Source organism: Anguilla rostrata, chromosome 4 (assembly GCF_018555375.3).
Source record: "Anguilla rostrata isolate EN2019 chromosome 4, ASM1855537v3, whole genome shotgun sequence".
Taxonomy (NCBI): Eukaryota; Metazoa; Chordata; class Actinopteri; order Anguilliformes; family Anguillidae; genus Anguilla; species Anguilla rostrata.
Window position 1 is genome coordinate 28,938,924 of NC_057936.1, and position 144,179 is coordinate 29,083,102.

The 144,179-nt window shown below is 40.7% G+C and overlaps 2 protein-coding genes and 2 long non-coding RNA genes across 9 annotated transcripts in view; 3 read left to right on the forward strand and 1 right to left on the reverse strand.

Annotated features, from left to right (window-relative positions):
- Positions 1–467: 467 nt before the first annotated feature.
- Positions 468–68,575, forward strand: nek7 (NIMA-related kinase 7). Of its 6 annotated transcripts, XM_064332056.1 has the most exons (12): positions 468–738; positions 3,177–3,229; positions 19,913–19,964; positions 20,919–21,000; positions 27,560–27,700; positions 32,120–32,182; positions 34,504–34,614; positions 37,556–37,664; positions 41,314–41,421; positions 46,048–46,142; positions 61,232–61,345; positions 64,594–68,575. In XM_064332056.1, exons 4-12 carry the CDS (start codon positions 20,947–20,949, stop codon positions 64,702–64,704), a joined length of 906 nt encoding a protein of 301 aa, XP_064188126.1. In that variant the 5' UTR covers positions 468–738; positions 3,177–3,229; positions 19,913–19,964; positions 20,919–20,946; the 3' UTR covers positions 64,705–68,575. The 6 variants fall into 6 exon arrangements, with proteins under 6 accessions (XP_064188126.1, XP_064188123.1, XP_064188124.1 ...); XM_064332053.1 differs by lacking the exon at positions 3,177–3,229; XM_064332055.1 differs by lacking the exons at positions 468–738; positions 3,177–3,229 and adding an exon at positions 935–1,060.
- LOC135253140 (uncharacterized) lies at positions 64,804–83,490 on the reverse strand. Its single transcript, XR_010329545.1, has 2 exons — positions 83,166–83,490; positions 64,804–65,040 (listed from the first exon to the last, which is right to left on the reverse strand). It is a non-coding gene; the product is annotated as an uncharacterized LOC135253140 (long non-coding RNA).
- A 7,597-nt stretch (positions 83,491–91,087) lies between these two features.
- Positions 91,088–144,179, forward strand: part of ptprc (protein tyrosine phosphatase receptor type C) — a 99,034-nt gene continuing 45,942 nt past the window's right edge. Inside the window, exons 1-14 of the mRNA XM_064332051.1 lie at positions 91,088–91,163; positions 91,290–91,406; positions 91,556–91,630; positions 92,263–92,337; positions 94,551–94,625; positions 95,319–95,345; positions 96,135–96,365; positions 96,683–96,895; positions 97,087–97,209; positions 97,912–98,034; positions 132,226–132,378; positions 132,825–132,977; positions 133,865–134,079; positions 135,005–135,068. Coding sequence (XP_064188121.1) covers positions 96,269–96,365; positions 96,683–96,895; positions 97,087–97,209; positions 97,912–98,034; positions 132,226–132,378; positions 132,825–132,977; positions 133,865–134,079; positions 135,005–135,068 — 1,141 coding nt within the window. The 5' untranslated portion in view covers positions 91,088–91,163; positions 91,290–91,406; positions 91,556–91,630; ... (2 more) ...; positions 95,319–95,345; positions 96,135–96,268. The remainder of the gene's footprint in view (positions 91,164–91,289; positions 91,407–91,555; positions 91,631–92,262; positions 92,338–94,550; positions 94,626–95,318; positions 95,346–96,134; positions 96,366–96,682; positions 96,896–97,086; positions 97,210–97,911; positions 98,035–132,225; positions 132,379–132,824; positions 132,978–133,864; positions 134,080–135,004; positions 135,069–144,179) is intronic.
- On the forward strand, positions 105,002–107,688 carry LOC135253138 (uncharacterized). The gene is made up of 2 exons (XR_010329542.1): positions 105,002–105,659; positions 105,806–107,688. It is a non-coding gene; the product is annotated as an uncharacterized LOC135253138 (long non-coding RNA).

Below are 144,179 nucleotides of genomic sequence, written 5' to 3' on the forward strand. Positions count from 1 at the left end.
AGTCTAAAGATAATCCAAGTCATGGATGACAACCATTTTTTGTGGGTCTATAGGCCTATTTCCCCAGGGTCAATAGTGGAAGTAATGTCCTCCTCCGAAGATCTAGTATTCTGAAAGACAAAAACCAACAAAATACAAGCAGGATACATTTTTTTTTTACATACACACACACCCACGCTGAAGATTAGGAAGCAGTACCAGTAATATTTGTATAAAAACCTTTCCGACTATTTAAAATAATCCAGCAAACCGCGTGAACGGAGATTATTGTTTCACAACTACGTTTTAATCTTAATTGCATCCTCATAAAGCAAAAAAAAAAAATTCACCGTAACATTTCAATCTTGAAGAAATTGTTCTTAGGCGATGCGGTGCCAGTGATCTTCATTGTCAGTGATACAGAAATCTCGCGAATCGCAGATTTCAGCTGTGCCTAATGTTTCAGCCCCATATTTGACCTGTGCACCGCCCCTTTCCTCCGGGAATGCTGGGATGTATACTGCCACTGATCAGGAATGGTGAAGAGCTATGGTACAGTCCTAACTGTAATATAACTATTACATTTTACAATATTCTATAGAAATCTACACTGCGGCGTTTGTCTGAATGCATCGGTGCTACTGAAAAGCGGCCCTAGAAGTTAAGCATTGGATAAAGATTTAGAAATATAGCTAAACCAGACAACCGCCATCAACTCAGAAGTCCTTGACTGCGAAGGCACCCCGAGGCTACTTCCTGGTAAGATATAGACCCGAGCAAACTGTAAATACGACTCACATGTTTGACTTAAAATGTATCTTAATGACATTTTGATTGCAAAAAAAGTTTTCTCCAATGCGTTGTACTGTATGTACGTTGCAGAATTTAAAGGTGAATTGATTTTCTACCGTTACACTTGGGAAACGCTTTTTTAGTTTACACAGACATGGTTTCCATACTACAGCTAAGCGTAACCACGAGAGTAACAGTAACGTTAGGAACCGATGGCTAAGGACATTAGCCAAAGTTCGCTGATTTGTTTGCTCCAGCTAGCCAGCGCTGGCTATCCAGTTTAAGACAAGTAAGTTATTGTTTGACCATGATTGTTGATCATCTCGATGTTGCAACGTAATTTACAAATTACATTGAGCTTTGCGTTTTGTAAATGCGTTTTGGCAGATGAAAAATGAAGAGAACTGATGCAATTAACACGCTTTTCGAAAGTTGCTTGGTTGCCAGCAAGATGTACCAAGTTTCTTGTTTGCCCCGAGTACTAGTGAACTAGTCTATCTAGCGTAGTGGTAACCAACACGTATTCAATTGAATACGATAATGTAACTTTAGCATCTAAGCAGGTCAATGTTAGCTTGCTAGCTGAATGCGAGAACTAGTTCTGTGTATTTCTGGAGAGCGCTGCGACTGCTGCTAGCCAAGATTAGTCAGTGCTAGCTTGTCAGGCCATACCCCATGTTCAGGCCATGCTGGGTAAAAAATTGCTCGTGAGTACTAGCTAGAAGCTAGCTAACTTAGCATGTCATATTTTGACAGCTAGTTAGCAAACATTTTCTTGCAAGTATAAGGGATGTCAATAACTTTTTAATACCCAGCCAATTCCATTATAACCCAAAGATTGTTAGATATATAATTTATAGCATGTGTATAGCTAGTTCTCTAACCTGTTCCACCAGTGTGAAGTTGGGCTGTATATGATTCATTGTTTGCGAAACCGAGTTGTAGTTTGCTACATTTGTGATTTGACCAAGACACACTGGGCTCTTATCAGCGATGAAATGTGTGTTGTCACCTATTTTAAGATGGAGTTGACAAACAGTGAGCAAAACTTGGTAAACATGCATCAGAAAACACAACATCATTACTTACAGAATTTAAAGTTCTTTTTTTTGGCTCCTTTTTGTCCAGTACTCCAGGCTCATGCCTACTGAGCATCAGTCGGCTGCTTTTTTAAAAATTTTATTTTATTTTTTGCCTGGTTGCCCACTATATGCAGCCAGGGCCTCTGGGGAGCCTGGTTTGCATTCTGTTACACCTCACTGTAGCTGCAAAATTGACATAAAATGATGCAGTGGCCTTGTCAGCGGAAGCTTAAGATGGGTTGCATGGGGTGCTGAATGTTATTTTACCTTCCCAATGAAACGGGTCATGTGTGACACATTCTGGCAGGAGGTTTTATAGGGAATGTTTTTCCCTATGTTCCACTGCGCACTGCAGGGATGGCCTCTGAACTTCTTATTTAAAGCTTCAGTGCCTCAGGTCACTCATGGAAACAAGTGTAAGCACAAGAAATCGTGTTTTTTAAAACCATAAATTCACTAGATTGTGTCAGGTACATCCATCAGGAGCCTGTAGGGGCTGATGTTGTCTTTTGATCAGTTGCCTGTCAGGATGAAAAGTAACTCTCTGGCAAGATTTAGTTTCCAGTAGTGTCACAACTGTGACACGCACAAGGGGAGATGGGTTCCACCCAGATGATTCTGAGGCTGTGGTTTCATAATAACAGCATAAAAATGTTAACTGCATTGGCTGAAACTTGTGCAATTAATGTTTTCCTTTGTTTCTTTATCACATCTTTTCCGTAATTGTTATACAATTCCAATGCTGAGTTTATACGACTTTTAGGCGTGCATTCATTTCTCAGTCATTGTAACAAACTCAATCCCTTGAAGTGTGCATGGTGTGAAATAAGCAGGGCTTGTTGCAGCCAGTGCCGTCTGCTTTCCACACTGCCCACACGTGAATTCTGTATACCTCACATCCCATGAGACACCTTGCTGTCAGCCAGATAGTCTTCTGGAATCAGGAGGAACACAAATCCTGAAAATAAACGACTGAGTGACACAATCTGGATTTGAGGGCAGTTTGTACCTGTCAGAGCTTTTGGAAATGTAACTACTATCTCAGATACTGATTTTCATCTTTTTGTGTTATACACTCATTAGGAGACCCTTTGCAGTCAGCATACTAGTTTTAAGCTAACTAGATGAACTGTCTTTGTGGAGTATGCCTATATTTTTTTACTAACCCCGTGCAGAGGTGAGCGTCTGAAAATGACTGCTTCACAGGACACAATGGCATTAGTGGTGAAAGTACATCATCTTAAAGAAATAAAGAAATCCTCAGGCATACGAAATGCATGATTGGGCACTCTGGTATTTATTCACATTCTCTGTGCCTTACAGTGAGCTTCCTGTTCCTGTCCCAAGGCTGAGTCTGCATTGTATTAAAGGAAAGGGTGAGACACTCATCGTCTGACCATTTCCATCGTCATTTCACTCTGGGGTTTTGGAAAGAAAAAGGAAAAAAAAAAAATCTTTTATAAAATGCTTCTGATCTACAAAATGCCCAGAGCTATTCTAGACCTACTTTCAGTTCTTGTGTTGTACATCATAGCGAACAGTGTGGTTCAGCCCTTCACAGAAATGATGCAACGCTAAGGTTATTCTGAAAAAGTGCTGCATGGTATATACACTCACGTTATCAGATTTGACAGCCATATTACAATCAGAATGAAGTAACTCATTTTTACACTCTTTGAACCACTGTGTTTTATTTTATAACAAAATTTCCTAATATTTCTGAAGAGAGTTCTGATCTTCCTTTATTTGCAAAATATGTCCAATTTGTACAATTCAGAATCCTCAGGGTCATTTAGCCTATATGCTGGAATGCAAATGTCTTTCCAAGAAGCATACTATTTTATATTAAAATGCACATTGTGGCAAGCATTCTTTTGTTGGTCATTATGTATTAGAGACTATTTACGTTGATATGTTTACTGCATTGCATAGTTTATCTTTGTTGAATAAGCACAAACAGTGCCGTGTAGGCTAATTTGAATTTAAAGCAATTTAAGAATCTGTAGTGTATTTTGTTAAGACAGTGGCCATGGTAAACATCTGCCTAGTTGGAAAACATTGTCTTTATTTGTACTCACTTGTACATTTAGTAGTAATCTGCTTTTCTTCTTGCAAAAAACAATTAGAAAGTGTCACTGCGTATAACTGTACATATTTGGCTACATAGGGATGAAACCCAATTTTAGTTCTTCCCTGCTTACAAGATGTCCCACTAACATTGGTAAGGTCATTGATGGCTGATATTTGAACAAACATTAAAGTAAGAATGAGGTAACATACAAAGAATAAAACTAAATTCAAATAATATGGATTCCCCCTAAATATTAGAAGGATTGTCTGTCTTGCCAAAATACTACCTGTACAGTGCCAGAGCGCTGTACTAGCCTATATTCTGTTCTGCTCATACATATCCTTAAACTGCTACTGTTGGTTTTAATTTTGCAGACTCTGCTTGTACACTACTTTAAACCCCCCCCCCCCCCCCAAAGGTGCTTGAAGTACACCAGCAGCTACAGGCTAGGCTACATTATAGCTAGGAGTGCTTGCTCACTCCTCTGCTTAGTTCTTTAACCTGATTAACAGAAAACCTGATTTCTCTGCTGCAAGGAGCTGACTAGCTTGACACGACTTTCGAGTTAGCTAGTTATGCTCTACTTGAGAGCAAGCTAGCTATAGTTTTGTTTTACCAGGCAAGTTGGCTTGCTAAGTTAGGGACATCAATAGTCAAGATCATCAGTGTTAGTAATTACGTACAACAGATGCAATCTATTTTTTGCGAATGCCAGTCTTTAAAAGAAGCCCTCGTTAGCTGGCTATGAAAGGTAGCTAGCACGTTTCCTCAAGTATCAAATCATTTTTGCTGTTAAACTGTTAGTATTTCAAACATTGCTGCCTATTCTGTATTTAATTCTACCGTGAACACATTTAGTTGTAAATAAACATTAATTTGATTTGCCCATTAAAAAACAATCAATGAGTAAAATATGTAGCCTGTGTTTCCAGTTATGCAGTGAAAGTGTATTTCAAAGAAAAACATTGCCACATGTATTTTGGTTCTGAAAAATGTTCTCATGTAATAAAACTGAATACTAATTGTATGAATGATATTGTTACATAGTTATTGGGCTCTAGGATAGAGTAACGGATAGCCTAAATTTATTTCAAGTCTGTATCATACTTGGGCTGAGATTCACACAATTGTGACAAATGTGCAATAATAGAGGAAATAACGAACTTATGGCACGTTTGCATACGGGCATGGTGGTGTTCTTCACTTTTCTTTCTTTGTTTGCCTCAAATGTGAAATATTTCCAAACAGTGGTCCTGCTGTTTAATTTTTCTGCCAAAACCAGTAGCAGAGGTTCATCACTTGCTATTATAAATTAAGTAGCCTAAATACCACAAAATATCTTCGGTTGGAGCTCCGTCGAGAACAATGCAGTGAGTAAGAGGTTGAGCTGGGCTTGAGAGAGGCGGGGCTGCTCCATGTGGGCAGCTGTGTGTGTTGGTGTTTCGCTGTCTGTGTGTCACTGGTGGAGCGAACAAAACGCAGGCTCGTGTCTCTCCTTTTCCACTCATTAAGTAGTCCTGTTTTTCATGGGAATATGGCGCAGCTGCTATTGATGCTTCGGCATACGGGTATTGATACCTTTGAAAAATTCTAAATTGATATTTATTGAAAAATATATATATTTTACAACACTATTTTATACTTTTATTTTAATTAATGTTTATTTAATGGAATGTATTACAGCATACTGTTGGCCAAGCCACAATAAAACGTCCATGGCGTGAATATTAACATACTACAGTGGAGCAATTTGCAATCAATTTTGGTACGTAACTTTGGGATGTAGTCTGTAGTAGCCCATGGTAGGAGGTGGGTTTGGGAGGTGTGGGAAGTGCTCAGAGAGAGTTGACCTGATTGGCATCTGGGTTTCAGTTGCTTTTGAGTGTTCAAGTAACATTTGCGAGAGGCAGGTCACTGGGCCACTGCGTTTCAACAGGAGAGCACAGGTGCTTGGAGCAGGAGCTGGGCGGGCGTGGCTTAGTGAGTTCACCATGCTTTGATTTGTCACCTCTGAGAACTTGACAGCCTGTTAATATTCTGTTTGTTTGCATGTGTACACGCATATGCACATGTAGGCTATGCGATAAGCCATTTGTCCACATCATATGGACTAACTGTGCAAGCATAGCATTTGCTTTCGCTGTTACTTAAGCGATGTTGGCACATTGTGCACTGTGCCGGAAAGGATCTTTCAAAAACAGATATTTTCTTTCATGTGATTTTTTTTTTTTGTCCTCTTATTCCTTCATTCCTTTTGATTATATGTAAACAAACTGTAAATCCCCCAGGATATAAATTCGCTTTCATGGAATAATTACAAGATGCATATGCCACCGTAAGCACAACAACAATGACAATGACAGTATGAATTTGTCATGTAATGAGACAAAAGCGCAAAACGCATTTGCACTCAATAAAATGCACGTCGCTCTAAATGGAATGCCATCAGTGGTTATTTGTCGAGACTTGACTGCAAATGAGTCTTAATGTTTCACACGGGATCTAGGGGGAAGAGATCGGCGCATTCGCATGTTTTGAAAGACTGTCAGAATATTTTATCTGTCTGCCAGGATCGCTAACGTCTGTGGGCTTCTCGCGTTAGCATTATTGGGGATTTGAGTCCTTTTCGGCCTGTGGCCTGGCCGAGTCTGGAACGAGGCGCAGGAAGCTTCTGGCTTCAGTCTCCCAGTGTGAGGCCAACAGTGTTTTCAATCAGTGGGAAACAAACAGCCTGTTGGAAGCTGCAGGAAGCATCCATGTTGTTTCAGAAGTCATGCCAAGTTGGACCAGGAGACCTTTACCAGTGTGGCTATGGGCAGTGAATGAAAATGTTTTATAGATCTCTGAAGGCAGGCTTGGAAGCCAGCAGGGGGTTTAGCTGTTCTTGAAGGTCTTGGGACAGGGTGGCATTTCGGGTTTTTTGGCGAAGAAGAATTGGCATCTCGTAAGCCTGTGCTACTAAGCCTTGCGTGTTGGGTTTGGGGCCAACTGTGGCGATAGTTTTGTTTTAATGTTGAATATTCTACAGAGTGCTCTCCCAGAATACTGGTCTCTATGTAGTTAGAGCAGTATAAACCCTGTTTATTGGACTGCTGAAGCTTGTAAGCTGTGCAGATGGCATGGGTGGTGTCTCTGTGAAAACCCCAGATGAAAGCTTGCTCATTTCTTTGAACACGGATCTCAGTCGCAGTTCTGCTTGTGTCTCTGTGTCATTGTCAGTTGGGAATATACAGTTTCATTTTGGAAGTAGCAAAAAAGTATTGAGATCTGAATTTTAGATTAGATTTAGAAATGTATCTTGTGGCAGTCTGAGCTAAGCCTAGGTTATTCAGAATTTAGGCTACTCATATACACACATTCCTTCAATGTATCTTTAAAATTATTATCTACTATCATACAGTTCATTTCAATGGAAAGTCAGCTTTTTGACTTAAAACAGTAGCAATAGCAGAACTGAGACAAAAACTGTCCGGATGTGACAAATCAAGAACTGTGAGAGGATCGGTTACCCAAAAGGGCCCAGTGCGGTTTTAAATAGCTCGGTGCAAGAGTCTGGATTTTGTCAGTCCTGTTTCCTCAGTGCTTTGAGCAGGGACCCCTGGATTGTCTCCAGTGCCGTGTTTGGACAGCCTTTGGGGGGGTTGACGGACGGGAGAGCCGAGGGCTGTGCAGCTCTGTGAGGCATCGCCCCTCTTTCTCTGTCTCCTTCTAAGCGTGCGGACACGCCCACGGACGCTGACCAGGAGCTAGCCCTGCCGCCGTGCGGCAGGAGCCCGCTCGAGCCGCGCGTGTCAGAGCCGTCTGAAACCAGCTCGCTTCCGTAAGGCTGCGCTTTTAAACACGGTTTGATTTGTGACACGTTGGCACGACAACAGCCCGTGTCTCCTCGGAGACCGTGATTGTCATTCCTGGGTTCTGAATGCAAATCTCTTCCGAGCTCCTGAGAGCCTGTTGCTAATTGTTGCATGGCTGTGTATATAATGAATGTTTTCCTCTTTATTATGTCTACCCAAAGGGCAGTAAATGTTACGGTGTTATTGAAGCACGTACATTTACATAGATTGCAGACAGCCCAATATTTTTTTTCTTCTTCACATTCGACAGTGAAGACGAGGTGAGGAATTTTCTGCGGGTCAACTGCGGCAAAGAATGTACTAAAAGTACGGTTCGCTAACGCCGAAATAAAAACATTGTCATTACACGCGTGCATTACAGACATTTTGTAATTAATTATTATCCCAACCTAAAACCAACCAACAAAACGACAGCAGAATGTAAAATTTAGGAATGCGGTACGCCCGCCGAAGGAGATGAAAGCGAGCGCGGGGAGAGCGTCATTGGAGGGAGAGGCGCTGCGGTCGGGCGGATAACTGCAGGTAAAAGGCGGCGGCGGCGGCGCTGAATGCTGATTTGTTCTGCGGCGCGCGGAGCATCGATTCCTCTCAGGAGCTGAAAGGGAAGTCCCTGCGGGCATGAGGAGGAGAGGAGATGTAACCCTTCAGGGAGACTGTGATCCGCCGCTCGTCAGCTACCCGCCGCGGGAGCGCTCCAGACGACGGAGCGGCGCAGGCGCAGCGCCGGCGCTCCCGGGACGCGACGAGAGCGGGGAAAGAGAAAACAAACGGAGCTCTCGGAGCGCTGCGCCGCGGCGTAGCGTAGCGTAGCGTAGCCCGCGGATGCGGTCGGACCCACTGTGGCGCCCCGCCCCACGCGGCGCTCCTCGCCTCCCGTGTAGGCCGAGCGCGGTCGCGTCAGCCGTGTCCTTTTCGTTCACGCGGAGCACTTTTGACCTTTCCCGTGACGGTTTGGCTCTGGCGTGAGTTTGTGAGTTCTAATTCGAGTCAAAGACTGCTGTCACAAACGCCTTTCATTCTCCTTCATTTGATGGAGCAAAAGTGTGAAGTTCAGAAAAATTTATAAACCTCCAATGCTTAAAGTTACAAACTGTTTCATCACTGTGACACACTGTTTCACCCTTCTGCAATAGTGTAGCTGAGGTATTTTTCTTACTAACCCAACCCAACAAAGAGAATACTGGAACATCTGGATTGAAAAATTATTTTAACTTAATATGAAGGTATATTTCTAGATTCCTATAGTATATGCTGAAGGAACTAGAGGGAATGATTGTGACATTTTTTTTTTTTTTTACTATGTTAGTATTTTTTTAGGATGCACAAAATAAAAAAAATATGTCTGAGTGCCACAGATGTCATAACCTTCCTGCTCTTTGTATCGCACTGCAAAGACGACAGGAAAAAAAAGTCCTTTTTTTTTTTTTTAGAGTAGTTATGAGTGTGATTGCTGCCATGGGGCAAATAACAGTAAGTACACTTGGCCTGGTCCGGGCCTGCTTTTCATGCTTTGTCATTGCCCATTGTGGTCAGAGGTGCTAAAGCGAACTGGCGGCGGGCGACATCGCTAACGGCCCGAATCTTCATTAGGCCGCTAGTAACGAGTGCTACGTTAGGCTAACTAAAGCCAGCGTTCACATTTCAGCCACAGCCTGAAGAAACCGTTGGCAGGGCCTAAGGGCAGTAAGATGTGACTCCCCCTTTAGGCATGGAACGGAACAATGGAAGCTCTCTTTGCGCAGGCCCGGTCGCTTTTTGAAAATGACTGCTCAGACACGCTTGTCCTCGTAATCCGGTGTAAACACGAGCCACCCGTTTCCATGAGCGCGCGGCGGCGCCTTTGTGTCGCAGGTTGCCGTGACACTGCGAGGTGGCCTCACAATGAGCCGGAGAGGTCCTCCTTCTGAGCAGGCAGTCACCTGATTTCTCTCAGGGTTCGACACGTCCATTATGCCGAAGAAAACCACGGCCAGGGCGAGATAAAGAAATAAATAAATACATACAAAAAGGAAAGCTTTGCCGCTTTTCACAGGCAGACCTGCTGCTGTTTTTTGACGGCACGCTTGGCGTTTAGTCACTTAGCACCAGCTTCTGCTTATGTGTTCAGGCCTTCACGTTTTCACTGTTGTTGCGGGCTGTTTTTTTTGTTTTATTTCCACTGCATTAATGCACCACTCATTAGAGTGCCATAATATCTGTCCTAAGTGCGGTGAAATTTACGGGACTGGACTGTAGATGAGAGCATCTCCTGAATGTAATGTACTGTAATATAATGAGTAATGGTTTCTGTGGTAAGATGGCTGAGTTGCAGGAACACTGAGACTCGGCTACCTCTCTCAGGCTTAGGAGGATAGTGTGGCCCATTCGGCCCTGGTCTCCTCCACAGAGATGCTGCAGTGTGTGTGTGTGTGTGTGTGTGTGTGTGTGTGCCTGTGTGTCTGTGTGTGAGGTCTGCCCCTATCTCAGAACACACACAAAAACCCCCATTAAAACCAATGATTAATTCCATCCAGGTATCAAAAACCGAATACCAAATGTAGGCATCAGCTATTTCTGCCACGGTGATTGCTCATGGTGATTTTTGTTTAATGTGATTTCGCTTTTGCAGTTTTTTTTTTTTTTAATTTCTTACCATGCTGCAGTAATGGGCTCACATTGACAGTCCATCCTGTCCAGAGGGAGGGGGAAAAAGAGACTGCTGAAGGATTTCATGAAGGGATGAATTTGCCTCGTGTGTAATCTCTTATCAATCTGTTATTGTTTCAGTCCCATCACATCCCCTAATATAATCACAGTTATCTTCACAGGGGACAAGTGGAAGCTCTTGTCGGCAGATAATTGAATGGATTTTTTTTGTAGCCTCGCTTGGCTACCTGCTCAATGAAAAAGCCCCCGTATATCAAACAGTGTCAGAGGAGACGGCCTCATCCAAGATTAATGAGGAGGCAGCGTCGGTGGCTTTTCCTGTAAGGCACCTGCAGAAATAAGGACAAGCGAAACAAAAGGCCTGGGAGAAAGAGCGGCCATTGTAATGGGAGGGAGGGAGGGAGAGAGAGGGAGAGAGAGAGAGAAAGAGAGAGGGGGGAGAAAAACCCCGGCACCATCGAGGGCCTTTAAATCCGACGCTCAGCCGATAATAGGACGGCCCGTGCCAACTCCTCAAAGGAGGAGACGGGGGGGCGAGACGGCGACAGCTGCAAGCACTAGAGCGTCCGCTCAATGGCAGGCGTTTGCGCGGGATGAGCGAGTGGCGGCGGCGCGCTAGCTGCCGGAGCCGCCCTTCCGCGGGGGTACTCCAGGGGGAGCTCCACGGCGGGCCGACGGAAATGAGGTGCAGGCGCGGAGCAGAGCGCGGAGCCGCGCGGGGCGGTGTGCTACATCCGCGCAGGTATAAATCACACCGGGCCTCACATGCAGCCGGTGATTTGTGCCGTGCTATTTACTTCTGGTGTGAAATAATCATTACCCCATAAAAAGATGAAAGTGAAAAATGTAAAGGAGGCTATAAATAGTCCGATTTTGAAATACGGATCGCTGCTCTGGCTTCCTCTAGTTTGTGGACTTTTTTCTTTTTCTCTCTTCTTCGGAAATGACGATGCTCCTAAAATTACACGCGATGGAAACGTTATCATCACTCTGTAGAACCCTGAAGTTATTCTCACCGTGACATACTGAGAGGCCAAAATGGATATGGTTACGGAAGTGCAGTTCTGATTGAAAAGCAGCTATGAAAAAGCTATGTTTATTCAGCTGAGGTGTAGGCAAATGTACTCATTTCATTTCTGTCAGAAGAGGCACATTTATCAGCTCTTGCATTAAGTCATTAACTTGTTAATAACTCATTAGGGCTGGGTCATTGTGAACAGTTCAAGACAGATTCAAACCCTCTTTTGTCTGCTCAGGTTGCCAGGCGTTGCAAACCGTTGCCTGATACTTAACTCTACGTCTCACCCCTGAATCAATCCTAACATACAGTTACATGCAAAGGTATTTGGACAGTTGTGCCAAAGTGTTTTTTCCCCTCTGTATTAATCAGATTTGTATTTCAAATCAAGCAATGACTATGAGGTAAAATTCACAATGCATGTGTCTGCATTTATTTAGTGTGTTTAAAAAATAAAAAAAAAATACTGTCTTTGAACTATATTACAGCAATGCCATTCTATGAGCCCCCTTTATTCAGTGTCGGAATAATTATTCGGACAAATGAATGTCAGCTGTTTAAAATTTACCATATTACTCTAATTATTGATTAATGCAAAGCTGTGAGGGTCAGGGCTTGGGTTATGTCCTTTGGAAGCGATTGAGTCTATATTATAAGTTAAAGGAGCTAAAAACTACAGATGAGTGCCAGAGAACTGAGTATGATCAGCAAGAAAGCTATTGTGAGGATGAAAGAAAAGAAAAAATCAATTGGAGTTATTGCAGAATTTTGTCGGTCCACAGTATGGAATGCCCGAAGAAGAAACTAACTACTTCCTGTAGTCCTCCTAACTGGAGTTATTGCAGAATTTTGTCGGTCCACAGTATGGAATACCCGAAGAAGAAACTAACTACTTCCTGTAGTCCTCCTAACTGGAGGACTTAGGAGTCACCAGCAATCAGGTCATCTGCCGAAGACATCAGAAAGTGATGACAGGATGATTGTAAGAGCTGTGAAAAAATCAGTTAAATTGGCTAAATTGTCAGCTCAAGTAATCGCTAATGATCTCCATACTCTGGGGGTGAAAGTATGGCAGGACACTGTGCGCAGAAGACAGAGAGAGGCAAATTACAGATGTTACACTTCCAGTCGTAAAGGCTGGAATTGGCAAACAAATGCAAAGATGTTGCTGATGAGTTATGGATGCAAGTCTTATGGGCAGATGCGATGATGATAAACCAGAGTGATGGAATGGTGAAATTGTGGAGAAAGAGATGCACTGTTCTGGACCCTCTGCTTACTACTTCATCTGTCAAGCATGGTGGAGGCAGTGTGATGGCTTGGGTCTGCTAGGCTGCATCTGGAACCAGTTCAGTGGTCTTTATTGATGATGTAACCAGCGACGGCAGCAACAGCATGACAGCTGAAGTGCACAGAAACGCACTGCCTACCAACATTCAAAGAAATGACACCAAACCTGGACAGAGGTTTATGATGCAGCAAGGCAACGACCAAAACATGCAGTAGATTTAACCTAGGAGATTATTAGGAAGAAAAGGTAGAAGTGTTTGATGTGGCCCAGTCAATCCCTAGGTTTGAACCCCATGAAACGTGCTTTTCACTTGCTCAAAAGGAAATTGAAGTCAGAAGCCGCAGCAAACACACAGCAGCTGAAAGAGACGGTAGTAAAAAGTTGGCAGAAAATCTCAAAGAATTACATCATGTCTACTGTTGCCCATGAGTCGCAAACTTGATGCAGTTGCCAAATGTAAGGGGTATGCAACAAAATATTGATCTTGCAGGTCATTAAATTTGTCAAGACTTTGTCCCAGTACTTATTCTGACTTAAAAATCGGGGGACTCTTGACTCTTGTTGTTCAGTATAGCCTATGCATATGTTAAACAAAATTAATGAAATAAATGTAGTGGTATTCAAAATTTTTTCATTGTAGGCATTGTTTGATTTGAAATACATTTATGCAGAGGAGAAACAACCAATTTGCCATGACTGTCCCAATAACTTTGCATTTAACTGTGTATCACATTTCTTTATGAAATCCCAAGTCATTTGAAATCTTCATTATGCTGCTGTTTGGAGGGTTAATTATGGCTATGATTAATGAGAATGAATGCTAAACGGAGGTCGCAGCTAATGAGCAGGCAGCATTTTGATATGCTTTCAGGCATGCTACAGTAATTCTGCACACAGCGGCATTTAAATGAGCAAACCAAACTGAGTCAGTCATTTCGTATCATTTGGGGTTCTGTTTTACTGGTATTCAGCCTATCGTTTATGTGCCATTTGCTGTTTTATGTGGCTGTACATCCATACGGATAATGGTGCAGTGGAGTCACTCTTTCTTTTCACTGTGCTTGCTCTCCTTGAAATAAATATTTGACTAAGATGAAAAGGGGCATGTCACGCACACCTCGCCAGTGCAACCTCGCTGAAAGAAGATTGAACATATTTGTGTTGAACAAATGGTCAGGTTGGGATGACTAATCACTTATCCATATCCATCTGCACCTTTGTAGGACCAACACCTGAGCAGTTACCGGTATGGCAGACTGGCATGCCGCTTGTTCTCAGTGTAGTCATGCACCATATGGTGCAGAAGTGACTTGGCCACAGTATCACCCAGAAGGAGAGGATTTCAGTCGACAGGGATTTCCCCACCTCATCGTACAAGAGGAACTCAATCAGGCACCTGCAGCCTGCATTGTAGTCCTGCAGGGCTGTCTCGGTTTCAGAGTGGAAAGAATGCCTAGCAGCAAGCAAACTTGGGTGACCAAAAAGCACTATGGGCAAAAATACTAGGTAGTCCTTCAGTATTGTGACAATCCATCACCATTGGTTGAAATGTCATTACATCTAATCCATGCTGTTCAGAGTAAGCAACGCTGGTTAAAACGTATTAGTTGGGTAGCAATCGCGCCAGATAACCTTTTCACAGAAGTCTGAAGAATGACCTCCACGATTTTCATGAGGAGGTGTATTGTGGCTGAAACTGTCCTGGTGACTTTGTAAAGTCATCATATCACCCAGCCATTCTATGAGTCCCCTTTATTCAATGTTGGAATAATTATTTGGACAAATGAATGTCCGCTGTTTCATTTACCATATTACTCTAATTATTGATTAATGCAAAGCTGTGAGGGTCAGGGCTTGGGTTATGTCCTTTGGAAGCGATTGTAGAGTCTATATTATAAGTTAAAGGAGCTAAAAACTACAGATGAGGGCCAGAGAACTGAGTATGATCAGCAAGAAAGCTATTGTGAGGATGAAAGAAAAGAAAAAATCAATTGGAGTTCTTGCAGAATGTTTGTCAGTCCATAGTATGGAATGCCCGAAGAAGAAACTAACTACTTCCTGTAGTCCTCCTAACTGGAGTTCTTGCAGAATGTTTGTCAGTCCATAGCATGGAATGCCCGAAGAAGAAACAAGCCATTTATAACCACTGATATAGGTGGTTCAGTGGTCTGCAGCCCTGATTCTGGTGAGATGTGGCATCTCCTGTATTCTTGCTTCGGAGTGCTTAAACGATCAATTAAAGGGAAAGTTCACTTGGATTTTTTAATAGTATATCAGTTTTCATGTATGTTTTGGGCCAGCCAAGGCAGTTTTTTTTTGTGTATTTGGTGAATTTTTGTTTTCCTGAATTTGATTTGGAGTCGAAGTAGCTTCTTTTGATTTTCTGTGTTAATAAACAAGAAGGGACGTAAAGTCAATAATTCAAATTTATTTCGTTACCCAAGTAATTTCAGGACTGAAGATTCATATTTTACCTTTATATTTGTTCAGAGCAGTACTTCAGATACATATGAGCATGTCTTTTTTTGTGAGTGGCATTGAATTTGGTTTTAAATTGCATGTCAAGTTGCACTGGACGTGTCCTAAAGTGTGAAATGTAATGTGCTGAAACCTGAATAAACCCTGTTCTTATCATTAGGAGGTGAACAGGCTGGGGGCCAGAGAATACAGCACATTGTCATTGGATTTAATGGGTTCGCTGTACCTGTGGTCTTTTCTTGACTCCATAAAGCAATATGAGAAACTGTCTGGGCAAACAGTATGCTGCCCTGATTAAATGTGAGAACCTATGTTCAGCATTGTTGACACAGGTCTAGATTTTCATGCAGTCTGTCCTAAATAATTTCTCTCATAAAATCACAAAGTGTGTGCGTGTGCGTGCGTGTGCTTGTTTGTGCTTGTGTGTGTGTGCGCGCGTGTGTGTATGTATGCCTGTCTGCATCTGCGTGTGTGCGTTTAGTAATTGGGTTTCATGTGGGTTATATTTTATATATTATATATATTTAAGTTGTTTGATTCATTAAAAAACTGAAAATCTACATTTAAAATAAATTTTTAAAAGACCATTAAGTTGATATTCCTCATTATTTTCATTCTATTCAAGGACACAATATTAGTGTCTATTCAGGGCCTTGATGAGGGAAAACAATGTATTTTCAGAGAGTTCATTGAAGCTCGAGCTCAATGATATTATCACGAAGCTGTACAAATGTAAAATTGCCATTCCTTTGTGATTTCAGCGATGCGCACTAGAAGACTATTTTAATAGTGATTAAAATACATTTCCTACCCATCCATCATTAGGGCCTTTGCTATTCAAAGATGATTAGGATGGAAAGATCAGATGGCGTCGAGCCTTTCATGAAAACTCAACGGTTTCTCCATTTCTTGTAATCACGGGCACGCTTCTGCTATATTCTGAAGCTCAAAGGTGCTTTTGATTTGCAGAGTTCTATACTGCTGCTGATATTGTAAGATTTTATTTATTTATTTATTTATTGTATTTTTTTATTTTTTTACAAGAAAACCAGAAAGTTAAAAAACGGAAAGACTCGTCTTTCCCGTGTCTATATTTATTATCCTCAAATGCTGTTGTGAAGGCAGGGAGCCGAGTTGCTGCAAGACTGTTCTGGGCAGTTAACACAAGCCTCTTCTCTTGGATCTTACGCATTGATCCACCCCCTCCCCCGAATCTCCCTGCTTTCACAAATGAATAATGCAGAAGACAGGAAGTTGGCATTAAAGTAAAGATAATGCCACTCCTTTATTTGTCTCCCTCGGAGACCGAAGGAGGGAGAGCGGCTGCCTCTGGACCGTCAGTCGGTGAGCAGCGCGGTCATGTTAATGAGCCTGGCCCTGGGTGAGAGTTTGGGTGGGGGCGGAGCTCCGCTCTGCTGGGGCTGCCGCCGCCGCCGCTGCTGCTGCCGCCGAGCTTTGATGGAGTCACTCCACGAGTCACGCAGGGCCAGAGGCCAATCAGAATATAACAAAAACCGAAAATTAAAAGGCACTGTGACGGCTTTCGTCTCCTTCCCAGAAAGCCTCTAATTAGCGCGGGCGTGTAATTGGAGCCGCGCGCGGCCCGGCGGTGTCCCGGATCAGGACGGACGCGGTCGGAATAGCGGTTCGTTCGCGGCGAGCGCCTGGCGGCCTTGTCTGGTGTCGTCGCGAGACTAATTGTGGAGCCATTAAACGCTTGCGCCGCCACGGCCCCGTCTTTCTGTTAATCTGGCCCTTGCATTTCAAACTGCATTGAATTGGATAACGGAATCTGTGAAAGTCTACACTAACATAAGGCTGTGTGTGTCCCCCCCCCCTAATGAATGAACAAAGGCAATACAATTGTTATGGTCATTTTGATAACAATATTCACAGATGTTATTATGTTTCGGGGGGGGGGGGGGTCAGTTTGGATTGGCCCCCGTGATAAAATACCATTTGTGAGATTGATTGTGACAATCAGATGCAATGCAGCTGTGTAGCCTGGAATGTCAACATCATGCAGTGCGTCCTCTTTGCGCTTACCGGACCCGTTCTCTGAATTCAGCAGGAACTGGGCTGTTGAGCACCCTGATGTGGAAGTTTGACAGCCGTCAGTCCGCCACGTCGCCAGGGCCCTTTAGTATCCAGTGAGCAGTGCGGGATTTCAGGGCTGATCTGTCCTGAGAGGTTGTGTCAGGAGACGGACTGCAGCAAAACAAGAGCTGCGTTTATCGCCTGTGTCTTACTGCGGTTTGTGTTAAACTGCGGAACTGTACCTGTGTTTAAAGGGGCTGTGTCCTGAAAATGGAGCTTTAGGCCTGAGTTCAAGTTTGGTCAATCATTTGATGCACCCTTGACTCTTCCTTTTCATCTACGTGGGGCATGTACACTGTATGAATGACGCTCATAAAAAACTACAGATGAATTGGTTGGCTGGGCACTGGCTGAAATTTGTTGTGTGTGTTACATAACAGACAAATAAGTGTCTTTCTTTGCAGATAAACCAGTTTGATGTGGAATGAACTGTTGTTAGCTTGACTGGCAGCTAGCGAATAACGATTTGTGAGTTAGGCTATATTATAGGCTAATTGTATCACAAGTGTCGACCGTAACAAATCGACCCAAACAGCTATGATCTTGTTCATCATCAAATAGTTACGCAGGAGCTGGATTAGGCATCCTAATCAGCTACATGGCAATCAAAATGGTTTCATTGATATTCATAGAGGGCGGGACTGTCCGCTCCAAACAAGACTGTGGCGAGAAAGCGATTTCTTAAAAAAAGCTTATAAAACCATAAAATGGCAAATAAAAGTGGCACAGTTCACATTCATTTATTCATTTTTAAAACACATGAATATCTATTTTTTTTAAATAAAGTTATAGCTAAAATGAACCCCTTTCGTGTCCTTTAAGAAGTATGCTGCCTCAGTGACTGGCTGTCTTTCATGCTGACTGTTTGGACCCTCACCCATGGATGGTGTGAACTGTGCTTACGCCCAAACTGGTGATGGTTCTTTTTCATTGTTTTGCACCCCTGCAATGATTTGTCCTGGCATCCTTAATTGATTCTGTTAACGAGGGTGTAAAGAAACTTGATGAGTTGTAGATGAAAATCGGATGCCCCGGAGTTATTTTGACACCGAGATAGGTCAAGAAGGGCGCTGATGATGCCAGAGCTAATCTAAAATAGCTGAAACTGAAGTGTAAATAACTCTTGGCATTCTCACCATGATGCTTGACTCTAGTGCCATGACTAGCTTGATGTATAATGTTGTTGTTCTTGTTGGCTGGAAGAGGGTGCTTAATTCTTCCACATAATTGCACAGAAATATCAGCAGTTCACTTTATGATTGATTTCGATTAATTGGATGAGTTCTGGCTGCAGTTGCTTCTAACCATTGATGGCATTTCAAATGTAGCTTAGCTATAGTTATGCCTCTACAGCTCGGTTTTGGATTAAACAACACCCTTTTAATATGTGTGGTGAATTTGTGGATGTTAATTTGTTAATTTGCACATTGTATCCTAAACAAACTTAAAAGTCAGAAAGTGGCTTCATGACCTGTTTCTGTTTGGTATGTCACAACAAGGGTATTACATAGGATTACAAGGATAATGGGACCCTCATTTCAAAAGTATGATGCTATATTCAGATGTCGATAAGCTACAAAGTAGCTTGGCGTGACGAGAGGTTCTCATGTCAATTTCAGGAAGATGCCCGATTCACCGAATCCCCGGAGAAAGATTGCACTTTTTTTGGGAGAAACTTATTTAAAAATTTCTTCAAAGCGCGTTAAAAGGGACGACAACACCGAGGGGGAAAAAAATTAAAGACAGGAAAACAAAAGCCCGCGACCGCAGAGGAAGCCGAAGTGCAGGGCCACTGAGACGCGTTCTCCGAACGCCATCCCCGTGTTTAATTAGCGATATTAACCTTCGCTGAAGAAGGGCCGGTCGCTCTGCAGCGAGGGCCGCTCCGCGCTGTCACCGTCTTTTCTCCACCGGGGGATTTTTAATTGACTTGAGAGCCGAGGCTTCCCTCCTACTTCCCCGCCGCCGAGACTGACAACCGCCGCCGACGGTTGAGAATCATTTGTAGTGAGCGGCTAGTAAATAGCCTTTTATGAATCTGGAATCCGCATCCCCGCATCCCCGCAGCCGCGCGGGCCGCTGCAGGCGCTCGCGCTCGCACGCGCGGTTGCCGTGTGACAGCGCCGATTCGGCGCCTGACAGCATCATTAAAATTCTGATGCCTGCACGTACCGGCTCACTCCGGCTAGGTATATAAAATGACCCGTATTTTGTATTTTCTTAGTGTCGTAGACAGAAGCTAATTTATTCTCTCTTTCTTGGTCGGGCTCATATACAAACATACTATAGACATTCAACATGTAAGCTATATATGGATCTGTACGTTGGCAGTGCTGTCACACTAACAAAGGTAATCTTGAATCTAGTGACAAATATAGATTAAATATCAATATCTAAGGATGTGAGATGTATGTTCTATTTTTTCATTTTTACAAGATGTTTGTAGAGATATTAAAAATGAGGGTGTACAGTTTGGAATCCAGCATATTATCTGGTGTAATGAATATAATGTAGCTGAACTTCAAAAATGAAATACTAGTGTGGCTGCTTAGTAACTAGCATAAACCTCACATAATTCAAACATGTTCCAAATTTCTCCCCCAGGAAACACCCAGTAGCTACGGCTCATTTGAAACTCCATGTTCACAAGTACAAGGTAGGCTATGATATCTGAAAAATAATAGTTCTTAAGGAAAAATAACTATGAAGACAAACGTGCTTTTACAGAAGATATTCATTCTGACTGTTGTGCTGAATAATTGATTTAATATCACTGAATATGAATAGAAACCAGAACACAGAAAAGAAGGACGCATCATAATGTAGGCCTAAGTGTTGGTGCATCCCACCCTGGAAATACTGTATTTATTGTGGCTTCAATGTTGTTTTTTCCACAGTTCTGATATGTAAACTGTACAAAATAATGCACCACTCCATTCTCTTGTAATCTAATGCTAAATCATTAAATGCAGACTTGTGATTGCTTGCCCCCCCATTGCTTGCGTCCCCTTTTCTGCTTTGTGAAATTGATTATCCTGCATTGCTTTTGAAAAACACCTTTCCACAGAAGATGGCTTGCATAATAGCAAAGCGATTGGTGTCGTTTGATTTGTCAGATCAAGGTGTACTCTCGAACACGCTTCTCGTTTCATGAACCCGTGGGAAGGGAAATACTTGCGTGAAGGTATTCTTATTCCGATGAATGGTGTTTAGACGCATTGCTGCGAGACAGTGTTTTCTTCCCCCACAGTACAGCATTAAACCGTTTCAGGCTTGAGCTGGAGTCACCATTTGCATTATTTATTGCGCTTCAGACATGCGGTAGCGCTTGCGTTCACCTGATCCGCAAGGCGCTGAGGTCACGTCCCACTAACGCTATTGGAGTGGAGTCGGCGGTCTCAGCTCGGTCGTAACGCGAGCCCGCCCTGCGATCGCGTGCAGGGTGCGCGCCCGCCGGCGAGACCATCATAGGGAGCGGAGCTCTCCGTGCGTCGCCACGGTCACGCCCAGACGCCCGCGGACGCGAGAGCGCCGGAGCTAGCGCCGCGCTAGCCGAGACGTAGCCGTGTTTTCCCCCGGCTCAGAACCGCTTCTTTCTGCGTTTTGACAGGGTCGCCATTGACTGAGCTCCCGTCGCCATGGACGCCCAACCGCAAGGCCAGCAGGCTGCCGTTCCCATGTTCCAGCCGCAGGTATGTGCCCAGGCCCGCCGAATTCGCGTCTTCCTACCGTCTGAACGGCGGGGGGGCAGGGGGCGTCAACGTCAGCAAGAAATTGCTGCTGCCGCAATGTTTTTAACGCTCAGAATGGAGCCTCCCTTCCGTCCCCCCTTCCTCGACCCTCCAAGCTATTCCACTTCCTGCGTTCAGCTGTTCCGCCTCTCTCTCCTACCTCTCCTGCCCTGACAGTTCTCTCCATCAATCCACCCACGGGGACTGTCTGCGGGCGCCGGATGAACGCAGCGCCGTATAGGTTGCGTTTTCCCCTATTTTCCATATAGTTCCTCCCAGCTGTGGAGCAAGAGGTGATAATTGGATTCAGCACTTGGGAGAGCTGCTCCTGATGCTGTATCCTGTGTTTTCTGTTCAGGTTTTGTTCACCTGTAGTGCGAGGAAGAGGGGAGTGGGGGGGGGGTGGGGGGGGGGTGTGGAAAGCTAGAAGCGAAGCCTCTGTCAGATGAGTTATGAATTCACAGCATCTTTTTGCATTTTGCAGTTTATTCAAAGCGTGTTCTCTGAGCTTGATTCTCAACACTACCCGATTATACTGATGCATGATTACCTTGTAATGGGCTTAGCAGCAGGAGAGGAAAAATGTGCCACACTGAATCTCAGCAGATGAAAATTGCACTGTTTTCCAAATGTTTTCTATTTTTTGTTTCTTCTAATATCCCCTCCTGGTTGGAGAGTGAGAATTTGTGGATTGTTTAGCTATGTGACTATTTCAGGGGAGAAAAACAACAACAAATCTATCCATCCCTCCATTATCTATGCCCGCCAATCTGTCGCAGGGCACGCACACCATTCACTCACCGTTCACTCACACACTCCACACAGAAAGGCCCGGGCTGTCTATCTACATAAAAAAGTAAGGAGACAGTAGATTGTTTAGCTTGTTTTTTGGTGAATTTGTCGACATTGTATACTATCTAGCGTATGTTCAGCTACACTTCTGTGTAATTAAATCTAGAATGCAGGGCCAGTGAAGTTGGTAAGAAATCTACCTCAAAGTGAATTTATGCTTTCTATGCTCTAGGCCAGGGGTGCCCAATCCTGTTCCTGGTGATCTACCGTCCTGTAGGTTTTCATTTCACCCCTTATTTGGCATACCTGATTCTACTAATTAGCAGCTCAGTGAGATCTCTAGCTGTTGAATGAGGTGTGTTTTGTTTGGGTTGGAGTGAAAACCTTCAGGATGGTAGATCTCCTGAAACAGGATTGAGCACCCCTGCTCTAAACTATATATACTTGCATACCTATTATGGATAACTATTAAATGGTTCACATGTTAGCAAATCAGATGTTCTGGCAGAGAAATAACATAGATCTGTGTTTATTTGATTAGTGTTAGTTTAGGTGTACATAATATTGAACTTGTTATTAAAGTGAGGAGGATTTTCTTGTGCACTAGATATTACACAACACGTTTAAGGCAGTCAGAATTGAGTTTTCATCCATGCTGTGCTATATATATATAGAAACATATATGTGTGTGTGTGTGTGTGTGTGTGTATACGTGCGCATACATTCACAGATACTCTCACACTTACAGATTTCAAGCATGATATGCAAATAATCCTGTGAGCGTTTGCTAATGTAATATAACCCATACAGTATTACAGTAAAAGTCTGTCAGTCCGAGAGCCTCCAATTTACAGTTTAATCATTTAACAGATGCTTTTGGCTACAGTGACTTGCTGTAGTGCATCTCACATGGTAAGCAAACACCACAAGCGCTAACAAAGCTAAAATCATATAAGTGCCACCATGTGGTGCATACCTGAAGGCTTTCTCGAAAAGCTGTAGTCTGAAAAGGTGCGTTTTTTTAGACATTTGTGGAAGACAGCCGGCGAATCCGATTGGTCGATGAAGTCCGTTCCGCCATCCGGGGGCGAGGGCAGGGCTCTGGGGGCGCGTGGAGCCGCTGCCGGGCGCTTGAGGAGATCGGACAGCCCGCCGGCTTAATGGAGACGTCTGGTTGGAAGTGTATAGTGTAGCTATCATCCAAAGATAGGAAGGGGCTGGACAATTCGCAGCTTTGTATACCCGGGTGCAAACTTTGAAGCCTCGATGCGATTGTCAGACTAAAGCTTGCTAACTCGTGTCTCGTCTTTAGGCTTCATACAGTAAACAAGCTCCACGGTACACTAGTTAAACAGTTACTCGTTGGCCAGCACCATGAGGTGTCTAAGGTCACGTTTGCCCCCCCCAAAATAATTGGTATGCTCTGTGAGATGAGTTGCAACTATTGGTGGAAGGCAATCCCTTGTTCTGAAGTTTGGGATTAGATTCTGGGCTTAAGGAGTTGCATGGTTCTCATGCTTGTGTGTTTTTTTTTTTTGCTAAACATAGATTGCTCTCAAAAGCCAAGATAATAGATAAAGTACAGGCTTATGAGATCCAAGGCACTCTTTTGCATTAACGTACCTTTATTAGAATGACATTCCTGTGCGCACAATAAAATCTACAGATCACCGAGACACTTCAGCATCTTAGAACCTTTGTCAGGGTGTGATCTGATTAGCAGAAAACAGGCTGCCTTGGAACTTTTTCTTTTTGATTTATCTTTTTTTGCCCCCCCCCCTTCTTCATTTTCTCTATTATTCTAATTAGAAGCTCTCCAATGTGTTGTTTTTCTGAAGTTCAGACTTCCTGGAACAAAAGTGAATCTGCATTATTAAATAGCAGTGTTTCAGGAACATTACCCACACCTCATAGGAACGTGTTTGTGTTTTAGCTTTGGCTAGGTTGCGTAGTATCTTTTCTCATGCTCCAGTTGGAGTTGAAATGTATGTGTGTATGCATGTACAGTATATGGGAGATCATATGATCCAGAATGCATTATAACATCATAATGGAGACACAGCTTCACACCTTTTCTCGTGTTGTACACTAGATTTGTATTGAAAACATTGACATTTTTTAAAGAGAACAGCACTGTTTCCATTCTATATATTTAGGGACCTGTGTATGTATCCTGTAGATTACAAAAATTCTATTTTCTGCTAAATTCATTTTTGAGATTAATTGTGATCCTTTCTGACATGAATGGATTTTGAAAATTTTTCTTGGGATCAGCCTTGCAAATTCTCAAATTCAGAATGGAATCAGAACAGAACGGCATTGGAGTGCAGAAACCACCATTTCATTTATAAGTGGCATTCTGCAATCTCCTGCATCCAACCAACCAGGGTTCAATGTCCACATATGCCACTGAACATTATCTTAGGAGAGATGCATTTGTGAACGCACATTAAAGTTAGCTGATTAGTTAGATGATAGTCATCACTAAAGCATGTGTTTGTGCTACCATTTAAATGCCTTTAATTTAGCTTTCTCTGCTATTTGTGACGTAAAACACTGAGCCCATTTAGCTTGTGTGTGGGAATAGGAGTGTCCTGTGTATTGAGTGGGTATTGCACGGAGCCCGGTTCATCTTTGTGGAAAGAGAAGGAACGGATCCCCTGCCCGCTCTGCTGTAACACTGCCGTGCCCAGCGTGCTCTCACACCATCCCTGCTTGTTGTCCTTTCCTTGTCAGCCGCTGGCTGTGTTGTGCTATCGCATCACACCTAATCCTCCGCGCTGTCTTCGGTCCGTGCCCTGCCTCCCGTCTTGTCCCTGTCACCCCGCCCGCGCTCCTCGCGTTTCCGTCTGCGAGCGGGCCATCGGTGCCCCGGCCTGTCCTTGCCTGTCCCTGCCTGCCAGCCTGCCCTTGACACGCTGTCCCTCCCAGCCATTCCCAGGATCCTTTGCGCAGAACTCGCCGCGGCTCTCCCGTAAAGGCACCTCGACAAAGAAAGTGTCGTCATGGGAATCCGAATCCCGTTGGATGTTTCCAAAAATTCTATTTTCTGCTAAATTCATTTTTGAGATTAATTGTGATCCTTTCTGACATGAATGGATTTTGAAAATTTTTCTTGGGATCAGCCTTGCAAATTCTCAAATTCAGAATGGAATCAGAACAGAACGGCATTGGAGTGCAGAAACCACCATTTCATTTATAAGTGGCATTCTGCAATCTCCTGCATCCAACCAACCAGGGTTCAATGTCCACATATGCCACTGAACATTATCTTAGGAGAGATGCATTTGTGAACGCACATTAAAGTTAGCTGATTAGTTAGATGATAGTCATCACTAAAGCATGTGTTTGTGCTACCATTTAAATGCCTTTAATTTAGCTTTCTCTGCTATTTGTGACTCTCCCGTAAAGGCACCTCGACAAAGAAAGTGTCGTCATGGGAATCCGAATCCCGTTGGATGTTTCCAAAAATTCTATTGTTTCCCCACCAGTGTTGCCCGACGTCTCTGCTGCATGCCGGCCCTTCTCTCCAATTTCTCAGCCGTTATTTATTTTTTATGTTCACTGCAATAAACAGTTCTGTCTCGGAAGCAAATATTCTTAGCTACACCCCCTTCTGTGCCCTTCCCCGGTCCATCCACTCCCCACCAACACCTCCCCCCCCCCCCCACCCTTAAATGTTTTTTTTCTCAGTGTCGGTTAGGTCAGGCTTTCCTCTGTGCTCCACCTGTCCGCTCCCGAGCGCTGTTTCTGTGCTTCTCTCCTGCAGAGACGGACAGGGCCGGTGTGTTTTGCTCAAGCTGCAGTCTGTACAAACCCGCGTTGCGTTGGCGAGCGACCCCGGCGGTTGTTAAGGATGCGCCGCGGCGACGCTCCCCGCGTCAGCTCTCCACTCTGAGCGGCCTGACAGGACAAAGCCGCGGATGAGACGGGCTGTCAGTCAGCCGCGCTGCCCTTTGAAGGGAGGCCACGGGGCGAGGAGGTGCCGCAAATGGGCTGTGAAGTTTACATACACTGCCCACTGTTAAACAGATTACCTCTAATGAAGTGTCTAATGCTCAGGCCGCGTCCGCCTAATCCTCGCTGGCAGCTCGCCCCTCGGCTGCCAAAAAAGCCGCCGCCCTCCGGCCCTCTCCCGCCACCGAGGCGGCCCGGCGCGGGGAGGCGCCCGCCGCTAACAAAGCCAGACAGTGTGCGATCTGACATGCAAATGTAGGTCATTGCATATGTAAATGTGCGATTACAAACCTGCGTGCCAGAACGCATTAGCCAGACTCTGCTCCCAGCATGCGGTTGTCACGGCGCTTTAGAGGCTCGCGCTAACGTTTGTCAACGCGCCGTTCCGGCGAGCGAACGCAATTCCCCCCGCCCCCCCCGATTCGGCGGAGGGTCCCCGTTCGAAACCGCGCGACGCGACCGCGGTGACCTCCGCGCCCGTCCCGGGGGCTCCCCCTTCTGTCGCCGCGACCGCCGCGGTAAGGAGGAGCCCCGAACGCGACGGTGTCGATGACGAGAGCGGGGCGAGAGTGATTAGCGACTGCATCAAACGAACGTCAGATTCGTGTCAGAGGACACCTTAATGTCAGGCCGCAGTAGCAATATGGCATGGAAATGAAAAAGCCTTCAATCAAGTTCCGTATCACACAACACCTGCTAAGTGGAGCAAATGCATTAAGCTAATTATCATATTTGAAAATCAAGGGGGATTAGCTGTTAAAAAGAAACGTTTCCGAGCAGCGATACGATCAGTCCTCGCCGGGTTGGGAATACGGAATCATCCATTTTGATGCCTCAGCAACGCAGCAACGCCCTTTGCTGTGGCGTGTTAAACGAATGCTACGGTTCTTTTTATCACTTTTTTTTTGCACCTGTCAAGTTGAAAACAATGGAAAACTTAAATCGTCTGCCCCCTGATCTTCACCCCTCCACCTCCTTCAACACCTAAATTACATTTATTGGCTTCCCAAACGACACCATCCAGGATGTACTCTGCACCCCTTGACTCTTCTTGGATATAACACGCTGTCATTCTCAGTGCGTTACCTCACCGTGTTCACCCTTTTTCAGGCCTGTATATCTGCACAGAGATAGGAAGGTCCTGTACGTGCGCTAGGTTGCAGCAGTTCCCAGATGCGGGCCCTTGGATGCCGTGGCATTGCGTAAGGGCCCTGGGGCAAAGTGATTCGGTTTGGGACCAGAGCTGAGCCCGTGTGGATTTCACACTGCTTTTGTTTTATCGTGACTCCCGCGCAACTATACAGATCCAGCACTGTTTTCAGGTTTTGCACGGCTGTTGTTTTTCCTAATTTTCTTTCAAAGCTACACTTCTTCTGACGGTGTGCCCCAGTAACCGCTGACATGTGGCATGTCTCATACCGTTTGTTGCCGAGGTTTTGTGCGATTTTCATTTTAAATGTGAGGTGCCAGATTGTCATTTGATTCCTTTGGAAAGTTGTGGGGGGGAGGAGGAGATTGTGACTGACCGGTCCTACATAAGTAGTGATGTTGTTCTTTTGATTTGCTTCAATGGAAATAATGGGAATGGAAAATGGTTCTTAAAGCATTTCTGTTCACTTTGCACCATTAATGATGATTTCACCAGGAACCATCTGAACGTCACCCTCTGACATATTGTCCATATACCCGTGAGGGAAGCGCTCTGTGTTTGAAAACAAGATTGATGATAGCATTCTTAATGTGTTTTATGAACTGTGTCTTTGTATTGCAGAAGCCTCTACAGCCGGATATGGAGTACAATATCTTAGCCAACTTTGCAATTGAGAAGAAGATTGGGAGAGGACAATTTAGCGAGGTCTACCGGGCCAGGTACTTGCTAGACAACACGTCAGTAGCTTTGAAGAAAATTCAGGTAAGAGAAAAGGCAAACCAACTGTGCATTTTCCTAGTAGATTCTGTGGTGCCAAATGTAATTATTATACTGCGTGTATAGTTTTAATATCACAATTATTGCCAGTTTAACTGATGAATAACTTGGGCTTTAGTGCTTCATGGAATTGATTATTATATTTAGTATTAAGGCTTCAGAGAGGTACATAATGGGATTTTAAAACCATTTCCCTTTTAAAAAAATATTTTAAATTGGCTATATGCATTTGTCTTTAGTTTTTGTCAAGTAGATTACTTTGCCATTGTACGTCCAGAAGTATTTAGATTTTTTATATTGAGAAAAGAACAACTGTTCGAAGCATGAATCATTATTTATGCTGACTGAGACCAAATGACAAGAGAGAAGAGGAAAAAAGTGAAATGTTCAATGAGTACTTGTACATATTGCATATTGTATGTAAGTTCATCATTAACTATGCCAGTACTGACAGATTAGGAATAACCTACATCAGTAGCCAGGCATGTGTGTACGTGGAAATCTAGAACGAAGGAATGTAACTTTCCAGCAATTACTGTTTGGCAGTGTAGAACCTCACCAGGAAATGTCATTTGATCAAACTGGACTGTTTTAATGGAAAGAAGCAACAAAGAGTATTGCTTCTGACAGAATTCTCTTTACCAGGAAAGAAGTTCTGTTTTTAGCATCATCCTTAATTAGCAGTTGCCTGTGTTAAATTATTCTAAGGTTTCCACTCTTTCTCCTAATTTCTTACATGCATTTCTTGCTGTTTTTACCTCTCCAAACAGAAGCTTAATTCTACATCCTAACATAACATGCTTTTTGACTGTTTATAAAATACATACACCAGATGCACCAAACATGCTGGTTTTGAGTTTAAAACGCTGCCTCTCCCTGTGCCCTAATGATAATGTTGACATAACTTTGAAATGACATTAAAGTACAGTAGCATGTGACGTGCATTACAACTTTCTTCCATTTCTGTGTCTACTGTGCATTCTGTTGCCCTGTAAGCTCTGTGTTACGAAGACAGTTGTAATTCAAATGTACTAAATATTCAAAAGCAAGTGGATATGGCCAACCCCTGTACTCAGGGTGCATTATAGAGATAAAGAATTCAATTACTTGGGTCGTATGCTTCCATTGTAACAACTGCTCATAAATGTGAAAGCTATTACTTATTTTACATCAGACGTGCAATTTTAGTTTGCATGCGTTATACTCTGCTCAACCTTATCTTCACCCCTGAAAGAGTTGTGCGAAAGAGGAATGCCAAGGACTTTTCTGTGCAGCGATTTGAAAACCATTGCGCACATTCCAGATTTCTCTCCGTCAGTTGACGTTTTTACTCAGACTGCGATTCCAAAGGCAAAAAGCTGACAATCAAATGCCAAATTTGCTCAACTGGTTTCAGACTGGAAGCTAGCACATCTCCCTTTATGAAGAAGCTCTGTTTGGTCTTTTCTATCATTAAAGTGTGATAGTTTTACTTTGTAATTATGATAGAGTATGATAATCATTTTTACCTGTATTTGAACTTTGTAGGAGCACACCAGCAGAAACTCGTATAATTTGCCACTTATTTTTATGATGACTTTAATAATGTTTTAAAACTGGTTTATTCCTGAAACAGACTCTCTCTGTCACTGTCCTATCATCTGAAGTGTAGGAGTTGCTGGGTTTTATCATCATCTGAATGATGTAAATACATTTGATCTTGGGTTATAAAGTGTTACCATCTATGTACAAGGTAAACTTGTACTACAGAAAGCCAGGTAACCTATTTGTCATTTTTGTAAAAAATTATGTAACATTCCACTTCGACTCCTAAATCGGTTGCCACAATATGTTCTGGGAAGTTTATTTATAAAGTTTTACTGTAAATTACCGAAGTCACTGTAACTGTAACATGCTTTAAATGTTACATTATTACCATGCCTTATGGAAATATGTATTGTTGTTCATTTCCAAATGTATTACTGCATATACATTAATAACCATGTGACTGATCAGTTCTTTATGACACTCGGGGAGTTGCACGGTTATTAATGTTACACTGTTGCCATTTCTTACGGAAATATGCATTGCTGTTCAAACCCAACTGGACTAAGTACATTAATAAGCATGTAACTGACTGCAGTGTCCCGGCGAATTGATCTGTAACATATTATTTTTTACATATCATTATGGGTACATTTAAAGATTATGAGCCAGGAACCGTGAGTAAAGGATCATGAAGAGTATTTTCATGTCACGATGCAAAGTGAAGAAGAGCTTCAGAATATTAACACCCTGACCCAGCGGGGGTTCTGGGTTTCGGTTTTCAGAGGCTTACTGAGTGCAAAACTCTTGTTTTGTTTCCTTGTTTTACTCTCATTTCCACACACTCTGTGGATAAGGCGCACCAAGTGCATTATGGGTTTATGGAACGGACAGGGGATAGTTTGTCATTGTAAAATAATCATACATAGTTTGACAGTGTGAAGCTTAAGGTGGAACTTCTCTGTTAGATTATTGAAGCGTTCCACTGTGCTGTGGGAGAGGAAGTCGGTGTCTACGGAAATGTCTCGACAAAGATACCACACTGAGTCAGTGCGTCTGGCACAAGGCCCTGGCCAATCTGTGAAGAGGTACAGGGCACGAGCAGTCATGTGGAGGATTACTGAGGCCTCCCATTGATGCCTGTTTTTCCCCTCACACATTGTACCTTTCCTTGGACTTACACTGCAGCATGGCCTGCGGAACAGTACCATTTGAGTACCGTTGGGGTCTTACATTACACTACAGGCTTTCAGCAGACGCTCTTATCCAGAGCCACTTACACAAACTTTACATTGCATCCATTTATACAGAAGGTTAAGTACCTTGCTCAAAGGTACAATCCTACCTGGCACTCGAACATGCAACCTTTTGGTTACAATACTATTTCCGTACCCATTATGCTACACTGCCATATGATGCATTTTTGTGTTTTACTGATTGATGGTTCAATTAAATAATTTCAATAATTAGACTGGTATTGATATTGCAATCATATTTTGAATGAGGATGTATCAAGTACGGTAATTAGCGAAGTGAAAGTTTCCAAACTACAAGTTTTGTTTAGGAGTTCATAATCACGCACCATGTGTGAAAGAACATTTTTTTAGAATTAGAATGTCAAGAAATTGACGTCCGCATATTTCATATGGAACGATTTGGCTAAGCCGGTTCCTCTCCGTTAATGCGGTGCTGTGCAGTCAGAATTTGAAGCGAAGCGAGATGAACGTTATTGAAGTGTTGGGTAAATAAGGCAGCCAAGTTAAAGCGCGTCTCGCTGAAGTCTGGAGATCATCGGTCAATTTGATTGACATTTCAACTCAAATCTTTAAACTTCACCAGTTTTCATATGAATTATACATCCCATGAGAGCGCAGATCTTCTTTACGCCATCCAGGACTGATTGGCAGATGCAGCTTCAGTGGTGTGCACTCGGTAGCTATCCAATCTGCAGCAGCAGTTATAATATCGTAGTTCGACTCCTGGGCTAAGAAAAGGGCTGTATTTTGCTTTCAGCTTCAGTTTTCTTCATACGAGTGTTCATCCTTCAAGCTTGATGACATGCTTTGATGGTAAATTTGCAGTAATGATGAACAAAGTGCCTTTCTTTAAGAAACAAGTAAGTTAAAAAGCAACAAAAGATGAAAGGTTTGTTTTAAAATACAGGCATTTAGCTACGGAGCTAAAATGGCTCACTGGACCATTTCCATTTTTAAAACATGAGATGTTAATGTGAAATAGGGTTCATCGGAGGTTCATTGTGCTTAAATGCTATTAAAATAACACTATGATCATTTAAAAAAAACATGTTAATATTGACGACCCTAAAATATATGGAATCTCTGTCCTGTTTAGTTCACCATTCTCTGTTGCCAGTTTGTGAAGATAACATGTTGAGGAGCTCAGCTTTATAGCTTATTTTGTGTTTTAACCAACCACATCCACCTCATAACATCTTCGGAACCAATTATTCTGTTACCTTTTAGTCCTTTTTCATTTATTTCATTGAAATCAATTTATTGTACACTGAACAATATGTATTCCTCCTAATTCCTTAATTTTCGGAAGCACGGCACAGTGCTTATGGTGGCTCACATTGAGATGTTGAATCCGTCCGTCAGATTATAAGAACAGTGGGGATTGTAGTGTTCTCCTGGTTGAGAGAGGCGATGGGGGTGGGGGGGGGGTGCTGAGAGCTGTGACTTGCAGAAAGACAGGGTGAGAAGGGGGCACAATGCACTCTCCTGCCCCGCCAAGGTGTACTGCTCAACCCCCCAGCCCCCCCACCACCAGCACCACCCTCCTCGCTCACGACAACGCCTTGGATGCAGCCGCTGTGTTCTGAAATGCCATAACACCGCTCCTCCTTTGATCTCTTGACAGATATTCGACTTGATGGATGCCAAAGCTCGGCAAGATTGCATCAAAGAGATAGATCTCCTTAAGGTAAAAAAGCAGAGGATTGAAAAAGCGGCATCATGTGTTGTATTATGCTTTCTAAAGGTGCCTCAGCAGAGACCTAATACCAGAGAAAAACAATTGATCTGTACCAGACGAACTGTTTCTTGTGAGGCGAGTGCAGATCACTAGCTTCTATGTGTCATTCCTTCAGGCTGAAATTGACTCTTTTTTTAATGCCAAAAACTATAGTTTTTATCTGTCTCGGTAATATTTAGAAGGGGGGCGCAGTGCATCGCAGTAAAAATTTAGCAGGCTCCCTCATGTACCTTTTGATGGTTTTTTTTCCTCCCTCCTCTTTTTTTTGTTATAAATCAACCGTTTTCATTTATCAAACTGCCTTAAACAGGCGCGCAGGCTTGCAAATGCTAACTAACAAAATTAGTGACAGGTTCAATAAATCACAGCGCCTGCTTGATCAGAGGTTTCCTTTCTGCGCAGTCTCACCGTCTTCATCAGATGCATTTCTGTTCCCGGGTACAAAGCCTGCTCGGATTGTCATGTTAATTGCTTTGACCCAGATCACTGTTCAGCTGCTCCTGCACCCTTGATTCTCCAGCCTTTGCCTCCGCCAATAAAAATCAGACTTTAGTTCCCACCACAGCATCCCCTCTGAGAGCAGCTAATTGGTGTGTGTGTGTGTGTGTGTGTGCGTGCGTGCATGTGTATGTGCGTGCATTCGTATGTATGTGTGTGTGTGTGTGCGTGTGTGTGCGTTCACACGTTCATGCGTGTGTGTGTGTGTGTGTGTGCATGCATTGTTTCTGGACAGCTGCACACCGGAAGGGGAGGATTGGGAGGCTCTGGGGACTCCCCTCCCCTCCTGTCCTGGAGCAGGTCACTGCGTGGGTGGGTGTGCTGTCACACACGCCTTAGCAACACTTAGCCAGTCGGGCTACGCTCCCAACAATGAGGTGCGCGTCCTCATCGGGGTCAGGAGGCTGATGCGCCAGTCAGTGTCACTGCAGACCCCCCCCCCCCCTCCTCTCTGTCTCTTAAACAATGACTTGTACTTGACTGCTAATGAATTTGGTCATTGCACCAGCCCACCTCAAGCAGCTAACAAGCTACTGTGGGGAAGTGGAAGCTTGTGTTCTACTTCAGTGGACATGGCGAAAAACCAAACCACCTTAAATCAAAATAATGAGAGGCGCAGACATGGTACAGTCCCATCAAAGTTCATGGGTCTCCCTGTGTTCATTTGCTTTATAGTGTGCCATTGTTTTCTGCGGGGACAAATTATATCAAAGGATTCACCCCCCCCCCCAGTTTTGGCTATATTTTTTGGAGCATTAACATTGATGTCTCTTTAAAATGTGGAGCTGCTGCCTTAACTAATCTTCCTTTTTGAGGCAAGCAAGCATTTCTGTTCTTTTTCTCAACACATTGTTGAGAACCGTGAATGTGACTACCAGTGTATGAATGCAGCCATTAGTGTGTGCTCCTTAACCAGTATCATGAGACTGCGGTTCCACAGCCTGGTGCCTCCATGAAATTCATGTAGTATCCCAACGGGACTATCCCAACAGACCAGGGGCAGGAAGAAATGTTCGGTCTGAGCTTAATTTAACTCAAGTGCACTGCTGTGTGCAGTTTTGGTGTATTACTGTATTACACCACGAATGTGATGAAAAAATATGGAGGCATATTTGGTGGTTTCATTTTAGGTGATCATTTCACATTATTTTGGTCAGGGAAATTTGGCTTTGCATGGCATGTTGAAGATTGAAATCATGATCCGAACATTTGGTAAATTCATGGTAGAATGTTTGGCTTTGCTAGCCATGTCAGGCTAAGCCCTATAAGTCTTTTTAATAGTGCCTAAAACAAGCCACACCCAATGGTCAAGGTCTGGCTCTTTCCCCATGGCTCTGACGTGGGCATTTCTCTGGTCCTTTGGTGTACAGTTTTGTGTTTGCTTTGCTGGATGCCGTAACTCCTCGACCAGCCAACAGGGGAAAAAGTTAACTTTTTACAACAGCTCTGCTTTCATTACACAGCCACGCAGATCTGCCACAGGAAAAGCTAATTTCACACCTGTTTATTACTAAACCACTCTTGGCATTTGCATTCCATCAGTTAACAAATAATCTGCATTTTTGTGTTATGTGTGGAATTTTGAATGTGCGTCTCCAAAATATTCTGCGCAAAAGGCATTCGATTTATGTTGCGTTGGTGTAAAAAGCAATTACACTATGTTTCCATACAAAAGTTCCTGTACTGATTTTCACTCAAGTGTTAAGAGAGGTTTGTTGACCAATATGTTAATATTTGAACAGTCGAGAATACTTCCTGTATTGTTTTTGCAGCAATTGAACCACCCCAATGTAATTAAATACCATGCGTCCTTCATTGAAGAGAATGAACTAAATATAGTTCTGGAGCTTGCCGATGCCGGGGACCTGTCAAGGATGATTAAGGTAGGAGGTTCAGTTTTATTCCAATAATGTCAGATCTTTATCCCCCCTCATTACACTCTGAGTAATCTGTTGGTTCATCCAGATTCTATCTAGACCTCTGCCTAAGAGCACAACTATTTAATATACCATAGCCTGACTGACTAAATTGTAATTTACAATGTGATTTATGAACCATAGAATTTTTCAGCCTTGGCACTATTTAGAGACCATCATTACAGAAAGTGATAGGTAGGACTAGAATGATCATCATACAAAAGCTGATTTCATCTTTTAAACCTAATCTCTGACTAGTGTTTTCATTCTCCTGGTTCATGACTGATTTCAGGCTTAACTAGTTTTACAGAGATTATTCATTGTTTCGGGGTTTGCAACATTACTAGGTAGATTTTCAATATTCTGTGGTATGGTAAAACTTCTAGAAAATGGTAGATTAATTCTGAAAACAATATTCTATACTTATTTAATCTTTTTATCCTGTGGAATTTTACCCCTTGGGTTAACAAAGTAGCATTTAGCATAATGCTCACCAGTACAGCGTGATACATATTAAGGTTGTCTTTTCTTAGGAATTTTCATGCATGCCTACATACTGCCTCCAGCAATCTAACAGCTAAAACTGTAATCAGATTTGATTAAATATTGACAAAGATTGAAGTATACCTGGTGTAGGTCTTACAGCTTGTGTGCGCACATCTATGTCTCTTTATAAAAATGTATATTTTTTAAATTGATGTGAACTGCTCTGTTAAAATTCACATTCTATTGAGACCACGACTGCACAGGGTAAAAAAAAAATCTAATACATGCAGTATATATGCAGTGCATACTTTTCCTGAAGCTTTTACATTTCAACACTGGCCCTGGATATACGGCACATACGCATTCATTTAAAGTCTGAAGCAACGGAAGAAGATAACATTCACACTAATGGTGCCTGGCAAAGAAAAGCTGTCCAGCATGTCATCCTCTGTAATATTTTAGTCTGGCTGATGTGTGTACATCACTAATGAGAAATCAGTGGGAATTAGTCTTTCAAGCTGGAGCCCTCATAACAAACAGCAGTGTTGAACACCCCAGTGTGGATGGAGTGAATATTCAACCTGTGAACTGCATCTGTTTGCCCCGGTGAACAACAAGAAGCTTAGGTGAAGGGCGCTGCTCTCATTAATTTAATCTCATTCATTTATTTGTTTTTGATTAAGCCATGTCGTTCTTGCGGTACAAATCAGCTTTAAGCTCCACAGTATGAAATAAATATGACTGTACAGTGTGGCATATGTAAAACAGCAGTGTAAATGCATGAATTTAACATTTTTATTCTTTTTGATTTCTGACCATTTCAGAATTCAAATTAAATCAAATGGTCCTTCATTTGCATGCACTTACAGAATATTGCATGTGCACTGTTTGCTTTTAAAGGCATAGAGAGGCGATATGCACCCCATTGACATCAAACAACCCTCTGATATGCTAATGGGGAGCTGGGGAAGAATAGATCCACAGGCTTTGTTTGGATATGGGCCAAGGTTTCTTCAGCTGAATATTACATTCAGAATCGCTTGAATTATTTCCATTGAAAAGAGGTAAAATGGACAAAGTGCACAGTCGCACAACAGAATAATAATCGTGGAATATACACAGATTGATTTCCCCATTTGCCTAAGCAAACGTATCATGCTTCATAATAATGGCTAATTAATTATTGTAATTTGAGTTTAACGGTCATTTCTAGTTGAAGTAGTCGAGTATAATCCAAAAAATATTTCATGCGTTTTTGTTATTTGTTCCAATTATTATTCATTTTACAACCCAATGGATTTTTGCAACCAAAACTCAAAACATCTGACCATGTCAATCATTGAAGCTTCATTACAGCCTGAGTAGTCAGCATTTTCACCCTGATCACTGTGCACCGTTTTGAGAGTTGGTTCAGTGGATAATTTACTTAATGCGGCGCAGAATTTTTAAATAGTCTTTTAAGAATTATTTTAGTATGGAGTCACATTAGGCTGAGACGTCCTGTTGAGCAAAAATCTGTTTTAGCGAGGCCTCTGTGGCCTTTTTATTACCGACACTGTATTCATTCTGAAATTCGGGGAAATGAAGCAGGTTCCAGTGAGCAGCATTCAGCGTAAATGCTGCCGGACCAAGAAGAGCAATACGCCAGATGTGCGCGTTTAAAAATCGCCACAAAATGTTCTCATGTGCTTTCTATTGCAGGGCTTTCAAAATGAGCGTGGATTCAATAAGAGGTCAAGAAGTGAGGGGTCTGCATCAGATTAAAGTGAAAGAGACGTTCATTTTGAGTGAAAGGAGGATGAATCTGTGTGTTTTGCGCTCACACTATTTCTGCACAAGCTCACAGGTTGTCCTGGGATAGATCAATAGGTTTCTGAACTGTTCCTCAGCTTGATTGAAAAGCGGTTTGATTCCATCAAGGGGCTGTTCCACTGCCTGTATTGGAAAAAGGTTTTGTTTTAGTTTTGTTGTTCGAGGTCGAACGAAAGCCAAGTTGTGTTGAATTGAGCTACTTCGGTCATGTTACAAATTCAGCACCGTGCTTCCTGTACTGGTGTGCCGTCGACCACGTTTTTAAAGAAATTCAATAGCTAACGGTCTTCCCAGGTTGGCTAGCCTGCTGGTGGGCGGGAGCAGCCGGGGACACCTCAGTGAGAGGAAACCTGTGAACAGTAACTGCCAGCTTTCTGACTCATATCTTTTCTTCTGATTCCCTCTGGCTCATGTTCTGTATTTGGAAAAATAGCTGTTGTCCCTGTGGATTTGTTATAGCAAAGGTCAATATGAGGTTGTTTTACAAAAATTGGTTGGCAAAAACATACAAAAAGAAAAACGGGTAGTGGTTAAATGTTTAGATTTTTTTGGGGGTGTGTTTGGTGTCTCGGGGGCATGAAATACCTTGAGGTTTCTTTCTTCCCAACAGCACTTCAAGAAACAGAGGAGGCTGATCCCTGAGAGGACGGTGTGGAAGTACTTTGTTCAGCTCTGCAGCGCTCTGGAACACATGCACTCCCGGCGCGTCATGCACAGAGGTACCACCTGTTCAGAGAGTCAGTATACCCCTCCCCACCTGCTCAGAGACACTGGAGTCAGTATACCCCTCCCCACCTGCTCAGAGACACTGGAGTCAGTATACCCCTCCCCACCTGTTCAAAGAGTCCGTACACCCCTCCCTACCTGCTCAGAGACACTGGAGTCAGTACACCCCTCCCCACCTGCTCAGAGACACTGGAGTCAGTATACCCCTCCCACCTGTTCAGAGTCAGTATACCCTCCCACCTCTCAGAGACACTGGAGTCAGTATACCCCTCCCCACCTGTTCAAGAGTCTCACCCTCCCCACCTGCTCAGAGACACTGGAGTCAGTACACCCTCCCCACTGCTCAGAGACACTGGAGTCAGTATACCCCTCCCACCTGCTCAGAGACACTGGAGTCAGTATACCCCTCCCCACCTGCTCAGAGACACTGAGTCAGACACCCCTCCCCACCTGCTCAGAGACACTGGAGTCAGTATACCCTCCCACCTGCTCAGAGACACTGGAGTCAGTATACCCTCCCCACCTGCTCAGAGAGTCCGTACACCCCTCCCCACCTGCTCAGAGACACTGGAGTCAGTACACCCCTCCCCACCTGCTCAGAGACACTGGAGTTAGTAAACCTCTCCCCACCTGTTCAAACACACTGGAGTTAGTAAACCCCTCTCTTCCTGTTTAAACACACTTGAGTTGGTAAACCCAGCTCTACCTATTCAGACACTGGAGCCAGTATACCCCCTCCTCAAACTCAAATGCAGCAGAATCTTTTTCCTGCCCCAAGCCTATATTGCTGACAACTTAGGGAGATTTTATTCAAAAAAATGTCTTTATTTATTAATTTTTTTTTTATTTGGCACCCAGCGTGGGGCTGAGCATGTCCAATTCCCACCCTAATTTGGAATGCCCAACTGTCTGCAACCACAGCAGCGTGATGCGTGAACCCCACTGCCGATTCAGGAGAGTGTAGACAACCGCGGTTCTCCAAAACACACGGTGTTGCCGGTCTGCTTCTTCTCACGCCACAGACTGCGGCTAAGCTTGCATTTCATATGCAGCTTTAACATGCAGTCCACGTGCATCAAATTGACCAGCGGGGGGTGGTTAGATAGCGATGAAACACAGACCCCTGACTGACTGAGCCAACTGCCAATCGCACATTTGAGCTACGGGCCACAGTCGGCACTGGCACAGTCCAGATTCCACTGGCACCGTGGAGGCTCCTCCGTGCATCACAGCGATGTGCCTTAACCGGATGAGCCACCCAGCAGCCTCGTGGGGAGATTTTTGTGTGGTCCTCCCATCTGAGGATGATTGCGTGCTGTAGTGTTTTAGTCGTCATACAGTGACATTACATTACAGTGCTTTACATATAGCCTGGGCCCTTGAAACCCACTGCCCTTCATGCTTACTGTAAGATTATTTTCCCTCTTACGGTTTGTAGCAGATATTGATTTGCATATTTCCTGTACGTCTGAAGTGGATGCATTTCTGCTGTTCTGTGTCTAATGAATATACAATAGACATTTCTGAAATCTGACTCTGAGAAATGTCACGTTGAGCAGGATAAGAAAATGTCTTACAAAATATAATTATGTATGTAAAATGATGACTAATAACACATGTAGATTTTACATATATTACACATAATACACAGTATAATGTGATGAGTGCATTCTGTTACATGGATGTATTACGCTCAGCTATCACTGGAGATTGAAATACCCATGCCAGAAATTGTGGTACAGGAGTACGTTGCTCATATTTTCTAGATCCAGCTTTAAAATCAGTGGGTGAATCACAAATTCAGTTTAATCAATTTGCATGATTTAATGTAAAAAAGCAATAACCAAACCTCTTCAAATGACCTTGTGTTGGCTGTTAATTATTTTGGCTAGAAGTCTTTTGAATGTGCTAGTTTGGAACATCCACTTCAGTATTTTCCTAGGCTGTAGTTCTAAAGTTCTAGTCCAGCAGTTTTTTGGCTACTGTATCGTGGTCTGTGTTATTCAACAAGCACGGCCCTTATTAAATAGCTCTAGTCCAGCTGTATTTTATTTCACCTTCAACAATTCTCCATGTACAGGCCCTCAGCTCTGCCTCCTGATTGGTACTGATGCTTTAATTGCACTTGGCCTGTTGTGTTTTAAATTCATCCTGTGCCATTATAATGAATAGTTTTCTTTTTATATAATGATCCATGGTTGATTATTATTCTGATTCATGTTTATTCAGTAAGCAGTGGATCCAGGCGTTCGGGTGTATGTGTTGGTAGTAATGCGGCGCGTCGGTAGGGGTCGCCCCGAACGTGCGGTGGGCGCGGGGACTGCAGGCGACTGCGGGCTGCGGGGCTGGGCGCTCCTCCAATCAGACGCCTGCTCCGCCTCCGACGTCTGCGCGCCTCCCCGGCAGATCCCAGCGTCCGCCGCCCGGATCCAAAATCCCCACGCCCCAGATCCCGGATCCCCCTTACCCCGGATCCCAGATCCCCCTCGCCCCGGATCCCAGATCCCCCTCGCCCCGGATCCCAGATCCCCTCCGCCCCAGATCCCGGATCACCCTCAGCCCAGATCCCAGATCCCCTGCGCCCCAGATCCCGGATCCCCCTCGCCCCGGATCCCAGATCCCCCGCGCCCCGGATCCCGGATCCCCTCGCCCCGGATCCCAGATCCCCGCGCCCGGATCCCGGATCCCCTCGCCCCGGATCCCAGATCCCCGTCGCCCGGATCCCAGATCCCCTGTGCCCCGGATCCCAGATCCCCCTCGCCCCGGATCCCAGATCCCCCTCGCCCCGGATCCCAGATCCCCCTCGCCCCGGATCCCGGATCACCCTCGCCCCAGGTCCCAGATCCCCCTTGCCCCGGATCCCAGATCCCCCTTGCCCCGGATCCCAGATCCCCCGCGCCCCGGGTCCCAGATCCCCCTCGCCCCTGGTCCGCGTGTTTGCGGTTTGTTAACCGCGATCGCGCACGGGGATCGCTCCCCGTCCCGGCCGCCCCGGTGTCCCCTCCTGTTTGACGCAGGGGGCAGCATAAGCCGCATTAACAAGGCGTGAAATATCGGCCCGGACGCTCCGCTTCCGAACGTCAGCTCCCATTCTCCGGCGGGGCGTGAGGGCGAGCTTCGCCGAGGGGGCGGGTCCACCTGGACTCGCTCGGCTCCCTCTCGGAGCCTGCCCTTCCGTCCGTAACCCGCCGCGGCGTCGGGCAGAAGCAGCGCTCTGCCGCTCCGTCTCCGCTTCCGTCACCTGACCCCGTGTGCTGGGCGACTCCGAGCGCTTCGGCGTGTCAGCTGACACCTGCACGGTCCACTTCACATCCGGCGACGCGTCGCGAGCATCGGGCCACGTTACCTTTCACAAATTCAGTATTTCCAGGTGTTGAACATTAAACGATGAGGCTCATCTCAGTGGGAACTTCTGCTTGCGAGCGACGATTTTTAGAAATCGTGTCCCGGAACTATTTTTTGCGCTTAAACGAGTTGGAGGTCTCGTCTTTCATACAAAGTTTTATATAGTAAATATAATATACAGCTGATTGGCTGTTGTTTTAAATGTGTGATTGTATGCATCCTCATCTGCTTCCTGTAGTTATATTATCCGAGAGGTGTGCTCTATGAATGTAAAACGCTTTTTTTCTCTCTCTGCAGACATAAAACCGGCTAATGTGTTCATTACTGCCACTGGGGTAGTAAAACTGGGGGACCTGGGTCTGGGCCGGTTCTTCAGCTCCAAAACCACCGCGGCTCATTCTTTAGGTAAGCCGTAAAAACGAGAGAGCGGAACGAACGCGGCGGAAAGCCCTTTAATTACACCAGCTGGATGCGTTTCATTATATCGCTCAGGCTGGAAGCATGTGTCCGTTATAAAAAGCCCCTCCCGTAGCCTCTGGGCTAACCCTGCAAAGCGGCGCTGGCTGTATCCGTTTCATGGAGCAGTTAGTGCTTTCCTGTTGCCTTGACCTTTGACCCTTTCCACAGATGATGTCTGGATGTAACTAGCGCAGCCCTGCTACTGCCGTACGATTGTTTCTGCTCCAGAGCTTTATAAAAACGCTGAGCGGACGGGGTGCTGATGTCAAATGCCACTCATTACGATGCGATTTATAGACTTCTCGCAAACACAATCATTCTTATTTGTTTCCCCTGTCCGTCTAAATCCAGGGTACTGCACGGTGTCAGGGTTTGCAAAGGGTCCAATCTTGCAATCGGTCAGCATTGCTGACACATTTGTGAAAGAACAGGCCTGAATCTCCGCACATGTGCCAGTCTTAACACCTTTTATATTTGCGGTGACCTGTCATTTGAAAATGAGATTTTTTTTCTTTTACCGAAGACCATTTTTAACAGCCTGTCTTTTTCTCCTTTTTATGAGTGTTTGTATTGTAAAATCCGAGTTGAAGGTCAGGCCATTGGTTTGAAAGTGCTCTAAAAAAATTTAAAAAGAATAAAATAAATGGAGGTATATTGATTGTGGCCAGCTCCTGACAATGTGTTAATGTTACGCTTGAGAAATGTACAACGTGTGGAAATTAAAAAAAGGAACAGGAGGAAATTAATTTGATGGTACATTAAAAGTTGAGAACACAGTGCCCTCTGCAGGTAGCCGGGGCTAAGCGTGGCCCCGCAGACCCAGTTGTGCGCTTCAGTCATCGAGCATAACCCCGAGCAGGAAGGCTTAATCAGGGGCGTCATTAATAATGTCTTAATGGCGACGCTATCGCCAGGGGATTGGAGGCGCTTGAGGAATGAAGGGATCTGTGATATGGCATCGCTGCATAATGCATCAAGCGCCGCGCGGCGCAACTGCTGGCTTATATAGCCGTGCTACATCAGAGCTGTCAGACCAGTGCGGCCGTTTGAAAGAATGAGATGAATTTCACTTTTTTCTTTTTTAAAATTTTTTTTTTTACATCAAGCGGCATTTCGAACGCGCGATTCTGAGCGCCGCACACGCGCGACGTCGACTTAACCCGCGTTTTGGCGATTTTTCAATAGGAACGCCCTCAATGGGGCTGCGCTGAGGCGACATTAGCGACGTTAGCGCCTCTTTGTACCAGGTTGCATTTTTACTAGCGAAACCTTTTTACTTTATGCGGCGGGGGAGAACGGGCGCGTTTGGTTTTGGGGAGGGGGGGGGGTGGGGTGTGTTCGTTAGGAGGCGCACGTGCCCGTTTGCGCGCGCCCGGCCGTCCCGTACCCCTCGCCCGAGCTCCGGCGGAGTGTGAAATTCATGAGTTTCTACACGGCGGGTTAAACTCACCCAGGGGCACGGAGACCCCGCTCCTGCCTCTCCCTCCGGGGGGGCGAGCAGACCAAAGCCCCCCCCCCTCTCGGCGGGGGGAGCCGGCCTGACAGCTCGGGCCCGTAATGAGACGAGCCTCCGCGGCAGAACGCCGGGGTGCGCCGCGGACGGGGGTCCGGGAAGCGCCGCCGCGCGCCTGTCAATTGGGCGCCTCGGATGCCGAGCCGTGCCCTTTTAACTCCCGCCTCTCACCGGCGCCGCCGCCCGCAGATACAAACAGAGAAGCCGTACTCATCTCTGCATCTGGAGCCAGGGGCTGCTTCCCCTTTAAATTAAATGGAGGGGGTGGGGGGGGGTGGAGTGGTTTGGTTTTTTTTGGGGGAAGAACAAAAGGAAAACAGTGGGGGAAAAAAAAAGCGGAGCTGAAAGAGGTGATTAAAACTGTTAAAAAAGCACCTGTAATCCAGGGTCCATGTCTCTGCAATTAACACCAAAAAATGAGAATGCTTCTAATTCTGTTCCAGCACCTTTGCTGCTTACGAAGTCTGGGGTGAGATTATCATCACGGCAGACGGTTTTTCCTAAGGAAGGGAAAAGAGAAAGGGCTTGGGGGGTGTGTGGGGGCTGGGGGGGGGGGCTCGGTCCATCCTTTAATCCTGTGTACCTGTGAAGGTGCCTTTCTGATCTTTGCTGTGGGGATTTGCTTTTTATTTATTTTTTTTAAAAGAAGATATTTTTTCTTAATTAGTGCACCAAAGAGAATACGTTGCATCGCAGTCTTGGAAACCACCGCCATGACAGTGTTCTCTCTCTCTCTGAAAATGCATCATTGTTATGCCGAGTAATAATAATGAAAATCAATCCCAACATGGCTTTCAATTTATTGGCATGAATAAATAATGTGGTTTTAATTTGTTATGCTGATGGAATATGTTACTGTAGCTTTGGCTTTTTTATGCAACTATTAGCATAAGAGAAGAGGATTCTTTTTAATCATCTAATAATGGATGTTAGGGGACGTTGTTCGAACCGTACCAGGAGACATTCAGCATTCGCAGAGACTGTAACCCTGATGACCAATTAAAAAGAGCTGTACGGTTGACGAGCAACTTAATTGTTATTTTTTGAATTATAGGTCACGCTCCACAATTTAAAAACTCACATTCAAGTTTCAGGAATACTTCCACAGTGCAATTAAAATTCATTCTGACTGTGGACGGGTAAGCATTCCTTCGATGCAAGCGCACATTATCACCGCGCGTTATTGCCAAAGTCCCCGGTACCCAAACTGTACATCAGTGTACCGTGTTACCATTTGGCGCAAAGCATGTCGACATGCTGGGGAGGTAGCGAGGTTTGTCAGAAGTGCAAAAGTGTTGGAACACCTCATCCCCTCCCGTCCACCCCCACCCCGATTCCTGCGTGCTGAATCTTGGGTTTGGTAGCAGGGCTCAAAGCGCAAGCGTTTGCCCGTGTTTTTCCTACCATCAATCTTTCAGGCTCCTGCCCGCCCCCCGAACGCACCCGGAGGTTTCCGGCAGCCGCTGATGGGAACGGGTTTTGCTTCGGGTGGAGAAGAAGGCGCTTCAGACCGGAGTCTTTTACCCGTCCCAGTGGCTCCGGCAGCACGGCCCGCTCACCATTACTCACCTCCAATTACCCGCCCTTCTCCCAGGGCCCCGGATTGGGCGAGGCAGACCTCCCCTCCCCTCCCCTCCCCTCCCATCCCACGCTCCTCTTCCACACCGGCGCTTTATGAATCGTGCAGATGTGTGCCGTGTTATAACTCTGCCCTTAATGTTTACTGACCCTTTTCTTTCCTTCTTTTTTGGGCCTGATGGGGGGGGGGGGGGGGGGGGGTTGTCAGGGTTTCAGTATCCAAAGTGTTCTGTTCTTAAAAAATACAGGGGGCGCGTTTTACACGATGACCCGCTACGTTCGAACGTGCGACATTAGAAAGAATTTTTCAGTCTCTTGGTTGGACTTGGTCTGTCATTTTACTGTAATTCTAACCTTTTGTTGTAAAATAGTAATAAAAATAATAATTATTATTGTTTTTTATTTCAATCATGGGTATTGTGTTCCAGTGTTTGTGAGCCATTGTGAATGCTTACTTTTTGAACAGTAATCCCATGTTTAAATTAAAGTTATGGTTCCTCAAAAAACTTAAACACGAGCATCATGCCCTTATTACTTTTTTATTAGGCACTTCACTATTAAAAGTAAGCTGCCGACGCATATCAAAAGCATTAATGGTGCAGTAATGACAGTGACTTTCTGAAGCTTGCTACGCCTTCCTGTGGCAGGAAGGTGCCACTGCGTCTCTCTCGGTGTGCTCTCTAAATGGCCATGGCTGGTCTGTGTCATGCACATTCTCCGATGTGTGCACTACTGACCAGTGAAAGAAAGAGTGATCTGCAAACGCAAACAATATGCCCACTGTGTTCTAGAATCCCAGATCATTATTTATGCATGTTTGTCTGTCTGTCCATCCTTATGGAAGACATGTCATTTCTAATGTGTTTTTATTCATTTTATATATATAAACAAGATATATGCGAAATAAATTGCAGTCTACATAAGTGTGTGTTATGGTTTGATCTGCACTATTGGAAAATGTAATTGCTGTGTTGTTTTAACTTAAAATAATTAACTTTTTAGTGTTTCTTTTTTAATACACTAGGCAAGAAGAATTGAAATGAATAAAAAGCACTGCTGTTTAAACTCTTCTTTCAGAATGGCACATTTGCCAGTAGTATTTTTTTCATTACTTGAGTCTTTTTTGATGTGCTAAAACCAAAAGCTTTACTGAGCAGCACCGGTTTGACTGTATTATGCGTATTACTGTGTGATATAATATATAATATCATATTTGTATTGAAGTTTCAGCTAGCTTCTGTAGTGCGTGACAACAAGCCATACTCTGGGCATGCACCGCAGAAGCAGGTTTACTCGCTTTGGCGATTCCTCCCCTCCTCACGTCTCTTCTGAGTGTGCGAGAGGGCCGACGCTTGACTAGGCAGCTTCACTTCCCCCCCGTAGCCGTTACGAGCGAGCGTCCACGGACGCGTTCTCACATTCGGGGGAGCGCCTGGGGTAGCGAAGAGATTGACTAACTTGCGTTTCCCTCTCTGTTCCAGTGGGCACCCCTTATTACATGTCTCCCGAGAGGATACATGAAAACGGATACAACTTCAAATCTGACATCTGGTCGCTAGGCTGCTTGCTGTATGAGGTAAAGGAAAGCAAAACGCCGCCAACCAACCTGATCCGCTGCCGTGTGTCCCCCCCCCTCATGGCATGCAACACCCCCCGCCAGCCCCCACCTCCCCCCGTTCTGCTGTGGCTTTTATTGTGAAATTGCGCCGCCATTTTTAAATTTCTTATGAAGCGAGCGTTGTAAGCGGAGGAAGCCTGCGCTACGTTTGAAGTTTTCCGGGTAATTAAACTGACATTTACATATGTTTCAGATAACAAGCACGGCTTTGCCGAGATATGATACTAGGTGCTGTAACGTGCTTTCCAAACATACAGTAGGGCAAATACCACAATCAAATGTAGGAAACGGCAGGTCTGTTTTTCTCTCTGCTGAAACCAGAATTGAAGGTGATGTGGGAAAAGGTCAGCCTTTTATTTGGGGGAAAAAAAAAAACAAAACTGCGTCTTACCAATATTTTGGCAGGTAGCACCGTCGCTGGGTAGTGGAGGAGGGGAGCATTTAAACCTCAAACCCCGTACGTCTCTCTCACATCACAGTTTTCACAGTTACACTTTTGGATCACAGCATTAACCTTCCGAGCTGTGGTACAGCCTTTTTGCAAGCCTTGTGAAACATGCATGTGCCCTTTGAAAAAATCTGAGCTTTTATGAGGCTGTGTTTTTGCTCTCGCCCTTCAAGTAATTGAAGTAAGACTAACACGCTGTGTTGTATCGCACAACGCCGCGCTCGGCGGAAGTCCCAAGTGAGACGCTGATCATCAGGTATCAGCAGGAAAACAAGCGCACAAATAGACACGTTGTTAGTCCGGCACCCACTTCCCTCTGAATTCCCCCGAGTGATTTTATTTTTCTTTTTGGGAAAGCTCACCAGTAACTACATCTCCCAAAGTGCCTCGGGCTGAAAAACAATGAGCCGGGGTTCACTGCCGCTCTGAGACTATAGTTCTCGGCGCTAATTAGTCTCCCAGAATGCATTGGGTCCGCACGCAGTGTGCCTGACTGCCATTAAGTGCCGGTCAGCGGACTGCATTGGAGACATGAATGGGGACCGGTTTTGTGATCCTTGAGGTCTGTAGAAATGAACGGCGTGCTCACATCCACCTTTGAGCCACCGGGGGGCAGGGTTCCCCTCAGTTCGGAAGGTCACATGACATGAAACGAAAACTACCGTGGTCATGGGTTCATCTCCAGTAGTGACACTGATCGTTTCAGCAGTTCGTTTCTGCTTCTCCCCACTGTAAATCTTATAGCCTAGACTCCTCATCTTATTGTACCCATGCACCGTATATGACAACCATGCCCCTATCCCAGAATACGTTGGTGAAATTGCACAGGAACTTGAGCGTTCGTTTGTTTTGATGAGATAAGATTCAGATTTCCTGGTTTCGTCTGGGCTTGAAAATCGCGCATGCAGGCGAATCCCGCCGTTGCTGTGAATAGGAGCGCATGAATGTTTCAGTCGATCCGTCTGGGGGCTGGAAGGGGTCGTAAGGCCTCTGTAATATCAATACTCGTACATTTTGTCCTTGTATCTGCATCTTGTATTCTGTTTGATGGAGGCCCCTCAGTTAAACTTAATTAGTTGCTCTGACCCCAGTGTCTTCTGGCGCACGATAACAGGGGCCTGTGCGTGGCGGCTTCGTCCCCTGTGGCGGCCTCGGCGCGCAGACTGCCTCTTCCTCTCCGCCCTTCAGTCGATAGCGCAGGATTCAGCCGCGCGTTAGCGCGCACTCTGTACCAGACCCCGTCCTCTGGCTCCCAGCACCTCGCATTTGCATTATTGAGCCCTTCTCGTCCTGAACCAGGGGAGTGAGGGTTAATGCAGGGGGCCATGTTGGCTCCAAACAGCTCTATTTGAACATTGGGACCACCCTGTGAAACTGAGTGTTGGGGTGAGGGTGGTCATGGGGCGAAAGGTGAAGGTTGCCTGTGGTCTCTTGCACTCACTCTCTCTCTCTCTCTCTCTCTCTCTCTCTCACTCACTCACTCACTCCCCCTCTCTCTTTCTTTCTCCCTGTCTCTTCTCCTTTTCTCCCACTCTTTTTTGGGTGTGGATAAAGCTGTAGATAAATCAGCAGGAATTATGGCTTGAATTGATTATGAAATAAAACGGGATTACGTAATAAAACATGGTATTATTAAGTCAAAATAGAGGTTCTCTCTCTCTTCCTCTTGTTTCCCTGCTCTCTTTCTCATTCTCTCTTCACCCTATTGTATCTGTTAGGATTATTATTATTAGGGGTCCAAGCAGCGAAGCTGGTGGAACCCTATTGTATCTGTTAGGATTATTATTATTAGGGGTTCAAGCAGCGAAGCTGGTGGAACCCTATTGTATCTGTTAGGATTATTATTAGGGTTCAGCAGTGGGAACCATTATCTGTTAGATATGGGTCAAGAGCAAGCTGGTGGAACCCTATTGTATTTGTTAGGATTATTATTATTCTTATTATTTTTCTCTGCTAAAAGTGTCTGAGGCTCAGCAACCATATGTCCTAGAGCAACCAAATTTGGCAGGTGGGTTCCTATGGCCCCCCACTACTCAGGCACTACAAATCACCTATGTCGGCCAGATGGTGGCGCTATAACAAAGGGTCATGCGTAAAAGGCCATAACTCCCACACCATAAGTTAGATCAACATAAAACTTAATCGACCTATGCATCTGAACGTGCTCTACAACTTTGCCATTGGGACCACCTATGTCCGCCATATTGTTTGCCCGCCATTTTGAATTTTTAGTTGGGGCATGGAAGTTTTCTTCGCTGAAATGTCTGAGGCTCAGCAACCATAAGTTGTAGACCAACCAAATTTGGTAGGTGGGTTCCTATGGCCCCCCACTACTCAGGCACTACAAATCACGTATGTCGGCCAGATGGTGGCGCTATAACAAAGGGTCATACTTTAAAAGGCCATAACTCCCACACCATAAGTCAGATCAACACAAAACTTAATCGAACGATGCATCTGAATGTGCTTTACAACTTGGCTATTGGGACCTATGTCCGCCATATTGTTTGCCCACCATTTGGACATTTTTATTAGTTGGGGTGCGGAAGAGCTGTAGCTCCAAAGTGTTACGACATCTAGTAAACTTCTTTATGGCAAGCGGCTAGAAGACATCCATGGCGACGCAAGTAATCCGACGTAGGGTCTAGTTTTTATCAGCTAGGAGAGGGTCTGAACGTCGGGGAAGCAATGGAAGACAGTGCCAGCCAGAGTGCATGCTAGGCTACTAAAAGTTTGTTAGTAAAAGCTTTTTGAGAGGATGAATAATTACTTTTCTTTGGCATGGATCCATTTGAAGACAGTATCGGGTGAGTTCGTTTAGTCTTTGAATCTGTCATTATGCTGAGAAATAGCTAAACCATTTTATTGATAGGTTTTGAGTTTCTGTGCAAACGCGTGAAAACATGCTGGTATATTAAAACAATGATGGTAATACATATATAGTCCACTTCGTTCCGTTGCTACCATAACATAACAAACTATCTTGTGTCTACAGCTGCGGTTTCTTGCAGCAATTACTAATATTGAATATAAACAAAAGACACAATTTATGCTGTAGTCTGCCAATGTTTAAATAAATAATACGGTATTCTGAGCGCAGTACGCAGGTAGCAGGGATGGCGAGTTGATATTTAGTTTTTTGTTATTAAAAGTTTGTTAGTAAAAGCTTTTTGAGAAAATGAATCATTACTTTCTTTGGCATGGATCCATTTGTAGACAATATCGGGTGAGTTCGTTCAGTCTTTGAATCTGTCATTATGCTGAGAAATAGCTAAACCATTTTATTGATAGTATTTTATTCTGAGAGAAAGCGTATTCCGTAGCAACAAGATAAACCTGACATTAGCCCTAAAATATGCCAATACAGCAGTGAAAACGCTGCTCATTGAATAACGAAATGAACAAGACAAAGTTTTTAAAAATGATACCATGTCATTCTACAGTCAATATCTGGGACTAAACATTGAATAAATATACAATCTTACCACTGGTTTTACACGTAGAGATGTCCCATTTGAGACTGAGTGGTCATATATTGTCTTGGACAATCCGTTTGTGAAATATATGCGCATTTGTGATACCTGGGTAGGCTACCTTCAAATATAGCTGTGCGTAATACCACACCTGTTGCTTACAGCGTTGTCGCCTTTTTTAGTACATTACATTACATTTATTTGGCAGACACTTTTATCCAAAGCGACGTACAAAAAGTGCATTTCATGGTCATAGACAACTGCTAAACACAAGTTCAGTAAGGTACGATACTTATTTTGTGCAGCTATTTCTAGCCAAGAAAACAGTTTGGTTCACACAGTGAACACTATTCAAACCTAACCTCTGCAAAGCCAAATAGGCAGAAGAATAAGCTACAGTACAATTTGGCTTGATTGACAATTTATTTAATCAGTAGGTGAGAGTACAAGCTTTCTAACGATGTATAACATGTCTGATTTTGCTTTTGGAATAGCGTTTTATAGGTCAGCGTAACCGAAACTTTTCTTATCTGCCAATGTCTAAATAAATAATACGGTTGGCTACTCTGCGCGCTGCACGCAGGTCGCGAGTTGATATTTCGTCTTTTGTTTCGTTTTTTTCTCAATGTCGTCTTTATTATTTGAAATGCGTATTTATGTGTTATTATTCTATCTGTCTCTGTGGCGCTCTGAAATGTGCATTCTCTGCTAAGCTGAGCAATGGATTGGAATAAAATATGTGTCTGACGCCTATTTTAGTTGCGGCGCGGAAGCGATGCCGCTCTACATACACGCGGACCATGCTGTTTTATAGTTTTGCGTAGTCTGCATAGTTTCCGCTGTGTGCGGCACTCGCGAAGGGTCAAATCATTTGTGCAGCATATTACACAGGTTGCGCAGGCCATGTAATTAGATTTTGTTACTGACCGTTATAGTTCAAAAGACAACACCTTCATTCATATTTCCAAACCTGCAATATACTGCACCAGTGACCACAAAAATGCTCAGCTAGATGTAACTTGTTGCAACGAAGACATTCACCTGACAAAAGCGCTTTTAGTCGCATATTTAACGTTGCTGTTATAACCTGTTAGTCAGAGCCGTATGCCAGTGACTTCATGTCAGGAGTCAACCAATCATCTTCTTTGCGGCATATGCGGGCACTGGTTACTAACTATACGCTTTTATTTTCTTGAGGAGGTCTGCGTCTTCAACGCGGCCGTGGTCTGCAACCGTCGCACATGCCGCACATTGCGCACACCCCCTACACAGACCCATTTTTACCTGTACTACGCAGAAGTATAAAACAGCCTTTAGTGTTACGACATAGTAAAGGCCTTTACGCCTAGTGGCTAGGAGACACCCATGGCGATGCAGTAGATATGTTGAGTGAAGGTATATGATCATGAGGACAAAACCATTTAACCCTCCTATTATGTTTGGGGTCAATTTGACCCCATTCAATGTTTACTGTCTCTAAAAATATGGTTACCATACTTTTTTCAGCTAGATATTTCATGACTTTTCCTAACTTTATGGGGAAAACATGGCAAACATGAAATTAACTGAAAAAATTATTTTCAATGTCCTGTACACATGTTGTACGCATCGGTGTTATTGGGTCATTTTGACCCCAAACTCTATTGTTATATAAAACCATCATTTTGATCTTGTTTTTGTTGTGTTGGCTGAGGGCACTTTCACATTAATTTGTGTGTGTGTGTGTGTGTGAGAGACAGAGACAGAGACAGAGACAGAGACAGAGACAGAGACAGAGACAGAGACAGAGACAGAGACAGAGACAGAGACAGTGTGTGTGTGCATGAGGAGAAAACAGTTCCCACAAGATCTCTGATCATTCTCGCAACATGGGGGCGGGGGCAAACTTATAAGGGCTGCACACACAGCCCTCTAAACCATTTCTCTTTGCATTTGTGCCTCAACTAAAGATTTTGAAAATGACGACCAGACAGAGGCATATATTTTCTGCTACTGAGGTTCTGTCACAGATCCTGGAGGGTGAAAGTGATTTAGATGAGGATATGTCTGAGACTGAGAATAATGTTGAGGAGGACCCTGACTATGTGGCATCCTCCTCTGATGATGAGAATGAGCCTTTGAGATCCCACATTCTGACCCTCCTGTTGTTTCTCAACCACCAAGAAACCCTCCTGTCATCTCTCAACCACCAAGAAACCCTCCTGTCATCTCTCAACCCCCAAGAAACCCCCCTGTCATCTCTCAACCACCCAGAAACCTTCCTGTCGCCTCTCAACCACCAATAAACCATCCTGTCATCTCTCAACCACCAAGAACTGGCATGTTCACTTCCAAAAATGGAGAACTACTATGGTCCGGATCCCCAGTTGAAAGACAGGGTAGACTTAGTGCTGCTAATGTCATCAAAATGGTTCCAGGCCCCACCAGATATGCTAGCAGTCATGTACAAGACAAAGTCTGCATTTGAACTCTTCATAACACCGTCAATGCAAAAGGATATTCTTGAGATGACAAACTTGATGATGAGGGGAGGCATGTGTATGGTGACAATTGGAAAGAGCTGGATGTGACCCACTAGCAATCATATATTGGGTTGCTTATTTTGGCAGGAGTGTACAAGTCAAAAGGTGAAGCAACAGCAAGCCTTTGCAATGCTGACACTGATGGGGCAAATTTTCCAGCCACAATGTCTCTGGAGACATTTCGTGTTTTCTCCCACATTATACGCTTTGATGACAGGGAAACAAGGCAGGGTCGACAGGAGCGTGACAAACTTTCACCTATCTCGTCTGAATGAAGAATTGATACCCATGGGTACCTAGTTGAGCTGTTATGGTCATTTTTTATCAAAACTCAATTCTGGTGACTAATTTACTTTTTATTGGTGTTTCTTCATTTTTGAATAACTGTCATATGTTACTTATTGATGTTCTGAAGTGTTTTCTGAACCTAAACATTGACCTGACATTTTTAATATTTTTAATATTTTTTCCTGGGGTCAAATTGACCCCGAACATAAAATGTTACTATGCTTGATAATGAAAGGTGTGTTTCCTTCCAAATGTTATTTTTCTTTTTTGATGAGCTCTTAATACCAACATAAAGCCCTGTAAACACCAAAACATACTTTGTTTTCCATTTTAGGTCAATGAATGAGATTGTACAGTCATTTGCATATTTCACAATAGTCATATAAAATCAATACTTGATGTATAAGGGGAGGATGGGGGGAGTCATGTTTTATTTACTGGGCTATTAAGATAATCAGTAGAAAGGCCGAGAGAGAAACTTTGGTAACACTTTCAGTTACAATTATTTTCTGCAGGTTTATGTCAAATTTTATGTCTATGTTATGTCAAATTGACCCCAAACATGAAAGTTGTTAGTTAATTTGAACATAATAGGAGGGTGAAAAATTGCTCCATAGGGGGCGCAATAGTGCCAATGCTTGGACCCCTCCCAACGCCACGTGCGGCTTTAATTCTTTATTTAGTTCTCTCTCTCTTTCTCTCGGTCATCCTCTCTCTTGCTCTCGCTCATTCTCTCTCTCTCTCTAAAATGCATTATCACTTGAGAACAACATTGTGGCCCTCATATTTTAGTCGGGTCAGGCGCAGTAACTTATAACTACCCTATAAAAGAGATTTATGTTTTTATTTGTGTCTCTTTTTACAGTGTGTTCCAAGTATGTGGTGTAAATGCAATGTAAATGGGGCTTCTGCGCTATTGTTTCGCCTTCACTATATCCAATGCCTTCCAAGCATGTGGCTAGTGATACCATTTCTGAGTGTTGGTCCTTGTGTAAATGCTTTTGACTGCACACGTTTTTAATCCAACATCTATTGTTTAGTAATGATACAGCCTTGCTATCATGGCCTACAGCACAGAACTCTTGGTATTTATTAATGTGAGTAAACAGAGACGGGCAGCACACCTGAAGCGCATGGTATTCCCCCAAGCAAAGTTTTTGCTGTTGGTTTTATCAGGAAGTGGCCAGGTGGAAGCCAGCGTGATGCACACTTCACAAGAGCCTCTCCGGGTTCGACCGCCTGACGCGTATAGTATATTAGAGACAGACAGTCGGCATATTCCTGCCTTCCCATTCGCTAGGACCACGCCGCCTTTGAAGTTCCTTTAAACACATTGGAGTAGCTGTTTTTGGGGTGTGTTTTTAGTTTGTGTGACATAAATCACAGTGCCCCCACCCCGCCTCCAGCTCTCGCAGGTCTCTCTGCATTCCAGGCCCAGAGCCTGGGTCCCAGTTAAACTTTTACAATTAAAATGAACAGAACTGTTCGGTCGTGCTCTCTTTTTACAGCCACATGTTTCGAATGTAGGAGTTTCCCGCTCAAAGTTCATTTGGTGTTTGGTAGTCTCTTCAGCGCCGTTCCAGCGCGTTCCACGGAAGTGCAGAAACCTAACGTTGGCTCGCGGCTTAATTTTCCTGTCCCGAACGCAGACCCGCCGGCCGGGCAGCCGCATAATAATGAGCCTGTGCGAACCACTCCTAGCTCGCGTCCGTGTTTGCACGCCGTATAATCAACATCGAGGAGGAGCCGCAGTCAGAGAAGGCTGTTCTCTCCTTGTCCTTGGCTGCTGCTTCTCATTAGCGCCGCGCTGGAGATCCGTTCGAGCAAACGAAAATGCACCTCCGCTCCATCCGTCCTTCCGCTGCTCGCGCCGAAGTGCAGACAGTGCAGTCAAAACTGCGCTCTTTATTGTTCCGCGCGCTGCGTTTGGGGGTGGAATCTGGTGGCTCGTTGAAAATGCTTTGTTCTTCATTAGCCGGCCCGCCGCGCACACACTCTGAGGAAGCTATAGGAGAGAGCCAGCCACATAATGCGGCGTCTGGGCGGAAGGTTTCCCGTGCTTTGATAGGCTGCCTTGTAGCGTTTTGACTAATAAGGCGCCGCGTCAAAGGAGCCACGTTTATTGAGGAAATTTATGAACACAGCGTATTGTTAAAAATGTTCTATTGTTCTCCTAATACGTCTTGGAGTTTTTCCCCCCATTACCGTTTGGTTTTCCTCCCCCCTGTTTCCAGTCCCACCCACCCACCTCCCCCCCCCCCCTCCAGAGCACAGTGTAAGTTTGAACTTCTTAACAATCCAAGAACTCGGAGCGTCTTCTCAGGCGCGTCCCTTTCTCTTTGCGCGCGTCCTCAGACAGACTTGAGTCGCAGAAGCGCGATGTATTTTTAATTGCGGTCCCGCTGCAACGGGGGTCTTCTCCTTGATTAATATATCATTAAAGTGCGCCGCGAAGGCACGCAGGATGAAATAATGATGGTTTTTCCACATCGGTGTTTGAATTTCTTCTGTGCGCTTGATAATGACCTACGCTCACCAGAGAGAAAAGGAAGCATAGGAGTTGGGGGCTCTCTTCTTTTTTTAATTGGTGTGCAAGGAGAGCAACGTGCGCACACACACACATACACACGCACACACACGCACACACACACACACGCACACATATATTAAAAAAAAGATCAATATTAATTAAGTTAATGGCGGCCTCTTTTCCGCTTGGCGAGACCTTTACACGAGCGGGAGCGGGCGCTACACGCGGGCGGCGTTGTCGGGAGCAGCGGTTGCCAGGCGCGGGGGTTGTAGGGTTGGTGGCGTGCAGCGGGGGGAGGAGGAGGAGGAGGAGGGCGAGCCACCGCCAGGCCCCGCAGACAGACAGCAGGCTCCCGCCGCCGGAGCAGCCGCGGAATGCTAATGAGGGAGGAGTCAGGCCCCAGAGGTCAGGGAGCAAGTCAATCATTTCGCCCATCGCCTCGGCGCGGAGGATCAAATTAGCCTGAAAAATTCAGCTGCTGGGAGCGAAGGGCGAGCAGCTGTCAGGGGCAGGAGCGCCAGGCACTAATGAACCAGATGAATAGTGCAAAAACTCCAAAATAAAAACAGGACAGTTGACATTTTTCATCTGTCAAAACAGAGGATGCATGAAAATACAACGGTCCTTGTTTAACCCTTTGCTGGGCGCGCGCGCCGTTTCCTCTTGGAGAATAAGCGATTTAAACACCCCCACCCCACCCCACCGCCATACCCGCGCTCTGCGACGCACGTCCGCACGCAAAACGCATTTAAATTTCCCCCCCAAAGTGTCGCGCGTGCCGCTGCGTTCGGTAATTATTCCGGCTAACCGCGCGCTGGAACGTAGCGCCGCGCGCTAGCCGAACGCGGCCAGATGTTTAGGTAAATATCGCAATTTGAGGCGAGAGGCGCGGCCCCTTATAAATCGTTTTTTTATTATTTTTTTTAATTTTTAAGAGTCGCCGGCGCTTCGTTCTCCCGCTCAGAATGGCGGTAATTCTGATCGCCTTCGCCCGGCCCGCCGCGCCTCCTCCCGTCGTAATTTTTTTCCCCCCGCGCGACGAGCGACTGTCAGGCGGCGCGGCTTCGCCGCGTTCCCTCCCTCGCGCGCGCAATTACTGTCACACGCGGCGGCGGCGGCTCGCGGGCTGATCGGGGAATAATGAAAATGTCCGGGCTCCTGCAGAAAGAGAGTTAAATCTGTCAGGAGAAGATCACACCGAGGCGCCGTCATTTTTCTCTCTCCTGCCTCTCCTTTAATGTGACAATATCTCTCTGGTTTATCTGTAATCAATTCGATTGTGTCCAACAAAGCGTTCTCTGAGACGCGTTATATCTCCCTACCCCCCCTCCCCTTATTTATTTATCCACCCGGTAAAATCCACACGGTTCCAGCTCGGCGTAGGCATCGTGATTGGCATTTTATTATGAGCTGGGAAAGGAGAGGGGATTTTTACCCCCCCTTTTTTTGTACATGTGACAGGACCGTATAATAATTCCTGAGATGCCTTTTAAAGCGAGGCGCTAACAGCGGCTGGTTCTGTTTAAAGAAGCGGTGCGGAATGCAGCGGCGGGCGCGCCGTCTTAATGGGAGCCTCCCCGTCTCCGTGGGTAACCGCTCTTCTCTCTCGGGGCCCCTGCCTGGGTGGCGTGGGGACAGTGGGGGGGGGGGCGGGGCTATCCGTCCTGTGGGTTTGCTGGAAGGGGTGGGTCGGGTGTGGGTATGGGGGGGGGCGTGGGCGTGTGGGGGTGGGGGGTGAGGATGGCGGGGCCGTGTTCTTCCCAGAATGAGGATTATTAGCAGGTGTGCGGCGGGGTGGCTGACTCCACGCCTCTCCGCTCCAGGGGCTGGACCCCGCCTCGCTCTGACACGCGGCCCGCTCGCCTCACTCACCTCGCTCGCCTGTCCCCCCCTCCTCATTTTAACTGTGTGTGTGTGTTTTTGTGTTTGTGTGTGTGTGTGTTTGTGTGTGCGTGCCTGTATTTGTTTGTGTGTGTGTGTGTGTGTGTGTTTGTGTGTGTGTGTGTGTGTGTGTGTGTGTGGCTGTTTGTGTGTGTGTGTGTTGTGTGTGTGTTGTGTGTGTTTGTGTGTTGGTATTTTGTTTGTGTGTGTTTGATTTGGTTTTTTTTTTTTATTGTTGTTGTTTTTTGTGTGTGTGCATGTTTGTATATGTTTGTGCGTGTGTGTGGCTGTGTACTTGGATTTGTGGTTGTTTGTGTTTGTGTCTGCGTGTGTGAGTGTGGGTGTGTGTTTTTGCGTGTGTGTGTGCGCGCGCATGTTCGTGTGATAGTGTTCTGCTGGCGAGTCTCCATTCTTTGTGTATTCGGATGTTAATGGAAATCAGTGTATTTATAATGGGATGGCTTCTTCCTTTTGTGCCCCATAAACAATCATTGAGCTGAAGACGTCCTGTTTGCTTAGCTCAATTAGCAAAGGATGCTAAGTGGGTTCTGTGTGTGAAGGCTTGTGTGCGCGCGCTGCTCTTCTCCTTTGATGGGGCCTCTCCCAGCCAGGGCCGCGGTTCTCCCCTGGATCCTTCCTGCACTGTAATAATTAACGTGCCGAAATGCCATACCTAACGACAGCCCCCTCCCCCCGAGTGTTAGGAGCGTCTTGATGGCTAAAATGATCATTTGAATGCAGACCGGGGATGTGTCACTATCGTTTTTGAAATGCTAGGAAGCTTTGTTCTTGTCGTCCCCAGATGGGTGACATCTATGGTGTTTTCTCGTTCTGTCCCCTCTTTGTCCAATCAGCGAAAGACGTTGCTATTGTGACAGGCATCTTAGGCCAGATGCATGCAGCTAATTGGGATCTGCATTGTGCAATCCCCAGGAAAGCCATTGTGAGCTGACATTAAATGAATGCAGTATTTTTTCCCTCAGCTTCATCACGCTGACATTGAGCGCTATCCGCACATTTTAATGATGTCGCTGATGACTGTGCAGGCTTTCAACTCTGCACTGTTCGCGGCACGTCACTCTTGCAGTAGTCTTCAGCAGAGAGCATGTTCCATTGCCGGTCAAAATATTTCAGCATATGTGTCCGTATTACTTACTTAGACTGATGCTTGCTGCTTGGGTGTGGTTTATCTGTGTGCTTGAGCGACATGCATGTGCGCACGCACACACACAAACACACACACACACACACATATATATATAGCTTCAAAAATCTTCCTGAGGGTGAGCAATTGTCAGGGGCAGGAACGTAGAAGATATGTTGCCACATTGATATCACAGTCATGCAACTGATGTTAAATTTAAATTCAGATTTTCTTCACTAAAATCCTTCTTCAGTGAACTATTTTTTCAGTAAACCTAACAAACTTACCTCTTATCAACAGATATAGAGGAAAGTGAGATCATAAATGTACTATTTTTAGACATGCTCCAGGGGTTACGATTAGTCTTGAAGAGTGGTTTATAACAGGATTTATGTCAGTGTCAGAGAGTGCAATTGGAGCTCAGGTTATGTCTGTGAGATAAACAGGGAAATAAAAGGATGCCTATTTTTGGCCGATGGAGGTCCTACAGTATCTGAGAAGTAATTACAGTAGCACTGGTAGAGCAACGCATAATCATTTATCATTATTATGCAATAAGTGGGTGGTTTTACCACTATGCTTTTGTAGTACCTAGACTTACTGAAATGGAAAAGGAGACCATTTAACACAAAAGTTTGTTCTGTAATTTGATGGTTGTATACTTTTGAATTTGAGTTTAATTGAAATATGCTAAAATATAAAGGGGCCATTTAAAAAAATATATTCTTATAGTCCAGCACACATTTTTCGAGTGACAGAATCTGTGTGTAATCCAGTTCAGTAAATTTGTGAAACACCCCAAGCCTTAGGTTTTCACAGGCATTCTTCGTTATCATTATGTAATCACATAGCCTAAATAGACATGGCATACCAAGGACAGCAGCCACTCCCGCCATGAGGTCACCCATACTAATGCAAGCTTTGTTGGTATGATGAATGATTTTCTTGCCGTAAAATGGCAATTGGCACGAAAGCAAGTTGTGGTACGGCCGCAGCTATCAGTTGGCGAGCGTGTGGTGTTCGGAACCCAGCGTTCCTGATTGATTGGGTTGCTAGGGAACTTCAGCCACTTGATTAAACACTGACAAATTACAAAGATGGTGTGCGAAAGGGGAACATCTGGAATGAAAGTGACATCTGGCATAATGCCTGCCTCCGTTAATGCACGTTTCACCAGCTCTTACTCAGTTGGTTCATGAGATTCACTGAGCATTCCTCTGCATGCCAATGCTTTGGCACCTTCTGTGTGAAAATCATCTGATGCATGAGCAAGCACTCAAGTGACTACATCTTCTAGGGAAGTGCTTTGTTCAACATGGGGTAGTGGGGGATTGGATTGTATCAAAAATGTTGTCTCTCAATATTGGTGTAGTCTCTGATTGCACAAAATAATGGGTAAAGAAGGAACAAAAATGTGGAAAAACGCATTGCTAAAATCTCTCTGTGGTCCATGCAAAAGCATATAATATTTTCACATTTTTGTCTTGTTACTCTTTTAAAAAAAATCATGAATATTGTAAACACTTTTAAGGTTTCTAGGCACTGAAGAATGCCTTTGTCAAAGCTCATCTTTGAACACATTGAACTGGTTACATAAACATAGCCTGAAGTTTATTGCTTGGTCTTATTATAAGTCAGGCTTAGGTCCAGCATCTAATTTCAGTTATGACATCAAGCTATCTTACTCAGTTACAAAGCCAAATTAGCTTTGAATTATGGGTAAATAGACATTGAACAAATAAACATGACAGATGTTAAAACTTGATTGTTTAGTGTCTGCAAATCTTAAAGCAGAAACCACATTACATTTAGCATATAACTGATATGTCTAACTTCACTTAGCCTTGGAGTGAGGAGGTTAAATGTGAGTCTTAATGTTTATGCAACTAACTAATTTGTGTTAGAATAGTCTTAGAAGAAAAATATGTCTGGCCCATTTAAAATTGAGCTTTCAGATGATGTCAGTATACATCTTAGTAAAGATTAGACATTAATTGTAAATGTAAATTATATGTATAAATTGTAAATAAGTATATATTTATCAGTCGGTTTAAAGTTTTAGGTCCACACAATGAATCTAAACTATATTGCAGTGGGAATACTGGGTTCATTTTAAATAAAAAAATTTTTTTTTGTTGTTTGTTTATTTATGTACAGAATACTGTAATGCATTTTGGGATGGCTGGCCCTCTGCCTCCGGTCTGCCTTTGTGCTGTGGTTTTGATGGTTGCTAATTTGTTTGAAAAGAAGGCATTCAGCTGAATGTGAATAGATTCATTCAAATCAAGTATATTATTAATATACTATTCTCTGCACTTTAATTTCATGTTATTTTTCAATTTGAATTTCCTTTAAAAGTGATTTGTTTTTATTGTGAAGCTGTTATAACCATAAGCACAATGTTTAGTGTTTTTCTGTGTATGTCTACGTTTTTCATTCTAAACATGTCACTGTGTGAGAAGTATGGTCAATAAAGTTATTCTATGTTGTATTGTATTGTCTCGTTCCCCACATTCATATATGTGTCACATCCAACTGGATTTTAGAAAACAAACAAATGCATGTGCACACACAGCCACACACACACACACACACACACACACACACACACTTGCGTTCAGTAAGATAGTGTGGACAGCATGAAGGTGTATTGATTGCAATCACATTTGGCTCAAATTTGTTGCATGGGAGTAATATTGTTTCCTCCTGTGCTGCAGCAGTGACTACCCTATTACATGTGCTGTTCTTTCTTCTCTGGTAGATGGCTGCGCTGCAGAGCCCGTTCTACGGAGACAAGATGAACCTGTACTCCCTGTGCAAGAAGATTGAGCAGTGTGACTATCCCCCTCTCCCGTCCGATCACTACTCTGAAGAGGTACCCAATCGCGTTGCTTTCCTCATAGCATTGAGGCCAGTCAGCAGAAACTCTTAGGCCTCTCTCAAAGTGGCCCTTGGCTACATTAGATATAGGTAGAACCTCAAAAATTGATACAACTGTGATCAATCCTTGCACTTGCCACTACCTTGACACATCTCCATTTGATTCTATGGTCAAAGTATGAAAAGAAGTACTCTAAAACTCATTCTGGTCTCTGTTGTTGTCCTCTTGTGTGCTCTATAAGAGAGCCTCCATGTTTCATCTGTCCCCAGTTTAAAACTCTGTGGATGGATCCGAACATTTAGAATACCCAGTTTTATATGTTTTTCCCACTATTATTCTGTGTCATTCTGCCATATTTTTGGAGGGAGTGTATGTTGCTGTTGGGGATTTTGGAGTGAAGGCAATGTCCTTTACGTGCACCATGTCTACCTTAGTTGTCACTTTTGTTCCTGTGGTTCTTCACATGCACATATTGTTTTTGTCTTTGCCATTACTACCTAATTAGCTAGATGCTAAGACTTAACTATCCTGCACCAGGCATCTAACTGTACGCTAGCTCAGTGGCTGTGAACTTCTACACCTGGAATTGATCCTTTCACCGAAACATGAATCTCACCTTCCTGTATCTTTTGCCCCCGGTCTTGCCTTCTCACTCTTTTTCTCCCCTCATTTCGTATGGCATTACTGTCATGTTTTTTTGACCTGCAACGGAAGGACAGGCGAATAATTGTGTAAGCATAACTCACGAAGCAAGCTGTCCAATGCAACCACAACGTAATCGAGACGATAATCGTAAAAATCATCTCTCTACCTGCTTGTGTAGATGCTTTGGAGCTGTACGTGAGACACAAACCAAGGCTTTGTGGACAGGCTTTGCGTGGTTTCCTATTGGGCAGTTTTTTGGTGGTGAATTGACAGAACCTATTTGTAGAAATGAAACGGTATCAAGATTGACTAAATATCATGTTCTCCCCTGTTGCTTTTAGGGTAAGGTGCCTTTCTGTGTATGGTGCATGCTGGCAAGATAGGGGTGTCTGTGTGTCATAGGCTTGCCTTTGTACCTTAGTCATTTGAAACCCCACATACAACCCCTCGTGAAAACATGAAAAAGGCCTAATAACCACCCCGTAACAAGGCCATTCCAATCACAGGACGAAAAGAAAAGACCTTGTTGCGCTCCCCATTGTCAGAGTGGCATTCCTCTCCCACCCTTCCCTCCGATATTTTCCTCCGCACGCGCTCTGTTTGTGAGGCCCCCAACCACAGCCTGGGTGTAAACAGCGTCTCTGAAGGATGGCAAAAAATGTCAGAGGCTCATCTTTGTTGTGTCATTTACCGTCTCCCTGGGTTTACTCTGCCCCCCGCCCCCCCCGGCCCCGTTCCTCCCCTGTCCGTGTAATGCATGAATATTTCACATATCGGCGTCCTCATCCCCTATTCTTTCTTGACTAATTTTCAGACTGCCTGCATTTGCATTTCACATGCCAGCTGATTAGGAGAAGCCGCACGCGGCGGCGGCGAAGCCTCGGCAGGCGGTTGCCATGGTGACCCCGCGCAGGATTTTTAATGATGATGCCGGCGGTGGCCGGTCTGAACCGCGTCTACCTGCGGCGGCGCTCCGGTTAGCCTCTCAGCAGCGTTTAAGTGCGACTTTGGGGCCGGGAGGCGTAACAGTGCCGGTTCACTAACATTCAGGGCAATTACCGTCGCGTTATAGAAATACCGAAACCGAGGTGGAAATATTGAAACAGAGTAAGAGTTTAGGTCCCTCATTTACCGGCAGCTTCATTCAAAATACAGCCAAACAGGGCCTTTATAATTTGTTCTGTTCGAAAACTGAATGGTCAAGGGTGTCTTGATTTAGGGCAGTGGTTCCCAAACTAGGGACACCATTGTTTATGCTGCTTTTCGTTCACAGTTGCAACTTCAGAATTTTATCAAGCTGTTTATTTTTTTCTTAAGTAGGTGCTTTTGATATGTAGAGGGATTATTTACCCTTTTAAGAAACATTGTCAGAAATAGATATGCATGCCATGAAGAATAAAAATTCTATATGCACATAGTGCTTATTGTGCCGTATTGCAAACTATTACATAAAAATAAATTTTTAATGATGAAATTAAGGAATTACGTGGATCAGTAGGCTCCTAATTAGGTTGTTCAACATGTGTTTAAGTTCTTTCTTAATTTCCCACCTTAGGCCTATTAAGCTTGTTATCATTTTCTTTGTCTACCAAATGGTTAGTTTTGATGGCCTTGTGTCCACACTTTCACCAATTATGAGCCTGTTGATTCAAATCAGTCTTTAATTTGATCAGTTAAATAATTTTGTTAACTTTGTTATCTTATTGTTTTTTAATATAGCGCAATGAGCACAATGTGAACATAATGTGGCTTAAGAGGGTAAATAATCCCTCTACATGTGAAAAGCACCTAATTAAGAAATATCAGCAGCTAATTAAGCATGTTAAAATTGTGGGATTACAAGCATGATTGGAATGAGAACTGGCATACACAGGGGTCCCCAGGACCAAGGTTGGGAACCACTGACCTAGGGGACATTACAGACCCGGCCTGTGTGGATAACCAGTTAAAATTAGGAATTTTTGTTTTTGTTTCCTGAATATGTTTCTGTAAATATAAATAAATATAAAAGTTTTCATGACTTATATTTACTGTGGACTATTATAAACTATCACTTATAATGCACTGCTTAACAGTCCACAGCACACACTTCCCTTGAGTGATGTCACAGTAGCAAGAAGATCTGCTATCTGATTAGTCCATAGATGCGTGTTAAATAGTTGTCATAGCTCTAAGTCCGTGTTTCTGAGTAACTTTTTATGACATTCATTCATTCACATTCATTTCCAGGTTTATTTTTTCCCTTATAAAATATTTCAGTGAGCCTCCATGGGCTGTGGTAAGGGTCAGCTTCATCATTCACTTACCACAAAATGGCTGACTGTGTGAGAAGTGTGCCGTTGTCAGAGCTGTCGGAAAAATGCCTGTATCAAGCACTTAATATTCAAAGTCTTTATATTCTGAGTACCCTCATGACATTTTGTTGATGGAAGAACTCCGCATTCCATAGAACATTATTTTCGATCTCCTCATTTGCAAACTAAATTTCCGAAAAGTACTTTTTTGGCGTGAATATAATGTGCTGTTATGAATTCAGTTAAAGTGGATCTTTTTTCTCTTGCCTCTCCCCTCCCTCCCCTCCCTCTCCCCTTTTCCAGTTGAGAAAACTGGTAGATATGTGCATCAATCCTGACCCTGAGAAGAGGCCGGACATCACCTATGTGTACGACATCGCCAAGCAGATGCACGCAGTGACACTCGGCAGCTAAGTCCGCGAAATAAGAGCTTGTCTTTCCGCGTGTCCTTCTCCACGGCACGTAGCACGCACGGTTTTTCCGAAAGGGAAGAACTGGTGGTGATATACCAGGTATTTTGAAAATGTAATTTATTTCACACTTGAGCTGAGGCCCATGTTAATAGATGAAGAATGGCGCAAAAGCAAGTGCCGCAGCTCCATAGCTGTGTGATGCCTTCCTCACGAGCCCTTCAGTCGCGTCCTGAGCTGATCCAGGGTGTTCAGATGATTGAGTTATGTTGAGTTGGAGTGACGGTCGTGTTGAGTTCTGTCAGTCGGTTTACATCACCCTGTCATGGAGGAACGCTGCCTGAACCAGGGACAGGACATTTTATCATCAGCAATTGTTTGCATTCAGGTTTTCATTTTAAACATATACCATACTGTACACACACACACACACACACATGCACACACGTGCGCACATACAGACACACACACACACACAGGCATACACGTGCGCACATACAGACACACACACACACACACACATACACAGGCATGCACACACGCGCACACACAGAGGCATACATACACACACGCATGCTTAAAGACAAATCCAGTTATATTGCTTGATTGCACTTTTTGGTACAGATTGGATAGAAGTAGAGCAGTCTTCTAAAGGATACAGTTTGAAAGATAATCTTGTACTTGATCAAGAGATTTCAAAACAGTTGTTGGAAACAGTCCAGTTAGTTCAGCTTTAAGATAAGAGGTTTTTCCAGCAGATGAATATTTTCAAATGAATTTAGCTTGATTTGTTGTGACCTGATGCTTCAGCCAGATTCTCACTTTGAATGTGTTAATTTGCACTGTTCTTTGTCTTCCCTCAAATATGTCTGCTGCTTTTTAAAAAGAAGAGTCGTTTCTGTTGGTGTTTGTGTTCTCGTGCACAGTGAAGTGTGGATATCCCTGAATCCTGACTGTTCTGTATGTGTGGGAGTGGAGTGTCTCTAACACTTTCACCTGTAGTTATTAAGCAAAGGAGGATTGTTATTTGCTGCTGGTTTTTGCAACCGGGGGTCCCAACCTTGATAAAGCATTGCAGTCTGTCTTTAAGCCTTTTCACCTACGCAGTATTTCTCTCCTCTCAGATGTGCACTTTCAGCTCTGTACTAAACGTTAGCCTCAGGTGCGTCTGGCCAAATGCAGAAACTCATCAGGGCTTTTATCTGCAATTGGGTTGCAGTCGTCTGATTTGCTTGTATTCCGTTCGATGTATTGGCAGTTTTTAAAAAATAATCTGCAATGAGGCATGGCACAGGTCGTTGCAGTGACATTATTACCTTGAGATGAAAACGAGCCAGGGACCTCTGGTAGTTGTATTTCTTTTTCAGACAAAAACCTCTAAATCTGGCACAACTGGGGACGTTGGAAACACGAAGGAACACACTAAAATACTAGCAGCTCATTAAGATACTAGCGGCTGGTACATTTTTGAATTGCTAGTTTAAATGGATCTGCTGCCCCCGTCTTCACACAGACTGAATTTTACCGAGTCAGTGCATTGCAGATGTGTGGATTGTGTATGAAACTGAAATCAGCTATTTAGAGATGTTTGCAAATCTTTTTGATTTATGTACACTTTTAGAAAAAAAAGGGTTATTTGGCTTGTCTCCATTGGGGAACCCTTTTTAGTTCTTTATGCAAACCGCTATAGTAGGTGAGAGGTTTGAAAGTTCCCAGATTTAACTTTTTTGCCTGACGAAGACCCCATCAACTAGATAGGGTTCCTCCATGGAGACAGGTGCCTTTTGGTACCCTTTCTTCTGAGATTGTCGATGAAGAAATAGGTTCTTTATCACAATGGTTTGATGAAATTGTGTTCCTGTACTGATGTGGTTTCAGTGGAAATTAAATGACTTTACAAAGATAAATATTTTAATAGCAAAATAGTTCAGTTCCTCGTCTTAAAATAACTCAGTATGTGTGCAGCCCATCATCATATTTGACTATATTATGCCCCACGATGAAATAATTGAACGTGTCACTCCTGGTAGTTTACATATTGATAACTTGTAGAAAGAATATACTTTTTATTTCATATTTTATGATTTTGCATCTTTAGTTATAGGATTTATTCAGTGAAAGGCTCATTCTGTAGATCAGTTTTGCCTTATATTGTTCATATGAGCAAATAGTGTTTCTCCTACCAGAATCTTACAAAGTAAAAGATATATAGACAGACTGGAGGGAATTTATAACTTTTTGTGGGTGACGCATATGTTGCTAGTCCAATAACAAATATTTTAGATTTTGTTTCGCACATTTAGTTTGAATGAGAGTGGGGGTTTTATTGCAAAACTGCCGTTAATATTCAGTTTTAATCTTTCTTCCAAATCAGCTTGTCTGTATAAATGCACTTTGAACAACATTTTTGCAGGTTAACTTTTTTATGATTACATATGAAGGCAGAAAGGCAAGGTAAAAACCAAATGAAAAAAGGACTAACTGGTGGATTTATTCTTAAAAAAATAACATCTAAGACCGGCCACAGTCTCATATTACTTGTGCATCGGTCGCCGTCTTTCCATGTAAAAATATTTATTTGTATTCAAGGTTGTTAGTTTGGTTGTATTTTTATTTTGGAACAATGACAGCTGTATGTTTTGGTTGCTAGTTCTTTAATGATAATACTGCATGGTACAGATTTACAGATCAGTTCAATATTAAACGGCACCTCTGTTCATTAATTCTTTGTGTTACATTACAAAGTCATTTAGACTGATTTGCTTTTTTTATATCTGGTACATCCCATTTCAAAGACATTCTGAGGTGTGTGTGTGTGTGTGTGTATGTGTGTGTATGTACATTCACTGATATTGTACTCTAGACTGATTTGCTTTTCTTTATATCTGGTACATCCTATTTCAAAGACATTCTGAGTGTGTGTGGGTGTGTGTGTGTGTGTGTGTGTGTGTGTGTGTGTGTGTGTGTGTGTGTGTGTGTGTGTGTGTGTGTGTGTGTGTGTGTGTGTGTGTGTGTGTGTGTGTGTGTGTGTGTGTGTGTGTGTGTGTGTGTGTGTGTGTGTGTGTGTGTGTGTGTGTGTACAGTCACTGATATTGTACTCTAGCAGCATTTAATTGAGTTTGATAATTGTGAAATCCTATGGTAATCTAAAGTGTTCTTAGGTTTGCGTGGCTTTGATTATGGCCTTAATAAAAGAGCATTAACTATGTGCACAAATTATACTCCGCTAATTAAACTGCTGCTGCAAGGCACCGTTGTCAGCATACTGTATGGTAGATCTTGCTGTGATTTATACCAAATGTATCATGGTATTCATTAAAATAAAGATGTGAGCATTTTTTTATTTATTTATCAAGTGCTTGTTATTTGGAATTAATGTATTGATTAATTGATTATTTCTAACCAATGATACTTGTACAGTAACAGAATCAATACTTTTAAACCTGCTTCCTCGCACATTTTTCTCTTGCGAAAACAGACACAAAGTTATATGTCATGTGCTACACTTATATTTTACAGCTCCAAATCTATATTTGTTGTCATAAACAGAATCCAACGTAGGTCACCATTTCATAGCAGATGTGAAGCGCTGGATGAATTCAGTGTTTTTGCCGCTACCCATTTAAGATGCGTTATAATCTGTTTACACTTCTCACGTGTAGCTGTTCTGGGAATGACTACAGAAAGCACATAGCAGACAGACTTGTTCGAGGCTGACTTCAATCCGAGGTTTTTACTTGTTTCAGCATTGGGTCTCTAAAGTTTTATGGGAATTTGTTATTTATTTTTTTTGGTTTGTTGTACTTCATGGCTAACTGTAAAGATGTACATATTTGCTATGTATGCTAAGAGAATACAATAAATCTTGGAAAACACATATGTTGTCATTATTTATCATAGTTGGAATATGTCCTTCAGTTGTTATGCGTCTTATTTAACATATTTCAAGGGCGTTCATTTGTATTACAGGCAATATGTATCTTTTTTTATTCGAAGAAAAAAAAAAAAAAGACCCGGCCTCTAGATAAATTAGGTTTGAACTCCAATAAACACTGTGTCCATTTATAGTGTTTGTATCTCTACCCCAAAGCAAAAATCACTCCCCATTGAAGCAGTTTGGACATTATGGGGGTGTTGCAGTTTTATGCTTCCACCCTTAAGCATAACATCAGATATTCCCTGTTGGACACCATGCAGAGGGAACACTCCTCCTCTTCTGTAATGAATTCCTCAAGGACAGGAGTTCAATTAAATCACAGGGAATTTCTTTCTTGAAAAAGTAAACAACCACAAACATTAATATTGAAGTTGCTATTCTCGTCTTGTGTCCAGACATGCAAATACACAAACATTTGCACACACACACACACACACACACACAATTTAATTTTGATAAAAATGAGACACAATGGCATTATTTGCTATCTATTAAAAATTTACTTCAAAATTGAAAGCATGAATATTGAAACTGTTTTGATGATGCAGAAGTCCATCTAGTGGTAAAATAACAACATTGCATTTGCAAAGAATGTTTGGTAATTAGTATTCAAATTTGATCTTTATTAACCGATTTAATTAATTTAATTACTATTAAGGGCTTGTCCCACCAACTCAGTTGCCAATATGGCTCTGTATACAACTTATTTTACCAGCCTCTTCATATGAGTAGCATTTAATGGAAGATTTACTCTTCTGTTCAGGACTATGTAACAGAAGCTTATGAAAAGATAAAGAGCTTGTTTCGTTTCTACACGTTATCCCCTGTGGAAATGGGGGGGGGGACTTGCTGTTTGGGAAGGCGGTATGTTGAAGGGTTTGTGTGCTAAAGCGGGAAATATCAATAGAGTGCACATTGAAATAGCTTGTGGCAACTGAAACTTCAAACATATTAGTTTGTGGAGACTAAAAGAATTGTCCAGGGAGAGACTAAACATCCAGTATTTACCTCTTTTGTTTATCGGTTGAGAACTGTTGTTGTGAGTGCAATCTCAGGGCCTCCAAATTGAGAAAGTGGAAGACCGATAAGGAGGGTGCACTTTTACACACGGCAGGCACTGCAGCTCTGGCCTTTCTGCTAAAGTCTTCAGTTCCAAAACCTTTTCTTCAAATCAGATTGGAAATATTTTTAATGTGTATTAAAAGAACAGAAAGCTGTTGTTGACACCATCTCAGTGATTCACAATGGAAGCCTTCTTCTAGCTTTAAAATTTAAAGACTTACTTGTTTGTTGATTCCTGTCTATATAAATACATAGAGCATATTCTTGAGACTGCACACAAATAACAACAGTAGCACTGTACACTGCTGTACATGACATTTGTGGTAAACCAATCCAAAGTAAAAATGAAGCTCTACTTCCGTGAGTGTTTCAGTAGCAGCAGTGAGCTGTCCGATAAAGGTCATGCGTGAGGGAAGCGTCGCAGGAACATTTTGCAGTGCTGTAGCTGTAGAAATGAACAGCACGTTGGGCTCAAACCGAAATCTGATCTGGAGAGTGCCTGTGCTGATAGCTGGAGCACTGCTGCGGAGTTCTGTTCTGCAGTTCTGTTTCCACTTCTACTTCCCTTTCTGCGACTGCCACATTTCATCCTGTCCACTGATCGGAAGAACCCATTAAAAAATTAAAGCCGCAAGCGGCGTTGGGAGGGGTCCAAGCATTGGCACAATTGCGCCCCCTATGGAGCGATTTTTAATCCTCCTATTATGTTCAAATTAACTAACAACTTTTATGTTTGGTGGCAATATGAACCTGCAGAAAATAATTGTAACTGAAAGTGTTACCCAAGTTTCTCTCTAAGATACTTTAGGCCTTTCTACTGACCATCTTAATAGCCCAGTAAATAAGACATGACCCCCCACATCCTCCCCTTATACATCAAGTATTGATTTTATATGACTATTGTGAAATATGCAAGTGACTGTACAATCTCATTCATTGACCTAAAATTGAACACAAAGTATGTTTTGGTGTTTGCAGGGCTTTATGTTGGTATTAAGTGCTCATTAAAAAAGAAAAATAACATTTGGAAAGAAACACACCTTTTATTATCAAACATAGTAACATTTTATGTTCGGGGTCAGTTTGACCCTAGGAAAAAATATTAAAATTGTCAAACATTTCAAATGTTTAGGTTCAGAAAACACTTCAGAACATCAATAAGTAACATATAACAGTTATTCAATAATGAAGAAACACCAATAAAAAGTAAATTAGTCACCAGAATTGAGTTTTGATAAAAAATGAACATAACAGCCCAACTGAGTACCTGTGGGTATCAATTCTTCATTCAAACGAGATAGGTGCAGGTTTGTCACACTCCTGTCGACCCTGCCTTACTCCCTGTCATCAAAGCATATAATGTGGGAGAAAACATGAGCTGGAAAAATTGCCCGACCAGTGTCAGCATTCCAAAGGCTTGCTGTTGCTTCACCTTTTGACTTGTACACTCCTGCCAAAATAAGCAACCCAATATAGCATTGCTAGTGAGTCACATCCAGCTCTTTCCAATTGTCACCATACACACGCCTCCCCTCTAAGTTTGTCATCTCAAGAATATCCTTTTGCATTGACGGTGTTGTGAAGAGTTCAAATGCAGACTTTATGTCTTGTACATGACTGCTAGCATATCTGGTGGGGCCTTGAACCATTTTGATGACATTAGCAGCACTAAGTCTACCCTGTCTTTCAACTGGGGATCTAGACCATAGTAGTTCTCCATTTTTGGAAGTAAACATGTCAGTTCTTGGTGTTTAAGAGGTGACAGGAGGGTTTATTGGTGGTTGAGAGGCGACAGGAAGGTTTCTTGGTGGTTGAGAGATGACGGGGGGGTTTCTTGGGGGTTGAGAGATGACAGGACGGTTTATTGGTGGTTGAGAAACAACAGGAGGGTCAGAATGTGGAATCTCAAAGGCTTCATTCTCATCATCATGCCACACAGTCAGGGCCTCCTCAACATTATCCTCAGTCTCAGACATATCTGCATCTAAATCACTTTCACTCTCCAAGATCTGTTTTTTTCGGTAGGTTTGGAAATTTGAATGAAGGTGCTGTCTTTTGAACTATAACGGTCAGTAACAAAATCTAATTACGTGGCCTGCGCAAGCTGTGCAATATGCCGCACAAGTACAAATGATTTGGCCGTTCTCGAGTCCCACACACAACAGAAACTACGCGAACTATGCAGACTATGCAAAAGTATAAAACAGCATTTTGATGGTCCAGCGTGTATGTAGAGCTGCAGCGCTTCCGCGCCGCAACTAAAAAAGGCGTCAGACACGTATTCCAGTCCATTGCACAGCTTAGCAGAGAATGCACATTTGCACAATGCACAATGCACAGAGCGCCTCAGAGACAGATAGAATAATAATACACATTTCAAATAATAAATACGACATTGAGAAAAAAACGAAACAAAAGACGAAATATCAACTCGCGACCTGCGTGCTGCACGCAGAGTAGCCTACCGTATTATTTATTTAGACATTGGCAGATAAGAAAATTTTCAGTTACGCTGACCTATAAAACACTATTCCAAAAGCAAAATCAGACATGTTATACACCGTTAGAAAGCTTATACTCTCACCTACTGAATAAATGAATTGTCAATCAAGCCAAATTGTACTAAAAAGGGAAACAACGCCGTAAGCAACAGGTGTGTTATTACGCACAGGTGTGGTATTTTGAAGGTAGCCTACCCAGGCATCACAAATGTGAGTATATTTCACAAACGGATTGTCCAAGACAATATATGACCACTCAGTCTCAAAAGGGACATCTCTACACGTAAAACCAGTGGTAAGATTGCATATTTATTCAATGTTTAGTCCCAGATATTGACTGTAGAATGACATAATATAATTTTTAAAAACTTTGTCTCGTTTATTTCGTTATTCAGTGAGCAGCGTTTTCGCTGCTGTATTGTCATATTTTAGGGCTAATGTCGGGTTTATCTTGTGGCTACGGAATATTACATTATATTACGTTACATTACATTACAGGCATTTGGCGGACGCTCTTATCCAGAGCGACGTACAACAAAGGGTATAACCATAACCAGGAACAAGTGTGTCGAAAACCCTAGAAAGAAGTACCATTCCAAGTGTAGGGAACAACCCCTCATTCAACTTGGACCCTGTAGGTTAACCTGATTAACACTAACACAAACAAGAACAGCAACAACGCAGTCTATGCAAAAATACAAGCAATAGTTAAGATGAGTGCATTAAGTCACCTACGAAACAGCTACCTAGTTACAACCCTAAGCTTACAGTCAATTTAGAGATTAAATTGAGAATACGATTTCTCTCAGCATAATGACGGATTCAAAGACTAAACGAACTCACCCGATATTGTCTTCAAATGGATCCATGCCAAAGAAAAGTAATGATTCATCCTCTCAAAAAGTGTTTACTAACAAACTTTTAGTAGCCTAGCATGCACTCTGGCTGGCACTGTCTTCCATTGATTCCCCGACGTTCAGACCCTCCCCTCACTGATAAAAACTAGACCCTACGGTGTCGGATTACTTGCGTCGCCATGGATGTCTTCTAGCCGCTTTCCGTAAAGAAGTTTACTAGATGTCGTAACACTTTAGATTTGGAGCTACAGCTCTTCCGCACCCCAGCTAATAAAAAAGTCCAAATGGCGGGCAAACAATATGGTGGACATAGGTGGTCCCAATAGCAAAGTTGTAGAGCACATTCGGTCGATGAACTTTTGTGCAGATACAATAGGGTTACACCAGCTTCGCTGCTTGGACCCCTAATAATAATAATCCTAACAGATACAATAGGGTTACACCAGCTTCGCTGCTTGGACCCCTAATAATAATAATCCTAACAGATACAATAGTGTTTCACCAGCTTCACTGCTTGGACCCCTAATAATCCTAACAGATACAATAGGGTTCCACCAGCTTCGCTGCTTGGACCCCTAATAATAATCCTAACAGATACAATAGGGTTCCACCAGCTTCGCTGCTTGGACCCCTAATAATAATTCTAACAGATACAATAGGGTTCCACCAGCTTCGCTGCTTGGACCCCTAATAATAATCCTAACAGATACAATAGGGTTCCACCAGCTTCGCTGCTTGGACCCCTAATAATAATAATCCTAAAAGATACAATAGGGTTCCACCAGCTTCGCTGCTTGGACCCCTAATAATAATAATCCTAACAGATACAATAGGGTTCCACCAGCTTCGCTGCTTGGACCCCTAATAATAATAATCCTAACAGATACAATAGGGTTCCACCAGCTTCGCTGCTTGGACCCCTAATAATCCTAACAGATACAATAGGGTTCCACCAGCGTCGCTGCTTGGACCCCTAATGAGAGGCGTGGGTGTTTTGTGTGGCCGTGGAGGGCGGGGGTTAACAAAGTTGGCTCGTAATCAGAAATTTTCAGGTTTGATTCCCAGGTTGGACCGTACACTTTTAGAAGAGCACCCATTCTTGATGGCATCTGATTTGCCAACGATCAAGATGTAGAAATGTAGTCCATGCAGGTCTTTAAGCAAATGGGTAACATTACAATACTGTGTCAGTTTGAATGTGAATTAATTTGTGGTGTCTGTGCTCTTGTGGAATAAGCAAAAACAAAGGGAAAATGAGAAGCAACACAACCCTAGATTACCGTGTTCGTTGGCAGTGCTAATTTAGACCCCGTCTGTATCTGTTGTAGTGCTGAAATGGTGCTAGATCTGTGCATTGTTGTGCAGATACAATAGGGTTACACCAGCTTCGCTGCTTGGACCCCTAATAATAATAATCCTAACAGATACAATAGGGTTACACCAGCTTCGCTGCTTGGACCCCTAATAATAATAATCCTAACAGATACAATAGGGTTTCACCAGCTTCACTGCTTGGACCCCTAATAATCCTAACAGATACAATAGGGTTCCACCAGCTTCGCTGCTTGGACCCCTAATAATAATCCTAACAGATACAATAGGGTTCCACCAGCTTCGCTGCTTGGACCCCTAATAATAATTCTAACAGATACAATAGGGTTCCACCAGCTTCGCTGCTTGGACCCCTAATAATAATCCTAACAGATACAATAGGGTTCCACCAGCTTCGCTGCTTGGACCCCTAATAATAATAATCCTAAAAGATACAATAGGGTTCCACCAGCTTCGCTGCTTGGACCCCTAATAATAATAATCCTAACATTACAATACTGTGTCAGTTTGAATGTGAATTAATTTGTGGTGTCTGTGCTCTTGTGGAATAAGCAAAAACAAAGGGAAAATGAGAAGCAACACAACCCTAGATTACCGTGTTCGTTGGCAGTGCTAATTTAGACCCCGTCTGTATCTGTTGTAGTGCTGAAATGGTGCTAGATCTGTGCATTGTTATCTGTTTCTTTCACAGTGGTGTCTCTCCTCTGGGTCAAGTCACACCTCACCCTCTCAGTGCTGTTCTATGAAAATGACGTGCTGTTAACACAACTCTGTTGAGGAGTTAACATGTTTCTCTAATTGTTGCAAATTTTCATGTTTTTTATTTATTTTTATAATTTAACTGTATTCAGTGAATAATGTCATTGTAGTTTAGCAGGGGATATGTTTGACTTAACCACATGCCCTTATTTGTGATGAATTGCGTTGCTTTTATTTCACGTAGCCTCCATTTATACGGATGTGTCTTTCCGGCATTTTGACTGTGCCCCACCTAGAAAGCCAGCTGCATCCTGTCACAGGCTGATGTGCTCCCTGTGACAAAGCTATGCTTACGTAGGACTGATACCAGTAAATCCTTGGCAAGATGTGCCTGTCTTATTATGGTTCATAAAAGAGTCAAACAGTTACTAAGAAAATAAACTTGTTACTGTAACTTTAAAAGAGGTATAGAGTCTAATTTGAAGAAGCACCTTTCACTCTGGTTGACTGCTACATTGAGTGCGATGAAAGGTTTTTAACCCTAGAATGCACAACATGGGTCAAAAAAGACCCAGCTGAGTGTTTATTTGCTATCTCTGTAACTAATAACAAGGCATCATTTTTATCTTTTGCCTTATATTTTAAAAAGATACATGACATGGGTCAAAAATTGCCTGTATGGATTTCTATATTATTTCATGCATGTGAGGTCTAATATGTAAATGGTCGCTTCCTGGTTGATTTATTTTAGAGCATGTGCAAGCAAGGCCTCCAAGTAAGGCCATATTGCCTCCACAGACTCAGTGTGGTTTTAACAGTTTTACAGACCGCCACTTCTGTGTTTCATTGCTCACACGCTCTGCATTATCACCCTGTTTTTCTACACAACAAGCTTAATAGTTCTTATAACACACAGGAAGGCAGTCTCATAAAAACAACCGTACAGTGCAATTAATTACAATTATAAACGTATCTTAATTTATCTGAATTCATCTCACACTCCAGTTGTTATCTGTCTTGTAAAGAAATCATTAATATCTGAGGGGAATGGTTTTGTATGTCTACTGGATAAAATCGGGAAAATAGCTATCTTTGTAATCCTCCAGAGTTCACTGAAAGAGTCTTTGTAGCCCTCCAGGTTTAGATTGAATGTCCTTTTAAAAAATCACTGCAAATGCCATGATTGCATGTTTTAACATTTTTGTCAAATTTAGTATTTTATGAAGACATAAATAGAAAATATTTCATTTTTTTCATGTCTTACTGCTTATTGTGGAAATGACAGACGTTTGATTCCTGCCAACAGTGCACACGCAGAAAAAAGGAGCTATCTATGGGAAAGCATACAAACTGTTATTGCATATTATATGTATACCTTACACTACAACATAGTATATTTAATTTCTTACCTGTGTCAGAAGATCCTTATCCAGTCTGACATTTGCACATACTATCCATTTTCATGACTTAATATTTATTGATGTGACACATATTCAGAATTATGATTGTTAGATTGTCTTACTACTTTTACCTTTTATTCTTTGTTGAAACAAGTTAAGTACACAATTTTGCTTTCATTTTTTCCCCTTGTTCATGCTAAGACATCTATGGATGGTAGTTCGAAATGAGCACTGTTTGATGTGTACCTAAAATGACTGCAGTATTAATCAAAAGGGTAATTCTTTACATTTAGGTTCCATTAACTAACATGAGTTAAGAGTTTAATTACCCTCAGCAAAGACTGAACTCATCTATTTACAAGGCATTCAAACAAATAATTTATTTGCATTTTATCAAATAATGCACCATTCTCTTCCATGTTAACTCAACTGAATCTGAAATATGATTTGTTCCCTTCTGGTCATCTCAAGTAATGTTTTATACACTGACAGTATAAAACATTACTTGATGTTTCCAAACAGGAACAGGTTGTTCACTAATTCAACACTTGCATGGATACCACATAATTTACACCTGATTGCTCAGCTTCTACTGTACTGTAGCTCACATTCAACCTTTGCTAATGGCTTAGTTAACATGAATAAATGTTGATAGATTCAGTTTATTCCTCAGGTTAGTTAATGCATTAACTCATGTTAGTTAGCGGAACCCTATTGTAAAGTGTTACTTTTGAAAGTAAAGATAGATCATAGTGTGATTTTCTTTTCTAAGAAAAGAAAAAGGTGATACCACTTTTTCTTTCACAATTAATTTTTCATTCATAATGTGAGGATGTATTCTTGGATGTCCTTGACAAGTGAGGAACAACCCTTTGGCTCTTAAGGGGGGTGATATTGACAGAGTTCTCTGAAATACTCCATCCCCTCTGTACTACACTGCCAACTGTATCAGGAAGAGGGGTATGTGGTTATATACCTAATTAGTACAGTATTCCTCACATTAAGTGCACCAGAAATGAACCATTCCAGTGACAAATATGTTTCATACATTTAATACTGAACTCTGTAGCAGTGTTTCGGTTCACTTCTAAGTTGAAAAGTTGAAGTAGGTCCAGTAAGCTCCCTGATGGACTTCCCCCAACAGGATGGAAACCAACAGCAGAGCAAGCTAGCAAGCAAAGAAGTGGTATCTTGCGTCAAGGACCGATGGCCTAGATAATAAAGGTGAGAGTGACGGAGAAAAAGGCCAGAGGTGTTTCTGTCTCGGTCATTATAGGACGTTAAAATACAAAACATTATGGAAGAATCCTAAATCCTACCCTGTTCATTGCTGCTTGAAGCATGAAGTTTTACATCCTCTACAAATGATCATAATTACTGGCTGATTTAAATTGAGAGTTAAACTGATTCACTGAGTATATTACGTGTGAGTGACGATTTGTGTCTGATGTATGGCATCCCATATGAGTATGTATGTTGTCTGTGTGTATGTGAGACATTTTGTCCCCATTAAAATTTTAGTCACATCAAGACATCAAGTAGAGAAGAAAATTCATAGTTTGGCTATTTAAATCAACAAAATGTTATAAACAACGAATCTGTAGAGTAGCTGATCTCCTGTGGGGTTCAAAACTAATAACGAAGAGGTTGCTCTTAAAAGTTAGCATGCCTGACCATGCAGCTGCACAATACACAGAAAATGACTATAGGACAATAGGCAATTAGGCAGAGACAGGTGACAAATTAAAGGACAAATCAACATAAAGTGTCTTAATAAGATGTTGGGCAACTTGGCACTCTACTGTAGGGATGGAAAACCATTTTGCCAAAAGATATTTCCTCATTTAGTGTTTTGAAGATGGTGGTGGAGAGCGCTCTCTAACACATCGGTCCAAAATCTGCCATAGGTTTTCAATTTGGTTGAGATCTGATGACTGCGTAGGCCATAGCATATGATTCACATCATTTTCATACTCATCAAACCATTCAGTGACCCCTTGTGCCCTGTGAATGGGGGCATTTTCATCCTGGTAGAGGCCACTTCCATCAGGATAAAAATGTTTCATCATAGGATAAAGGTGATCACTCAGAATGACTTTGTATTGATTTTCAGTGACCCTTTCCTCTAAAGGGACAAGTGGACCCAAACAATGCCAGGAAAATGGTTCCCACAGCATAACAAAGCCGCCAGATCCCCTCGCTGTAGCAGTCAAGTATTCAGGCCTGTACCATTCTCTTGGTGTATGCCACACACGCACCCGTCCACTTGTCGAGAATATGGTGAAATATGACTCATCTGATCATATCCCTTTTTAGCACTCTGTCGACCAGTGCCTATGGTTTTTGCACCACTGAATTCTCAAATATACGTTTGTCTTTGTAATGATGGGTTTGTGTACTGCAGCCCTACTATAATACGTAGTAGTTGTAGTTGTAGTTGTCAACAGACAATGGCACAGTCTGATCACATCCTGCATTGACATTCTCGGTCACCTGGGGAAGAGTTGCTCTTCTGTTTTTCCTTACATATTGTACTAATGCACAAGCACCACGGTCATCGAATTTGTACTTTTGACCACAATTTATCACCTTCTTAACTAATGTTTTTCCCATAGATCTAAATGCTGATGTCACTTTAGTCACTGTTCCTATTAACACTAGCCTGTTGAGCCGTCTTTGTGATTGAAGCTCCTGCCATCTGTGCCCCAATAATGAACCCTCTTTCAAAGTCACTTAGATATTTTCCTCTTGCCATCTTGATCCAAAATCAATGGTCAGCTGGGCCTGCTCAGCATTTTTATACATGCCACAGAGCTGTATATTAATGAGCCAGGATGTTAATTGCTTAATTGTATCATGCAGTACACCTGTATAGAAGCATCTGCATTTGTTATGTTTCCACTCATTTATTCAGGTTTTTCTTTAAGTTGTCCCCCATCTGTATATGTTCATGCACAATATGCAAAACGTATGAACCTTTTTACCTATCTACAATCTATGTTGAGTTTTTCAGGTTACAGTATGATGTTATCTCCAGTGAATCATATTGCAGATGCAGTTACAGATAGGGCCAAGTGTCAAATGGGCCTTGTATAAGCCCTAGGCACTTCAGCTTACTAACTGGAAATGCGATTGGTCTGAAAGAGTTGTCACAGCATGACCTGGAACTAAATGATCAATTCACCCCAAAATTATGTTCATTTAAAATGCATTTATGACCCAGTAAATCCTAACCTCATTTGATCACTCATCTGTTAACATTCCCCCTAGAGTTTCCAGTCTTACTTGCAGTTGTAATAAGGTCATTAACAGTGGAATGTTCCCCTTTTGTAAAATGGTTGTAAAAAAGTCTGCTCCTCATGCTGTGTTATTGCTGGTTTTCCACAAAGTAGATTGAGAAAAAAATGATAAAGGGAATTCATACAGTTACTTATTAATATACAGATAACAAACAATCCAGATTATCACTTGCCATTTAGTTGGCTTTGCTAGCCATGACAAGTCAGGTTTGGCGAATTTGCTGCCACATTATTAGCTTATGAACCAAGACACACTGATAATGTGCACTACAGGTTGTGCCTGGTGTTCCATGAATTATGCAAAAAATAAATAAATACATTTTGGATTATCTGGCCAGCAAGGATTTGTGGTGATAATGTTTTAAATATTGTGTAACTGTCCATTTTTCTATAATATATTTACAGTAGCTTTTAAAAACATATACAGTTTAATTTTTCTATATCATTTCCCTCCACTCTTGTTGTAGTCCAATTGTAGTCCAAATAAAATACTAGCCCTATCCCATGGGGTCGCCAGAGGAACACTACAATAAGGACAGCACTGCCACCAGGTGAAAACATACCTATTTCAACTGCACTAGCTCACCTATCGCTCAACATTTTGCATGGATTTACTAGCTGTAGCTCAAATGTAAGTCTATATAGACTACTATCAGTTGTGACCCTCATAACTCAGCATCAGCACTGTTCATGGCCTAAACCTGTTTGTGTAGACCTGTGTAAGTTTCTCTGGATACAATCATCTGCTACGATTATACATGTAAATGCATAATCACTGGGAAATGAAAGTCTAAGACAACAGTAAATGTGGAAATCCAACAATATGACTCACAATTGTCTTTAATTTGTGATAGCTGTTACTGTCGCTGTTAAATTGTTCCTTTTTAAAATTTTTGCTAAAAGCCTGCTAACGATACACACAGTAAATCATAAAACAGACAGCTAATGTTGGAGTTAAACTAGCATGTACCCGATAAACTAACATGTTCCTAATCTGCAGATGGGGATGTTTGGAATCATGAAAATCCCCAGGAGGAAAATTTTGGCTTTTATCTGAAATTTCTGGTATAAATATTTCTACATTGAGGTTTAAGTCTGAGGTTCACAGCTGTGCACATTCTGACATGGTTTCTTTGTTATGGCTTTGGTAGTACACTGAGGCTAATACAAACAGTAGCATAAAAATGTTTGAAATGAATATACTTACATTGTTTTAAATCTGTTAATAAACAGATCTTTTTGACCAAATTTCATAAATTCAGGTTCAATCTGAATTTTATAAATTCATGAATTCAATCTAATTTCTGCACATAATTTCATTTTGTAATTAAAAATGATCATTAAATATTCATATATAACAAATCCAGCATCTCAGTCCACAGAGCACGTGTAACAAGTTTCATATAAACTGTAGTCAAATCTAACACTGTAAATTCAGCTTGTTGAAACTGAGGAAATGTGTGGTATGTGCTCCCCTCCTGGGTAGTATGATTTGGTTGAATTTCTCAACACTGCTTTTGTGGCACTGTATTTATATATCATTTGGAAGCCATGTTGGAGTTTATGCCCAAATCTTGTGCTAAGTGAATAACTGTGGAGTCCCATCAGATGTAATTGATTAATTAATATTTCAAATCTTATCTGTTTTTCAATAACTGGCAAGATATTATAGTGGAGGAGGCAGAAAGGAAAACATATATAAAGGTTTAAAAAAAATTTAAAAAATTTTTTTTTAAGTTTGTTTGTTAGACAACAAACAAACAAGTTTGAAAATCATTTTGGTGTCAGCGAGTGTAGGCGGTTCCATTTTGTGTCTCGCAAGTGTACAGTGTGGTGGTGTTATTTCCAGGGGCCACATATTTCACACAAAGCAAAATAAGTCTAGACATGTGACACTGCTCTTGCAATCATTAAAGAAAGCCCTCTAGAGGCACATGAGACACAACATGCTCCTGGACATGGCAGGGCGTTGTAGACTGATCCCGACACTCTGCACCGTACTGCTGGTCTTGTTCAAATGTGAGTATTTGGGTATTATTCAATTTCAGATGTCATTCTTAAAAAACTCTCTTTTTGAATGTTATAAATAGAAAATGTATTAAATATATAAGCTTGTAACACATATGCTACTATGAATGTTATGCTATTTATAATTTGAATTGAATCAAAATTTATAAACCAATTGTTTGAATTTGTGCATTCGTAGCATTCTTATAAAATAAAATGTGAGCCACAGAATTTCAATTAATTCATTGTATGTAACATATTTAAATGTTTTAATATAATTAAATTACTGCCTCGAAAGTGTGCTAAAGTGTTCTTTTTGGAAGTGTTTTGATCACATTAAAAATTAGAGATTCGAACAGAGAGGTAAGAGGTGATGCTTATATGTACATATATGGAAAAAATATATATAATATTTTATGTGCGTGTGTGTACGTGTGTCCTGTAAATGTAACTCTTGGGGCAGAAATCGTCGGGCATATGTAACATTAGGGTGTGACCATCCATCTCTAGTTTCACTGAAAGAATAACTGATACTCAGCCTTCATCACCCTGAAGGGCTTTCAATTCACTATATATTATATATTCAATAATTATAGATAATGTAAATATATATTATTGTAATTATTCTATTTAGATAATAAAAAACAGTTATCAAATGAAACAGAAGCATGTGGGCACTAATTTAGTGCCCTAACTAGATAAAATACACTTTCCAAGTTAATCTCCTTATAACAAAATTAGACTAGCACAAAGCTGTTATCATCTCTTGGACTTTTAGATCAGAGGGTGTCCAATATTGTCTAAAAAGGGCATGTGTGGGGAAAGGTTTTTGACTAAGACACCTGGTTCTACTAATCAATGTCTTGAATGAGAACCATGATCGGGTAATTAGATTAATCAGGTGTTGTAGTGCTGGGCTAAAGCAAAAACCAGCATCCACATCCCGTTATCCACCCACTAGGTCAGCGCCAAGGTTCTTAATTTGAAGTGAGCCAATAAAAGTAGCCAGTGGAGGTCGAACTGTTCTACAGTTTCTCGTGTGTTCTGTCTTGCAGTCTGAATTAATTTACAGACATCTTGATCACTTTTTCCCTCTGATGATGATGCTTGTCTCTTACATATACAGTATGCGCATGTAAAGTATACATCTATAAGACTTCCATATATTAAGAGCTGAATTATTTTTAAAAAATCCATACAGTAAATAAGGCATTCACATTTTCTGAATATCAAACATCGTCATCATAACGTTCATACTGGTACAATATGTTACACCATACCAATATTTCAATTGCATGGGTCCTGTAATAAATTAACACTAATAAAAAAGCAATGTTTTGGACAGCTATAAAAAATATTAGATAACAGTACATCTAGGGTGAACCATGTCCAGTTTGGTCTTGAATATTCCAAAAATCAGTTGTTCACGTACTCTTGCCTCTTTGACATAAAGCAAGCTTGATTTGTGACATGTTTCAGTCAGCTCAGGTCTACAGATCAGACAACTTCCTTATTCCATTTTGAGCTTGACTAATATCTCCTTCCCCATCAGCAACAGTTCACTAAAATAGCAAATTAGAAAATGACAGAAAAAAAGAAGCACAAAAAGGAAGTTTGTGAACATTCTCAAAAGCTTTCAAACTCATCTATGTCTGGAGAATGATCAGAATTGGCAATTCATGATTTAATTTCATGTGATATGAACAATACCACTTGGCCCATATGAAAGTATTGGCCTTCTACAGTAAAGCTTCGTGAAATCAGGCTCTTACCAGGCCCTCATGACAAGATATCATAAAAAAATTTGGTTAGAATGATGCGGTCCCAACACTGTGCATCATGAACAAAACAATTCATACATCACTTACAATGCTAATACCATGTAAACTGTAGATCTAAAAGTTCATAATATTCAGGTGACGTTTTTAATGGCTTGTGGAATGTGCCATTTTTCTCCTGTGCATGGTAGTCATAGCAGACACTGGTTTTCCACTCAGCTGTATTTTACCTGCAAGAATTGTAGTATGTGAACATTATAGCTTAATATATGAAAGTATTTTGTATACACTGCATTAAATCAGATGATGTTTAAACCAGTAATAATGTAGAATCAGTGCTTAATTTATATGTGGTCAAGCAGCGGTGGAGTTTCCTTCTACTCCAGGGAGGGAACAATCCAGTTTCTGAGCCCTCGTGGGTGGCTTCTTACCTTGCTTCAACATGGGAGAGAAACATGTTTAAAAAGAGAAAATATTTAGTCACAAAAATCAAATTTCAGTTTTGAAACCTCCTTCGTATATATTATGGCTTATTGGTAAATGTTTAAAACATATTTTTGGGTTGGGTTTCTTTAATTTTTTGAAATGTGTGCCATGTTCCTCTCGACATACATGAATTACTGAATTTCAAATCATCTGAAGAGACTCAATTCCAGACACATTTCTGGTTTAATATTAGCACTCTTAAACTGCCACCATTTTCTGTCGGTAGGAATTCTAGATACATATTGATTGGAAATGCAAAGCACCAGCATCTCTTTTCTGGTGTGTTGATGGGCAAGAGTGACCACTGGGGCCCTGGATGTTTGCCTGGACAACAATGTTTGGTTTCATCCTTTCAGCTGAAATGTGATTGTTATTTCCTGATGCTGTACAAATGGTGAAGGGAAAGCTTTCATGAAATGGAACATGACAGCCATCTTGGTGGTTTATGGTGAATTGAGGTCTGCCAGCTCATTGACAATGTGTTAGCCTCCGTTAGCCATTGCTATCTGAGAGACATCTAACAATGGTGTAATGACTTAGTCCATGAAAGCATGAAGGTACTTAGAAGGTTGTTATCTTTAGAAATAAATTTTTTTTCCCCTTTTTGCATTTGTCAGTCTTGGATTTCACACTCCTGATATTAAACAAACACATTGAGGAACTATGGGAACACTCAACTTTTGGTGAGGGTTATTTTGCATTTATTATCCCTTTACGTGAATTCAGATGCAAGACAGAAAGGGTGATATCACTTTTTATACACACACATACAAATGAGTAATTACAAATCAAATGTGAAAACATATGGTACAATGCAGTATAGTTAAAAACAGTAGTTAGCCTTTGTTCCATAATGCTTGACGTCAATTTAACCGGCCCTCTATTGCACAAAAATCTTAATGGTATGTTATAAGAACTAGGACATATGTCTAATCACCTAACAACACAACAATACGAGTTAAACAATTACAAGATTTGTATAACTTTATAGCTATAGGAAAAATTTACATTCATGTTAATTACAACTTGCAACCATTTACAAAAGCATCATGTTTTCATCATTTTACAGTCGGGTTATCACACAGTGCTTGACAGTCAACATTTTCCCAAAGAATCCAAAACCACCAATGACCAAAAAATTCATATTTTGCATGCATATGCTGGTAATTATTACAGGAGTGTGAACGCATGCAGGTTCTTTAAACTGCTCATTTTAGAGTGGTCTAATGTTCAAGTTGTAAGGCCACAGATCTGCAGTGGGTGGACTAGTTGAATCTCTCAGTGCAGGAAGCAAACTGCTAGGAGCATCACAATGGAGCAGAGAGTAAAAAACCCACATCCCGTGTCCTGTATTTATTCTTCCACAAAACATGGTTTTTACAGGAAATTGTTGTAGTCTGTAGTTCCCGGTCACTTGTCTCCCCAGTACTGTCTCTGTGTCTGTGTTCCCTGAGCTGCTTCACTCCCCTGTACTTGTGTGAATTCACTATTCGGGTGGTTCCGGGTTTTCGTGGTTTCCCCCCTTCTTTCCAGTCTCGCTTTACTTTCTTCCTGCTGATTTCTAGTTTTACTAATTTCTACTAATCCCTACTAACTTATAGATTGTAAAGTACTAACCTCACTAATATACTAACATGTGAATATTACTAATGGACTAACACACACTAGTTTTGGGTTTTTGATAGTTTAGATCACTATACTAATACATTAACCAGTCTCCCTTTTCCATGCTGCACTGTAGCTCCGCCCTTTTCTTTCTAGCCTACTCTAATGCTGAGTTCTGCAATTGCCTGCACCTGTCTCTTGCTCTGACTGCACCTCTCCTCTCTGCAGCGTTTTACCTGCTTAACCCTGGCGTCTATTATCATTGTTGTCTATGTGATTCCAGTCCGCGTTTTGTCAGTCCCCTGTCATTTAATTAGTTATCCTAATGTTCTTCACCTGGATGTTGTTTGTTACTCCGCCCTCACTCACTTAACCCCTCCTTGATTGTTACCTTCCCCAGTGTATAAATGTCAGTCTTTTCCACCAGCTCCCGGTCAGAACGTTGATCATATTCATTGTGCCGATTATTTGTAAGCCTTTGTTTATTGAGATTCCTGCGACACCCCTTTGCCCGACTTCGAGTTTGCCTGCCCCTTTTGGTTTTGTTTGCTTCTGGTTCGACCTTCGCTTTTCTTTGACTTCTCTTTTTCCTGCCCCTTTGTACCTTCGCTATTTCTGATCTCCTGGTTTTTGACTTTTTGCCTGTCTTTTTACTATTCTTTTGGAAACTCGATTCGGCACCGCCCTCTCTCTGATCACCTGGCTTCGAACTTCGGACTGAATAAAGATAACGTTTTTTGGATTTCCCTGGTCTGCGTGTGGGTCCTTACACAGAACATCACAGAAATGTGAACTGCAACATTATTCTCTCTAGTTGGGTTACTATAGGAGTATCAGTGTGGCTTCAGAGTCACAGTGCGGAAGAGGTAAAACAAATACCTACATAAAATAAAAGATGTTTTATTGTCACACCAGGCCAGATCATGCCTTTTGTGGTTCCAGCTCTGGGCCATTGCAGTTCCAGATCTGGGCCATGAGCAGAACTAAATCTATGGCTAAGGCCAAGCCCCTAAACTCTGTTGAGTGTCCTTATCATTACTGGACCAAGAGGGGTAAATGTGGGATTATCATTGCTAAATAATTATTTTCCCAAAGAAAAATAACAAGTCTCTTACACAACAGCATATGGACTTTTTCAAATGAATATGGCAAGAGATGCATTGCTGCAGCTGATTGGATTGATTATGTATGGCTAAAAAGATGTACAAAAAATTATAAATTAAACTAATCTGGCATAAGTCTCAATATTTATTTAATCCAGGAATCACATTTTGCAAATAGCAAGATAGCTAACCAATTAACTGTACTTTAATAGTAATTGTCATGGATTTGACTTGCTGTTTTCCAAAGTATTTTGATGATTAGCTGGCTAATGACAGCCTTGTTGCTAATGTTGCAGTTAACTAATAAATAAGCCCATTATATTCTTAATGCTATATGGAATATATAAACTGGCCGAATTCTCAACATTGCCTTTCGCTTATACAGAAACTTTGAAAATTCCATCTTAAAGCAGCCTAAACTGGTCAAGCTGGTTTAAAATGTGTTTTTTACACTTTCAGCTGGTCAACCATCTGTTCATCAGCTGACCAGCCTATATAGCCGGCTAGTCCACCAGTTAGACTACCAGCATACTCTACCAGCTGAACCAGCTTTGTCCAGCTTTGACCAGCCACAGACCAGCTATGACTAACTAGAAGTGTTGAAAACTATCTTAAAATCATAGCTGGTTTTAAGTGGAATTTTTGGCAGGGTTGGCAACAGCAATATCTCAGCAGTAGAAAAAACGTGTGAACACCCATGGTTTTGTGTGATTTAAACTTTTAAAATGTTTGTTTCAGTTTACATTTAATTCATAATCTAAGGAATATGTCAAATGGTATACATCAGCCTGTGCTTTCATGAAATGTTCCCTTTTAAAATGTAAAAAGATATCTTTTTCCGGTTGTGTTTTCTATTTCTTTATTACTGAGTTTAACTATCTTATCAAACAATTCAATGTTTGCTTCTAACTACGGATTTGAAGAAGCACAGATATTCTTACTGGCTCACATTTATCAGTGGATTTTTCAAGATTCATTGAGAACAGAACTAAAACAAAAATTATATCATGGAGTCATGGATATTGACAAAATTGTGGCTGCTCAATACACAGAAAACGTCAGTTTTTCTAAGAATTTGTATGAAGTTATACTTTTGTGATAAAATACGTTTTAGTAACAATTTACAATAAGGTCACATGAATTGGCATTCAAATATAGTTGTTAACTGCTAATTACTGAACAATCTGTACAGCTTTATTAATGCATTTGCACATCAGTAATTCATGTTAACAACTAAATTAGTTAATGGCAATTCATATTTAGATTTTTTTTTTAAAAACAGTTAATGTATTTATTAATGGTTAAACAATTATAAGTTTACCCTATGTTTTGGTCATGCATAAATAATCATGCAACTAATACATTAGTTAATGTCATGGTTTTGGCTGATGCCACCATTTCTTTTCCTTCTGCGCCTTTTCTTCAGTTATTACGGCCATTGGTTTTTTATGCGCCTTTTCTTCAGTTATTACGGCCATTGAGTTGATTGAATTATACACGTGCAAATTTCTTTTTACAATTTGCACCTGTTGGCGTTCTATTTAAACCCCAAGCAAGCTGATGAGCTTTGCTTCAGTGTCACTTATGTTGCACGAGAGCCGGTATTCTGACAAGCGAGGTAAAAGGTAAAAGGTAAAAGGTAAAAGGTAAAAGGTAAAAGGTAAAAGGTAAAAGGTAAAAGGTAAAAGGTAAAAGGTAAAAGGTAAAAGGTAAAAGGTAAAAGGATTGAGTTGCGATATTGGATTGTTGTGGCTATAAAATTAGCACAACAGGCTTTTTTAGATTGTTGGCAACAAGTTAGTGCCACAATCTAAGCTCAGTATTCTTTCTTTAGGGTGTTACTTTTTCAGCCTCGGTTCGAGGTCTGTTTTTTTTGAGTTGCCCTGTTTTCTGCTCCGGCAGTTGTTTTATTTTCATACTCCTTAAGATTTAGTTTTTTTTACCCAGTACGTGGGTTGTGTAGAGCTTTTCTTTGGGATACTCTCCCTAAGGAGTATTGTTTTCCTTTCCCTTATTTTTCCGCTGTCCTTGTCTCTTGAGACTTTGTGGCTATTTTACCTCTGGTGAATAGCTTAAAGAACCCCCTGTTCAGTCGCGGCTGGTCTCCCAAAACCCCCACTCCCTCTCAAGTTAATACACTCACCGGCCACTTTATTAGGTATTTGGGGGCGTACTTGGCAGTCGGAGGGCTGCCAGTTTGATCCCCGCCCTGGGCATGTCAAAGTGTCCCTGAGCAAGACACCTAACCCCTAGGTGCTCCCAACAAGCTGATTGGTACTTTGCATGGCAGCCTTTTACCGTTGGTGTGTGAGTGTGTGTGAATGGATGAATGAGAGGCATTAATTGTTAAGCGCTTTGGATAAAAGTGCTATATAAATGCAGTCCATTTACCATTTACTTGCTAGTACTGGGTGTGGTCATCTGCTGCTGTAGCCCATCTGCTTCAAGGTTCGACGTGTTGTGTATTCAGAGATGCTCTTCTGCATACCTCGGTTGTAACGAGTGGTTATTTGAGTTACTATTGCTTTTCTATCAGCATGAACCAGTCTGGCCATTCTCCTCTGACCTCTGCCATCAACAAGGCATTTTCACCCAGAGAACTGCCACTCACTGGAAATGTTCTCTTTTTCAGACCATTCTCTGTAAACCCTAGAGATGGTTGTGTGTGAAAATCCCAGCAGTTTCTGAAATACTCAAACCAGCCCGTCTGGCACCAACAACCATGCCACGTTCAAAGTCACTTAAATCACCTTTCTTCCCCATTCTGATGCTTGGTTTGAACTTCAGCAGATCGTCTTGACCATGTCTACATGCCTAAATGCATTGAGTTGCTGCCATGTGATTGGCTGATTAGATATTTGCTTTAACATGCAGTTGAACAGGTGTACCTAATAAAGTGGCCGGTGAGTGTATATTTGTTAACTACTAACTAAATTTAATAGACAATTAATATATTTGTACATCATTAATTCATGTTAAAAGCAGCATTAGTCACTGCCAATTTATGTGACCTTATTGAAAAGTGTTACCTGCATTTCTTTTGAATTGCATGCATTAGCCATAGTCTCAAGCAGGTTGCCCATAAAGGTTGATTCGTCTCTGTAATAAGTTGTCTTTAATTTATGGACTTTATAGAAAGGTGTTTCTGTCGCTGACTACGGTCAACAGAGGCTATAAAACGAGCAGTTATAATTTCTTACCGGGTTTTTGATATATAGCAGTCAAAACTGAAACTAAAATGCCTCCAAAAACTAGGGGATGTAGTGAATACTCAGGAAGTTGTGGTTGCAGTGCTGAAATGGCACTGTTCGCCTGTGCAGTCAATTGCCATGGCAACCAGGTTATGCCATTTAGAGGTTGCTAACCACTGTTAACTCCACCCTTCTCCTTTCAAGCTACATTCTGAAGAAATCAACACAAGTACCAGGAAGTCAATGCAAAATGCAAAAAAAAGCTGTTATACCATTCTCTGCTCACAAATGGTTTGAATTACACATTCAATAATTTGCTTATTGAATTATTTTCCTTGTTCTGTTTTTCAGGTATAAATGGAGTACTCAAAATATTTGGTAAGTCTTTTGTCTTTAAACAAATTAATCATTTCATTTCCATATGTATGATTTGAAGAGACTATGTATATACATATAGTACTTGTGATGTGTTACTGGAATTCTTTTTTTTTATGAAGTTGTTTAACATAACAATGTATTGATGGTCGTTAATGCATTGAGATACAAATTTGGGTTATCTTGTGACACAGGCTCTTCTCATATAATATATGATAAAATAATTTTATCAGGATCATGAATACTTGTGTAGAAAACTGGAAATATTTTGGCCTCTACAGCTTGCAAAATGGATACTGTACATGCATTGATTATTTGGAAGAAAAACGGAAACATTTGCAATATTTAAGTAAGCCATATTGGGCTGCTCCCATTGTAGTCTGTGTTGCTTTGTGGAAATAAATAATGGATATATGGTCTTTGTAGGTAAAATGTGCAGTTTGTTTCCAATACTCTAATGCCCACCCATGCGCCCGGTAATTCTAAGAGGAAACTATGGAGGTTATTAATGTCTAGTGGCAGTACAATTACATTCAAATATTTTTGGAACAAGACAAAACTAAGGGCAAAGAAGCTTGTGTTCCTTTATATTTTAGCACTGTATCTACGACCACTGTATCATATGACAACAACTCAGAATGAGAGCTTAGGGAGCATTTATTAGATAACGGGTGGCTTGATTTTTTCACCCCTAGCATCCTGTATCATAATGTACATCATATAATGCTCTTTTTTGTGACATCATGTAACTTTCAGACAATCAATCATCTCTACTTGCATCCACCACTGCAACTCTTACCCCCACACCAGTCATTCTCTCCAACAGTACAGGTAATGTCCTTTTGCCCTTACATCCAAATTCATGTTGTACTATAGCTGCTCCATCGAATTAGAACCTGTGAAAAATACACTGGCAGAACCTTTGCTTCATGTTTAATGTGTACTCACCATTTTCAGGACTGGAAAATTCTGAAAACTTCACATACTCAAATGCAAGCACCTCTCACCCTGCAAGCACCACGCCTTCCAAACCTGCACTCAAGCCATCTACCACACCTGCTAGTTCAGCTACAGGTTGGCCATGTCTCCGTAGCTGCCCCCGTCATTGTTAGAATAAATATAATTTTCATTATTCCTGAACCTGAGAGTTGTGGACAGTACATTATTTATTTTCATTAAATCACTTTGCTTTTGGAGCTGACTGATATGGTTATGTTGCACAGCCTCTTCTCCACCCACCTCACATCCACTCACCACTTATATTCCACTCATCCCTACCACTGTCACGCACGCAACAGGTAATGTATTATCATGTGACTTATAAGAAGAAACTGTGGAGAATATTAATGTCTCGTGCCGATGTAATTAGGTTAAAATATTTTAGAATTAGTATTTAACAGAGTATAATGGATTGAAGTTTAAACTACTTATTTAATTTTTTATTTATTTTAAGAAATCAACACAAATACCAGGAAGTCAATGCAAAATGCGAGAAAAGCTGTTATACCATTCTCTACTCACAAATGGTTTGAATTACACATTCAATAATTTGCTTACTGAATTATTTTCCTTGTTCTGTTTTTCTGGTACAGATGCACAAAATGGTAAGTCATTTGGTTTCAACAATTAATTTAATTCTGTGATTGCAAGACATGACTGCTTACAATAACTACTGTTTTGTGTATAACTGCAAGCTTTTATTTAAATACAGATACAAATATCAGTTGTAATATTAACACATATGTATAACCCACCCACAGGTAAAACACTTAGACAGTATGTGCACAAGGACTATGTGATATTATATTATTGCTGTATTGTGATGCTGTGTGCTGAGGGCTGGAGTTGTATTCTTTTGTTGTGAGTTTGTAATCAAATGTATGATGGTGGTAATGCTTTTGGAGCTGACTGATATCGTTATGTTGCACAGCCTCTTCTCCACCCAACTCACATCCATTCTCCACTTCTATTCCACTCAACCTTACCAGTGTCACGCACGCAACAGGTAATGTCTTATCATGTGACTTATAAGAAGAAACTGTGGAGGATATTAATGTCTCGTGCCGGTGTAATTAGGTTAAAATATTTTGGAATTAGTATTTAACAGAGTATAATGGATTGAAGTTTAAATTGCTTATTCAATTTTTTTTTCAGATGCACAAAAATTTTATCATTCTGTTTCAAAAATTCAATTTTATTCCATGATTGCAAGACATAGCTACCTTCACCAACTACTGTTATGTGTATAACTGCAAGCTTTTTTTAATACAGACAGCAAATATAAGTTGTAACATTAACACATATTTCTCCCTGATTGTCAGTTAATGCACATATAGAATACTACTTTTTCAGATGCACCAAAAATAAGTCATTCTGTTTCAAAAATGTATTTTTATTCCATAATTGCAAGACATAGCTACTTACAATAACTACTGTTTGGTGTATAAATGCAATGTTTTATTTAAATACAGACAGCAAAAATCAATTGTAACATTAACATATATTTCTCCTTGGTTGTTAGTTACTGAACATATAGAATACAACTTGATCAGGTCTTCAGTGAGCACAGACAGCTACTGCATGTTTACTGTCATTCGGCGCAAGTGTAATGGATAAAATAATTTTATCAGGATCATGAATACTTGTATAGGAAACTGCAACTGTTTTTGGCCTCCACACCCTGCAAAATGGATAATGTACATACATTGATTATTAGGAGAGAAAAAAGGAAACAGTGCAAGTTTTGAGTAACCATATTGGGCTTCAGCAATTGTAGTTTGAATTTCTAGTTGAAATCAATGTGGTATTTTTAAGTAAAGTGTGTAGTATGTTTCTAATGCTCTTACTTCTATGGAAAAAAGTAAACTCCATGTAATGGCAATTTGAAAACTGACTTACCTCCAACCACCTTCACCTCTCTTATCCCTAAATACTGCAAACTGCTCCCAATGGAAGTAGTATTTTTTCATCAAATCAACTTTGAGCTGTCCTTTGAGCTGCCATTAACCATGAACGCACCAAGAGAAAAGCAATGCAACTGTATTCTTCTCATAAAGTTGACTTCAACAGTAGCTTAACTACTCCTGATCATGTCCAAAGCTTTAACTTTTTTGTTTTTCACTCATTCAAGAAACTGCTGCAACCACTGTGAATACAGGTAGATACAGTTTCATTTGCACGGTTTTTCGTGAAACCATTCCATTCGGACAGTAAGTTTACTGCAGCAGTTCAGTGACCTAATGATCTAAAGTCTGAAGCTGACCCCAGTTTGGTTCACTCATGATCTAAAGTCTGAAGCTGACCCCAGTTCAGTTAACTCATGATCTAAAGTCTGAAGCTGACCCCAGTTTGGTTAATTAGTCATCTAAAATCTGAAGCTGACCCCAGTTCAGTTAAGTAATTATTTGAATTCTGATGCTGACCCCAGTTCATTTAACTAATGATCTAAAATCTGAAGCTGACCCCAGTTCAGTTAACTAATTATCTAAAGTCTGAAACTGGCCACAGTTCACTTAAGTAATGATCTAAAGTCTGAAGCTGACCCCAGTTTGGTTAAGTAATTATTTGAATTCTGATGCTGACCCCAGTTCATTTAACTAATGATCTAAAGTTTGAAGCTGACCCAAGTTCAGTTAACTAATGATCTAAAGCCTGAGCTGACCCCAGTTCGGTTAACTAATGATCTAAAGTCTGAAGCTGACCCCAGTTCAGTTAACTAATGATCTAAAGTCTGAAGCTGACCCCAGTTCAGTTAACTAATGATCTGAAGTCTGAAGCTGACCATAGTTCACTTAACTAATGATCTAAAGTCTGAAGCTGACCCCAGTTCAGTTAACTAATGATCTAAAGTCTGAAGCTGACCCCAGTTCAGTTAACTAATGATCTAAAGTCTGAAGCTGACCCCAGTTCAGTTAACTAATGATCTAAAATCTGAAGCTGACCCCAGTTCAGTTAACTAATTATCTAAAGTCTGAAACTGGCCACAGTTCACTTACCTAATAATCTGAAGTCTGAAGCTGACCCCAGTTTAGTTGACTAATGATTTATTAAAATCTTTCATAACAAAGACAGTGGGATAATAGAAAATGCTGCCCCTGTCATTGTTAGAATAAATATAATTTTCATTATTCCTGAACCTGAGAGTTGTGGACTGTACATTATTTATTTTCATGAAATCACTTTGCTTTTGGAGCTGACTAATATGGTTATGTTGCACAGCCTCTTCTCCACCCACCTCACATCCACTCACCACTTCTATTCCACTCAACCCTACCACTGTCACGCACGCAACAGGTAATGTCTTATCATGTGACTTATAAGAAGAACCTGTGGAGGATATTAATGTCTCGTGCGGGTGTAATTAGGTTAAGATATTTTGGAATTAGTATTTAACAGAGCATAATGGATTGAAGTTTAAACTACTTATTTAATTTTTCTTTTAATTTTAAGAAATCAGCCTTGGGACAAATTTGTCGATGTTGTAGTTTAATTTGTTTTAAAATTGCTCTAACTGCTGCTGGATGGCTCATCCTGTTAAGGTACTGTCTGTATGGATGAGCCCCATGATCTGGTATGCAATCCAGACCATTCCATTTCTGACTGTGGCTGGCAGCCTGGAGAGGTGCTGAGTAACTGGCCTTAGTGTCACCGTGGAATCGGTGGGTGCCAGTCAACCGGTGTGACAGCATTTCATCACTTGCCCGAGACCCCCAGTACTCAACTGGGTGCCCATTGTTTGCCTGTTAAGCTCCTCTCACTCGTATGCATGTGCCCAACTTCTAACACTGGTTTTATGAAAAGTGGCAGCTGACATCACATACTATGGAGGAGAGCACAAGCTTGCCTTTTCTTCGCCGAATCAACAGCAGAGGCCAAAGCAACAAGTTCTGATGATGAATAATGATTGGGCGGGCCAAATGGGGAAAAAAAGGGGGGAAAGCATTAAAAGACTGTTCTAACTGTTTTATTTCCTTTCATCCACTCCAGCTCCTAGTCAATCACCCCCTGGCTGTGGTGAGTAAAAATAAAACACAGGTTTGAGATGGTGATGATAATATCACTAGGTCCATGAGAACTGTAAAACATATATTTTAGTCCTTATCATCAAGGCATCAATGTAGACACTATATACAGTAATCAGCGGTAAACAATAGAACATGATCAATTATGCAATTAAGGGTCAGATAAAAAAAGATTTTTACACTCATGAATAAACCAGGGGTGTCCAGTTTTAACCAGATCAAAAGGGGTCCAGGGTCAGCATGGGTGCAGGTTTTTGTCACACTAAAAAACCTGATTCAAATCAAAGATCATGATTTGTTCTTTTGTTCAATTACATGTAATAGTGCTGGGCTAGAAAAAAGCTGCACCCAAACTGGTCCAGGATAAGATGTGCCAACTTAATGATTAGTTGAGATGATTAGGGAATCACAATGTGTTGATTGCTTAACAAGTGGTTTAAAATGTTCTTTGTCATCCTCTTGGAATCAAATGTATCATACTACCAACACTGATCATAGCAGAAGTATCTGCTGTGTAATTCTATGGTGTGTAGTTTGCATGTTCTTTTGCTTTACAGTTAGACCCTTTGACTTACACATCACCTGTTCCAGCAAAATAAATAAATATGGCTACCTTACTTTGCCCTTAGGATTCTTCTTCCAGTTGTAGAATATCCCTGTTTATTACTGGACTGTCTGTATTGAAGATGATTCATTGAGCATGTTTGCTTTTTTGTTTTATGACAGACCATTTACAGGTACAGTGGACACTTGAAACAATGATTAATGCATTTCCTTACAGAATACAACATAACGAAGAAAATACCATGTGGATTTGAAATCCTCACTGGTGTCAATGGATCATATAGAATAGAGTATCAGGATGGTCAAAACAGGTTCAAGAATAAGACGTTCCATGGTCCATCTCACCAAATAATGGAGCTTTGCTATAACTACACTGCTATAAAAGTATTTAATGGAACATCATCCTGCAGTCTCACAGGAAACAAAATCTTTCCTGACAATGATTCTGGTAAGTCAAGGAGACTTTCACCACACACTGAGATTGGCCTAAATTAATCATTTAATAATGTTCATTTGTTAATGTAATTTGTTAGTATCACCTCCTTTCGATATGGATAGAATATTCTGGTTTTCCTAACAGGAAAATATAATGGGAGTAGCTGTGAGCTCTAAACAAAACATTACTTAACAAATTCATTTTTTGTTGATTGTTGCAAAAGGTATAAACCAGGCATTTCCATATCTAATCTGTCTTTCAAAGTATGCAGCTATAGATCTTAGATGGCAATAATTAATTTATGTTGCATATTGCATTGGTTTCCCAAGATCTCCTCAAGATAGAATTCAACTCTTCAACAAGGCAGGTGTGCCGTAATGCAATTTGGAACACCAGTGACGTAACATTTAAAGTTAATAACGTGGCTGTGAACAGCAGCTGCCAAGAGATAGACAAAACTTCAGTTTGCTCCAGTGTGCAAGCCACAATATCCTCAACTGAGTGTCATTTCGACAAAACAGAAACAATTGACATAATCCCAGGTATGTCCATTTTTCTTCTGTTACACATGCATCATAATAAACGACACAAAAGTTGTTGAATGTTGTCATCAAGCCAACAAGTTCTATTTAAGAATATAATTTTAATATTTTATTTCCTGTTGTTAAAAAGTTTTTTTTGTTTCTGTTTTCTGTTTTTTGTTTCTCCTCCTAACTTGTATATGTCTTTACAGCATTAAAGAATATTACGCTTGAACAAAATACAACGTGGCCAGTACACATAAATGAAACATGGCCACCTCAGTGCCAAAATAAAATAGATGTGACTTACACTTGTAACGATGGAACTGGAACAGGTAGGCCTAAAGTATTACTACAGTACATGATTTTTCATCCACTTGCTCCTTGTCCACCTAGGTTTTTAGTTTTTGTTCATCACCTATATAAATGTAATACAACAATATGTTTTAAAAATGTGATGATAATATCCCAAAGATACGGAGCCCCCCTGGGGTCAGCTGAGAGAAAAAAAGACCAATGTGTAAATCTGTATCCTCAGTTTAGAAATCTGTGCACACGGTTTATAAACCGTGCTCTCGGATTCATAATCCGTGCCCTCGAATTACGAATCCATGCACACAGATTTGTAAATCGTGCCCTCGAATTAGGATTCGTAATTCGAGGGCACGGATTATGAATCCGAGAGCAGGGTTTATAAACTGTGCGCACAGATTTCTAAACCAAGACTACAGATTTACATACACATCTTTTTTTTTCTCAGCTGACCCCAGCGGGGCTCCGTACAAAGATACACATACAGTACTAATAAATAAGCATAATATTTCGGTTTTCTTTTGAGCTAAAATGAACAGCCTTTCATTCTGTTGACTTGAATATATACTCTCTCTCTCTCTCTCTCTCTCTCTCTATATATATATATATATATATATATATATATAAAGCTGAACAGCTGAATAAGTATTGATTCATTTTGACTTAATTATCTATACAATGATTCCTTAGCATAATGCATACTTTAATCGAATTTGGTTTTTTAGGACAATTCTCTCTTAAAGACCTAATCCTTTTTCGGAAGTACTCATGCAGTGGAGAGTTACTGTACAACCGCAAACCCATTCAGCCCCCAAAAAAAATAAATCTAACCATTGACACAGATTGCGGTAAGTAGATCTATATTTAAATGTATTTTTTGTGTGCTTTCTCATGTGACATTTAAAATCAGCGCGTTTACTACAACACATTTACTAAAACTTTTAATGTAACCTTGATAAACTACCAATTTGATTTAAATGTAACTATGTATTTGTAGTCAAAGTGTGGATTATGTGAAATATGTTTCATTTTCCAAACCCAGCATTTTTAATCGTTAACACCCTCGTTTCACGTCTGGCATTCTGATAATTCATAATTGATTGATACTGTTGGATCAAACTTTATCAAAGTGTTCAACTTCAACAACCAGATGAAAATTAAGAAATGTATTAAGTTACAACAAATATGTATGTCTAATCTAAAGACAATGTTCAACAACCTTTAAAAAATTAACTAAGGTTACAGACATGGACAAGGTTACAGACATGAATTAAAGAAGATACTAAACCACAGCGTGTTTGTCCCAAAGTAATCCAAGGATGTGCCAGAACCAAAATGCAAAAACCAAAAGACTTCAGAATTTTTTTTTAAAAACCAGAGATGAAATATAGAATGATAGACCTTGATGCAGTACTCAGGTGCCCACCTTTGACTAACAGTCACAAACGTCTTGCCAGGTTGCCCAAACTGACTGCTAACTAATAGAAATCCACATATTTTATCTAGTGAAAGAGAGGAGGGGGAGGGGAATGGACACTTCCTCTGTCACGCACACATACACACACACACACACACACACACAGACCCACACTCGCACACAGACACACATATTCACACCTCCAATGGCTATCCCCCCAGTTCCTGCTCTGTCTTATCTACAGGTTATGCTGGCCTTTGGAGCTTTCTATGGCTGAGAATGGCCAAATGGTGAATTACAAGTCTGGCATTCCATCTCTGTGAAGGATTAATTACCACCCCTGTCACCAAATTACCACTAAACATGCACATATACACATGTGTATATATGGAGTATACAAAAATATAATACAAATTTTAAGTGTATAGAATCCCAGACAGCTGCAAACCATTCATTTTATCTTCAATTCTGGGATCTATTCTGAGAGATAAACTGTAGCTGTTTTCAGCCAAGTGTCATCCTTTTGAAATTGGTGCTGCAGTTGAGCTGCTTATTACTCAAGAAAACGGTCTTAATGGGGGCTGCTGGGTGACTCATTTGGTTATGCTACGACCCTCCAGTTGAGTCTGGACCGTGCCAGTACTGACAGTCGCCGGTAGCTCCATGGGGGCAATATTCAATTACCAATTGCATTGCCCAGGGTATGGGAGGGCTTGGTCAATTAGGGGTCCGTGTTTCATCGCACTCCAGCGACCCCTGCTGGAAGGCCAGGTGCCCGTGGACTGCAGGCCAAAGCTGTATATGAGACGCCTTTCTCCGGCTCAACTCCATGAGAGCTTAGCTGTGGACTGTAGTGTGCAAAGAAGCCTGACTAGTGACACCAGGTGTCAGATGAGAACAGCGGATGTCTACTCTCCCCTGAATTAGCAATGGGGATCATGCCTTCATGACAATACAAGAATGTATTATCATGAAGGCAAAGTGATCCGGAAAGTGGATATGTTCAGCATGTTCTGTGCTAATACTAAAAAATAAAAAATATAAGTTGGTCTTTAGTCAGAAAGTACCTAGTTTCCTAACAAATCCATGTCTCATTGTCCCACACTTTTTCCAATATATAGACCCAACTCATTTTAGTGCTAAGGCTGGAGCTGAAATTCAACACATATGCACTACATGGCAAAAAGTATGTGGATGCCTGAAATCCAACATCTCATTTAGAATTATGGCCATTAATATAGAGTTGGTCCACCCTTTTCAGCTATAATAACCTCCACTTTTCTGGGAAGGCTTTGTACTAGATGTTGGAGCATTGCTTCAGGGATTTAATTCCATTCAGCCAGAACAGCATGATTTGGGCCTGGCTCCCAGTTGGCTTTCCAATTGATCCAAAAGGTTTTGGATGGGGTTGAGGTCATGGCTCTGTGCAGGCCAGTCAAGTTCTTCCACACCGTTCTCGACAAAATCATTTCTGTATGGACCTTGCTGTGTGTCTGGGGACGTTGTCATGCTGAAACAGGAAAAGACCTTCCTCAAACTGCCGGGGAAGTACAGAATCATCTAGAATGTCATTATATGCTGAAGCATTAAGATTCACCTTCACTGGAACTAAGGGGCCATTACATTACATTGCATTACATTTATTTGGACGCTTTTATCCAAAGCGACGTACAAAAAGTGCATTTCATGGTCATAGACAACTGCTAAACACAGGTTCAGTAAGGTACAATACTTATTTTGTACAGCTATTTCTAGCCAAGAACACAGTTTAGTTCACACAGTGAACACTATTCAGACCTAGCCTCTGCAAAGTCAACTAGGCAGAAGAATAAGCTACAGTATTAGGACAAATACAAATTACCAAAAAGTGCTGGGATGGGGCAACATGTAACAAGTGTCATGAAAAGGGGGGGGGGGAGATTTAGAGTGAAATAGACAGGGTGGTGGTGGTTAGTCTAGGTATAGTCTGAAGAGATGAGTCTTCAGGCCACGGCGGAAGATGGGTAGTGAGGGGGAGGTTCGGAGGGGGACGGGGAGTTCGTTCCACCACTGGGGAGCTAGGATGGAGAAGCTCTGTGATCCCTTTGGGCGGGTGGGAGGGGTTACAAGGCGCCCTGCTGCCGCAGAGCGGAGTGATCGAGCAGGCACATAGAATCAAGTCATGTCCTGCAAGTAGATGGGGGCTGTCCTGTTGGCAGCAGTGTAGGCAAGGGTCAGTGCTTTAAACCAGATCCTGGCAGCGACCGGTAGCCAGTGGAGTGATCGCAGCAGAGGAGTGACGTGGGAGAATTTGGGAAGGTTGTAGATGAGTCTGGCAGCGACATTCTGAATCATCTGTAGTGGCTGTATGGCACAAGCTGGCAGGCTTGCAAGGAGAGAGTTGCAGTAATCAAGGCGAGAGGTCACCGTAGCTTGGACGAGCAGCTGGGTGGAGTACGTCGTCAGGTATGGTCGAATCCTTCTGATGTTGTACAGAAGGAATCTGCAGGACCGTGATGTTGCCTTGATGTGCTCCTTGAGGTCCAGTTAGTCATCCAGGACCACCCCCAAGCTCTTGGCAGAGTGAGAGGCAGACACTGTGGTGCCATCAACCGTGATTGAGAGCTCACGAAGTAAGGAGGTCTTGCACGGGAAGAAGAGCAGCTCAGTTTTGTTGAGGTTGAGCTTCAGATGGTGGCTGGCCATCCAGGTGGAGATGTCAGCCAGGCAGGAAGATATCTTATCATTGACCTGTGTGGCCGAGGGGGGGGAAGAGAAGAAGAGTTGTGTGTCATCTGCATAACAATGGTAGGAGAAGCCATGTGAATTAATAACTGAACCAAGAGATCTGGTGTATAAGGAGAACAGCAGAGGACCCAGTACAGATCCCTGCGGCACTCCCGTAACAAGGGGATGAGAAGCAGAGGCAGACCCCTTCCAGGTGACCTGGTAGGACCTATCTGCAAGATAGGAAGCGAACCAAGACAGGGCAGTCCCAGTGGTGCCCATCCCAGCCAAGGTGGAGAGGAGTATTTTATGGTTGACCGTGTCGAAAGCTGCAGACAGGTCAAGAAGGATCAGGACAGAGGAGAGGCGTGAGGCTCTTACAGTGGCAAGTGCCTCCATCACAGCTAGGAGCGCAGTCTCTGTTGAGTGCCCAGATCGGAAGCCAGACTGGTGAGGGTCTAGCAGGCTGTTCTGATGGAGAAAAGAGGTTAGTTGTTTAAGAACTGCTCGTTCAAGGGTTTTGGACAGAAAGGGTAGAAGCGATACGGGTCGATAATTCATTACATCGGAGGGGTCTGAGGTGGGTTTTTTGAGAAGTGGGGTAACACGACCCATCTTAAAATCAGAGGGAACATGACCAGAGGAAAGAGAGGAATTAACAATGGAGGACAGATAGGGAAGGAACTCGCTGGAAATGGATTGGAGAACTGTAGAAGGGATGGGGTCAAGAGGACAGGTGGTTGCACGATGAGAGGTGATGAGTTGTAGAACATCGGAATCCTCCAGCATCTCAAAGGAGGTCAGTGTGGCTGAGGGTTTGTCCCGGGGGATTGGGGGGCTCACTGGATGGGCGAAGGAGTTCCGGATTGTAGCCACCTTTCCTTCAAAGGCAGCCAGAAAGTAATCTGCGGAGAGGGAAGAGGGAGGTGGGGGTGGAGGAGGAATGAGGAGGGAAGAGAAGGTGGAGAATAGTTTGCGTGGATTAGAGACACATGCACTGATCTTAGATTGGAAAAATGAGGCTTTAGCTGACATGAGGGCAGACGTGAAAGTCGCCAGCAGAGTATGATATGCGGTCAGGTCATCAGAGGATCGGGATTTCCTCCACTTCCTCTCTGCAGCCCGCAGTGATGTTCTGCTGGAGCGTAGTGACTCAGTCAGACATGGGCATGGGGGTGAGGAGCGTGCTGGTTTGGAGACAAGAGGACAAAGTGAGTCGAAGGACTGGGAGAGACAGAAGTTGAAGGTGGAGGTAGCAAGATCAACTGGCAGGTTAGAGAAAGATGCAGGAGGGGGAAGTGTAGACAGAGCAGTGGAGATGAGGGAGGATTGTGACAGAGTAGAGAGATTTCTCCTGAAAGTTACTGTGGGTGAGCTGTTGGATGAATTGAGGGAGAGTAAATAGGAGAGGGAGAAAGAAATAAAGAAGTGGTCTGAGACATGGAGGGGAGTCACTGTAAGTTGGGGAATGGAGCAGCTTCTGGTGAATACAAGGTCTAGTTGGTTACCAGCCTTGTGTGTGGGGGGGGGGAAGAGGACAGGGATAGGGTGAAAGACTGGAGGAGTGAGGCAACCCTGGACAGTTGGGAGGTCTCTGGTGGGAGGTTGAAGTCTCCCAGTAGATAGCAGGAGTGCCATCCTCAGGGAGGGAGCTTAGGAGAGTGTCCAGCTCGTCCAGGAAAGAGCCGAGTGGACCTGGAGGACGGTACAGAACTATAATGTGAAATTTTGAGGGATGAGTTACAGTGATTGCATGAGATTCAAAGGAGGAGGAAGTAGGGTTAGGACTGGGGAGGACACAGAACTTCCAGGACAAGGAAATGAGCAAACCGGTACCCCCGCCTCGGCCAGAGGCCCTGGGGGTGTGCGAGAAGGAGTATCCCGCAGACAGAGCAGCTGGGGTGGCGGTGTTGTCGGGAGTGATCCAAGTTTCTGTGAGAGCCAGGAAGTCAAGAGACTTTGTCTTGGCAAAGGCAGTAATGAAGTCAGCTTTCTGGACAGCTGACTGGCAGTTCCATAGTCCACCTGTGACAGTGAATTCTTGAGGTGTGGATAAGGATGGGTAGATCAGGTTAGATAAATTGCGCCTGCGGTGAATAGACCATTCGGAGCGAGGCAGCGCGCACAAATTAATGGGGTTTATAAACATGATAAACTGACGACAAGGCTGCCTATGGCAGCCTCCGCTGGAGCTATAAATACAGGGTGGCAATTACGTGCTTGCATTACCTTCATTAGGGCAGATAAGCACCAGGTGAAGCTACTCGAAATTAGCTCAACAATACCGGGCAATTTAACACCAACACCAACCCCCACACACAGTTTTACTAACGCGTTTAACTAACGACAGAAAGTCAACTACAGAGATTCTGAGCTAACGCACAACTATGTTTGCTGACTAGCAACAGTTAAGACAAGTTTAAAAAAGATTATCTAAATTACACACAACTATGTTCTCTAACTAGCTACAGCAGAAACAAATCAAGTGAAGATACGCTTATCTGAATCGCGGGGTACGGCAGAAGTGACGACACAATCAGATGCACACTAAATGTACCACAGATGAACACCACTTAAATAGCACCAGGTGAAGCTACTTGAAATTAGCTCAACAATGGGCCCAGCCCAAACCATCAAAAACAGCCCCAGACCAAGGGATGTCCATATACATTTGGTCATATAGTGTACATGTTAAAACTTATTTTCTATTGTAGCCATTTGCTACTATATACTGCTACTGCTACTACAGTACTACCCCTATTATTTCCACTGTGACTAAGTACTATCCTTCTCTTCCAGGTGTAAGCATAATGCTGGTTCCTGAAACTATCTCAAATTCTTCTGTAAAATTTAAATTGAAAGTCACCAGCGAAAAATGCCCAAATCTTCTGGAGGAACCAGAATACCAAAAAAAATGTATATATGTATATTCTCATTCTCCAAAAGGTAAGGGGGAAATTAAGATTCAGTAAAAACCACCCAGTAATAGTTTTCTTTACCATAATAACGATACGATAATAATGTCCATATCTGAACAGTGTGCATAAGACTTATAAACAAATATTTGTCTTAGTAATTCTGGCACAGCTTTCTGTTCTTTGGCTTGCTGAACAGGCAAGGCTTGAGAAAACAGGATGAAATGGTACAAGAAATAACATTTTTTAAAAACAATCAGTAGAGTAATTACTGATAGTACCTCACTAGACTACCATGTTTTTCGTTTTCAAAATTTTCCACACAATTGTATTTATGCTCTATTTTCTCAGGTTCTTCACCACAATTCGACACAACGCAGACTGAATATAAATCAGAAGGTCTAAATCCATTCACTGACTACACATTCCATTTGGAGCTTAAATGCTATGGAAAACATGTTGCGCAAGGTCAAAAAGAAGTGAAGACACAAATTGGGAGTAAGTTGAAATCTCATATCAGCAATCAATCAATATTAAACAGGCACCTAAGCATGTACATACTGTATCCAGTATATATATATATATATATATATATATATATATATATGTATATGTATATATATATGCTTGTATGTCTATGCATGTAATACTGGCTAATCTTTCTTTAGCAAAGAAAAAGATTTTTCTGTATAGGAGTTTCATAATTTTGCCAGGAAAGTTTTTCATTGGGATTACAAGATTAGGAATCAGTCATGTCTTCATACAGCATTGCTGTTTATTTAAGTTTGGAATCCATGCACTATGATTAAAAATTTATCAAAGTAATTTGTCAGTAGTAAGGTAAACTCTGTCAAAAATGGACAAAATGGAGGTAAAAGATAGACAGGTGTAAACTCTGGTAAACTGGATGGTAGTCTGTCAAAGATTATTCCTAATTTCACCAAAATGAGTTCAGGAAATTATGCTATCATTACTGCAGAAGAAATATGCTTGTGAAAACTGATATGTGAATATGAGGCCACCCTATTTTTTATATGGCCATCAATATTTTACTTTTAATGAAGAAATTTGCTCTAATTGATATTAACAGCAAAAACATATTTTTCAGGCCACAGAACTAAAGTGATATCCCTTCCACACATTCTGTTTATAGAGTATTATATAGTAAAACTATATATAATACAGTGTAAATCCATGAATATGAGTCAATTTACACTAAATGGCTAATTTATGTTGTGCTAAATTTTCACTTTTTTCTAGAATTACCTATGTTGACAATATGATATTAAACACTACCATGAATGTGCATGTCTGTATACTCATGCATTGTTTCCCTTTTAATTTCATTTGTTCATTTTCCTGCCTTATTACACCTGTGCTGTGAAAAGCTGTTAAAGAAAACGAACTCAAAGGGACGCATATGACAAAAATGGGAGTAAGTTGTAATCTCATATCAGCAATCAATCAATATTAAACAGGCACCTAAGCATGTACAGTACATATCCAGTATAAATTGATTGCATATGTATATATGCTTGTATATCCATGAACGTAACATTGGCTTATCTTTCTTTTGCCCAGGTTGAATTTTGCCTGGCAAATAACCCTTCTACTACATAGGGTTCCTCCATGGAGACAGGTGCCTTTTGGTACCCTTTCTTCTGAGATTGTCGATGAAGAAATAGGTTCTTTATCACAATGGTTTGATGAAATTGTGTTCCTGTACTGGTGTGGTTTCAGTGGAAATTAAATGACTTTACAAAGATAAATATTTTAATAGCAAAATAGTTCAGTTCCTCGTCTTAAAATAACTCAGTATGTGTGCAGTCCATCATCATATTTGACTATATTATGCCCCACGATGAAATAATTGAACGTGTCACTCCTGGTAGTTTACATATTGATAACTTGTAGAAAGAATATACTTTTTATTTCATATTTTATGATTTTGCATCTTTGGTTATAGGATTTATTCAGTGAAAGGCAGATTATGTAGATCAATTTTTAGCCTTATATTGTTCATATGAGCAAGTAGTGTTTCTCCTACCAGAATCTTACAAAGTAAAAGATATATAGACAGACTGGAGGGAATTTATAACTTTTTGTGGGTGACGCATATGTTGCTAGTCCAATAACAAATATTTTAGATTTCGTTTCGCACATTTAGTTTGAATGAGAGTGGTGGTTTTATTACAAAACTGCCGTTAATATTTAGTTTTAATCTTTCTTCCAAATCTGTCTGTATAAATGCACTTTGAACAATATTTTTGCAGGTTAACTTTTTTATGATTACATATGAAGGCAGAAAGGAAAGGTAAAAACCAAATGGAAAAAAGGACTAACTGGTGGATTTATTCTTTAAAAAATAACATCAAAGACCGGCCACAGTCTCATATTACTTGTGCATCGGTCGCCGTCTTTCCATGTAAAAATATTTATTTGTATTCAAGGTTGTTAGTTTGGTTGTATTTTTATTTTGGAACAATAGCAGCTGTATGTTTTGGTTGCTAGTTCTTTAATGATAATACTGCATGGTACAGATTTACAGATCAGTTCAATCTTAAACGGCACCTCTGTTCATTAATTTTTTGTGTTACATTACAAAGTCATTTAGACTGATTTGCTTTTTTTATATCTGGTACATCCCATTTCAAAGACATTCTGAGGTGTGTGTGTGTGTGTGTGTACAGTCACTGATATTGTACTCTAGCAGCATTTAATTGATTTTGATAATTGTGAAATCCTATGATAATCTGAAGTGTTCTTAGGTTTGCGTGGCTTTGATTATGGCCTTAATAAAAGAGCATTAACTACGTGCACATTAACTACGTGCTAATTAAACTGCTGCTGCAAGGCATACTGTATGGTAGATCTTGCTGTGATTTATACCAAATGTATCATGGTATTCATTAAAATAAAGATGTGAGCAATTTTTTTAAATTTATCAAGTGCTTGTTATTTGGAATTAATGTATTGTAGTATGGTCTAACCAATGCTACTTGTACAGTAACAGAATCGATACTTTTAAACCTGCTTACTCACACATTTTTCTCTTGCGTAAACAGACATAATGTCATATGTCATGTGCTACGCTTATATTTTACAGCTCCAAATCTATATTTGTTGTCATAAACAGAATCCAACTTAGGTCACCGTTTCATAGCAGATGTGAAGCGCTGGATGAATTCAGTGTTTTTGCCGCTACCCATTTAAGATGCGTTATAATCTGTTTACACTGCTCACGTGTAGCTGTTCTGGGAATGACTACAGAAAGCACATAGCAGACAGACTTGTTTGAGGCTGACTTCAATCCGAGGTTTTTACTTGTTTCAGCATTGGATCTCTAAAGTTTTATGGGAATTTGTTTTTTTTTTTTTTTTTGGTTTGTTGTACTTCATGGCTAACTGTAAAGATGCACATATTTGCTATGTATGCTAAGAGAATACAATAAATCTTGGAAAACACATATGTTGTCATTATTTATCATAGTAGGAATATGTCCTTCAGTTGTTATGCGTCTTATTTAACATATTGCAAGGGCGTTCATTTGTATTACAGGAAATATGTATCTTTTTTTATTCGAAGAAAAAAAAAAAAAAAGACCCGGCATCTAGATAAATTAGGTTTGAACTCCAATAAACACTGTGTCCATTTATAGTGTTTGTATCTCTGCCCCAAAGCAAAAATCACTCCCCATTGAAGCAGTTTGGACCTTATTATGGGGGTGTTGCAGTTTTATGCTTCCACCCTTAAGCAGAACACCAGATATTCCCTGTTGGACACCATGCAGAGGAACACTCCTCCTCTTCTGTAATGAATTCCTCAAAGACAGGAGTTCAATTAAATCACAGGGAATTTCTTTCTTGAAAAAGTAAACAACCACAAACATTAATATTGAAGTTGCTATTCTCGTCTTGTGTCCAGACATGCAAATACACAAACATTTGCACACACACACACACACACACACACACACACATTATTTAATTTTGATAAAAATGAGACACAATGGCATTATTTGCTATCTATTAAAAATTGACTTAAAAAATTGAAAGCATGAATATTGAAACTGTTGTGATGATGCAGAAGTCCATCTAGTGGTAAAATAACAACATTGCATTTGCAAAGAATGTTTGGTGATTAGTATTCAAATTTGATCTTTATTAACAGATTTAATTAATTTAATTAATATTAAGGGCTTGTCCCACCAACTCAGTTGCCAATATGGTTCTGTATACAGCTTATTTTACCAGCCTCTTCATATGAGTAGCATTTAATGGAAGATTTACTCTTCTGTTCAGGACAATGTAACAGAAGCTTATGAAAAGATAAAGAGCTTGTTTCGTTTCTACACGTTATCCCCTGTGGAAATGGGGGGGGGGACTTGCTGTTTGGGAAGGCGGTATGTTGAAGGGTTTGTGTGCTAAAGCGGGAAATATCAATAGAGTGCACATTGAAATAGCTTGTGGCGCATGCTTGGCAACTGAAACTTCAAACATATTAGTTTGTGGAGACAAAAAGAATTGTCCAGGGAGAGACTAAACATCCAGTATTTACCTCTTTTGTTTATCGGTTGAGAACTGTTGTTGTGAGTGCAATCTTAGGGCCTCCAAATTGAGAAAGTGGAAGACCGATAAGGAGGGTGCACTTTTACACACGGCAGGCACTGCAGCTGTGGCCTTTCTGCTGAAGTCTTCAGTTCCAAGACCTTTTTTTCAAATCAGATTGGAAATATTTGTGTATTAAAAGAACAGAAAGCTGTTGTTGACACCATCTCAGTGATTCACAATGGAAGCCTTCTTCTAGCTTTAAAATTTAAAGACTTACTTGTTTGTTGATTCCTGTCTATAGCAATACATAGAGCATATTCTTGAGACTGCACACAAATAACAACAGTAGCACAGTACACTGCTGTACATGACATTTGTGGTAAACCAATCCAAAGTAAAAATGAAGCTCTACTTCCGTGAGTGTTTCAGTAGCAGCAGTGAGCTGTCCGATAAAGGTCATGCGTGAGGGAAGCGTCGCAGGAACATTTTGCAGTGCTGTAGCTGTAGAAATGAACAGCTCAAACCGAAATCTGATCCGGAGAGTGCCTGTGCTGATAGCTGGAGCACTGCTGCGGAGTTCTGTTCTGCAGCTGTTTCCACTTCTACTTCCCTTTCTGCAACTGCCACATTTCATCCTGTCCACTGATCGGAAGAACCCATTAAAAAATTAAAGCCGCAAGCGGCGTTGGGAGGGGTCCAAGCATTGGCACAATTGCGCCCCCTATGGAGCGATTTTTAATCCTCCTATTATGTTCAAATTAACTAACAACTTTTATGTTTGGGGTCAATTTGACCCCAGCAATATGAACCTGCAGAAAATAATTGTAACTGAAAGTGTTACCCAAGTTTCTCTCTAAGATACTTTAGGCCTTTCTACTGACCATCTTAATAGCCCAGTAAATAAGACATGACCCCCCCCCCCCATCCCCCCATCCTTATACATCAAGTATTGATTTTATATGACTATTGTGAAATATGCAAATGACTGTACAATCTCATTCATTGACCTAAAATTGAACACAAAGTATGTTTTGGTGTTTGCAGGGCTTTATGTTGGTATTAAGTGCTCATTAAAAAAGAAAAATAACATTTGGAAAGAAACACACCTTTTATTATCAAACATAGTAACATTTTATGTCCGGGGTCAGTTTGACCCTAGGAAAAAATATTAAAAATGTCAAACATTTCAAATGTTTAGGTTCAGAAAACACTTCAGAACATCAATAAGTAACATATAACAGTTATTCAATAATGAAGAAACACCAATAAAAAGTAAATTAGTCACCAGAATTGAGTTTTGATAAAAAATGAACATAACAGCTCAACTGAGTACCCGTGGGTATCAATTCTTCATTCAAACGAGATAGGTGCAGGTTTGTCACGCTCCTGTCGACCCTGCCTTATTCCCTGTCATCAAAGCGTATAATGTGGGAGAAAACATGAAATGTCTCCAGAGACATTGTAGCTGGAAAAATTGCCCGACTAGTGTCAGCATTCCAAAGGCTTGCTGTTGCTTCACCTTTTGACTTGTACACTCCTGCCAAAATAAGCAACCCAATATAGCATTGCTAGTGAGTCACATCCAGCTCTTTCCAATTGTCACCATACACACGCCTCCCCTCTAAGTTTGTCATCTCAAGAATATCCTTTTGCATTGACGATGCAGACTTTATGTCTTGTACATGACTGCTAGCATAACTGGTGGGGCCTGGAACCATTTTGATGACATTAGCAGCACTAAGTCTACCCTGTCTTTCAACTGGGGATCCAGACCATAGTAGTTCTCCATTTTTGGAAGTAAACATGTCAGTTCTTGGTGGTTGAGAGGCGACAGGAAGGTTTCTTGGTGGTTGACAGATGACGGGGGGTTTCTTGGGGGTTGGGAGATGACAGGACGGTTTATTGGTGGTTGAGAAACAACAGGAGGGTCAGAATGTGGTATCTCAAAGGCTTCATTCTCATCATCAGAGGAGGATGCCACACAGTCAGGGCCTCCTCAACATTATCGTCAGTCTCAGACATATCTGCATCTAAATCACTTTCACTCTCCAAGATCTGTTTTTTTCGGTAGGTTTGGAAATTTGAATGAAGGTGTTGTCTTTTGAACTATAACGGTCAGTAACAAAATCTAATTACGTGGCCTGTGCAAGTACAAATGATTTGGCCGTTCTCGAGTCCCACACACAACAGAAACTACGCGAACTATGCAGACTACGCAAAAGTATAAAACAGCATTTTGATGGTCCGGTGTGTATGTAGAGCTGCAGCGCTTCCGCGCCGCAACTAAAAAAGGTGTCAGACACGTATTCCAGTCGATTGCTCAGCTTAGCAGAGAATGCACATTTCAGAGCGCCTCAGAGACAGATAGAATAATAATACACATTTCAAATAATAAATACGACATTGAGAAAAAACGAAACAAAAGACGAAATATCAACTCGCGACCTGCGTGCTGCACGCAGAGTAGCCTACCGTATTATTTATTTAGACATTGGCAGATAAGAGAATTTTCGGTTACGCTGACCTATAAAACACTATTCCAAAAGCAAAATCAGACATGTTATACATCGTTAGAATGCTTGTACTCTCACCTACTGAATAAATGAATTGTCAATCAAGCCAAATTGTACTAAAAAGGGTGACAACGCCGTAAGCAACAGGTGTGGTATTACGCACAGCTATTTTTGAAGGTAGCCTACCCAGGCATCACAAATGCGAGTATATTTCACAAACGGATTGTCCAAGACAATATATGACCACTCAGTCTCAAAAGGGACATCTCTACACGTAAAACCAATGGTAATATTGCATATTTATTCAATGTTTAGTCCCAGATATTGACTGTAGAATGACATGGTATAATTTTTAAAAACTTTGTCTCGTTTATTTCGTTTTCACTGCTGAATTGTCATATTTTAGGGGTAATGTCGGGTTCATCTTGTTGCTACGGAATATTACATTATATTACGTTACATTACATTACAGGCATTTGGCGGACGCTCTTATCCAGAGCGACGTACAACAGAGGGTATAACCATGACCAGGAACAAGTGTGTCGAAAACCCTAGAGAGAAGTACCGTTCCAAGTGCAGGGAACAACCGCATAGTTCAACTTGGACCCTGTAGGTTAACCTGATTAACACTAACACAAACAAGAACAGCAACAACGCAGTCTATGCAAAAATACAAGCAACAGTTAAGATGAGTGCATTAAGTCACCTACGAAACAGCTACCTAGTCACAACCCTAAGCTTACAGTCAATTTAGAGATTAAATTGAGAATACGATTTCTCTCAGCATAATGACGGATTCAAAGACTAAACGAACTCACCCGATATTGTCTTCAAATGGATCCATGCCAAAGAAAAGTAATGATTCATCCTCTCAAAAAGTGTTCACTAACAAACTTTTAGTAGCCTAGCATGCACTCTGGCTGGCAGTGTCTTCCATTGATTCCCCGACGTTCAGACCCTCCCCTCACTGATAAAAACTAGACCCTACGGTGTCGGATTACTTGCGTCGCCATGGATGTCTTCTAGCCGCTTTCCGTAAAGAAGTTTACTAGATGTGGTAACACTTTAGATTTGGAGCTACAGCTCTTCCGCACCCCAACTAATAAAAAAGTCCAAATGGCGGGCAAACAATATGGTGGACATAGGTGGTCCCAATAGCAAAGTTGTAGAGCACATTGGGGTCGATGAAGTTTTGTGCAGATACAATAGAGTTCCACCAGCTTCACTGCTTGGACCCCTAATAATAATAATCCTAACAGATACAATAGGGTTACACCAGCTTCACTGCTTGGACCCCTAATAATAATAATCCTAACAGATACAATAGGGTTTCACCAGCTTTACTGCTTGGATGCCTAATAATCCTAACAGATACAATAGGGTTCCACCAGCTTCGCTGCTTGGACCCCTAATAATAATAATAATAATAATAATCCTAACAGATACAATAGGGTTCCACCAGCTTCGCTGCTTGGACCCCTAATAATAATAATCCTAACAGATACAATAGGGTTCCACCAGCTTCGCTGCTTGGACCCCTAATAATCCGGACAGATACAATAGGGTTCCACCAGCATCGCTGCTTGGACCCCAAATAATAATAATCCTAACAGATACAATAGGGTTCCACCAGCGTCGCTGCTTGGACCCCTAATGAGAGACGTGGGTGTTTTGTGTGGGCGTGGAGGTTAACGGGGTGGGGTTAACAATGTTGGCTCGTAATCAGAAATTTTCAGGTTTGATTCCGAAGGTTGGACCGTACACTTTTATAAGAGCACCCATTCTTGATGCCATCTGATTTGCCAACGATCAAGATGTAGAAATGTAGTCCATGCAGGTCTTTAAGCAAATGGGTAACATTGCAATACTGTGTCAGTCTGAATGTGAATTAATTTGTGATGTCTGTGCTCTTGTGGAATAAGCAAAAACAAAGGGAAAATGAGAACCAACACAACCCTAGATTACCGTGTCTGTTGGCAGTGCTAATTTAGACCCCGTCTGTATCTGTTGTAGTGCTGAAATGATGCTAGATCTGTGCATTGTTATCTGTTTCTTTCACAGTGGTGTCTCTCCTCTAGGTCAAGTCACACCTCACCCTCTCAGTGCTGTTCTATGAAAATGACGTGCTGTTAACACAACTCTGTTGAGGAGTTAACATGCTTCTCTAATTGTTGCAAATTTTCATGTTTTTTATTTATTTTTATAATTTAACTGTATTCAGTGAATAATGTTATCGTATTTTAGCATGGAATATGTTTGACTTAACGACATGCCCTTGTGATGAATTGCGTTGCTTTTATTTCACGTAGCCTCCATTTACACGGATGTGTCTTTCCGGAATTTTGACTGTGCCCCACCTATAAAGGCAGCTGCATCCTGTCACAGGCTGATGTGCTCCCTGTGACAGAGCTATGCTTACGTAGGACTGATACCAGTAAATCCTTGGCAAGATGTGCCTGTCTTATTATGGTTCATAAAAGAGTCAGTTACTAAGAAAATAAACTTGTTACTGTAACTTTAAAAGATGTATAGAGTTTAATTTGAAGAAGCACCTTTCACTCTGGTTGACTGCTACATTGAGTGCGATGAAAGGTTTTTAACCCTAGAATGCACAACATGGGTCAAAAAAGACCCAGCTGAGTGTTTATTTGCTATCTCTGTAACTAATAACAAGGCATCATTTTTATCTTTCGCCTTTTATTTTAAAAAGATACATGACATGGGTCAAAAATTGCCTGTATGGATTTCTATATTATTTCATGCATGTGAGGTCTAATATGTAAATGGCCGCTTCCTGGTTGATTTATTTTAGAGCATGTGCACGCAAGGCCTCCAAGTAAGGCCCTATTGCCTCCACAAACTCAGTGTGGTTTTAACAGTTTTACAGACCGCCACTTCAGTGTTTCATTGTTCGCACGCTCTGCATTATCACCCTGTTTTTCTACACAACAAGCTTAATGGTTCTTATAACACACAGGAAGGCAGTCTCATAAAAACAATCGTACAGTGCAATTAATTACAATTATGAACGTATCTTAATTTATCTGAATTTATCTCACACTCCAGTTGCTATCTGTCTTGTAAATAAATCATTAATATCTGAGGGGAATGGTTTTGTATGTCTACTGGATAAAATCGGAAAATAGCTATTTTTGTAATCATCCAGAGTTCACTGAAAGAGTCTTTGTAGCCCTCCAGTTTTAGATTGAATGTCCTTTTATAAAATCACTGCAAATGCCATGATTGCATGTTTTAACATTTTTGTCAAATTTAGTATTTTATGAAGACATTAATAGAAAATATTTCATTTTTTTCATGTCTTACTACTTGTGGAAATGACGTTTGATTTCTGCCAACAGTGCACACGCAGAAAAAAGGAGCTATCTATGGGAAAGCATACAAACTGTTACTGCATATTATATGTATACCTTACACTACAACATAGTATATTTAATTTCTTACCTGTGTCAGAAGATCCTTATCCAGTCTGACATTTGCACATACTATCCATTTTCATGACTTAATATTTATTGATGTGACACATATTGAGAATTATGATTGTTAGATTGTCTTACTACTTTTACCTTTTATTCTTTGTTAACATAAGTTAAGTACACAATTTTGCTTTCATTTTTTTCCCTTGTTTTATGGACATTTATGGATGGTAGTTCGAAATGAGCACTGTTTAATGTGTACCTAAAATGACTACAGTATTAATCAAAAGGGTAATTCTTTACATTTAGGTTCCATTAACTAACATGAGTTAAGAGTTTAATTACCCTCAACAAAGACTGAACTAATCTATTTACTAGGCATTCAAACAAATCATTTATTTGCATTTTATCAAATAATGCACCATTCTCTTCCATGTTAACTCAACTGAATCTGAAATATGATTTGTTCCCTTCTGGTCATCTCAAGTAATGTTTTATACACTGACAGTATAAAACATCACTTGATGTGTCCAAACATGAACAGGTTGTTCACTAATTCAACACTTGCATGAATACCACATAATTTACACCTGATTGCTCAGCTTCTACTGTACTGTAGCTCACATTCAACCTTTGCTAATGGCTTAGTTAACATGAATAAATGTCGATAGATTAGTTTATTCCTCAGGTTAGTTAATGCATTAACTCATGTTAGTTAGCGGAACCCTATTGTAAAGTGTCACTTTTGAAAGTAAAGATAGATCATAGTGTGATTTTCTTTTCTAAGAAAGGAAAAAGGTGATACCACTTTTTCTTTCACAATTAATTTTTCATTCATAATCCTTCGGTTCTTAAGGGGGGTGATATTGACAGAGTTCTCTGAAAGTCCCCATCCCCTCTGTACTACACTGCCGACTGTATCAAGAAGAGGGGTATGTGGTTATATACCTAATTAGTAAAGTATTCCTCACATTAAGTGCACCAGAAATGAACCATTCCAGTGACAAATATGTTTCATACATTTAATACTAAACTCTGTAGCGGTGTTTCGGTTCACTTCTAAGTTGAAAAGTTGAAGTAGGTCCAGTAAGCTCCCTGATGGACTTCCCCCAACAGGATGGAAACCAACAGCAGAGCAAGCTAGCAAGCAAAGAAGTGGTATCTTGCGTCAAGGCCTAGATAATAAAGGTGAGAGTGATGGAGAAAAAGGCCAGAGTTGTCTCTGTCTCGGTCATTATAGGATGGTAAAATACAAAACATTATGGGAGAATCCTAAATCCTACCCTGTTCATTGCTGCTTGAAGCATGAAGTTTTACATCCTCTACAAATTATCATAATTACTGGCTGAGTTAAATTGAGAGTTAAACTGATTCACTGTATTCTTTGAGTATATTGTGTGTGAGTGACGATTTGTGTCTGATGTATGGCATCCCATATGAGTATGTATGTTGTCTGTGTGTATGTGAGACATTTTGTCCCAATTAAAATTTTAGTCACATCAAGACACCAAGTAGAGAAGAAAATTCATAGTTTGGCTATTTAAATCAACAAAATGTTATAAACAACGAATCTGATATGAGAGTAGCTGACCTCCTATGGGGTTCAAAACTAATAAAGAAGGGTAGCTCTTAAAAGTGAGCATGCCTGACCATGCAGCTGCACAATACACAGAGAATGACTATAGGACAATAGACAATTAGGCAGAGACAGGTGAGAAATTAAAGGACAAATCAACATAAAGTGTCTTAGTAAGATGTTGGGCAACTTGGCACTCTACTGGAGGGATGGAACACCATTTTGCCAAAGGATATTTCCTCATTTAGTGTTTTGAAGATGGTGGTGGAGAGCGCTCTCTAACACGTCGGTCCAAAATCTGCCATAGGTGTTCAATTTGGTTGAGATCTGATGACTGCGTAGGCCATAGCATATGATTCACATCATTTTCATACTCATCAAACCGTTCAGTGACCCCTTGTGCCCTGTGAATGGGGGCATTTTCATCCTGGTACAGGCCAGTTCCATCAGGATAAAAATGTTTCATCATTGGATAAAAGTGATCACTCAGAATGACTTTGTATTGATTTTCAGTGACCCTTTCCTCTAAAGGGACAAGTGGACCCAAACAATGCCAGGAAAATGGTTCCCACAGCATAACAAAGCCGCCGGACCCCCTCGCTGTAGCAGTCAAGTATTCAGGCCTGTACCATTCTCTTGGTGTATGCCACACACGCACCCGTCCACTTGTCGAGAATATGGTGAAATATGACTCATCTGATCATATCCCTTTTTAGCACATCTCTGTGGACCAGTGCCTATGGTTTTTGCACCACTGAATTCTCAAATATACATTTGTCTTTCTAATGATGGGTTTGTGTACTGCAGCCCTACTATAATACGTAGTAGTTGTAGTTGTAGTTGTCAACAGACAATGGCACAGTCTGATCACATCCTGCATTGACATTCTCGGTCACCTGGGGAAGAGTTGCACTTCTGTTTTTCCTTACATATTGTACTAATGCACAAGCACCACGGTCATCGAATTTGTACATTTGACCACAATTTATCACCCTCTTAACTTATGTTTTTCCCATAGATCTAAATGCTGATGTCACTTTAGTCACTATTCCTATTAACACTAGCCTGTTGAGCCGTCTTTGTGATTGAAGCTCCTGCCATCTGTGCCCCAATAATGAATCCTCTTTCAAAGTCACTTAGATATTTTCCTCTTGCCATCTTGATCCAAAATCGAGGTCAGCTGGGCCTGCTCAGCATTTTTATACATGCCACAGAGCTGTATATTAATGAGCCAGGATGTTAATTGCTTAATTGTATCATGCAGTACACCTGTATAGAAGCATCTGCATTTGTTATGTTTCCACTCATTTATTCAGGTTTTTCTTTAAGTTGTCCCCCATCTGTATATGTTCATGCACAATATGCAAAACGTATGAACCTTTTTACCTATCTACAATCTATGTTGGGTTTTTCAGGTTACAGTATGATGTTATCTTCAGTGAATCATATTGCAGATGCAGTTACAGATAGGGCCAAGTGTCAAATGGGCCTTGTATAAGCCCTAGGCACTTCAGCTTACTAACTGGAAATGCGATTGGTCTGAAAGAGTTGTCACAGCATGACCTGGAACTAAATGATCAATTCACCCCAAAATTATGTTCATTTAAAATGCATTTATGACCCAGTAAATCCTAACCTCATTTGATCACTCATCTGTTAACATTCCCCCTAGAGTTCCCAGTCTTACTTGCAGTTGTAATAAAGGTAATTAACAGTGGAATGTTTCCCTTTTGTAAAATCGTTGAAGTCTTTAGCTGCTCCTCATGCTGTGTTATTGCTGGTTTCCCACAAAGTAGATTGAGAAAAAAATGATGAAGGAAATTCATACAGTTACTTATTAATATACAGATAACAAACAATCCAGATTATCACTTGCCATTTAGTTAGCTTTGCTAGCCATGACAAGTCAGGTTTGGCGAATTTGCTGCCACATTATTAGCTTACTAACCAAGACACACTGATAATGTGCACTACAGGTTGTGCCTGGTGTTCCATGAATTATGCAAAAAAAAAATAAATAAATAAATAAATACATTTTGGATTATCTAGCCAGCAAGGATTTGTGGTGATAATGTTTTAAATATTGTGTAACTGTCCATTTTTCTATAATATATTTACAGTAGCTTTTAAAAAAATATACAGTTTTTCTATATCATTTCCCTCCACTCTTGTTGTAGTCCAATTGTAGTCCAAATAAAATACTAGCCTATCCAATGGGGTCGCCAGAGGAACACTACAATAAGGACAGCACTGCCACCAGCTGAAAACATACCTATTTGCTCACCTATCGCTCAACATTTTGCATGGATTTACTAGCTATAGCTCAAATGTAAGTCTATATAGACTACTATCAGTTGTGACCCTCATAACTCAGCATCAGCACTGTTCATGGCCTAAACCTGTTTGTGTAGACCTGTGTAAGTTTCTCTGGATACAATCATCTGCTAAGATTATACATGTAAATGCATTATCACTGGGAAATGAAAGTCTAAAACAACAGTAAATGTGGAAATCCAACAATATGACTCACAATTGTCTTTAATTTGTGATCGCTGTTACTGTCGCTGTTAAATTGTTCCTTTTTAAAATTTTTGCTAAAAGCCTGCTAACAATATACACAGTAAAGCATAAAACAGACAGCGAATGTTGGAGTTAAACTAGCATGTACCCGATAAACTAACATGTTCCTAGGCTGCAGATGGGAATGTTCGGAATCATGAAAATCCCCAGGAGGAAAATTTTGGCTTTTATCTGAAATTTCTGGTATAAATATTTCTACCTTGAGGTTTAAGTCTGAGGTTCACAGCTGTGCACATTCTGACATGGTTTCTTTGTTATGGCTTTGGTAGTACACAGAGGCTAATATAATTTCTGCACATAATTTCATTTTGTAATTAAAAATGATCATTAAATATTCATATATAACAAATCCAGCATCTCAGTCCACAGAGCACGTGTGACAAGTTTCATATAAACTGTAGTCAAATCTAACACTGTAAATTCAGCTTGTTGAAACTGAGGAAATGTGTGGTATGTGCTCCCCTCCTGGGTAGTATGATTTGGTTGAATTTCTCAACACTGCTTTTGTGGCACTGTTTTTATATATCATTTGGAAGCCATGTTGGAGTTTATGCCCAAATCTTGTGCTAAGTGAATAACTGTGGAGTCCCGTCAGATGTAATTGATTAATTAATATTTCAAATCTTATCTGTTTTTCAATAACTGGCAAGATATTATAGTGGAGGAGGCAAAAAGGAAAACATATATAAAGGTTTAAAAAATTTTAAAAGACAACAAACAAACAATTTATTTCTTTCCTATCATTGGTCTTCGACTAAATACTTTGGGGTAAATCATTTTAAGAAAATAAGAAAATCATTTTGGTGTCAGCGAGTGTAGGCGGTTCCATTTTGTATCTCGCAAGTGTACAGTGTGGTGATGTTATTTCCAGGGGCCACATCTTTCACACAAACCAAAATAAGTCTAGACATGTGACACTGCTCTTGCAATCATTAAAGAAAGCCCTCAAGAGGCACATGAGACACAACATGCTCCTGGACATGGCAGGGCGTTGGAGACTGATCATGATGCTCTGTATCGTACTGCTGGTCTTGATCAAATGTGAGTATTTGGGTATTATTCAATTTCAGATGTCATTCTTAAAAAACTCTCTTTTTGAATGTTATAAATAGAAAATGTATTAAATATATAAGCTTGTAACACATATGCTACTATGAATTTACATTACATTATAGGCATTTAGCTGACGCTCTTATCCAGAGCGACTTACAACAGTGTAACCAAACTCAGGATCAAGTCCACTTAAGTCCATTGAATAAAATGTAGATAAAAAGCCTTTACTATAGTAGCATACAGTAAGGAGACACAAGATAGTCTGAACCAAAAATTTTTTTTTTTTTTTTTTTTTTTTTAATAGTTATGGGAGAGGGTTTAGGGAAGAGGAGAGAGGTATACAGAGAAGAGGTGCGTCTTGAGTTTCCGTTTGAAGGTGCTCAGACACTCTGCTGTTCTGACCTCCACTGGAAGATCGTTCCACCATCGTGGGGCCAGAACTGCAAAGAGTCGAGACCTTGTTGCTGCTCGTGTAGGGGGAGGAATCAGCCGCCCTGTAGTAGCCGATCGGAGCGATCTGGCCGGCTTGTAGGGTCTGATCATCTTCTGCAGATAACCAGGAGCTGACCCCTTGACTGCTTGGAAAGCAAGCACCAGTGTCTTAAACCGGATGCGAGCTTGCACTGGTAGCCAGTGGAGGGAGATGAGGAGGGGAGTGACGTGGGAGTCACGAGGGAGGTTGTAAACCAGACGTGCTGCTGCATTCTGGATGAGCTGAAGGGGTCTGGTGGCTGATGCTGGGAGGCCAGCCAGGAGGGAGTTGCAGTAGTCCAGACGTGACAGTATCATGGCCTGGACCAGGAGCTGTGTGGAATAATTGGTGAGGAGTGGTCTTATTCTGCGGATATTGTACAGGATGAACCTGCACGACCGGGTGGTTGCCGCGATATTCTCAGAGAGTGCCAGCCTGTTGTCCAGCACAACTCCAAGATTTCGGGCACTCTGCGAAGGGTGTAGGGAGTGACTCCTAAAGAAATGGGCAGATGAGAAGTGGGAGAGGTAAGAGAAGGAATATGGAGAAGTTCCGTTTTGCTTGTGTTGAGCATGAGCTGGTGTTTGGTCATCCAGCTCTGGATGTCACTCAGGCAGGCGGATATGCGATCGGAGACCTGAGTGTCTGTGGGAGAGAAAGAGTAGAAAAGTTGAATATCATCTGCATAGAGATGATATGACATGCCATGGGCGGCAATAACAGGGCCAAGGGACCTAGTATACAGAGAAAAGAGGAGGGGACCAAGGACAGAGCCCTGAGGGACCCCAGTTGTGAGGGGACGAGGAGCTGATACTGCACCGGCCCAGGCAACCTGGAAGGAGCGGCCGGTGAGATAGGACGCAATCCAGTTGAGGGCTGGTCCGCAAATTCCCAATTCTGTCAGGGAAGACAGAAGTGTAGGATGGTCAACGGTGTCGAAGGCAGCTGAGAGGTCAATGAATGTTATGCTATTTATAATTTGAATTGAATCAAAATTTATAAACCAATTGTTTGAATTTGTGCATTCGTAGCATAAAATAAAATGTGAGGCACAGAATTTCAATTAATTCATTGTATGTAACATATTTAAATGTTTTAATATAATTAAATTACTGCCTCGAAAGTGTGCTAAAGTGTTCTTTTTGGAAGTGTTTTGATCACATTAAAAATTAGATTAAAATTATTCGAACAGAGAGGTAAGAGGTGATGCTTATATGTACATATATGGAAAAAATATGTATAATATTTTATGTGCGTGTGTGTACGTGTGTCCTGTAAATGTAGCTCTTGGGGCAGAAATCGTCAGGCATATGTAACATTAGGGTGTGACCATCCATCTCTAGTTTCACTGAAAGAATAACTGATACTCAGCCTTCATCACCCTGAAGGGCTTTCAATTCACTTCATATTATATATTCAATAATTATAGATAATGTAAATAAATATTATTGTAATTATTCTATTTAAATAATAAAAACAGTTATCAAATGAAACAGAAGCACGTGGGCACTAATTTAGTGCCCTAACTAGATAAAATACACTTTCCAAGTTAATCTCCTTATAACAAAATTAGGCTAGCACAAAGCTGTTATCATCTCTTGGACTTTTAGATCAGAGGGTGTCCAATATTGTCTAAAAAGGGCAGGTGTGGGGAAAGGTTTTTGACTAAGACACCTGGTTCTACTAATCAATGTCTTGAATGAAAACCATGATCGGGTAATTAGATTAATCAGGTGCCGTAGTGCTGGGCTAAAGCAAAAACCAGCATCCACATCCCGTTATCCACCCACTAGGCCAGCACCAAGGTTCTAAATTTGAAGTGAGCAAATAAAAGTAGCCAGTGGAGGTCAAACTGTTCTACAGTTTCTCGTGTGTTCTGTCTTGCAGTCTGAATTAATGTACAGACATCTTGATCACTTTGATGATGATGCCTGTCCCTTACATATACAGTATGTGCATGTAGAGTATACATCTACAAGACTTCCATATATTAAGACCTGAATTACTTTTTTAAAATCCATACAGTAAATAAGGCATTCACATTTTCTGAATATCAAACATCGTCATCATAACGTTCATACTGGTACAATATGTTACACCATACCCATATTTCAATTGCATAGGTCCTGTAATAAATTAACACTAATAAAAAGCAATGTTTTGGACAGCTATAAAAAAAATATTAGATAACAGTACATCTAGAGTGAACCATGTTTGGTCTTGAATATTCCAAAAATCAGTTGTTCATGTACTCTTGTTTCTTTGACATAAAGCAAGCTTGATTTGTGACATGTTTCAGTCAGCTCAGGCCTACAGATCAGACAACTTTCTTATTCCATTTTGAGCTTGACTAATATCTCCTTTCCCGTCAGCAACAGTTCACTAAAATAGCAAATTAGAAAATGACAGAAAAAAAGAAGCACAAAAAGGAAATTTGTGAACATTCTCAAAAGCTTTCAAACTCATCTATGTCTGGAGAATGATCAGAATTGGCAATTAATGATTTAATTTCATGTGATATGAACAATACCACTTGGCCCATATGAAAGTATTGGCCTTCTACAGTAAAGCTTCGTGAAATCAGGCTCTTACCAGGCCCTCATGACAAGATATCATAAAAAAATTTGGTTAGAATGATGCGGTCCCAACACTGTGCATCATGAACAAAACAATTCATACATCACTTACAATGCTAATACCATGTAAACTGTAGATCTAAAAGTTCATAATATTCAGGTGACGTTTTTAATGGCTTGTGGAATGTGCCATTTTTCTCCTGTGCATGGTAGTCATAGCAGACACTGGTTTTCCACTCAGCTGTATTTTACCTGCAAGAATTGTAGTATGTGAACATTATAGCTTAATATATGAAAGTATTTTGTATACACTGCATTAAATCAGATGATGTTTAAACCAGTAATAATGTAGAATCAGTGCTTAATTTATTGGGGTCAAGCAGCGTGGAGTTTCCTTCTACTCCAGGAGGGAACAATCCAGTTTCTGAGCCCTCGTGGTGGCTTCTTACCTTGCTTCAACATGGGAGAGAAACATGTTTAAAAGAGAAAATATTAGTCACAAAAATCAATCTCAGTTTTGAAACCTCCTTTGTATATATTATGGCTTATTGGTAAATGTCTAAAACATATTTTTGGGTTGGGTTTCTTTAATTTTTTTGAAATGTGTACCATGTTCCTCTCGACATACATGAATTGCTGAATTTCAAATAATCTGAAGAGACTCAATTCCAGACACATTTCTGGTTTAATTACTCTGCCACCATTTTCTGTCGGTAGGAATTCTAGATACATATTGAGTGGAAATGCAAAGCACCAGCATCTCTTTTCTGGTGTGTTGATGGTCAAGAGTGACCACTGGGGCCCTGAATGTTTGCCTGGACAACAATGTTTGGTTTCATCCTTTCTGCTGAAATGTGATTGTTATTTCCTGATGCTGTACAAGTGGCGAAGAGAAAGCTTTCATGAAATGGAACATGACAGCCATCTTGGTGGTTTATGGTGAATTGAGGTCTGCCAGCTCATTGACAATGTGTTAGCCTCCGTTAGCCATTGCTATCTGAGAGACATCTAACAACGGTGTAATGACTTAGTCCATGAAAGCATGAAGGTACTTAGAAGGTTGTTATCTTTAGAAATACATTTTTTTTCCCCTTTTTGCATTTGTCAGTCTTGGATTTCACACTCCTGGTATTAAACAAACACATTGAGGAACTATGGGAACACTCCACTTTTGGTGAGGGTTATTTTGCATTTATTATCCCTTTACGTGAATTCAGATGCAAGACAGAAAGGGTGATATCACTTTTTATACACACACATACAAATGACAGAGTAATTACAAATCAAATGTGAAAACATATGGTACAATGCAGGATAGTTAAAAACAGTAGTTAGCCTTTGTTCCATAATGCTTGACGTCAATTTAACCGGCCCTCTATTGCACAAAAATCTTTATGATATGTTATAAGAACTAGGACATGTGTCTAATCACCTAAAAACACAACAATACGAGTTAAACAATTACAAGATTTGTATAACTTTATAGCTATAGGAAAAATTTACATTCATGTTAATTACAACTTGCAACCATTTACAAAGGCATCATGTTTTCATCATTTTACAGTCGGGTTATCACGCAGTGCTTGACAGTCAACATTTTCCCAAAGAATCCAAAACCACCAATGACCAAAAAATTCATATTTTGCATGCATATGCTGGTAATTATTACAGGAGTGTGAACGCATGCAGGTTCTTTAAACTGCTCATTTTAGAGTGGTCTAATGTTCAAGTTGTAAGGCCACAGATCTGCAGTGGGTGGACTAGTTGAATCTCTCAGTGCAGAAAGCAAACTGCTAGCAGCATCACAATGGAGCAGAGAGTAAAAAACCCACATCCCGTGTCCTGTATTTATTCTTCCACAAGACATGGTCTTTACAGGAAATGTGAACTGCAACATTATTCTCTCTAGTTGGGTTACTATAGGAGTATCAGTGTGGCTTCAGAGTCACAGTGCGGAAGAGGTAAAACAAATACCTACATAAAATAAAAGATGTTTTATTGTCACACCAGGCCAGATCATGCCTATTGTGGTTCCAGCTCTGGGCCATTGCAGTTCCAGATCTGGGCCATGAGCAGAACTAAATCTATGGCTAAGGCCAAGCCCCTAAACTCTGTTGATTGTCCTTATCATTACTGGACCAAGAGAGGTAAATGTGGGATTATCATTGCTAAATTATTATTTTCCCAAAGAAAAATAACAAGTCTCTTACACAACAGCATATGTACTTTTTCAAATGAATATGGCAATAGATGCATTGCTGCAGCTGATTGGATTGATTATGTATGGCTAAAAAGGTGTACAAAAAATTATAAATTAAACTAATCTGGCATAAATCTCAATATTTATTTAATCCATGAATCACATTTTGCAAATAGCAAGATAGCTAACCAATTAACTGTACTTTAATAGTAATTGTCATGGATTTGACTTGCTGTTTTCCAAAGTATTTTGATGATTAGCTGGCTAATGACAGCCTTGTTGCTAATGTTGCATTTAACTAATAAATAAGCCCATTATATTCTTAATGCTATATGGAATATATAAACTGGCCGAATTCTCAACATTGCCTTTCACTTATACAGAAACTTAGAAAATTCCATCTTAAAGCAGCCTAAACTGGTCAAGCTGGTTTAAAATGTGTTTTTTACACTTTCAGCTGGTCAACCATCTGTTCACCAGCTGACCAGCCTATATAGCCGGCTAGTCCACCAGTTGGATTACCAGCATACTCTACCAGCTGAACCAGCTTTGTCCAGGTTTGACCAGCCACAGACCAGCTATGACTAACTAGAAGTGTTGAAAACTATCTTAAAATCATAGCTGGTTTTAAGTGGAATTTTCGGCATGGTTGGCAACAGCAATATCTCAGCAGTAGAAAAAACGTGTGAACACCCATGGTTTTGTGTGATTTAAACTTTTAAAATGTTTGTTTCAGTTTACATTTAATTCATAATCTAAGGAATACGTCAAATGGTATACATCAGCCTGTGCTTTCATGAAATGTTCCCTTTTAAAATGTAATAAGATATCTTTTTCCGGTTGTGTTTTCTATTTCTTTATTACTGAGTTTAATTATCTTATCAAACAATTCAATGTTTGCTTCTAACTACAGATTTTGAAGAAGCACAGATATTCTTACTGGCTCACATTTATCATTGTATTTTTCGAGATTCATTGAGAACAGAACTAAAACAAAAATTATATCATGGAGTCATGGATATTGACAAAATTGTGGCTGCTCAATACACAGAAAATGTCAGTTTTTCTAAGAATTTGTATGAAGTTATACTTTTGTGATAAAATACGTTTTAGTAACAATTTACAATAAGGTCACATGAATTGGCATTCAAATATAGTTGTATAGTTGTAATGCATTTGCACTATCAGTAATTCATGTTAACAACTAAATTAGTTAATGGCAATTCATATTTAGATTTTAAAAAAACAGTTAATGTATTTATTAATGGTTAAACAATTATAAGTTTACCCTATGTTTTGGTCATGCATAAATAATCATGCAACTAATACATTAGTTAATACACTCACCGGCCACTTTATTAGGTACTTGGGGGCGTACTTGGCAGTCGGAGGGCTGCCAGTTTGATCCCCGCCCTGGGCATGTCGAAGTGTCCCTGAGCAAGACACCTAACCCCTAGGTGCTCCCAACAAGCTGATTGGTACTTTGCATGGCAGCCTTTTACCGTTGGTGTGTGAGTGTGTGTGAATGGATGAATGAGAGGCATTAATTGTTAAGCGCTTTGGATAAAAGTGCTGTATAAATGCAGTCCATTTACCATTTACTTGCTAGTACTGGGTGTGGTCATCTTCTGCTGTAGCCCATCTGCTTCAAGGTTCGACGTGTTGTTCATTCAGAGATGCTCTTCTGCATACCTCGGTTGTAACGAGTGGTTATTTGAGTTACTATTGCTTTCCTATCAGCATGAACCAGTCTGGCCATCTCCTCTGACCTCTGCCATCAACAAGGCATTTTCGCCCAGAGAACTGCCGCTCACTGGATATTTTCTCTTTTTCAGACCATTCTCTGTAAACCCTAGAGATGGTTGTGTGTGAAAATCCCAGCAGTTTCTGAAATACTCAAACCAGCCCGTCTGGCACCAACAACCATGCCACGTTCAAAGTCACTTAAATCACCTTTCGTCCCCATTCTGATGCTTGGTTTGAACTTCAGCAGATCGTCTTGACCATGGCTACATGCCTAAATGCATTGAGTTGCTGCCATGTGATTGGCTGATTAAATATTTGCGTTAATGAGCAGTTGAACAGGTCTACCTAATAAAGTGGCCGGTGAGTGTATATTTGTTAACTACTAACTAAATTTAATGGACAATTCATATATTTGTACATCATTAATTCAGCATTAGTCACTGCCAATTTATGTAACCTTATTGAAAAGTGTTACCTGCATTTCTTTTGAATTGCATGCATTAGCCATAGTCTCAAGCATGTTGCCCATAAAGGTTGATTTGTCTCTGTAATAAGTTGTCTTTAATTTATGGACTTTATAGAAAGGTGTTTCTGTCGCTGACTACGGTCAACAGAGGCTATAAAACGAGCAGTTATAATTTCTTACCGGGTTTTTGAGAAGTTCACATTTTGATATATAGCAGTCAAAACTGAAACTAAAATGCCTCCAAAAACTAGGGGATGTAGTGAATACTCAGGAAGTTGTGGTTGCAGTGCTGAAATAGCACTGTTCGCCTGTGCAGTCAATTGCCATGGCAACCAGGTTATGCCATTTAGAGACTCTGAGGTTGCTAACCACTGTTAACTCCACCCTTCTCCTTTCAAGCTACATTCTGAAGAAATCAACACAAGTACCAGGAAGTCAATGCAAAATGCAAAAAAAAGCTGTTATACCATTCTCTGCTCACAAATGGTTTGAATTACACATTCAATGATTTGCTTATTGAATTATTTTCCTTGTTCTGTTTTTCAGGTATAGATACACAAAATGGTAAGTCATTTTGTTTCAAAAATTAATTTCATTCTGTGATTGAAAGACATGACTACTCACAATAACTACTGTTTTGTGTATAACTGCAAGATTTTATTTAAATACAGATACATATATCAGTTGTAATATTAAGACATATGTATAACCCACCCACAGGTAAAACACTTGTGCAGTATGTGCACGAGGACTATGTGATATTATATTATTGTTGTATTGTGATGCTGTGTGCTGAGGGCTGGAGTTGTATTCTTTTGTTGTGAGTTTTTAATAAAATGTATGATGGTGGTGATGCTTTTGGAGCTGACTAATATGGTTATGTTGCACAGCCTCTTCTCCACCCACCTCACATCCACTCACCACTCTATTCCACTCAACCCTACCACTGTCACGCACGCAACAGGTAATGTCTTATCATGTGACTTAAAAGAAGAAACTGTGGAGGATATTAATGTCTCGTGCCGGTCTAATTAGGTTAAGATATTTTGGAATTAGTATTTAACAGACTATAATGGATTGAAGTTTAAACTACTTATTTAATTTTAAGAAATCAGCCTTGGGATGAATTTGTCGATGTTGTAGTTTAATTTGTTTTAAAATTTCTCTAACTGCTGCTGGATGGCTCATCCTGTTAAGGTACTGTCTGTATGGATGGGCCCCATGATCTGGTATGCAATCCAGACCATTCCATTTCTGACTGTGGCTGGCAGCCTGGAGAGGTGCCGAGTAACTGGCCTTAGTGTCACCGTGGAATCGGTGGGTGCCAGTCAACCGGTGTGACAGCATCTCATCACTTGCCCGAGACCCCCAGTACTCAACTGGGTGCCCATTGTTCGCCTGTTAAGCTCCTCTCACTCGTATGCATGTGCCCAACTTCTAACACTGGTTTTATGAAGAGTGGCAGCTGACATCGCATACTATGGAGGAGAGCACAAGCTTGCCTTTTCTTCGCCGAATCAACAGCAGAGGCCAAAGCAACGAGTGCTGATGATGAATAATGATTGGGCAGGCCAAATGGGGAAAAAAGGGGGGAAAGCATTAAAAGACTGTTCTAACTGTTTTATTTCCTTTCATCCACTCCAGCTCATAGTCAATCACCCCCTGGCTGTGGTGAGTAAAAATAAAACACAGGTTTGAGATGGTGATGATAATATCACTAGGTCCATGAGTTCATGAGAACTGTAAAACATGTATTTTAGTCCTTATCATCTCTGGGGTATCACTGTAGACACTATATACAGTAATCAGCGGTAAACGATAGAACATGATCAATTATGCAATTAAGGGTCAGATAAAAAAAGATCTTTACATCTTACATGAATAAACCAGGGGTGTCCAGTTTTAACCTGATCAAAATGGGTCCAGGGTCAGCATGGGTGCAGGTTTTTGTCACACTAAAAAACCTGATTCAAATCAAAGATCATGATTTGTTCTTTTGTTCAATTACATGTAATAGTGCTGGACTAGAAAAAAGCTGCACCCAAACTGGTCCAGGATAAGATGTGCCAACTTAATGATTAGTTGAGATGATTAGGGAATCACAATGTGTTGATTGCTTAAGAAGTGGTTTAAAATGTTCTTTGTCATCCTCTTGGAATTAAATGTATCATACTACCAACACTGATCATAACAGAAGTGTCTGCCGTGTAATTCTATGGTGTGTAGTTTGCATGTTCTTTGGCTTTACAGTTAGACCCTTTGACTTACACATCACCTGTTCCAGCAAAATAAATAAATATGGCTACCTTACTTTGCCCTTAGGATTCTTCTTCCAGTTGTAGAATATTCCTGTTTATTACTGGACTGTCTGTATTGAAGATGATTCATTGAGCATGTTTGCTTTTTTGTTTTATGACGGACCATTTACAGGTACAGTGGACACTTGAAACAATGATTAATGCATTTCCTTACAGGATACATAATTAAAAAAATACCATTTGGATTTGAAATCCTCACTGGTGCCAGTGGATCATATACAATAGAGTATCAGGATGATCAAAACAGGTCCACGAATGTGATGTTCAATGGTTCATCTCACAAAATAATGAAGCTTTGCTATAACTACACTGCTATAAAAGTATCTGATGGAAAATCATCCTGCAGTCTCACAGGAGACAATATCTTTTCTTACAATGATTCTGGTAAGTCAAGGAGACTTTCACCAAACACTGAGAGTGACCTAAATTAATAATTTAATAATGCTCATTTGTTAATGTAATTTGTTAGTATCACCTCGTTTCGATATGGATAGAATATTCTGGTTTCCCTAACAAGAACATATAATGGGAGTAACTGTGAGCTCTAAACAAAAAATTATTTAACAAATTCATTTTTTGGTGATTGTTGCAAAAGGTATAAACCAGGAATTTCCCTATCTAATCTGTCTTTTAAATTATGCAGCTATAGATCTTAGATGGCAATAATTAATATATGTTGCATATTGCATTGGTTTCCCAAGGTCTCCTCAAGATAGAATTCAACTCTTCAATAAGGAAGGTGTGCCATAATGCAATTTGGAACACCAGTGACGTAACATTTAAAGTTAATTACGTGTCTATGAAAGGCAGCTGCCGTAGGATTGAACAAACCGAGTTTTGCTCCAATGTGACAGCCACAATAACCTCAGCTGAGTGTCAGTTCAGCAAAACAGAAACAATTGAAATAATCCCAAGTATGTCCATTTTTCTTATCTGTTACACATGTATCATAATAAACGATACAAAAGTTGTTGAATTTTATCATCAAATCTTAAATTCTTTTTAAGAATATTATCATATCATATTTCCTGCTATTGAAAAGTGTTTTTCTTTGTATCTGTTTAATCTTCTCATAACTTGTATCTGTCTTTACAGCATTAAAGGATATTCAGCTCAAACAAAGCAGAACTTGGCCAGTAGACATAATAGAGGCAATCCAATTACAGTGCATAGAAGTTGTGAATTACACTTGTAATGGAACAGGTAGGTCTAAAGTTTTACCATATTACATGATTTTTCATATACTTGCTCCTTGTTTACCTAGGTTATTAGTTTTTGTTCATCACCTTCATCACCTATTTAAATGTAATACAACAAATGTGATAATAATATCCCAAAAATACACATCCAGTACTAATAAACACAGTATTAGGATAGGTTTTCTTCAGAATGAAAATGAATAGCCATTTATTCTGTTGACTTCCTTGGCATAATGCATATTTTAATCAGTGCTAATAATGTGTTTGAAAATAATTATGAAAATGAATTTGCTTTTTCTCAGTACGACTTCAAGACCTAAAACCTTTTCAGAAGTACTCATGCAGTGGAGAGGTACTGTACAAAAACAAGACCATTCCGTCCCCAAACTCAAAAGATCTAACCATTGACACAAATTGCGGTAAGTAGATCTATATTGAAATGTATTTGTTGTGAGCTTTCTCATGTGACATTTAAAATCAACGCGTTTACTACAACACATTTACTAAAACTGTTAATGTAACCTTGATAAACTACTAATTTGATTTAAATGTAACTATGTATTTGTAGTCAAAGTGTGGATTATGTGAAATATGTTTCATTTTCCAAACCCAGCATTTTTAATCTTTAACAGCCTCGTTTCACGTCTGGCACTCTGATAATTCATAATTCATTGATACTGTTGGATCAAACTTTATCAAAGTGTTCAACTCACAACCAGATGAAAATTAAGAAATGTATTAAGTTAAAACAAATATGTATGTCTAATCTAAAGACAAGGTTCAACAACCTTTAAAAAATTAACTAAGGTTACAGACATGGACAAGGTTACAGACGTGAATTAAATAAGATACTAAACCACAGCGTGTTTGTCCCAAAGTAATCCAAGGATGTGCCAGAACCAAAATGCAAAAACCAATAGACAGCAGAATATTTTTAAAAAATCTAGGGATGAAATATAGAATGCTAGACCTTGATGCAGGACTCAGATGCCCACTTCTGACTAACAGACACAAACGTCTTGCCAGGTTGCCCAAACTGACTGCTAACTAATAGAAATCCACATATTTTATCTAGTGAAAGAGAGGAGGGGGAGGGCAATGGACACCCCCTCTGGGACACACACACACACTCACACACACACGCAGGCCCACACTCACACACAGACACACACAAGGGGTATCCGTATATATTTGGTCATATAGTGTACATTATTTAATTTATTTTCTTTTGTTGCCATTTGCTGCTATTCTGCTACAGCTACTACAGTACCATCACCATTTTTCCACTATAACTAAGTGTATTATCATTGTCTTTCAGATGTACGCATAATGCTGACTGGAACAACTATCACCAATACTTCTGCGCATTTTAAATGGAATGTCCACAGCTCTGAATGCCCAAAACTGACAGAACAGGAATACAAAAACGAATGTGAATATGTTTGTGCATATAACACAACACCAACGAATGGTAAGGGGGAAATGAAGATTCACTAAAAACCACCCATTTATGATTTTCTTTTTTATGGTTAAAAAGGTTTTAAGTAAGTGTATTTGTTCTATTTTGTCTTTTTTATTTTATTTTATTTGACCTTTATTTAACCAGGTAAAATCAGTTGAGAACCAATTCCCATTTACAATGATGACCTGGCCAAGAGGTGTCATTTTTATATGATGAGTGCAAATAAATCAAATCAAATCAAAAGGTCCATATTTAAAGTGTGTGTAAAGAGTGTGTAGGACTTCTAAATGCAGCTTTTTCAGTAAATCTGCTACAGCTTGCTGTTCTTTGGCTTGCTGAAAAGACAAGGCTTGAGAAAACAGGATGAAATGGTACAGAAAATTACTGATAGTATCTCACTAAATTACCATGTTTTTCTTTTTTCTTAATTTTCTATTTATGTTCTGTTTTCTCAGAAAAGTATCAATCAGTCGAAAACAAATCGTCTGAATGTGCATTAACCAATCTAATGCCTTTCACGAAGTACAATTTTGTTTTGAAACTTCGATGCTATGGAAACGATGTTAAAGGAAGCAAACTTGTAAGGACGCATATGACAGCACATGGGAGTAAGTTGTAATCTCATATCAGCAATCAATCAATATTAAACAGGCACCTAAGCATGTACAGTATATATCCAGTATAAATAGATAGTATATGTATATATGCTTGTACATCCATGAATGTAACATTGGCTTATCTTTCTTTTGCAAAGAAAAAGACCATTGTGTATAAGAGTTTACATAATTTTTCTATGAAAGGTGAAGTTTTTCACTGGGATTACAACATTAGAAATTAGTCACATCTTAATGCACTTCATACAGCATTTCTATTCATTTAAGTTTGGAATTGATGCACTATGATTAAACATGTATCAAGGTAATTTGTCAGTAGTATGGTAAACTTTCAAAAATGGATAGACAGACAGAGGTAAAAGATAGACAGATGTAAACTCTGGTAAACTGGATGGTAGTCTGTTAAAGAATATTCCTAATTTCACTAAATGAGTTCAGGAAATTATGCTATTATTACTGCAGAAGAAATCTGCTTGTGAAAACTGATATGTGAATATGAAGCCACCCTATTTTTTATATGTCCATCAATATTTTACTTTAATTAATGAGGAAATTTGCTCTAATTGATATTAACAGCAAAAACATATTTTTCAGGCCACAGAACCGAAGTGATATCCCTTCCACACATTCTGCTTATAGATTATTATATATTAAAACTATATATAACACCGTGTAAATCCATGAATATGAGTCAATTTACACTAAATGGCTAATTTATGTTGTGCTGAATTGTCACTTTTTTTCTAGCATTACCTATGTTGACAATGTGATATTAAACACTACCATGAATGTGCATGTCTGTATACTCATGCATTGTTTCCATTTTATTTTCATTTGTTTGTTTTCCTGCCTTATTACACCTGTGCTTTCATTCCTGACAGTACCTGAAGGAAAAATTATTGTTCGTACAAAATCAATATCTTCGAACGGTTTCAAGATAACTTGTGCATTTCATGGCAAACGCAATGGAAAAATTGAACAATACTCTGCGAAGATGATAGACCAACATAACTCCATACAAGAGGAAAAAGAGAAGAAAAATATATGTGAATTTGAATTTACGGGCCTCTCGTATTCAACTATGTATTATCTCACGGTATGTGCATTTTTACACACAATGTCCCTCCTTTAATGTTTGGATGTAAGAATCATTGAGCCTCATGTACAGTACATGTGTATGGAGGCTTCATAAAGGGCTATATTTTAATTTACAGTACTACTTAAATGAAATTGTCATTTACCCTATAATGCTAATATACCAGATACTTGACAACAACTGGCCTTGTTCCTTGTACCATAATTTGACTCTTAATTGCTCATAATATGATACATAATATATACATGTATTATGCAGTTTGTGAGTTGTGAATTTTAAATGTAATTTTATTGGTAAAAGTGCTGGAACTCATCATTGATTGTAACTTTGAACTGCTTTGTTTTTTTACTGTTAACTATTTAAAAGATCAGGCTGGGAGTATGTAACTAATTAGTTTACAGATATAGATTGAGATATTTCCATAGGAAATGGTATTAGATGCTGCAACTTTAACATGTGAAATTAATTATTGTAAAAAAAAAATTTTGTTTTTGAAAACAAATGCGTGTGTGTGTACACATACTTGCATGCATGTATGCATGCATGTGTGCATGCTGCATGTGTTAAGGTTCTCAATGTTCTTTGAATACTAAGTATTCTTAAATTGAACTATTGTCAGTCTTCCATCCAACACAGAATCTCCAAGGTAGCTGTGAGTAAAGTTACTGAACATGTTAAATGAGAATGTGATATGACAAAATATAGGCAAACAGAGTTCAGCTAATTAAGTTTGCTACTAAATTACCCAATCAATTATTAAAGTCCTCATTCTTGCAAAACATTTTGTCACATGACATTATTGTTATCTATTATGCCTTAATAGCTGTATTTATTCCAGATTTTTTTTATTCACACTGCATCGTGATTTTAATATACATGTGCTGCGTACCTTACACCCTGTTCCGTGTTGCCTTTTATTTTCCAGGTTCAAGTTCACAATGAAAGGTTTTCGTCCAGCCGATCTGTGCCAATAACCCTTTCAGGTGGTTGTAAGCATTCATTATCAGTTCCTTTTTTATTGAAATCCTTGCATCCTTTTTATGGCATTCATATAGAAATGTACGTATGCATGTATGTATGTAGGTATGAGCATATACACGCACACACACACACACACACACACACACACGCAGTTGCAAGAAAACATTTGTGAACCCTTTGGAATTGGATTTGAGCCTGGATTTCTGCATTAACTACTCATTAAATGTGGTCCGATCTTCATTTAAGTTACAATAATAGACAAACACATTCTTAAACTAACAGCACACAATCAATTGCACTTTTCATGTCTGAGGTTTTGGTGCTGGTGAGCAATGCTTTTTCCCTCCAAACATAGTGTTGTGTATTTTTGCAAAAAAGTTTTGTCTTAGCCATCCATAGAACATTGTCCCAGAAGTGTTGAAGAACATTCTGGTGAGCTTTTGCAAACTTGAGATGTGCAGCAATTTTTTTTGGAGAGCAGTGGTTTCCTCCGTGGTGTGGTCCCATGAATACCATTCTTGTTTAGTGTTCTTCTTATTGTGAACATATGAACAGATACTTTAGCAAGTTCAAGAGACTTCTGCAGGTACTTTGCTGTTACCCTATGGTTTAAAAGAACTATGTTACCTCCTTCATCATTGCATGCTGCGCTCTTGCCACTCTTGCTCTTTGCAGGATGCCCACTCCCAGGGAGATTAGCAGCAGTACACAATTTCCAATTTCCTCCATTTGTTGATTGACTTATTGTGGATTGATAAACACCCAGGTCTTTAGTAATACTTTTGTAGCCTTTTCCAGCTTTATGCATCTCTACAATTCTTCTTCTACTCTTCTCTGAAAATTGTTTTGATCAAGGCATGGTTCGCATGAACAGATGTTTCTTGAGAAGAGCAGACTTTATCCCTAACCAAACTTTGATGCTGTAATGCTAGATATGTTTGACATTGCTGGCCATCAGCGTAGTGGTAGTACATAGTTAAAAAAAAAAAAAAAAAAAAAACGAGGCCGTTAAAACACTACAGACACACGCCGTTGGCTAATGACACACCCAGCACACCCAGTGTAAATCCATGAATATGAGTCAATTTACACTAAATGGCTAATTTATGTTGTGCTGAATTGTCACTTTTTTCTAGCATTACCTATGTTGACAATATGATATTAAACACTACCATGAATGTGCATGTCTGTATACTCATGCATTGTTTCCCTTTTAATTTAATTTGTTCATTTTCCTGCCTTAATACACCTGTGCTGTGAAAAGATGTTAAAGAAAGCGGGACGCATATGACAAAAATGGAAGTAAGTTGTAATCTCATATCAGCAATCAATCAATATTAAACAGGCACCTAAGCATGTACAGTACATATCCAGTATAAATTGATTGCATATGTATATATGCTTGCATATCCATGAACGTAACATTGGCTTATCTTTCTTTTGCCCAGGTTGAACAATTTTGCCTGCCAAATAACCTTTCTACTGGATAGGGTTCCTCCATGGAGACAGGTGCCTTTTGGTACCCTTTCTTCTGAGATTGTCGATGAAGAAATAGGTTCTTTATCACAATGGTTTGATGAAATTGTGTTCCTGTACTGGTGTGGTTTCGGTGGAAATTAAATGACTTTACAAAGATAAATATTTTAATAGCAAAATAGTTCAGTTCCTCGTCTTAAAATAACTCAGTATGCGTGCAGTCCATCATCATATTTGACTATATTATGCCCCACGATGAAATAATTGAACGTGTCACTCCTGGTAGTTTACATATTGATAACTTGTAGAAAGAATATACTTTTTATTTCATATTTTATGATTTTGCATTTTTAGTTATATGATTTATTTAGTGAAAGGCAGATTATGTAGATACATTTTTAGCCTTATATTGTTCATATGAGCAAGTAGTGTTTCTCCTACCAGAATCTTACAAAGTAAAAGATATATAGACAGACTGGAGGGAATTTATAACTTTTTGTGGGTGACGCATATGTTGCTAGTCCAATAACAAATATTTTAGATTTTGTTTCGCACATTTAGTTTGAATGAGAGTGGTGGTTTTATTACTAAAAACTGCCATTAATATTCAGTTTTAATCTTTCTTCCAAATCAGTTTGTCTGTATAAATGCACTTTGAACAACATTTTGCATGTTAACTTTTTTATGATTACATATGAAGGCAGAAAGGCAAGGGAAAAACCAAATGGAAAAAAGGACTAACTGGTGGATTTATTCTTAAAAAAATAACATCAAAGACCGGCCACAGTCTCATATTACCTGTGCATCGGTCGCCGTCTTTCCATGTAAAAATATTTATTTGTATTCAAGGTTGTTAGTTTGGTTGTATTTTTATTTTGGAACAATAGCAGTTGTATGTTTTGGTTGCTAGTTCTTTAATGATAATACTGCATGGTACATTTACAGATCAGTTCAATATTAAACGGCACCTCTGTTCATTAATTCTTTGTGTTACATTACAAAGTCATTTAGACTGATTTACTTTTTTTATATCTGGTACATCCCATTTCAAAGACATTCTGAGGTGTGTGTGTGTGCCTGTGTGTGTGTGTGTGTGTGTGTGTGTACAGTCACTGATATTGTACTCTAGCAGCATTTAATTGAGTTTGATAATTGTGAAATCCTATGATAATCTAAAGTGTTCTTAGGTTTGCGTGGCTTTGATTATGGCCTTAATAAAAGAGCATTAACTATGTGCACAAATTATACTCCGCTAATTAAACTGCTGCTGCAAGGCACCGTTGTCAGCATACTGTATGGTAGATCTTGCTGTGATTTATACCAAATGTATCATGGTATTCATTAAAATAAAGATGTGAGCATTTTTTTTTATTTTATCAAGTGCTTGTTATTTGGAATTAATGTATTGATTAATTGATTAATTCTAACCAATGCTACTTGTGCAGTAACAGAATCGATACTTTTAAACCTGCTTCCTCACACATTTTTCTCTTGCTTAAACAGACACAAAGTTATATGTCATGTGCTACGCTTATATTTTACAGCTCCAAATCTATATTTGTTGTCATAAACAGAATCCAACGTAGGTCACCATTTCATAGCAGATGTGAAGCGCTGGATGAATTCAGTGTTTTTGCCGCTACCCATTTAAGATGCGTTATAATCTGTTTACACTTCTCACGTGTAGCTGTTCTGGGAATGACTACAGAAAGCACATAGCAGACAGACTTGTTTGAGGCTGACTTCAATCCAAGGTTTTTACCTGTTTCAGCATTGGGTCTCTAAAGTTTTATGGGAATTTATTTATTTTTTTGGTTTGTTGTACTTGATGGCTAACTGTAAAGATGCACATATTTGCTATGTATGCTAAGAGAATACAATAAATCTTGGAAAACACATGTCATTATTTATCATCGTAGGAATATGTCCTTCAGTTGTTATGCGTCTTATTTAACATATTTCAAGGGCGTTCATTTGTATTACAGGAAATGTTTTTTTTTTATTCGAAGAAACCCTGCCTCTAGATAAATTAGGTTTGAACTCCAATAAACACTGTGTCCATTTACAGTGTTTGTATCTCAACCCCAAAGCAAAAATCACTCCCCATTGAAGCAGTTTGGACCTTATTATGGGGGTGTTGCAGTTTTATGCTTCCACCCTTAAGCAGAACATCAGATATTCCCTGTTGGACACCATGCAAAGGGAACACTCCTCCTCTTCTGTAATGAATTCCTCAAGGACAGGAGTTCAATTAAATCACAGGGAATTTCTTTCTTGAAAAAGTAAACAACCACAAACATTAATATTGAAGTTGCTATTCTCGTCTTGTGTCCAGACATGCAAATACACAAACATTTGCACACAAACACACACACACATTATTTAATTTTGATAAAAATGAGACACAATGGCATTATTTGCTATCTATTAAAAATTGACTTAAAAAATTGAAAGCATGAATATTGAAACTGTTTTGATGATGCAGAAGTCCATCTAGTGGTAAAATAACAACATTGCATTTGCAAAGAATGTTTGGTAATTAGTATTCAAATTTGATCTTTATTAACAGATTTAATTAATTAAATTAATATTAAGGGCTTGTCCCACCAACTCAGTTGCCAATATGGTTCTGTATACAGCTTATTTTACCAGCCTCTTCATATGAGTAGCATTTAATGGAAGATTTACTCTTCTGTTCAGGACAATGTAACAGAAGCTTATGAAAAGATAAAGAGCTTGTTTCGTTTCTACACATTATCCCCTGTGGAAATGGGGGGGGGGACTTGCTGTTTGGGAAGGCGGTATGTTGAAGGGTTTGTGTGCTAAAGCGGGAAATATCAATAGAGTGCACATTGAAATAGCTTGTGGCGCATGCTTGGCAACTGAAACTTCAAACATATTAGTTTGTGGAGACGAAAAGAATTGTCCAGGGAGAGACTAAACATCCAGTATTTACCTCTTTTGTTTATCAGTTGAGAACTGTTGTTGTGAGTGCAAAAATCCAAATTGAGAAAGTGGAAGACCGATAAGGAGGGTGCACTTTTACACACGGCAGGCACTGCAGCTCTGGCCTTTCTACTAAAGTCTTCAGTTCCAAGACCTTTTTTTCAAATCAGATTGGAAATATTTTAAATGTGTATTAAAAGAACAGAAAGCTGTTGTTGACACTGCATCTCAGTGATTCACAATGGAAGCCTTATGTTCTAGCTTTACGCTTTTGCAAGCAATGGTTTCCAAATTTAAAGACTTACTTGTTTGTTGATTCCTGTCTATATAAATACATAGAGCATATTCTTGAGACTGCACACAAATAACAACAGTAGCACAGTACACTGCCATACATGACATTTGTGGTAAACCAATCCAAAGTAAAAATGAAGCTCTACTTCCGTGAGTGTTTCAGTAGCAGCAGTGAGCTGTCCGATAAAGGTCATGCGTGAGGGAAGCGTCGCAGGAACATTTTGCAGTGCTGTAGCTGTAGAAATGAACAGCACGTTGGGCTCAAACCGAAATCTGATCTGGAGAGTGCCTGTGCTGATAGCTGGAGCACTGCTGCGGAGTTCTCTTCTGCAGCTGTTTCCACTTCTACTTCCCTTTCTGCGACTGCCACATTTCATCCTGTCCACTGATCGGAAGAACCCATTAAAAAATGAGAGGCGTGGGTGTTTTGTGTGGCCGTGGAGGGCGGGGGTTAACAAAGTTGTCAGAAATTTTCAGGTTTGATTCCCAGGTTGGACCGTACACTTTTAGAAGAGCACCCATTCTTGATGGCATCTGATTTGCCAACGATCAAGATGTAGAAATGTAGTCCATGCAGGGCTTTAAGCAAATGGGTAACATTACAATACTGTGTCAGTTTGAATGTGAATTAATTTGTGGTGTCTGTGCTCTTGTGGAATAAGCAAAAACAAAGGGAAAATGAGAAGCAACACAACCCTAGATTACCGTGTTCATTGGCAGTGCTAATTTAGACCCCGTCTGTATCTGTTGTAGTGCTGAAATGGTGCTAGATCTGTGCATTGTTATCTGTTTCTTTCACAGTGGGGTCTCTCCTCTGGGTCAAGTCACACCTCACCCTCTCAGTGCTGTTCTATGAAAATGACGTGCTGTTAACACAACTCTGTTGAGGAGTTAACATGCTTCTCTAATTGTTGCAAATTTTCATGTTTTTTATTTATTTTTATAATTTAACTGTATTCAGTGAATAATGTCATTGTAGTTTAGCAGGGGATATGTTTGACTTAACCACATGCCCTTATTTGTGATGAATTGCGTTGCTTTTATTTCACGTAGCCTCCATTTATACGGATGTGTCTTTCCGGCATTTTGACTGTGCCCCACCTATAAAGGCAGCTGCATCCTGTCACAGGCTGATGTGCTCCGTGACAGAGTTATGCTTACGTAGGACTGATACCAGTAAATCCTTGGCAAGATGTGCCTGTCTTATTATGGTTCATAAAAGAGTCAAACAGTTACTAAGAAAATAAACTTGTTACTGTAACTTTAAAAGAGTCTATTTTGAAGAAGCACCTTTCACTCTGGTTGACTGCTACATTGAGTGCGATGAAAGGTTTTTAACCCTAGAATGCACAACATGGGTCAAAAAAGTCCCAGCTGAGTGTTTATTTGCTATCTCTGTAACTAATAACAAGGCATCATTTTTATCTTTTGCCTTTTATTTTAAAAAGTAAAAGGCGAAAGATACATGACATGGGTCAAAAATGACCCGTATTGATTTCTATATTATTTCATGCATAAGTGTTTCTTTGCTATATCTCTGAAAATAATTGATTTTATCATTTAATATTCCAGGTATTCAATATACATCATGTTTTTGATCATCAAAAATCATTATTTAAATTTTTGCTTTCTTACTTTCTGAATAAAAATAGTTAGTAGGAGCATTTGATCCTTAGTGATGTGTAGTTAGGAACATATTTGCTGTCAACCCGTCATACATCTTAACTCTGCAAGACTCCTTTGCACATCTGTTATTTGTTAAGTTGTATTTTACAAAAAAATTACATAAGAAATCTTTTGGACGGTTCTGTTCACTTGCCGTGTTTGCCTTGATTGTGTTGAAACTACCTAAAACATCTTACTAGCTTACTAACTAGCTTTCTACTAGTCGATAGTTAGCTTGCTAAAAATAGAATAGAATAGCATGCTAGTCTGAAGGTTTACAGTACTGATGTTGACAATAAAACTGAAGAGATGGTCACGCCATATTTAAAGAGATGCACAAAAGACCCCTCCTCCAAAAGCATATTACAGAGGCCATGGGAAGATGTGGGGTGAAAAAATTGCTTTCAGCCAATTACAGGAGAAGGGCAAACAGGGCCAAGGAAAGAGGAAGAGGTGCCATGTCTGTCCAGCTGTCAAAGACTCAAATCTTTGATAAAGCTGTATGCCGTGATCACAGCAACACGCAAGCTGGTGTGATCAATGCATACAGACACACACACACACACACACACACGAAAGGAAGGATGTTGTTACTGATGAGATCTTATCTATGGTTGTTGAGGTTTTCTTGTGTAGTCCTAACAATTGCCAAAATAATTACTTTAACAAAATTACTAATACATTTTTAAAAAATGTATATGAAGTTTTTAAATCACGCATTTGCATATATGGGTTATGTTAGTTTGACCCATGTTGCACATTTTAAAGGGTTTGAATGTGTTGTGTGTCAATGGGTTAAATTCTGGAAAAAATAAAATTAGATGCTCAGCAGAATTTTCTTGTTTTGAAATATGATCGCTTTTATGTGTATATTTGGTCATACTGAATTAAAGGATTCTGAAACACTCTAAAAACTGAAATAGGTCCATTTTAAGTCTGAGAGTAAATATATCTTGGATTCCTAAAATTTTTGTGAGGTATCTAGTATAAGCCATAGCAATTGGCCTGAGTAAATGTGAAATTCTCAAGTAAATATACTGCCAAACAATCTGAAAGGTTTATGTTCTATAAACAATGGGTTTTCCCCTCTAATTGTTCAGCCAATACTCACTCAATTGCAATGGGCACAGTCATGTGATCCAGTCTGTGGGAAATATAACTGTTCTATATCTACGTAGTGCAGTACTGCATTAACTGGTGCACCATGGAAAAGACATTAAATAGATTAATTATACACAATGCTTACCGAGACATTACAGGAATATTTAAATAAGGGTTCTTAACCAGATACATGGAAAGATTTTGTAACATTACAAAATGTAACGGAGGTTATCTCCTTAAGTGTTAATCAAATGCAGGTGTGGGGTTTAAAAATGGAATTCAAAGGTTTTCAATTCTAATAGGTAAACTAGAAGTTATTCAAGCTGTTCTCTTGAGAGAAGCAGATGGCTCCAGTGTAAATAAGTTGATTTCTCCCTGACATTAGAAATGAGATAGCTCTTATGATAATAGCTCTTAACACAAGAGCTATTAATGCATGGAATCTCATTCCAAGATTTGCAGTTAAATCTAAGATCTTTGGAATATTCAGGGCCAAATTGGACATGATTTCACTCCATTGTTATGGAGTATTGTTGTCTGTTACTGTTATAGTTGTCTCAGACATCACTTTTCAATTAGTGTTCATTTATTACAGGACCCATACAATTGAAATATTGATGGATTTAAAAAGAGAGAGAGAAACACTGTCACAATATAACAGTTATTATGATGATTTTTGAAATAGAGAAAATGTGAATGGCTAATTTACTGTATGGACAAAAAAGTTATAGATATGTATATGATTTGGCTCTGTACTCCACAATTTAGATTTGTAATCAAACATTTCACATGTAGTTAAAATGCAAGCTCTCAGCCTTTAAAGGGTATATTTATACATATTGGTTTTGAAACTTAGAAAAGTGTGGAGGTCAAATGTTACTGCCCAAGATCCAAAGCACCCCCTCCCCTTATTTGTGAAACATGGTGGTGGGGTGTTACGGTTTGGGCATGTATGGCTGCCACGGGTACTGGCTCACTTGTCTTCATTGATGATGTAAATGCTGATAGCAGCAGCAGAATGAATACAGAAATGTACCGAATGTACAAACCAAACTCACTGGAAGGCGGTTAATCCTACAACAAGACAATGATCCCAAACATACAACAAAGGAGTTTTTTCAAAGCCAAAATCTGAATAATTCTTGACTGGCCAAGTCAATCACCTGATCTGAATCCAACCGAACTTGTGTTTGAAATGCTGACGGGAAAATGTGAGGCAACTAGCCCCGAAACCAGCAAGAGCTGAAGATGGCTGCAGCACAGGCCTGTCAGAGCATCACCAGAGAAGATACTTGGCACGTGGCAATATCTGTGTGTCACTGACTTCAAGCAGTCATTATATGCAAAGGATATGTGACAAGGTATTAAACATGACTACTTTCATTTGCATAACATTATTATGTTCAAAGCATTATGGTGCCCTGAAATGGGGGAGAATATGAAAAGTTCTGCAATTTCTTCATGGTGAAACCAAAGTGTTTAAAAATACCCTTAAATAAAAGCTATGAATGTACACTTTAACAACATGTACTCCACTATAAAAATATGGAGTACAAAGCCAAACATAGATAAAAAGGGAGTGCAGTGTATATGTATGGGTGTTATGGTCAAATGACACCAAAACTGACCTTTTTGTT

What these genes read in the sequence shown, in the direction of transcription:
- nek7 (XM_064332056.1), top strand. Translation starts at nt 20,947, where the DNA reads ATGGACGCCCAACCGCAAGGCCAGCAGGCTGCCGTTCCCATGTTCCAG. An exon ending in CCGGCGCGTCATGCACAGAG is followed by an intron (nt 37,665 to 41,313) that starts GTACCACCTGTT and finishes CTCTCTCTGCAG; the next exon opens with ACATAAAACCGGCTAATGTG. An exon ending in CCGATCACTACTCTGAAGAG is followed by an intron (nt 61,346 to 64,593) that starts GTACCCAATCGC and finishes CCCCTTTTCCAG; the next exon opens with TTGAGAAAACTGGTAGATAT.